The sequence below is a fragment of the Rutidosis leptorrhynchoides genome, chromosome 1, assembly GCF_046630445.1.
Source record: "Rutidosis leptorrhynchoides isolate AG116_Rl617_1_P2 chromosome 1, CSIRO_AGI_Rlap_v1, whole genome shotgun sequence".
Lineage (NCBI taxonomy): Eukaryota > Viridiplantae > Streptophyta > Magnoliopsida > Asterales > Asteraceae > Rutidosis > Rutidosis leptorrhynchoides.
This window is the reverse complement of record NC_092333.1, coordinates 616,110,408-616,254,586: the sequence shown is the minus strand read 5'-3', so window position 1 is coordinate 616,254,586 and position 144,179 is coordinate 616,110,408. Positions and strand designations below refer to the sequence as shown.

Here is a 144,179-nt window from a genome sequence, read left to right as displayed (position 1 = left end):
GAAGTTGAAAGGGTATTTGAAGCGTGTCAGTGTGAACCCGAGCTGAAGGTAACATATGCTAGTAGACTGTTGAAAGGTAGGGCTATGATTTGGTGGGATTCTTTGATTTCTAGTATACCAAAAGAGCAAATGAGTATGATCACATGGGAGCAGTTTCATGGGAAGGTGTGTGAACAATATTGTAATCCATTTGATATGAACCGAATCAAGACTGAGTTTCTTGAAATGAAGATGACACCTCAAATGACGATCGATGAGGTAGTAGAGAAGTTTATGGATAAACTGAGGTTTGTACAACAATGGGTGCCAGACGAAGTGTCTCGTATCCAGCATTTTGTTAATATCATTCTGCCTGAGTACAGAACTTTTGTTAGAACAGCTACATCATTGTCTCAAGCTGTTGTGATGGCTAAGATGGTAGAAAGTGATGTTCAGGCTGCCAGAAACAGAATGTTTGGTAATGTGCTACAACAAGGTGGACAAGTATCTGGTCAATCAGGATCTAAATTTAAGAAGTCTAGTGGGTTTAAATCGAAGGGTAAAAGTGGTCAGAGTAGTACTGGATCTGGATCAGGTAAAGGGAATTGGTGTCACACGTGTCGATCTTCTCACAGTGGTCAGTGTTCTGAGGCTACAAGAAGATGCTTAAAGTGTGGTGTTGTTGGGCATGAGTCTTCAGCATGCCCGTATCCGAATAGTGTGTGTTGGAGTTGTCACAAACCAGGGCATCGTGCAATTAGTTGTCCGTCGAAGAGTGGTAGTTCCGGGGCAGGGTCAGGGGCGCGTTCAGCATCAGCTGGAGGGTCAACTGCCTCGAGTGGGCAGAAGAGGAAGAACCCTCCAACAGCAGAGGCTAGAGCTTTTCAGATGTCGGTGGAAAATGCTGTGGCAACCGACGAAGTAATCACCGGTATGTTTCTAATCAACTCAATACCTGCTCGCGTATTGTTTGATTGTGGTGCCAATAGGTGTTTTATGTCCCTAGATTTCTGTGCTAAGTTGAATTTACCAGCTACTGTGTTACCCAAGCTGGTTAGTGTAGAAGTAGCTGATGGTAAGACCACACCCGTCACAACCTATGTGACTGGGGTTTGTATAGAGATCGAAGGGAAGTCTTTCCCGGTGACTTGTTTAGTGTTACCTATTCCTAGCTTTGATGTAGTACTAGGAATGGATTGGTTGAGCTCGCTTAGGGCTAATATTAAGTGTGATAGGAAAATGATTACCTTTCGTTCGACCGATGGAACCCGTGTTGTGGCCCGAGGGGAGCGGGGAGGGTATAATTTTCTGTTGATAACCATGATGAAAGCGAAAAAGTCGATGGCAAAGGGTTGTGAATCATTTCTTGCATATGTGATTGATGCGAAGAAAGAAAAGAAAACAGTGGCCGATATTCCGATAGTATCAGAATTTCCCGAAGTGTTCCCAGATGAGTTACCAGGTCTGCCGCCGGTAAGGGAAGTTGAATATAAGATTGAATTGGTTCCTGGAACAACTCCAGTTGCAAAAGCTCCATACCGATTAGTGCCTTCTGAAATCCGTGAAATGATGTCACAGATTCAAGAATTATTAGATCGTGGGTTTATCCGACCGAGTTCTTCACCGTGGGGTGCTCCGGTATTGTTTGTTAAAAAAAGAAAGATGGGTCAATGCGTATGTGTATTGATTATCGTGAATTGAACAAAAGAACAGTGAAGAATAAGTATCCGTTACCTCGAATAGACGATTTGTTCGATCAGTTACAGGGTGCTTCATTCTTTTCTAAGATAGACTTACGATCTGGATATCATCAGGTTCGTGTTGCTGAATCAGATATACCGAAAACAGTGTTCAGAACAAGGTATGGTCATTATGAATTTCTTGTCATGCCGTTTGGGTTGACGAATGCGCCAGCAATCTTCATGGATCTAATGAATAGAGTGTGTCGCCCGTTCTTAGATAAGTTTGTGATTGTGTTTATAGATGATATACTAGTGTATTCAAAGACCGAAAGTGAACATGCTGAACATCTGAGACAGGTTTTGAACATGTTGAAACGTGAACAACTATTTGCAAAATTTTCAAAGTGTGAATTTTGGATACGTGAAGTGCAGTTTTTGGGTCATGTGATTTGTGCCGAAGGTATAAAAGTTGATCCGACAAAGATAGAAGCGGTAATGAATTGGAATTCTCCGAAGACTCTGACTGAGATTAAGAGTTTTCTGGGATTAGCCGGTTATTATCGCAGATTTATCAAGGATTTCTCGAAAATAGCGGGTCCGTTGACTAAGTTGACTCGTAAAGATGTAGTCTTTCGATGGACTGATGAACAGGAAAAGGCTTTTCAGATTTTGAAACAGCTACTGTGTCAGGCACCAGTGTTAGCTTTACCAGAAGGTTCGGACAACTTCGTGGTATACTGTGATGCATCATATGCTGGATTGGGTTGTGTATTAATGCAAAGAGATAAAGTAATCGCCTACGCTTCGCGACAGTTGAAAGTTCATAAGAAGAATTATCAAGTGCATGATCTTGAAATGGCTGCAGTAGTGTTTGCTTTGAAACTGTAGAGACACTATTTGTATGGAACCCATTGTGTTATATGTACAGATCACAAGAGTTTGCAGTATATCTTCTCACAGAAAGAATTGAATATGCGTCAGAGACGATGGAAAGAGTTGATCAAAGATTACGATTGTGAAATTAAATACCATCCGGGTAAGGCAAATGTGGTTGCAGATGCGCTAAGTCGTAAAAATTCAAGTGAAAATGTGAAATTTCTTCGTTTGAATATAACTTCAGATTTGATTAACAGCTTAAAAACCATTCAGGCCTGTGCTTTAGAGGACGAACATATTAAATCTGAACAAATGACCAAACGAAAAGTGAACTTAATTGATGACTCACGTGGACTAAAGACCTTAAACAATCGTGTTTGGGTGCCTAACCTTGGAGATTTGAGGGATTTAATCATGACGGAAGCTCACAAATCCAGATTGACAGTACATCCGGGTAGTAATAAGATGTATCATGATTTGAAAACAGTGTATTGGTGGCCAACAATGAAATCAGATATCGCTCGTTATGTCGAAAAGTGTCATATATGTGCTCAAGTGAAGGCAGAACATCAGAAACCTTATGGTTCGTTACGTCAGTTACAGATTCCAGAGTGGAAATGGGAACATATAACGATGGATTTTGTGACTAAATTACCTAGAACTCAGAAAAGACATGATATGATTTGGGTAATAGTGGATCGTCTAACTAAAAGTGCTCATTTTCTTGCTACTCGTGAGACAGCTTCGTTAAGTGAGTTAGCCGAATTGTATGTGAAAGAAATAGTTAGTCGTCATGGTGTGCCGTTATCGATCGTTTCAGACAGAGATTCCAGATTTGTGTCAAATTTTTGGAATAGTCTTCAACAGAATCTGGGTACACGTGTGAATTTAAGTACAGCTTATCATCCTCAGACAGACGGTCAGAGTGAAAGAACGATACAGACTTTGGAGGATATGTTAAGGGCTTGTGTGTTAGAATACGGTGGTTCGTGGGATACACATTTGCCGTTGGTCGAATTCGCGTATAATAATTCATATCATTCGAGTATAGGGATGCCGCCCTATGAAATGTTATACGGTCGTCGTTGCAGAACTCCGACTTGTTGGTTAGAAGCTGGGGAGAAACAGTTTGCAGGTCCCGAAATTGTTCAAATGACAGCCGAAAAAGTTGCAATTGCGAGAGAAAAATTAAAAGCCGCTAGAGATAGGCAGAAAATGTATGCGGATCCGCGTAGACGTCCGGTAACCTTTAATGTGGGTGAACGAGTGTATCTGAAAGTTTCGCCGTGGAAAGGGGTTATCAGATTCGGTAAACGTGGTAAGTTAGCACCGAGATTTATTGGTCCGTTTCCGATCAGTGAAGTGTTGAATGATCAGACTGTGGTGTTAGATCTTCCGTCAGAGTTAGCCGGTATTCATAATACATTCAACGTGTGTTATCTTCGTAAGTGTAAAGTCGATGATGAAACACAACTTCTTCCTTTAGAAGATTTAAGGGTCGATTTGAATAAGAAATTGGTGGAAGAGCCGGTCCGTGTGGTTGACCAAAAGGTGACTAAGCTGAGAAAGAAAGAGATTCCGATGGTGTTGATTGAGTGGAAACACAGTTTGGGTTCTAATCTTACGTGAGAAACGGAATAGTTGATGAGAAAACGTTACCCTCATTTGTTTGACCAAGACCAGATTCCGAGGACGGAATCTTCTTAAGGGGGGTGGATTTGTAACAGACTGAAACCCGGGCTAGTTGTAAGTTGCCTATTTTGCCCTTAGGGTTTGTGCTTAGTCTTAAGTGCTTTTATTTTAATTATTTTATTAGTGTTTTATTATAATTGTGTTGTGACCAGTTTGTGACAAGGGTCCCAGAACATGTTGGTTTATTTAATTTGGACTCCGTTAGGGTTGCCAAATTAAGTACGAAAGAAATTAGATAACTGGTAAATACCCGTGTGATATGGGGTATGGGTTTATAACCCAATATTAAGTGTATGTCCTGGATTCTTCTACCATTTTCTCAAAATAAACACACACATACAAACGCATACCAAACGCACCCATGATCATAAACCCTAACTTGATTTGTGAGCTTTTGGATTAATTGAAGTTAGCAATCGATTCCTTGTGTTCTTGTGATCATCTTAAGGTAAGTATTACAAAGATTTATGTATTAATCTTGTTGAAAATTGGGCTTTAGTGTTCTTATGAGTTTTTGAAGAAATTAGCTCAAATCTTGTTGTTTGATGTTTAAAAACATCAATAGATGTTAGAAATAGGTTGTATCTATGTTTAGTAGCTTCCATGTGCTTAAAATTTGATCAAATTGCTCAAAAATCGAGTTTTTTGGGGGAAAATCGTAAAAACAGCGAGCTGCTTCGAAACTCAGTTGCTACAGTATTTTGCTACAGTACCCGAACTGCTACAGTGTCACTATTTGCTACAGTATCGCTATTTGCTACAGTGTTACTATTTGCTATAGTGCCAATTTGCTACAGTGCTCGAGTTGCTACAGTACCCGATTTGCTACAGTGTCACTATTTGCTACAGTACCGAGTTGCTACAGTGTCACTATTTGCTACAGTACTTTTATGAAAATTGAAACGGGCGTAACTTTCAAAACGTAACTCCGTTTTTGATGAATAAACTATCGTTAGAATCGTAATAAAGAATACTTTTCAATGGTGAACTTTTAAGAAAGTAGATCAAACTATTTTTGGGCCGAAAAAGGAGTTTTAGTGTGTATGTCGTGTTTTGCACGCACCTGTATGCCATTATTGAGTGGAGTCATGATGTAGACTCATAAAATTATGAATATATGGTGTTATGACCTAGTTAATCGTATGAAATGATTATATTATTTATTGGATATGTATATTAACTTTGTTTGTGTTGTTCTCAGGTTATAAGGACAAAGAGGAAGCTCAGAAATAATAACTGAGCAGTTGGTGGTAATTGGTGAGTGGGTCTATCTCCGGATAGAGTTTAAGTAGCATATCATGCTACTGTGGTTGACTCTTTTACCATGCATAGTGTAGAAATTGCCATGTTAGAATAATATAGTATGCCTGATGCTGTATGTGATTTATGTGTACACTGTGTGAATGGCACCAGTCGGGCTTAGGGAGACTGGGGACTCGAGACCGTGCCTAGGAGAGGTTAGAGTCCGTATGAGGTCAACCGTGCCTAGGGGAGGTTGGGTCCATAGGCTACTGATTGTGGAGTATAGTGTGAATGATGCATCCCCTGCATCTGGATAACTATACTGTGAATTGAGTAGCATGGACTATCGGTAGACTCAAGTCCGATCAGCTAGGAGTCGTGTGCTCGTACAAGCCGCCGATCCTCGTATTGTCTTATTGTATGCTAGTTGGTAGTTAGCAAGTACTGTTGGTGTATATAGCTTGTGTGTGGCTTAAGCTATATCTGTTAGATAGATTCCATTCACTTAGCAGTGCGCTAATCCCCCACATATTTCCCCCCTTGCAGGTTTAGATACTGCCAGTTGGGATGTGTGCTATTGCAGAAGACATGTTTGACAATCCAACTCTGATGTTGACTTTTGTATAAATAATGTTTTGTAATAACGTAACACCGTTGTGTAAACTTAAACGTAATGACGTGACTTATATTGTGTTTGTTAATAAAGTCTTCCGCTGTGTATAAAAAAAAAAATGGGCCGTTGTTACAGTAACAAACCACCAACAGACCAACTGACCTCCACCAGACCGCTAATGGAGCACCAGACCACCACCAGACCTGCACACCACCACTAGACCACCGAACCACCACATGTTTACCAAAGGACAACAGAAACCATCACCGGACAAACCGAACCACTACATGACCACCGGACCACCACCGAACAACCGAACCAACACTTGACTACAGAACCACCACAAGACATCTAATGATCGTTAGTTATGTGGTTCCATTTATGTAGTATACTTTTAACACTAATACGTTAGTTATTCAATGTGCTATTTGTTTACTTATGTTATTCGTTTGTTATGTATATGAATATTGGCAAATATAGGTACGGGTGTAAATGAGCAGAGTCGAGCTCGAGCTCGACTCGATTAAATTTCATAGACCCCGAGAACGTGTACTTTAATATTTCCTAATATGTAACAAAACAAAAACGTAATATTTCCTAATATGTAAAAAAATCAAAAACGTAATATAATATTTCCTAATATTCACTGGATCAGATGATTATTGTCATCCCTAATGCTCAGTAACATGAGTATGACAACACTCATATATTGAGAATGAACTGAGTTCAAGTCTATACTACATTTAACATTAAACATGAAAATAGTACAATAACTTAAATTAAAATGAGTGAAAAATAGTTTTTAGTTATGATTTAACTATAAAAAATAGCAAATTTATTTTATTTTCTTTAATATCTCGTATTTAATATTTTCTATTCGACTATTTTTGAAATTAGATTTTAATTTGGATGTTGAAGTTTTGAACTTTCTAGTATCTAATATTTTCTATATATTCTTCGATTCTTATGCAGATATATATATATACATAGTATAATAAAAAAGTTTAAATTAGCTCAACATAAAGAACATTGAAAACAACGCTTTAGGGATGGCAATAGATATATGATTAGATAGATCATCCGATTCATTAAAAAGCGGATATGGATGAATATTCGATTAAATGGATATGGATATGAATTATGAGATTAGTGGATCAAATATGGATGAAAATTTGTAAGCTGACCTTAGGACATTTAGGACATTTGCTGATTAGGATCGTGATTTCTGAGGTGGCTATTATGAACATCTTCATAGAGAATTAGAAAGCATTATAAGATGTTGTGCTCATAAAATAACCCCTTAAAGTAGTGTATATTTGGGAATAAAACATGAACTAATTTTTGTTCAAGATTAATTCAAGTTTATCAATAAGAAATTTGGAGCTCGTGCTCACATGCGCATAAATTTATAAAGACAATGCTAACTCAGCCATAACATTTAAGAATACAAAATTTAAGTTTTAAATTCTGGTTAACTAACTATAAAGTATAAATATACATTTTTTTAATATCGACTTTCCCTATATAATTTTGATATTAATATTCTTCATGACACGGTTGAATTATATAAATAAAATAAAATTGTATGTGGTATGTTTAAACTTAGGATTTATCATTAATATATTAATGTTAATATTATTTTTTATAAAGGATGATGATATATTCACTCATCAAAATTAATTAAAATTCGATTTCGGTTTTGCTCGATCCAAAACCATTTTTCAAAATCGGTTTGTCTTTTCAGTTTGATTTTTTTGATTTGGTTACAATTCAATATTCGGTTTAAATGATTTCAAACAAAATATTGAACACTATAGATTGGATGATTTTAATAAAAAATTATACAGTAATTGTTAATTTGTGTAGATTTTTTTTAAAAGAATTTGTGTATAATTTTTCAAAGATATACTTCCATATTATTTAGACTTATCATTTATTCAAAGATACGGTATCATGAGTACAAAGTTTTAAGTGTAGTTTTAGACATATAAATACTGCTATTAGTACTATTGTACAGTATCATTTATTGATTAGGATAAAAATGCGGAGTGTAATAATATATATAATTACTTAATTTGTACTCCGTATATTATTATATATAGGAGTACATATATAAGTATAAGTATCAAATTTGAAAAGATATTTTAATATGATAGAATATATATATCTAAAAATTATTTAATATGATAAAGGCGGACATAATTATCTCAAAGTTGGCTCCCTATTTTCCAAATTTTTTCAAATTCCTCTAATCTGTATCAACCCGACCCGATATTTTCTGTTCTGTATGTACACGGTTTCTACCAAGAAAAAAAAAAAAATCTGTCCATTCCACCCAAATCTCTTCCTCTTCCTCTTCAATGTTATTATTCTCTTCCATGGATAATGATGATGATGTTTTTTGTTGCTGGTGCTCCTTCGATTATGAAGAAGAGGTATTTAAACAATTATGTTTTATTTTTAATCCGTTTTTTCTTAAATCGCTCCAATTTTAGGGTTTTAGTTGACTTAAATCGCTACAATTTAATCCGTTTTTTCCGATCAAATTTTAGGGTTTTATTTACGTAAATCGCTACTAGTCGAGGATATGTCTGTCGATTTTATAGCCAATACGACAAGATTTATTACCGGATTTGCCAAAACGACCTCCGCTAAAATGGCCACGTTTGTTACTGGAAAAGACGACCGGAGATTATCTCTGTCGGTTAAAAGCCATATTCCGACGATGAAGTGGTGGGTGTGGTACAGAGGTATGATGTTTGTTGTTTTGTTTTCTTTTGTTTGTTTTGTAATCGTTCTTTATACAAAAAATTTCAATTAGTAGGATAACAAATACGTTGATGATGTTCTCTATTCACGAAATTATTTTGTGGACCATTCATCTTCCAACATCAGATTTCTCTTGCATATACTATGTAGTCCAATCAGTTGTAAATACAGGTATTATCATCAATCGTTATCGTTATCTATATTATACTATGTATTAATCGAGGTCTTGGTTAACTGACTATGCGTAATATGTCTGGTTCACATAGGAAAACCTTAAAGGGAAGTTTTGATTTAATTGAATTTCAAAGCAAACAATAGAGAGATTCTCACTGAAGTAGCCTGAAGAACCTGATGTTCATGTTCTTTTATGGAATTATAAGCTGTAAGTGATGCAACAGGTAAAAGTGGTAAGGTTATGTTAAAAAGAGCTGCTGGTATGATATCTTTTTAAACTTGATGATCAATTATAAGGTGTTTTAAGTAATGTCTATTAGTATTTTTGTGATAAATAATCAACCTAATACTTATGCAATATACATTAATAAACCATGCACAAACTATATCATGGTCACAGTAGGTGAAGAAGCCATAACCAATGAAACATTTATTGCTGATATACTGAAAAAAGGCACCACGATCATTCGGATCAACTGTGCTCACGGGGATCCAAGCGTTTGGAGTGAGATTATCAAAAGAGTGAAGATGAACTCTCAGATGTTGGAGAAACAGTGCCGTATTCTCATGGATTTGGCTGGACCGAAGCTACGAACCGGTAGGATTCCTGCTGGTCCACCTGTCATGAAAATATCTCCAAAGAAGAATGCGTATGGAAATGTGATTAATCCTGCTCAGGTTTGGGTGGCTCAAAAAGGAGCAGGTCCACCACCTGCTCATGTATCTCCCGATGTGGTTATATATGTGGACGGTCAAGATTTTCTTACAAAGCTTGAAGTTGGTGATACTGTTAGATTCAGTGATGCTAGAGGAAAACAAAGGTCGTTTAAAGTTTAAAAAAAAAATTCCTGTTTTTAATGGTGTGGGATTTATGGCCGATTGTACCAAGACTTGTTATGTTCAAAACGGAACAGAATTGTTATATGTCAAAGGAAACAAGAAAAGGCGGTCAGTTGGATTTGTGGTTGATGTCCTTCCAGTAGAGTCGTTTGTTAGATTGAGAGAAGGAGATTTGCTTGTGATTACACGAGACAGCTCAAACCAACAACACAACATGTTTGACACTCCTAGAGTTACTTGTTCCTCTGGTTATCTGTTTGACTCGGTTAAACCTGGAGAGCCTATTGCTTTTGAGATGGACTAGTATTTCAGAAATAGTTGTTTCTATTACTCGTGCTGGTCCACGTGGTACTAAACTTGGTTCAGAGAAATCGATTAACATCCCAGAGAGCAAAATTCAGTATGAAGGGTTGACTTCAAAAGATATAATTGATCTTGACTTTGTGGGTACCAATGCGGACATTGCTGGGATTTCATTTGTTCGAAATGTTGATGATATTGTTTTGCTTCGACGAGAAGTTAAGAAGAGGAAACTTGAAAAGTTGGGGATCGTTTTAAAGATTGAAACTAAAGATGCGGTTAAATACTTGGGCTTAACCTATTGTCTAACATTATGGACTCATCTCAATGTGTTATTGATGATAGCATTATTATTAGTTTTCGTAGAAATATATCATTGTTTATCATAATAGCTACTTGATTACCTTGCAGCCATTGTTGGAAAATACAAAGCAGAAACTCTCAGCCTTTCCATTTATCTATAAGTTGATACATTCGACCTTATTTTATTTTAGACTAAAACTTATTTTTTTAACAGGCTAGCTTCAAACATTCTCAGTACACAGGATGTTCCCAACATTTGGTACGTCTTTCTTTTACTTCGGGTATGTAAACTTTAATAAAAGATGTCTCGTACTAATGTCGGAGATATCTCATATTGCCTCTAAATTTCATTTGATTTCGTTCAGAACCAAAATGCTCATGACGCATTTTTTAAGCAGCTAGCACTACTTCGGTGAGTTTCTATACTTGTACATTATCTTCACTGAATAAACGAACATATTTTATTTTGATTTAATTCTCATAGAAGATATATAGTCATTAAAAAAAATAAGAATATTTTAATTGTTCAAGATATCACAACACCATAGAGCCCACTGTAATCAATGTTACGTATTTTTATATTTAACACCTAAATGTGATGTTTGCTATATTTTTTAAGATTCTTAATTGCTTGTTAAAACGGAATTCTAGGTTGGAGATGAAGTTTTTCTACACAACATTGTTAACCCTAACGAGCAGGTAGCAAAAGGATGGTTGAAATCAAAGATCGTGGAATTAGAGGTGGAAAGAGCACAAAAGAATCCGGAAAAGAATCGGTCCGACATATGATTCAACTATTTCCCCGGTTACCTCACCAGTCATTGAACCTCAACCTTTACGGGTATGTTTATGTTATAAAAAAAACTGTCTTCTCAATGTTAACCAATATAGTTTAACTCTTATTTGCCGTAAAATGATACTCAGGTTAAGTCTGACGTATATCTGAGGAGCATTCACAAGCCGTTTGACATAGTAGCAAGAGGATGGGTTTTGAGTTTAGATTCAAAAGAGGTGGTTGGAGGGAAAGAGATTGGTACAAGATACTGTTCGGTTAATCCTCGTGTGGCAATTCAAAAAGAAGAGGAGCTGGTTAGGCTGTATGGACATATGGACACAGTTTTTGAAGCTATAGGCACGTCTATTGCATGGCCAAGAAATTTTGTCTAGGTATGACCTTCTTAAAGTGTACTTTTGTAATTATAAGTTATATTAACAACGCGAAGGTTTAAAACTAACAAATGAAATATATATATATATATATATATATATATATATATATATATATATATATATATATATATATATATATATATATATATATTTTTTTTTTTTTTTTGTAGGTAGTACCTCTTGATTAAGAAGATTGCTTCATGATCGATCTATTCGTTCTTAGTATTCATGTGTTTGCTTCTTTATTATTATCGCCAAATGTTACTAGACTTTTATATTTGATTTTTGTAACTATGTTTACTTTTAGATGAAACATATCTAAGATTCTGAGTTTGCTATTAAATAAAAATCAGTTGTTGGATGTCAATTTCATTTATAGAATCTGTTTGTTTTAATTATAATTTTAATATCATGCCCATGATTATTTTATATTTATCATGACCATTATAGCTGATTTCCGCGACCCCAAAAATTGGTTTCATAATTTTACTTTGAGATTTAAGTACCCTTTTAAAAGGTCCTAATATATGTTTTTAGGACCTTTTGAATGGATCCTAATATATGTTTTAGGACCCATTTATAATGTAAATAATTAAATTATATTATAGGACCCTAAAAAGGGTCTCATCATCTTAGTTAGGATATTAAGATCTTCATTAACAGTCCTAACATGTGCTTTTTAGGAACTTTTTTGTGTGTTTTAGGACTCTATCGAAAGGTCGCACTATAGTATTTAGAACTCTATTCGTGTGGTCCTAATATATGTTTTTAGGACATTTTTAATGGATCCTAATATATGTTTTAGGACCCATTTATAATGTAAATAATTATATTATAGGACCCTAAAAAGGGTCTCATCATATTAGTTAGGATATTAGGACCTTCATTAACAGTCATAACATGTGCTTTTTAGGACTTTTTTGTGTGTTTTAGAACTCTATTGAAAGGTCGCAATATAGTATTTAGGACTCTATTCGTGTGGTCCTTAATTATTTTACAAGACCCTATTTATGGGTTTCAAAAAACTTATTTTAGGACCCTATTTGTGTGGTTCTTAATGATATTATAGGACCCTTATTAATGGATTTCATAAACTTATTAGAACCTTTTTTAAGAATCCTAATATGTTTTTTAGGACCCTTAAATAAAGTCTTTATATGTTTTAAAATATTAGAAGTCCCATTATATGACTCTATAATAAGGTCCTAATATGGTTCTTGGTACCCTTCTTAAGCGTCCTTAATGATATTATAGGACCCTTATTAGTGGGTTTCATAAACTTTTTTCAGCTATTAGGACCCTTTTTAAAGATCCTCATATGTTTTTTAGGACCCTTAAATAAAGCACTTATATGTTTTGAAATATTAGATGTCGCATTATACGACCCTAGAATAAGGTCTTAATATGTTCATGGGACCTTTCGTAAGGGTTCTAATACATTTTTTAAAACCGTTTTCTAATAAGGTCCTAAAATGTTGTTAGGACCCTTCTTAGGCTATTAGGACGCCACTGTGGGAGGACCAAGTCGTTAGTGGTCCTATCAGCTCAAAGGTCCTATTAGAGTACATAATATGACCTTTGTGGTGGTCCTATAAGGCCGTTTTTCTTGTAGTAGGGCCATGCGCTAGATCGAAAACTTATTTAGGGCGATCCTCATTGTTTCTCCTAACAAGGACAATGTTACGTCCGACCACTTTATTTAACCACATAGGATGTATCCATTCCATCCTTAAGGCAGTCAAGTCTCCCGACTGACACATTTGATGACTTAGGTCATAAGATGTAGTCCAGACCTGCTGTAGGTTGACGAACAGTCTTGAAAAGTCTTCTCTAACATCGGCTGGAAATCCACTAGGCCTCAGCATCAAACAGGGAGCTAGTGGTCAGACTTATCTCAATGAGGGAGATTTGTCTCGTAAAACGGGGGGCACCATGATACACAAAATGTCAGTGATTTATCAGATCCCCAGAAGGATAATCTCCTTAAAGATTAATCAACTTTTAAGCCTGATGAACTTCAATCTTTATGATTGACTTAACGGATTAGATGATTACCTCATAATTATCGATGATATCCGGACGTAATGTGTATCCTCCTAAGCACATTATTTTCTTACTGACATCTCGCGATGTTAGGTACTGTGGGAGGCATTGGCTTGACCAATCGCGGGGTAGCCCGTACGATTCTTTGGTTAGCTTGTTTCATCTTCTTGGCTCATGACTTCCACTTGTATCCCTTGTTTCATATATTTGAAGACATTATCAGGTTCAAGATCTTCTACATTTATTTGGATTACATATTTGGTACACTTGTTCGAATTATTATTATTGTGCCGATACTTTATTTGAGGATGTTGGAGATTTTGGGATTACAAGTGGAAGTCACATTGTTGATATGTTCTCTTAAAATCGTACCCACGCTAGTTTCTCTTTTGGTTTATTTCTGTGGGTTCTACTTACACTTATGCAGACGTTATCATTTAGTAGAAGATTATTTTCGATTCGGATTTGCTTGAGGACAAGCAAGACTCTAGTGTGGGGTGATTTGATATTGCACATTTCTCATATATTTATCATGGCAATATCTGTCATTTTTAGTCCATTCGGATACGATTTTGGTTATTATTCGCGAATATTTGAAAGATTATGATTTGAGAGCCGAGAAGTGTTAGTTGATTGATTTATGGTGTTTATGGCGCGTTTACAGCAGTTTCTATGTTATTGGATGAATTGGGTTGTGATCAAGACGAGTTCTAAGTAAAAACACGTGAGAACTGCTGAGCTCCCAGATGCGCGCCGCGCGGAGACTTGCGCACTGCGCAATTGTGCTTCAAAACAGATCAGCCACGTTTATATTTCGAACAACAAAAATCCTTTAGAAGTGCGCGCCGCGCACTTAAACGCGCACCGCGCAAATCGAGTCGGCCAGATTTCTCTTGCTATAAATAAGGTGCAGTTTTTCATTCAAAGGGTTATCTTTTGGGCAGCCGAATTTGAGAGCATTAGGGGCGATTTTCAGTCACTTTTGGGGAATTCCAAGGTCACTCTGACGCTCCAATCATTCTGATTTCAAGGATCAATCTCAGCACTCATCAAGATTCATCGTGTTAGGTTGATTCTAAATTATCAAACAATGTTTTCTTTATTATTTGTTATTTTGATTTCTTTTGTTGCCATGGTTATTGGCTAAGTTATTTAATGTTTGTCTAGACTTCTAAACCTATGTATTGGATGCTACTTATCAGTTATTCTTTTAATTTATGATGATTTGATGTTCGAATTAAAGAACGATTCTTATTGAAGCTAGACTTTTCGATTCAATTGGTTGTGTACTTGTTTGATAGGACGAGAGTTCATTAATTTAGTACATAAATTTACAATTGGTTTGTCTTAATTGATTGTTTGCTTACTCGGAGACGAGAGTAAATTGGATTCAAAAGGCTAGACGAAATAGGGGTGAATTACACACAACGAGAGTTGGTGTGATTGAAATTCGAGTCTTCATCTCAGTTGAGATATTTGGTCACAATTAGGAGGTCTTAGGCTACGGGGAATTCTGTGTCGTGTAATTCTAATTGAAGTATTTGCGCTGGGGAATTCCAGGTGAACCGACTAGGTAATTCACATATGTTAGATTATAACTGGGGCTTAATCTTAATGCATCCAATACTAGGTGTAAATGGTCTAGACGAACATTTGTTCTTTTATTGATTAAAACTTTCTTATTTTTATTCGTTTGCTTTAAAGCTTAAATCTTAAAATACCAAAAATATTGTTCTTTTCTGTTTTCAAATCAAATCTTGATTTGGCTAATCGTTAAATAGCCACCAAAACCATTATCTCATATTTTCCATTTTAATAGATTAACTTAGTTTATTTCATTAGTTTCAATCGTAATTCTCACTTTAAACTGTCCTTGGAATGATTTCGGATTTACCAACTTTATACTATTGCACGATCGGGTACACTGCCAGTTAGTGTGTAGTAATCTTTAAACCGGCACTTTTCAGAGATAATTTATATACTAGATTTTACACATCAACAATCCTGACAAATTGTGGTTAGTTGATCAATCATTCAACTTTACATTATAAAACTACTACTGCAATTGAAAAATTAAACAGAAATTTAAAGAAAATAGACTCGTACCTCTATTCTTGGTTCATTCTTACAATAGATCGAATTCGAATCGTATTTCAAAATGTAAAAATGCAGTTTTGTTAGGAATCTTTTACTAAAACTATCTGCAAAATCTCATGTTCCAATTCTTTCTATCGAGTTCTAATTTTGAAGTCAAAGTTTTTGAAATAAAAGTCAATCGATCGTTCTTCGTTAAAATTCGAACTTGTTTGGATGTTTCAGGTTCAATTGATGATTCAAAAAGTTTCTAAGAATGATTTACTACCTATTTCATGTAGAAATCATAATCCAAAAGTGTCCAAATTTTAAAATCAATGTTTGAGTTCATCATTTTCATTATCGAGCTTCTGCTGTTGCTGTTTATTTTTTTTTCCTCTTTCTTTTCTTTTCTGTCAACCCGGATCAACTACAACCTATTGTTTCTATTCCAATTACCAATCCTAAATCAATTCTATAATTTGCTGTTATGATTAACTGGGTTTTGGTCGATGGAATTTAGAAGAAGAAGAGGATAACAGAAAAGACGGGTTATATATATTATGAAACGAATAAAATCAGAAAAATAGAAGACAGATCAATGTTTTAGTGTGTAGTCGGGTTAGCGAGAGGTCTCGGGTTCGAGCCCGGGCAGTGGCGTATTTGTTTTTAAAAGCATATACTACTAAGAAGTATGATTATTATTATCATTAATCTAATTAATAATATTATCATTATTGTTATTACTAGTATTATCATTAAGTATTATAATTATTATTATTATTACTAAAATAAGTATTAGTTATCATTTATTATTACTATCATGATTATAATTACAATTATGATTATTATTATTATTATTGTTATTACTAATATTATTATCATAACTATTACTAGCAGTAAAATTATTATTTTAGTTATTATTATTATCAGTACTATTATTATTATTATTATTATTATTATTATTATTATTATTATTATTATTAGTATTATCATTAAGGTAAAATATAGCACCATTATGATTAAATCATTATTTTAGTGTTATTATAACTATTATTAAGATTATTGTTATTATAAAAATTTTCATTAATAATTAATATTGTTATTAAAAATATCATTTTTATTAGAAATTGTCATTATCAGTTTTATTAAAAATCTATCAATCTTAAAATTTGCATTTTAATTAAAATTAACATTATTATTATTATTTTTAAAATTACTATTATCATTATCATTATCACTACTAACAAAGTGACTAATGATATTATCAAAATAATTATTTTCAACTTCATTATTATATCTAATTAATAATATCTGTGACACTCCTAATTTTTTTTTTATTATGTACGCGGAAGCATAAAAAATTAATTAAACCATTACAATAATATAAACATATTTAATTACATATCCAGTGTCACGTAACATTACAACCAAATTTAGTTTTAACAGAAAAGACACATCAGAGTTTCTTCATGGTCAAACATAACATCATCAGGTTCTTCTGCTCCGCAAAACACAATATCTACAAAAGCTAATAACCTGCAGGGAGGAGATGGAGGGGAATTAGCACGAAGCTAAGTGAGTATGACTAACTACAGGCCATAGCATACATAAGTGTTATACTAATCATGTCACATAGTCTAACACACAAACATCATCCAAGTGCCGTCTACAGAGACTCTGGCGGCTCGGTCAAACCATTAACCACCAGCTGATCGGATTAGAGCTTACCAGAAGTTCCTCCACCACCGTATGTATATACATAATCCACACGCGACGGACGCGTCATTCACATATATATACACAACAATAAGTTTTTTAACAAGCATGACAATCATAATATAACATGCTTCTATATACTATATTTTCCAGTTAGTCCCACTCACCAAATGCCAGCAACCAGCTCAGATAATCTACTACTGAGTGGCTTCCTTATTCTTATCACCTGAACATAAGGCAAATCAAGTTAGTTACTGTCCGTTACCACCAAATAACACATTACAGAAATTTTGTATCAAAAAGCGTCCGCTAATTTTTTTTTGCTTAACACTTATGCATTTTCAAAATTTACATCCTGATCATCAATATACAAATAGGTAGCATAACGGATAGAAGACAGCTAAATTTCACTATAATGCATCTCTGATCTACATCCGTACGGTTGCACATGCATCCGTACGGTTACAGCCTCCATCCGTACGGTTACAATATGTAACCGTGCGGTTGCAAGTTTCTGGCCCGGTTGCACCACACCGCTGCATCCGTACGGTTACACTTGCATCCGTACGGTTAAACCACGCAACTGTGCGGTTGCAACCTGCAACCGTGCAGTTGTATTCATCGAGCTACAGCAGCAGAAACTGACGGGTTTTGCACCAAAATCACCCAAATCTCGAAATCTGGACGTTTTGACACTTAAATTCGTTTAGAACACATTTATAACACTTATAGAAACTTAAACCCCAACAAATTATGCCAAAACAACACCAAAATCACAAGATTTGACCAAAAACCCCAATTTGAACCAAAACCTAGTTAACAACACAAAACTCACTGATTTGAACACGAATTCAGTTGAGATATACCTTGATTAACACACTGAAATCACAAAGAACTGATTACATACAAGGATTCAACACAAAAACGAGATTTAAGAGATTAGGGTTCTTGAGATGAATTAGGTAGGTGTGTGTGTGTGAAATAAAATATCCAGAAACTTCACAAAAATGAGCTGTAGTTTACTTATATATTTAGGCTAAACTCAATACCCCATCACACACGAGTATTTACCAGTTATCTGATATCTTTCGTACATCATTTGGCAACTCAAACGAAGTCCAGTTTAAATAAACAAACCTGTTCTGTGACCCTTGTCACAAACTGGTCCTAACCACATCATTAAATAATAATAAACATTAAATAAGAATAAAAGCATATAATAACACAACACCAACTTAAGGGCAAACTAGTAATCTTACAGCTAGGCTCGGTTGAGGATGTTACAAATCTACCCCCCTTAAGAAGATTCCGTCCTCGGAATCTGGTCAAAGTCAAACAACTGGGGATAGCGCGCCCTCATTAACTCCTCGGTTTCCCACGTCATGTTAGAACCTAAACTGTGCCGCCATTCCACCAATACCATTGGAATCTGCTTCTTTCTTAACTTGGTGACCTCCCTGTCTACTATTCAAATTGGCTCTTCTACTAATTTCTTAGTCAAATCAAGTTTTAAATCTTTTAACGGAAGAATTTGACTTTCATCGTCTACTTTACACTTTCGCAGATAGCAAACATTGAACGTGTTGTGAATTCCTGCTAACTTTGAAGGAAGATCTAAAACAACAGTTTGATCATTCAGAATTTCTTTGATCGGAAATGGCCCAATGAATCTCGGTGCTAGTTTACCACGTTTGCCAAATCTGATCACCCCTTTCCACGACGAAACTTTCAAGTATACATGATCACCTACATTAAATGTTACCGAACGTCTGCGCGGATCAGCATACATCTTTTGTCTATCTATAGCTGCTTTTAACTTCTCACGTGCAATTTCGACCTATTCTGCGGTTATCTGAACAATTTCGGGACCTACAAATTGTTTCTCACCTGCTTCTAACCAACACGTAGGAGTTCTACACTTGCGACCATATAACATTTCATACGGCGGCATTTCGAGACTCGAATGATATGAATTGTTGTAAGCAAACTCTATCAATGGAAGATGTGAATCCCAAGAACCACCATATTCTAAGACACACGCTCTCAACATGTCTTCTAATGTCTGAATCGTCCGTTCACTCTGACCGTCTGTCTGTGAATGATATGCTATACTTAGATTCACACGTGTACCCAAATTCTGTTGTAAACTATTCCAGAAGTTCGATACAAACATAGTATCTCTGTCGAAAACTATAGACAACGGTACACCATGTCGACTAACGATCTCTTTCAAGTATAAATCTGCCAAATCACTCAAAGAAGCTGTTTCACGAGTAGCTAAAAAGTGTGCACTCTTGGTTAAATGATCCACTATCACCCAGATCATGTCATGTCCTTTCTGGGTTCGGGGTAACTTGGTTACAAAATCCATCGTTATATGATCCCATTTCCACTGAGGAATTTCTAACTGTCGTAGAGATCCATACGGTTTTTGATGTTCTGCCTTCACTTGCGCACAACTATGACATTTCTCAACGAAACCTGCAACATCTGTCTTCATTGTAGGCCATCAATACAAAGTTTTTAAATCTCTATACATCTTAGTACTACATGGATGCACTGTCAATCTTGATTTATGCACTTCTGTAAGGATTAAATCCCTCAAATCTCCAAGAATAGACATCTAAATTCGGTATTTATAGGTCTTTAATCCTCTAAAATTATTGCATAGGTTAAATTTTCTTTTAGTCATTTGCTCAGTCTTCAGGTTTTCATCATTCAATGCTACTAACTGAACAGTTTTCAATCGATCAATCAAGTCTAAAACTATCTCAGTTCTCATAAATCTAACATTTTCGACTGTTTTCTTGCGACTCAGAGCATCTGCGACCACATTTGCTTTACCCGGATGGTATTTAATCTCACAATCATAGTCTTTAATTAATTCTTGACATCGACGTTGACGCATATTTAATTCTTTCTGCGAAAAGATATACTGAAGACTCTTATGATCTGTATAGATTTCACAATATGTACCATACAAATAATGTCTCCAAAGCTTTAAAGAAAACACAACTGCAGTTAACTCTAAATCATGAGTCGGGTAATTTCGTTCATGATTTTTTAACTGTCGTGAAGCATACGCTATAACTTTATTTCTTTGCATCAAAACACAGCCCAGACCTGCGCGTGACGCATCACAATATACCACAAAATCTTCTGTTTCCTCTGATAAAGCTAAAACCGGCGCTTGACATAACAACTGTTTGAGAGTCTGAAAAGCCTTTTCTTGTTCATCAGTCCATCGAAAGGCTACATCTTTTCTGGTTAACTTATTTAACGAACCTGCTATTTTAGAAAAGTCTTTAATAAATATGCAGTAATAACCTGCTAAACCCAGGAAACTCTTAATTTCTGTCGGCGTTTTCAGCGAGTTCCAGTTCATTACAGCTTCTATCTTAGACTAATCTACTTTGATACCCTGTTCACAAATCACATGACCCAGAAACTGTACTTCTCGCAGCCAAAATTCACACTTAGAGAACTTAGCGTACAACTGTTCCTGTTTCAAAAGCTCTAACACCAACCTCAGATGCGTAGCATGATCTTTCTCTTTTTTTGAATATATTAAAATATCATCTATGAAAACAATCACAAACTTGTCGAAATAATGACGACACACTCTGTTCATTAGATCCATAAACAATGCTGGCATTTGTTAACCCGAATGACATAACTAGAAATTCATAGTGACCATATCTAGTTCTAAACGCTATTTTCGGTATATCGTTCTCTGCAACACGTACCTGATGATATCCTGAACGTAAATCAATCTTTGAAAAGTAGGAAGCACCCTGTAACTGATCAAATAAATCATCTATTTTCGGTATCAGATACTTATTCTTTATTGTTCTCTTATTTAAATCATGATAATCTATACACATACGAAGCGACCCATCTTTCTTTTTCACAAATAAAACAGGAGCACCCCACGGTGAAGAACTTGGTCGAATAAACCCCTTATCTAACAATCCCTGAATCTGAGACATCATTTCTCGGATTTCTGACGGAGCTAATCTGTAAGGAGCTTTTGCAACTGGTGTAGCACCAGGAACCAAATCGATTTTATACTCTACTTCACGTACTGGAGGTAACCCTGGTAAATCATCTGAAAACACTTCTGGAAATTCTGACACAACGGGAATATCGGTCACCTGCTTCTTTTCTTTCTTAACATCGATCACATAAGTTAAGAATGAATCACACCCTTTCGATATCGCCTTCTGAGCTTTCATTAGGGAAATCATAGGGAAGTTAAATCCGCTGCGCTCTCCCCTAGCTATCACTCGGGATCCATCGGCCAAACGGAAAGAAATCATCTTCTTATCACCCTTAATATTAGCCCTATTAGCTTTTAACCAATTCATGCCTATGACTACATCAAAGCTAGGTATAGGCATCAACAAACAGGTTAAAGGGAAGGAATGAGCGTCGATTTTGATGGTAATTCCAGACACAGATGATGTGCATGGAACCATCTTACCATCAGCTACTTCTATTCCCAAAGGCGCATCTAACATCCTAACAGGCAACTTCAATTTATCACAGAAGCCTAAGGACATAAAAGAACGATTCGCTCCTGAATCAAACAACACACGAGCTGGAAAGGAATTAACCAAGAACATACCAGTAATGACGCCATCGGTAGCGGTTGCAGCATCTACCATCATTTGAAATGCCCTTGCCTCTGCTGTTGGAGGATTCTTTCTCTTCTACCCGGCGATAGAAGCAGAAGATCCTCCAGAAGTTGCTGATCTCACCCCTGACCCTGCCCCAGAACCGGCTCTTAACGTAGATGGACAATTCGCTGATCTATGTCCTTCTTGATGGCAACTCCAACAAACATTAGACTTAAAGGAACAAGCAGTTGATTCGTGACCTAGCACCCCACATTTCAGACATCTTCGGGTCATTGGAGAACATGGACCGACATGGGTCGATTTGCAAACATTACACCAACCAGACTGACTAGAACCCGATCCGCTAATACCAGACTTACTATTCTGTCTAAACCGGCCTGACTTTTTACCATAAAAACTAGATTGCTTACTTGATTGCTGAACAGACTGACTACCTGTTTGACTTTCTGATTTTCCCCCAAAAGATCCACCTTTTGAACTTTCTCTTTTCGCTGCCATTACATCACCTTCAGTAACCATGGCCATCTCATGAGCCTGCGCCAAGGTTGTTGCAAATCTCGCAACGGTTCTGTACTTCAGCTTAATCACCCGCATAAAATGTTGAATCTTATCTTTCTCAGTCGGTACCCATTGTTGGACGAACCTTAGTTTCGATGTAAAATCTCTGAAAACCTCATCAATTGTCATACTTTCTGTCATTCTCATATTTAGAAACTCCGTTTTTAATCTTTCCATCTCATACTCAGGACAATACTGCTCACGCACCTTAGCAGCAAATTGTTCCCTGGTTATTTGACTGATCTGTTCTTTGGGTAAATATGCAGTGATAGAGTCCCACCATTCCATTGCTTCACCTTTGAGTAGCCTACTAGCAAACAGTACCATAGATTCAGGCTCACAGAAACATGCTTCCAACGCTCGCTCTACTTCTCTTAACCAATTGAGTGTCATTGTAGGGTTTGTGTGACCGCTGTACTCGGGAGTTTACAATCAAGAAACTGTGTATATGAACACTTCTTTCTCATCCCGGGAACTTGAAATGGGTATATCACCGGGTTTGGAAATGACTGGTTAAACGGAAATGACATTTGGAGATTTTGATAGGTATTCTGTGGAAACTGTGATTGGGAACTGCCACCGGCTTGAGTATAAAGGTTTGAAGGAAAAGTTGTGTTCAACGCAGTGGTATTAGGGTGCCATTGCACCCGTTCTTGTTCTAATTCTTTAATTTTCTCTTGGGCTTCTAGTAATCGACTTTAAAGGTTTATAACTTCTTGTGAGGTTTCCTCTTCTGATGACACATGTCCATCTTCATCAGGGGCTCTGAAAGTACCAGTTCCAGGGACAGTGGGGCCAATAGCGTTTGCTTCATTATCTGCCATTACTGCACTACCACAACACTCACACCAAAGCTTAGTATAAACTCTGTTAGTACTAACAACTAACACATAACCTGTCCTAACAGTCACTTAACTCATCCCCAGCATGGTATGTTTGACATGACTCTACTAAGTTTGAGAACATGACATTTAGATCACAATGCACATGCTGTCAAACCAAGCTCTGATACCAACTTGTGACACTCCTAATTTTTATTTTTTTTATTATATGTACGCGGAAGCATAAAATATTAATTAAACCATTACAATAATATAAACATATTTAATTACATATCCACTGTCACGTAACATTACAACCAAATTTAGTTTTAACAGAAAAGACACATCAGAGTTTCTTCATGGTCAAACATAACATCACCAGGTCCTTCTGCTCCGCAAAACACAATATCTACAAAAGCTAATAACCTGCAGGGAGGAGATGGAGGGGAATTAGCACGAAGCTAAGTGAGTATGACTAACTACAGGCCATAGCATACATAAGTGTTATACTAATCATGTCACATAGTCTAACACATAAACATCACCCAGGTGCCGTCTAAAGAGACTCTAGCGGCTCGGTCAAACCATTAACCACCAGCTGATCGGACTAGGGCTTACCAGAAGTTCCTCCACCACCGTGTGTATATACATAATCCACACGCAACGAACGCGTCATTCACATATATATACACCACGGTTGTCTAGGCTACCACAGAGGAACCCAACCCGCAGGTTGATCTCTCCTACCGAGGCTACCACACAATAGGGACGCACTGGGCTCCAGCAGACAAGCATCAACTAACATACAGTCATCACAAGTACTAACTAACCACAACAATAAGTATATCTAACAAGCATGGCAATCATAATATAACATGCTTCTATATACTATATTCTCCAGTTAGTCCCACTCACCAAATACCAGCAACCAGCTCAGATAATCTACTACTGAGCGGCTTCCTTATCCTTATCACCTGAACATAAGGCAAATTAAGTTAGTTACTGTCCATAACCACCAAATAACACATTACAGAAATTTTGTATCAAAAAGCGTCCGCTAATTTTTTTTGCTTAACACTTATGCATTTTCAAAATTTACATCCTGATCATCAATATACAAACAGGCAGCATAACGGCTAGAAGACATCTAAATTTCACTATAATGCATCTCTGATCAACATCCGTACGGTTGCATATTCATCCGTACGGTTACAGCCTCCATCCGTACGGTTACAATATGTAACCGTGCGGTTGCAAGTTTCTGGCCCGGTTGCACAACACCGCTGCATCCTTACGGTTACACTTGCATCCGTACGGTTACACCACGCAACTGTGCGGTTGCAACCTGCAACCGTGCAATTGTATTCATCGAGCTACAGCAGCAGAAACTGACGGGTTTTGCACCAAAATCACCCAAATCTCGAAATCTGGACGTTTTGAAACTTAAATTCGTTTAGAACACATTTATAACACTTATAGAAACTTAAACCCCAACAAATTATGCCAAAACAACACCAAAATCACAAGATTTGACCAAAAACCCCCAATTTGAACCAAAACCTAATTAACAACACAAAACTCACTGATTTGAACACGAATTCAGTTGAGATATACCTTGATTAACACACTGAAATCACAAAGAACTGATTACACACAAGGATTCAACACAAAAACGAGATTTAAGAGATTAGGGTTCTTGAGATGAATTAGGTAGGTGTGTGTGTGTGTGAAATGAAATATCCAGAAACTTCACAAAAATGAGCTGTAGTTTACTTATATATTTAGATTAAACTCAATACCCCATCACACACGGGTATTTATCAGTTATCTGATATCTTTCGTACATCATTTGGCACCCCAAACGAAGTCCAATTTAAATAAACAAACATGTTATGTGACCCTTGTCACAAACTGGTCCTAACTACATCATTAAATAATAATAAACATTAAATAAGAATAAAAGCATATAATAACACAACACCAACTTAAGGGCAAACTAGTAATCTTACAGCTAGGCCCGGTTGAGGATGTTACAATATCATTATCATTATTTTAGTATTATCATTAATTTAACAAACAAATGATATTATATAAAAATATATTTAATACACATAACTTATCAATATTAATATTTTTATTGAGATAAATAAGTTATTAATATAAAAGTTATATCACTAATAATAATATATAAAATTGTTCAATCGCAAGTATATGTTTTAATATATATAATTGATAGAGGTTCGTGAACCCGTGGTCAACTCTGCACTTGTTCAGTGCCGTCGTATGCATAATTACTGCGAAATACAGTATCGTGAGTTTTCATAGCTCCCTTTTATATATATATTTTTGGGTTGAGAATACATGCACTATTTTTATAACTGTTCTACGAAATGGACACAAGTACAAACTTTATATGCGACCAACATGAGTATTTTTATTATGTTCATTTGAAAAATACAAATCCCTGCTTTGTAATATCATTAATTTGTAACATCCCAAAACTTTTGTCCCAGACACGAGCCGCGCCGCGGGCTTTCTTGCCGCGTCGCGGCCTATAACTTGAGCAATTGGTGATTTCTTTGGAAAAACTCGACATGGAATTTCAGCTTTAAGCCTCGCCGCGGGCTTCCTAGCCACGCCGCGGCCTATAACTGCAGGAAATGCTGATCAGCATTCTAAAAAGGGATTAAATGAGGGGCAGTTTCATCTTTTCACATGGAATTCAGGTTGTGAGCCACAAAACTAATACCAGCCTTATCTTATCTTCATTTTTATCCCATCTTTTCCACCCAAACGCTCTCAACCATTTCTAGTGAGATAAACCCATTTTAGAGAGAGAGAGAGAGAGAGAGAGAGAGAGAGTGAAACGACCCGTCCTAATCCACCTGGACGAAGTCATTAACATTTGGTCCCATTGCGATGATCGGCTCCAAGTAATGTACTTATATTGAGCAAATGCACAGCGGAAGACTCAATTCGTACCTGAGAATAAACATGCTTTAAAGTGTTAACCAAAAGGTTGGTGAGTTCATAGGTTTATCATAACAATCATTTCAATATGTTAATAGACCACAAGATTTCATAATCATAAACATAATACACTCGCAAGTGTATGTAAAGCATTCTAAGTGGTTGAGCACTTGGTAACCATACTTAACATTTAATCAACGTCGCATATTCCCTTTATTATGAAATCTCACTACACCGTACCAAGTGTAGTCACCAAAATGAAGTACTGTGCAACCGTTGAATACTGGTCGTCCAGTCCGGTTGGGGTTGTCAGGCTCGATAGATCTATCAACAGGATTCGCGTTTACAATACCCATGTAAGTAGTAGTTACCAAGCTACAGGGAAATATGCCAGTGGTACAACTCAACGTAGAATATATTTTTAAGTACTTGTGTCTATTTCGTAAACATTTATAAAAACAGCGCATGTATTCTCAGCCCAAAAATATATATTGCAAAAGCAATTAAAAAGGGAGCAAATGAAACTCACTTTTGCCTTGAAGGTATTTAATTCGACTTGGTCTCCGATAGATATCACGAACCTAACCATATATATAATATATCAACATATTTTCTTTTTAAGTAATCGTTACATATATATATATACTTTTAATACTTTTAATATTTTCTTAGTCCGTAGTTAGCAGTCCGATGTTAGTGGTCCACAATTAGTTGCTTAAATAAAATAAATAAAGACCCCATCGTATTCGTATTGATCAGAATTAATCTCGACCCATGGTACCATGTTGTCAAATGACGTGTTGCGTACATAAAGTACCGTGTTGTCAAATGACGTGTTGCGTACAATCATGAGGTCTTATGATTAATCTTCTCGTGTTGTTTACGGGTGGTCCTAAAATATATAAAATCAAATCATAAGTATTATATATAAAAATATCATATTAATTAGAAAAGTTATGATTAATTTACTTTTTCTCCAAATATTTTCGTAGCTAAACTAGCTTCGGATACCCAATCTTGTTTTAGTCGTAGTTTCTTCATTACAACTCCGTTTTTGTTGGTTCAACTTGCCACTTCCTTGGATCGAGTCAAATTTTAAGAATATGAACTGAAAATACCTTAGTTTGTATTTGAAATCATAGGTTATAGGTTAAACTTTGGTGAAACTTATGAAAGTGATCATTTTCCATCATAAAAATAACATTTAATGATCATTTTTCTAAAAATACTTACACTTTGAGTTAAACCATGAAATTTTTATGTGTTAACATATTCATAAGAAATATCATTTTTCCAGAACATGAACTTCCAATTCAAAGTTCAAGATGGTTTTTTAATTATCCAACCCAAAACAGCCCCCGGTTGCACTCCGACGACGTACATTCAGTTTTTAATATGTTCTTTGTAAAACCAAGTTATATCTTGTTAGGTTAGCATATCATTATGATATATTACAGGTCTTGAAGTGTTTTAAAAGTCAAGTTAGAAGGATCTATTTAGTTTGCGAACAAGTTTGAAATCATTCAAACTATGTTCTTGTTGTTAAAATTTTATACCACAAAATAAGATAGCTATATGAACATGAATTGAATAAGATTATGAACAAGGTTACTACCTCAAGTTACTTGGACAAAGTTACTACAAAAGATAAGAAATAATCTTGGAATCAAAGAGTGGTGGAGTTAGATCAAAAGGTTGGAAGTAAACTTCTTCAAATGGGTGGTTATTTTGATATGTTCTTGAAAGAGTTTTCTTATGGTGTTTAAGGCTTGTAATTGAAGCTAAATGATGGGAAAAATGCTTGGAGATGATCAAGTATGAAGTTAGGAGTATTTTGAGAGAGAAATGAGGGTGTAGGTATGAGAAAATGGAGTGAAGAAATGGTGTTCATTTATAAAAACGTTTTTAGCTTATAAAGAAAGAAAAGGATTCCTAATTTTGTTTTCTTACTAATAATTCATACTACTTGACAAATCCTAGTTACCTCATATCTAGGGCAGTAATAATGTTGATTAAGATGTTGATTTGATGTGTATATACCAATAGTAAATACGTATAGAAGCTGGGTATGATACGGGTACATATACCCTAGATATATGTATAGAAATCTTGAGGAAACGGAACGAGAATTCAAATATAGCTATATTTTGTGAATATACTTATATTGTTTTATGTATTTAAGTCCGTAAAAAGTGATTAAATACATTATATATACGATACATGTATAAGCATTATAGATTATAAGTATATATATCAAAGAATGTTACGTATAGTTATCGTTTTGAAAACTTAAATTAGTAGTTTCAAAATATACTTATAACTCATTGTCATTAGTACACAATGAGATGTTAAACCATCCTTAGATCATGTTAAATATATATAAATACATATATATATACACAAACCTATAATTATCGTATGTTATATAGTTCGTGATATCATCGGTCATATTGGACGGTCAAACGTTGTGTAAAACTCTTTTCAAAAACACAAGTCTCAACAATTTGGATTGCTTATCATGTTGGTATGGTTTAATTTATGTAAATATTAATCTCATAAGTATAATTTGGTCAGAAAATTCCGGGTCATTACAGTACCTACCCGTTAAAGAAATTTCGTCCCCGAAATTTGATAGAGGTTGTTATGGATAACAATAAGAAGGTTTTCATGACAAATATAAGGTGATAATGGAGTTTTATCATCATTAAGTAATGTAGATAAAACGATTCGATTATGTGAAGAATATAAATGAGACTATCGTAAAAGAGTGAGATGAGTAAAATATATTCGTCTTAACCGATGACGTAGTTATGATTGATTTTCGGGATTTAAGGGATTTAAAGAGAATCTTACGTAATAAGATTTGGTCTTTGGTGATTAAGGAAATCAGGATCTTCTTTGATTATATGCAATAATCTGTTTCGATTGCTCTGTCGGATATTTCACTATAAATTCACCCCTTCGTTTCCTTATTTTCCACGACTCACACCTTCTATTCTTTCTCCCTTGATTCTTACTTTGAAGCATTCATCAATATGCTCCATCCAGTCCTGATTCTTGATATACTCCTAACTTTTATATCTGTCATTCTTCTTTTTCATCTACCACCAGAAGAATCTATTTACTTCTACTATACTCTTGTGTTTATAGTGTTTCTAATTCTCCCGTGTCTCTATATTGCTATCTGCATCGATATACACAGTTTGTAATTTCGGGGTTATTATCGGAGTTTATATTCTTCATTATTTTTCGGAGCTTCATGCTTTCGTTTTCTCTTCCCGACTTCGAGTCAAGCGAGTAATGGTCCGGAATTCGTAGATATGAAATTCAGAATGAACATAGCTAATGCTCTAAGAAGAAAATGGTAATAGAACGATTTTGATTTGTTAAATTACCAGAATACCCTGGAGAAGACCGAGTCATCCAGAAAAATATTCTCTTGATATATTTAGAGATTAGATAGAATGTAAGAGTCGTGTAAATGACACATGATGACGGTATTGTGAATCATCATGCTTCATTAGAAACTCAGCATGACTTACTGTAATATAATGACGTTGATCAGGTGTCATTATATTATACTAATCCATGCTTCAGTTCCCAACACTACTTCAAAACATTCATATTTTAAACTCGAAGGTTTCAGAATTTAGAAACTAACACAGTTTCTTTTATGTTGCAGATATTACGGAGAGATAAATGATCTCAGATAAGAATAGTTATGAAAATATCGCCAGAAATATGGAGGATATTTATAATAGAACATACGAGAATATCTTAGAATTTCTAATATCAATGGATGATGAAGGAGATTTGTCTGTGAAGGTTTAGAATGAGAAATAAGATGTTTGCTAACGATTTCAGCAGGCACAGAATCATTTGGATTCTTTGAAGGCAAACTTATTCTTTGTGATTTGTCCACGGCTTTCTTCATAGTTTCGCATAATCCGCTTTTCGGTACTAAATTTTCTATCGAGCGTTCCTAACACTCCTTTCTTTATCATCAAACTTTTGGCCATTAAGATCATCTACAACATGCTGCTTCGTCAGCATTTTCAAAGTTAACTGATCTGGGTCATCGGTTATCAAACCGAGGTAGTTTCAGGAGAATTGTGTTTTTTTAGAATGATTAATCGCTGATGGTAATATTGTGGAATATAAAAGGTTCCCCAGTAACAATAAAGAGTATGCATATATATCGCGGTTATAATAAAGTTGTTTCGGATGAAAAGTCGGAGTTGACTTGCTGGAGCTGTGACAAAATTAGCTACTTTGGAAAGGGATTGCAAAACGATTTTCGGTAATAACAATGTCAAAGGAACTAGAACAGATACGTGTCAAACGTTTACTCAGTTTCCGAGAGTTTTTCAGGTGCATAACTGTATGCATCAATCTTTTCTTCCGTAGATGAAGTGCGGTTGGTTTATCCTCTCGATTGAGGTGTTTTTAAGAATCATGATAGATTTGAACGCTGATTGTAATCGTCGAGATACAATGAGGTTTAAGATGAAATCAAGTGGCAATCTTGAAGAAATGTTTAGTTTCATATGTTATAATCAATATTTTAATTCATTTTAATTGTCCAATGTCATTAGTCCACAGTCGATAGTCCACAGTAACAGTCCAATAATTCATATATAGTTTAATATATAATATACGAATTAATTAATACGTGTCGTGACCCGTATACGTCTCATACTCAATCACAACACAAACTATATATATTATTGTAGAATCAACCTCAACCCTGTATAGAGAACTCGATCATTACTGCATATAGAGTGTCTATGGTGATTCCAAATAATATATATATGCGTCGATATGATATGTCAAAACATTGTATACGTGTCCCGATATTTAAAGTGCGTAAAATAATTACAGAAATTAAATGACGATAAATAAAAGTGCGATAATTAAATTGTGATAAATAAACTGCGATAAATAAAATGTAGTCAGTTAGCTAGGAACAGTTAGCTGGAACAGTTAGCGTGGATTCTTAACAAAATTTTTCATAGTTAATTTGTTTGTTTCTAACATATTTTATTTTGTCATATGTTTTCTTCTTATGCCACTTGTTAGATTCTAGAAAGTCAAAATCCAAATATGAAATTGAATGAAAATGGTTATTCTGCGGTGAACGGATACGTATATCGGTGGTTGTAAGTAGGATAGTAAATGACTGTTAAATCAGCTTCGATGAATGTACAATGTAACTTATTAAGATGAAATCTAATTATTCCTAGGGTATTACCTACCCGTTAAAAAAAATTTCACCATTAATATTTTGTACAAAAGAACTTTTAATTACAATATTTATGAAAACATATATACATATATATTTTCTTCAGATGAAATCATGAATTTAATGAGTTAATATGATATTAATCTCATTTGCTTTTCCGTTTGAGCTAGAATAAGAAATCTCTAAAACTTTTTGAAACCACATATTCTTCGCAGAATATCAATGAAGTTATGGATCAATACTTTATCGTTCATTATTGTTGGTACTCCTTGGTATCTATGGTGCGTATGATGTTGATGTTTTTGGGACAGATTATGATATCGAGACGTGTGATGCGGATGTTGTTTGTTAGTGGTGATGATGGTATTGATGGTGGTGCTGATTATGCTACTGGTGTTTGCAACCTTCGCACCATGTTCTCCAAAGCCGTCACGCGAGCGCGAAGTTCATTAACTTCTGCTAGTACACCGGGATGATTGGCGGTTAGAGCGAGCGAATGAACAAGATTTGTAATATGGGATAGTATATAATCGTGACGAGATACTCTAGAAATGAGAGAGAAAATGGTGTTTCGAATAGGTTCGCCGGTAAGTGCTTCAGGTTCATCGCCAAGAGGGCAATTTGGTGGATGGAATGGATCACCTTCTTCTTGTCTCCAGTGATTTAGTATATTACGAACCCATCCCCAATTCATCCAGAATAGATGATGGGAAATTGGTTGATCCATTCCGGTGACACTGCTTTCGGAGCCCGAATGGAAATCCATATCGGCATAACTGTCGGAATCTGAAGAATTCGAACTAGATGCGGAATCCATCTTGTATAATGTGGAAAATGAATTTTTGGTATGGAATAGATTATAGGAGTTAGATTTGATACTCTTCAATACATAATTTACATATGTATATATAATACCAAAATCCCGTAAATTACGGAGAATCTTTGAAAAGATATCAGTCAAAGTTCGCAATAACAGATATGCTAAGATAAGAATTCGTCTATACACTATCAATGCAGTAAATGCAGTAAAAGGTGTCTAGACTTATGAATGATAAGCAGGTAATTTCCTAAGGATGATAAGCAGATGATTTCCGACTAGAAATGATAAGTAAAACTTTTGACATGTAGACACGGTCGAAGTCCAGACTCATTAATGCATCCTAACAACTACTAGTTAGACACACTAATGCAAGACCTGGTTCGCTATGACCACCGCTCTGATACCAACTGAAATGACCCGTCCTAATCCACCTGGACGAAGTCATTAACATTTGGTCCCATTGCGATGATCGGCTCCAAGTAATGTCCTTATATTGAGCAAATGCACAGCGGAAGACTTAATTCGTACCTGAGAATAAACATGCTTTAAAGTGTTAACTAAAAGGTTGGTGAGTTCATAGGTTTATCATAACAATCATTTCAATATGTTAATAGACCACAAGATTTCATAATCATAAACATAATACACTCGCAAGTGTATGTAAAGCATTCTAAGTGGTTGAGCACTTGGTAACCATACTTAACATTTAATCAACGTCGCATATTCCCTTTATTATGAAATCTCACTACACCGTACCAAGTGTAGTCACCAAAACGAAGTACTGTGCAACCGTTGAATACTGGTCGTCCAGTCCGGTTGGGGTTGTCAGGCCCGATAGATCTATCAACAGGATTCGCGTTTACATTACCCATGTAAATAGTAGTTACCAAGCTACAGGGAAATATGCCAGTGGTACAACTCAACGTAGAATATATTTTTAAGTACTTGTGTCTATTTCGTAAACATTTATAAAAACAGCGCATGTATTCTCAGCCCAAAAATATATATTGCAAAAGCAATTAAAAAGGGAGCAAATGAAACTCACTTTTGCCTTGAAGGTATTTAATTCGACTTGGTCTCCGATAGATATCACGAACCTAACCATATATATAATATATCAACATATTTTCTTTTTAAGTAATCGTTACATATATATATACTTTTAATACTTTTAATATTTTCTTAGTCCGTAGTTATCAGTCCGATGTTAGTGGTCCACAATTAGTTGCTTAAATAAAATAAATAAAGACCCCATCGTATTCGTATTGATCAGAATTAATCTCGACCCATGGTACCATGTTGTCAAATGACGTGTTGCGTACATAAAGTACCGTGTTGTCAAATGACGTGTTGCGTACAATCATGAGGTCTTATGATTAATCTTCTCGTGTTGTTTACGGGTGGTCCTGAAATATATAAAATCAAATCATAAGTATTATATATAAAAATATCATATTAATTAGAAAAGTTATGATTAATTTACTTTTTCTCCAAATATTTTCGTAGCTAAACTAGCTTCGGATACCCAATCTTGTTTTAGTCGTAGTTTCTTCATTACAACTCCGTTTTTGTTGGTTCAACTTGCCACTTCCTTGGATCGAGTCAAATTTTAAGAATATGAACTGAAAATACCTTAGTTTGTATTTGAAATCATAGGTTATAGGTCAAACTTTGGTGAAACTTATGAAAGTGATCATTTTCCATCATAAAAATAACATTTAATGATCATTTTTCTAAAAATACTTACACTTTGAGTTAAACCATGAAATTTTTATGTGTTAACATATTCATAAGAAATATCATTTTTCCAGAACATGAACTTCCAATTCAAAGTTCAAGATGGTTTTTTAATTATCCAACCCAAAACAGCCCCCGGTTGCACTCCGACGACGTACATTCAGTTTTTAATACGTTCTTTGTAAAACCAAGTTATATCTTGTTAGGTTAGCATATCATTATGATATACTACAGGTCTTGAAGTGTTTTAAAAGTCAAGTTAGAAGGATCTATTTAGTTTGCGAACAAGTTTGAAATCATTCAAACTATGTTCTTGTTGTTAAAATTTTATACCACAAAATAAGATAGTTATATGAATATGAATTGAATAAGATTATGAACAAGGTTACTACCTCAAGTTACTTGGACAAAGTTACTGCAAAAGATAAGAAATAATCTTGGAATCAAAGAGTGGTGGAGTTAGATCAAAAGGTTGGAAGTAAACTTCTTCAAATGGGTGGTTATTTTGATATGTTCTTGAAAGAGTTTTCTTATGGTGTTTAAGGTTTGTAATTGAAGCTAAATGATGGGAAAAATGCTTGGAGATGATCAAGTATGAAGTTAGGAGTATTTTGAGAGAGAAATGAGGGTGTAGGTATGAGAAAATGGAGTGAAGAAATGGTGTTCATTTATAAAAACGTTTTTAGCTTATAAAGAAAGAAAAGGATTCCTAATTTTGTTTTCTTACTAATAATTCATACTACTTGACAAATCCTAGTTACCTCATATCTAGGGCAGTAATAATGTTGATTAAGATGTTGATTTGATGTGTATATACCAATAGTAAATACGTATAGAAGCTGGGTATGATACGGGTACATATACCCTAGATATATGTATAGAAATCTTGAGGAAACGGAACGAGAATTCAAATATAGCTATCTTTTGTGAATATACTTATATTGTTTTATGTATTTAAGTCCTTAAAAAGTGATTAAATACATTTTATATACGATACATGTATAAGCATTATAGATTATAAGTATATATATCAAAGAATGTTACGTATAGTTATAGTTTTGAAAACTTAAATTAGTAGTTTCAAAATATACGTATAACTCATTGTCATTAGTACACAATGAGATGTTAAACCATCCTTAGATCATGTTAAATATATATAAATACATATATATATACACAAACGTATAATTATCGTATGTTATATAGTTCGTGATATCATCGGTCATATTGGACGGTCAAACGTTGTGTAAAACTCTTTTCAAAAACACAAGTCTCAACAATTTGGATTGCTTATCATGTTGGTATGGTTTAATTTATGTAAATATTAATCTCATAAGTATAATTTGGTCGGAAAATTCCGGGTCATTACAGAGAGAGAGAGAGAGAGAGAGAGAGAGAGAGCTCCATTTTAGGAAGAAGAAGAGTGTTTCGGGTGAAAGCTCAAGTGTTAAAGTTGTTCTACTCGTCAACGGCATCATTTTGGCGGTATTGGTAAGTCTCGACTCCGAATTTCATCTTTATGATTTGATGTTCAAGTTAGGGTTTTGAGTTTGTTAGTTGTAAAAGCCATTGTATGGTGACTATTTATATTTGATACTTGGTGGGTTTTGGGTCGGTTGATGATTTAGCCATGATTAGAGCTTTAATTTGAGTGTAATCACTATGATTAGTGATTATGTTGTTGAAAGAACCCAAATGGGTGTTGTTGAAAACTTGATTTTTGAATTAGGTCAAAATAAGAGTTGTAAGTTGATTTTGGTGAAGACAAGTGTTTAAAACTTGTGGTTTAGTTTAGTTGGCGTTGTTGGAACCATTTTCACTAGTGTTAGCGATTATAGAAGTATTGAAACTATTGTGGGTGTTTTGGTTGACTAATTTTGAAATGGGTCAAAATTAGGGTTTATGTGTCAATTTGAGCAAGATAGGTGTTTAACACTTATGATTGGGTTTGATTGGTGTATTAGGACCATTCTCACTTGTGTTAGTGATATTTGGTTAGTTTGGGCGCGGTTTGGGCATGTAAGTGCATTTGGGTCAAAATTGCACTAAGTGTCAATATAGGTTGGTTTGTAATCCACCTTAATTGTGTTGTTTGTTATGTGATAAATGGAATAGGTACGTTCCATTGGCGATTGTGGATTTTGGTCTGTGCATCCATCGTGAGTGTAAATATATTATATGCGTATGTATGCATAGGATGGGTGCGGGTTGGTAGAGTGATCCTTGCTCGGATTCGCTCTACATGTGATGGGAGAATGGATTCTTGGAGTTTGAGTCCATGTTGTACGCTTATGCGTTTTCGGTTACCACCCATGGGGTAGTGAATCTTTGGAGTATACGGATTCACGTTGGCATGTCGGGCCAACCCCGTCGTTGTTGATGATGTTGAGAAGATGAATCTCGGATAGTGCGGATTCATGATGACTCGGGTAGTTCGGTCATCTTAGTGATGAGGTGGTGAATATCGGGTAGTGCGAATTCACTAGGGCACGGGTAGTTCGGCCAACCTCGGGTGTTGAAGCGGTGAAGGAAGTGAATCTCGGGTAGTGCGAATTCACTAAGGCCCGGGTAGTTCGGCCAACCTTCATATGTATGAGGTTAAGGGGTTAACCTTGGTGTCTTGGTTATATTTTGTATATGCGTGTATATACTTATGGTATGTTGTAGCTAATCTTGCGGATTTTGGCTTGGTGGTACGTTAGGTATAGCTTGCTAGTTATACTTGGAATGCGGTATGTGTTTACTTTATGTGTTTGGTTGTACTTGTTCATTTTATGCATATGTATGTATATAGTATGTTTATACTCACTAAGCTTTCATAGCTTACCCTCTCGTTGTTTACATTTTTATAGATTCGCGTGGAGGTGGTGGCTCGAGTAAGCGTGAGAATTAGTGGACTTTCGTAGGTTGATTTAAAAGGCGTGCTTTTGGATTTATATGGATTGGGTAGCGTATCCCCAATCACCATGCTCGGTTTTGTTGGAAATTAAACTAGTCGGGTCGAAACTATCTTTTGACGATGTAAACGAGTTTTGGTAAACTATGATGTGTACGCCCGTTTATTTAAACTTATGTATTAAATGTTTTAAAGTCGATTAAACTTACTATTGTAATGAAGATGTTTTTGGAAACATAATTGGGACCTAAATGTTGTAAATATTATTACGTTAAAAGAAAAAAAAATATGGGCCGGTTTAAATACGGGTTGGGTCGTTTCATAATTGCTAGATGATAAAGTGGCAAACGGAATTATTATAAATAGCGCTATTGGGAGTAACGTCCCGAACCATTGACCTCAGGTCAATTGGTGGTATAATAATGATCTCGACATTTACATATGTATTGTCTCGGGGTATGAGAAACGGGATCGAGACATTACATGGAGTCTTTCATGGCATATTTTTGAAAGACGTTGCATTCAAAAATCATCACCGTGTATCATATAGATGTCAGTACCTCGTAATGGGACCAGAGATAACGTACCGCGTCAATGGCGATTTTGGCGGGTCGTTACACTTAGCAAGAACATTTGAGTATGAAGCAAAATCAAAACACTCAGTCACCCCTGCAAACGCCCCCAATCTTCTAAAATTTGAAACCTTAGCTTTACAGTTAGTCAAGAAAGTCTTTAATTTGTCTTCTATCATAATAGACGAGTCGACACAAAGAACACTCAGTTTCAACCCATCGACAACATGACGGTTCGGTGCAAGAGTAACCGGAGAGCAAGAGAGACCGCCACGGCTAGCAGGTCCACCATCATGCCACAAGGCCGTCCAACAAAGATAGGAGAGCCAAAAACAGACGCCCATTAATCTCTTTAATCGCCAAAGTGGCGTGAGTTGGTTGCTCGAAAGAAATAAAAGCAGACCACCGAAAAGATCATGATTTGATTTCCCTAATCGGTCTAATTTTGCAGAACTCATCTTTGAGAAGATTATGAGAAACCCTATTTAATCTCCCAACGAAAATCGAATCCCCCATAAGAACGGAATCAGTGGATGCCATGATGAAATTAACGAAAAGAAACGCAGAAAACAGAAAAGAAAAGCATAAAAAGGCCGAAGAATTGGCCGGAAGATGCCGGAAACCCGAAACGGAATAAAGACGTTGGGTGCAGATCCCAAGTAACGTTTAGCGTATAATATTTTTATTTTAAATGACATATAATATTGAATGTTTAAGCATTCAGTATTGAATCATTTAGAGTTAAAACACTCAATTAAATATTAAACATCAAAAATTTTCATAATGTCTTTCTCATATTATATCCAGAACACATAAAAAACAAATAGTATTTTGAATTTTTTATTCATATATAATACGTTAATAAGAAAAATTTATCTTAAATAATTGTCAAACTACTTATTTTATTAAGAGATTTTGAATCATGCATATTATGCATTTCGGTGTTAAACTATTTAATTTTATCAAACGTAATCTTACATGGTTATATCTATATTAATCACATCTACATCTAGTCCTAAGGATTTAGGTACTTTAGTTGTTTTATCATTTTTAGAACTTACAGATCCTAAAAACGACATCGGGCATAAAAAATGTCTATAAAGGATAAAGAAGACGCACTCATAAAGTTGCAACCGTTGTTTTTATATGTAAAAATTTCGTAAACAAAAGGCCTAAATTTATTAAGCATGACTTATAAAATTAATAGAACGGCTCTGGTTGAGTTACATGGTTACATCTCACGGAACCTTTTATAACCATTCATCTAATAGATGGATGTCTCGAATTTATTCTTACCATTTTTTTCTTAATTATTTATCACCCTACATAATAAAAGCCACCATTTTTCGTTGTTTTGTTTTGTACTCATTGTCAAAATCTACTACTGTATAGCGTAATTTTTTCAGGCTCTTTCGTTATATAGTATAATTCATAATCATGTTGCATGAACTTTTTTGTAAGTTTGTTACTGTAGCATTACTCTATTTATTGGCGTTCAAAAAAAGAGCATTATCATATACTCCGTATACAACAACAACAACAAACTCAATCCCACATAAGTGTAGTATGGGGAAAGTAAGATGTAGACAATCATTCCTCTATCCTAGAATAAAGAGAAGTCAGTTTGACACCCAGAGTGAAACATCCAAAAAGTAGAGAAATTTCTATCTCTCAATGTTCTATGGATAGAGAGATTGCTTTCGAATGAACCTCCGACTAATAAGTAGGTTATAGAAAAAAAAACAAAAAAACACTATGAGACCCATAAAAATGGTAATATCAAATTTTCATGGATTTTAAATCTGCATGAAGTTCAATTTAGACTCTAAGCGACAGTCAAGTCGCAAATAAATAGACGCTTGTTGTTGACTTAGAGCCATCATTATATACATTCATTAATATTTAAAATTACATATATACTCAACTAAATTACATAATATTAAATATAGTCGATATAAGTAATAACTCTCATATTTATCCATTTTATACTCCTTAAAACTAAACTTAAACTTAAATCTGCCTGAAGTTCAATTTAGTTGGATATATATATATATATATATATATATATATATATATATATATATATATATATATATATATATATATATATATATATATATATATATATATATATGTTAATAAGAGTATACATTGTTAGAAAATAGGGTTGTAACTGATAATTTGATTGGTTCTTGAATTGTGTAATCATTTTCTCAATTAAGTATTTCGATTTGACAAGCCCCAGGTATCACGAAATTTTAATTGGAATAAGACAAGAACGTGATTCGATTGGTTCTTGAATCGTGTAATCACTTACTCTATCTATTAGTAAGAATCTTAGTATCTGAAGTTAACTCCTATTATTCATGTTTTGTGACTTAAGACTCTTCCCATGTCGAAGCAAATAAAGGGATAGGATCTTTTTTCTAAGTTTATTGAAGAAAATGTTTCGAACACGTATGATCTCCTAACAAGTGAGAGGCCCAGCGCGTTGTCGATGTTGTTTTTGTAAAAAGATGTTAAAAAAATGGACTAAATCTATTTTTTCGGATTGATTATATATATAATATTCCCTTAAAAAGTAGAGTAGTAATGGTTGCCCATTCATTGCTAGCAGCTTTATTAGCCCAATAGCCCAGTTAGTATTCACAACCCAACAAAATTAGTCCATTTACATGTACATGTACCCCTTTATATATTGGTGCGACTGTGAAGAGCCCATATTAGTGAAGAGTTACCCTTTTTAATTTAATTCGTGTTTTTTTTGCAAAAAAAAAAAAAAAAAAAAAAAAAAAAAAAATTTGGTGCGACTATTAATGTTAATGAAAATCAAGTTGTTGTAAACAATGTAGTAGAGGAGACTATTTGTAGAGATGAGCCAAATTATATTCCGACCCATTCGAGTATACAAGTGGATGATGGGGCTAATACCAAGGTGATTAAGGACTTAGGGTCGTATGTGCTTCTATATGAAGAGTTTGTGCTTCGGGATGAAGAAGATATTGGAGTGTCTGGGGTAACAAAGGTACCGTGTTACTTGAAGTGGATCGGAAACTTGGTTTTTTTGAAAGTCTTGAGAAGGAAGGTTCGCTGCCTACTCCTTTGCCGGATATTAGGATTGGTAATGCTTCGACTAAGGTCTCTTCATACACGATTGAAAATCGGGGAGGTAAGAAATTGAATAGGTTGAAGGTTGACGGTGTGGTTGTGAAGCCGCTTATAAAGACTCGAAAAGTTACGGTCAAAGGTAAAGTGGTTGTCAGATAGTTTTAGAGTGGTTTTGGTTCATTCGGTTGTTTGTTTGTTGTGTTTGGTTAGATTTGGATTGTGTATTGATACTTGTTTTCTTTTTGAGTTACATGAAGGCTCTTTGTTTAGTTTAGGGTAAGTTCTATGCTTCCGATCCTTGGTATGCGTTTGGTTTATCTGTATTTTTTTTCGTCTTCTTCATCGATTGATCATTAGACTTGGCTATATGATATCGTTATTTTTGTCAATAATAATAATAATAATAATAATAATAATAATAATAATAATAATAATAATAATAATAATAATAATAATAATAAAATCTCCTTCCGTCCACGTTTATTGTCTATTTTTATAAATAATAAAAATAATAAAGTAAAGTTTTTTATAGCCTTACTTTCTACATATAAAACAAAAAGTGGATAAAAAGTAAAGGGTAAAACTGAAAAGTTAACAAAAAATACATGTGACAGTTATTTTTTCATAAACTGTGATTATTATCGTGACAATAAATATGGGACAAATGGAGTACATTTTTTTCAAGTTCTGATTACATACTTATATAGATATAACTAGTTGTGGAGCCCTCGCTTCGCGCCGGGGGCTCCGTTTTGAATGCGAGTTAAAAAAAAGTCTTGATCTATTTTGTAAAAAAGAATTTTTTTCGACATCTAACATTGAAGGGTTGTTCCTTTTGTGAAAGTTGCTTCTTTTGGCGTTAAAATCTATTTTGTAAAAAAGAATGTTTTTCGACATCTTTTGGTAGCATTGAAAGGTTGTTCCTTTTAAGAAAGTTGCTTATTTTATCGTTGGAGACAAAAAAAAAAAAAAATGTAGCACAGTAGTGGCCTATGTGGGTCCTACTGTTTGAGCGCAGTGTACAAGTCGGTAAAGCGTGGTGGGTGTTATTATTCAGTATTTTTGGTGTTAGTGATGAGATAAATAATAATTTAGAATATAGGTATAAAGTGGGGGGGTTCGATTTGTATTTTAATGAAAATTAGGGGGTTATGTTTGTGAAAAGTGAAAAACTAAATAGTACTATTCATAACAAATAAGACAAATTTTGTCTATTAGTTATATTGATAAATACGGGCACGATCCGTGGCTAAGCTTAAAACGAGTACAAACTGAATAAGCAAATATTGACCACAAAATATCATAAAACTTCATTTTAGCTTAAAATGCATTGAAGGGTAAAAAGGTAATTTTCATAATTAAAATTAATAAAAATTAAATATACAAAAGTTAACATACTATAAACTACCTTCATCACCACCACATACCACCATCAAACACCACCACTACCACCACCAACCGCCACCACCACAACCACCCACCCACCACTACCACCACCTACCACCAATCACCACCGTCAACCACCACCACCACACACTACCACCAACCATCACCAATCACCACCACTACCACCCGCCACCAATCACCACCACTACCACCAGCCACCACCCACCACCACCACCCACCACCACCCACTAACCACCACCACCATCCACCACTACCACCCACCACCACCAACCACCACCAACACCAACCACCACAACCACCCACCTCTACCACCACCACCACCACCAACCACCAACCATCACCACCACCAACAATCAACACAACCCACATCCACCACCACCCACAACCAACTACCACCACCACCCACCACCACCACCACCCACCACCACTCACAACCACCACAACCCACCACTCACCACCACCCACCACCACCCACCACCAACACCAACCACCACCACCCACCAACCACAACCAACCACCACCACCAACCACCACCACTACCAACCACCACCACCACCACCACCAACCACTACCAACCACCACCACCCACATCCACCACCAACAACAACAACCACCACCACCCACATCCACCACCAACCACCAATACCAACCAAAACGAAAAACCACAACCACCACCACCACCCACCCACCACCATCACCACCACTACCCACCACCACCACCAACAACCACCACCACCCACATCCACCACCAACACCACCCACCACCACCACCAACCATCACCACCACCTACCACTAACCACCCCCAACCACCTCTCACCCACCACCACCTACCACTAACCACCCCCAACCACCACCTCCCACCCACCACCACCACCACCCACCACCACCACCACTACCCACCACACCACCCACCATCAACCACCAAAACCACCACCCACCACCACCACCACCACCACCCACCACCACCCCCCACCACCACCACCCACCATCAACCACCACCAACCACAACCATCATCACCCACCACCACCCACCATCACCACCACCACCCACCACTACCACCACCAACCACCACCACCACCCATCACCACCAACACCAACCACCCACCATCAACCACCCACCACCACCCACCACCACCAGCCACCATCACCACCATCAACCACCATCACCACCACCAACAACCACCAACCACCACCACCACCTACCACTACCAACCACCATCACCACTACCAACCACCATCACCACCACCAATAACCACCAACCACCACAACCCACATCCACCACCACCCACAAACAACTACCACCACTACCACCCACATCCACCACCAAACACCACCACCCACCAACACCACCAACCACCACCAACAACCACCACAAACACCCACCACCACCCACCACCAACCACCACCACTACCCACCACCACCAACCACAATCAACCACCAACCATCACCACCACCAACCACCACCACCCACATCCACCACTACCAACCACCAACCACCACCAACACCAACCACTACCCACCACCACCAACCACAACCAACCACCAACCATCACCACCACCAACCACCACCACCCACATCCACCACCACCAACCACCAACCACCACCAACACCAACCACCACAACCACCCACCATCAACCACCAAAACCACCCACCACCACCACCCATCACCACCAACCACCACCAACCACCACCACCACGCACCACCACCCACTACCATCCACCACCACCAACCACCACCACCACCGACCACCACCAACACCACCACCCACCATCAACCACCACCACCATCACCCACCATCAACCACCACAACCACCCACCACCACAACCACCCACCAATACCACCAATAACCACCCACCATCACCACCACCACCACCCACCACCACCACCACTGTCACCATCATCACCCACCACCACCTACCACCACCAACCACCACCATCAATCAACACCACCAACCATCGCCCACCGTCACCACCACCCACTATCAACCACAACCACCATCACCCACCACCACCCACCACCAGCCACTACCCACCACCACCAACCACCAACCATCACCACCACCAACTACCACCACCCACATCCACCACCACCAACCACCAACCACCACCAACACCACCAACACCAACCACCACCCACCATCAACCACCACAACCACCCACCACCACCACCCATCACCACCAACTACCACTAACCACCACCAACCACCACCACCACCCACCACCAACCACCACCACCCACCACCATCCACCACCACTAACCACCGACCACCACCGACCACCACCTCCCACCATCAACCACCACCACCACCACCCACCATCAACCACCACAACCACCCACCACCACAACCACCCACCACCACCACCAATCACCACCCACCATCACCACCACCACCCACCATCAACCACCCACCACCACCAACCACCACCCACCATCACCACCACCCACTATCAACCACAACCACCATCACCCACCACCACCCACCACCAAGACCACCACCCACCACCACCCACCATCTCCACCAACCACCACCACTACCCACCACTACCACCCGCCACCACCCACCACCACCAATCACCACCACCACCACCCGCCACCACCCAGCACCACCCAGCACCACCACCCACTAACCACCACCACCACCACCCACCACCACTACCCACCACCACCACCAACTACCACCACCACCACCAACCACTAACCATCACCACCACCCACCACCACTCACAACCACCACCACCCACCACCACTCACAACCACCACAACCCACCACCCACCACAACCCACCACCCACCACCACCCACCACCAACACCAACCGCCACCACCCACCATGTGACGACCCGAAAATTTCTGACCAAATCTAAACTTTATCTTTAAGTGATTTCGACACGATAAACAAAGTCACTTTAATTTAACTCAAAAATTTTGAACTATTACATAGAATCATTTGACCTTTGACCATTCTCGACGATTCACGAACAACAAATTGTAAATAGATATGTGTCTATATATATAAATAATAATTCGAAATATAATTTGAAGTATTATATATATTGTTGTTATTAGAAATTAATAAAATAAAAATAGGATATTATAATTATTATTATTTAAAATATATCTCTATATATAAATAGAGTATATAAAAAAAATATTAAATGATTTTAATACTCGTTTGATGTTTCGAAGGTTATTAAGCAAGTTAAATTCAAAATTATGTAATTTTAAAATAAATGGTGATACGAAAATGAGTTCTATAAATTTTAGGCTTACTAAAATTATATTTAAGACTTAGTTATTAAATTTCAACACTTTTTATTTTTTTTTCACCCATAAATGAGAGGGACAGTTGAGGTAAAATTTTAGTTAACAAATTAAGGAACGAATTTTATATCATAATGACCAAAATAAATAAATATAGTTAACTTAAAATATGGGATTTTCTGAATACTTTTATCCCCCACTAATTATCAACGGACCACGATATTATACACACTTAATGGTGTCGGCAGAACTAATAGTAAATAGGTCTGTGATTTATATTGTCAATCTTTATACTGTTTATGATTGTGCTTTATGTAACTTTTTATATATATAAATGTATATGCTATCAATCAACTTTCTATATATATATATATATATATATATATATATATATAAGATTACATTTAGGATAGATATATAACCACATCCACAGCTAAACCATCCATCTTTCTCTTTCTCTTATATTTAAATATATATACATACCTTACATAACATGTAAATTTACGGATATACATATATACAATTCATATGTACATCTACAAATGCAATCTTGATAACACCTCCACCTTCATTCTCAATTAACCACCATGTTTCACTATTTCTTGTTGCAACCAAGATCGAAACCACCATCCATCATAAATAAACATCCACCATTGAAATCACCTTTTATTATTTTGCTTGTTCGAAAAACCAAACACCCACGATCTCCCTTGCTTCTATTTTTAAAAACCAACAAGAACTCAAATGCATCTATTTGTCCGTGTATTGTATCTGTTTACCATAAACCACACAACAACCCAAACAACCACCCCTAAAACCGTTGCTACTCACTGCTATCTACTTCTATATTTTTTCTTTTGTTTGTTTCATTTTCTGTCGGTCAAACACCCAAGCACCACGTCCCTTATTATTATTATTTTTTCTGTTTCCTATGAGAACAAGCAGCATGTTCTTTCTTCTTGCTATTTAATTCCGTTTGAACACATACAAGAGAGACAAGTTGGAATATTGCTACATTGTTTATTTAATTTTTTTTTTATGAAATCCCATGGCCGACAACATGGACCATTGATTGTTATTTAAAAAAAAATAATGAAAGTGGTAGCAGGTGGCTAGGAAACTGATTTCTAAATTTCATTTGGATAATAAACTTCAAATGAATTTAAAACGTTTTCCTCTTGTTATAGGGCCGTTAGCATGATTAAATTATTGGGCCATATAAACTTGTTTTGAACTAGGGTATATTGGGCTTGGTATACTTATAATTGGGCCAAAAGAAGCTGAGGCCAAACAGATCGACGAGCGGTTGATGAGGTACCTGGTGCGTAAGATGTTGATAAACGTGAATAGATGATGATGATTAGATGAGATGATATTGATGATGGAAAAACGAAGGTGTTATGAAAATGATGATTATGGTTCAAAGTGAAAAAGAAGAAGAAACTTAAAACAGGAAAATGATTTATAAAAACAATTAAGTGAAGAGATATAACAGAAAAGTACTAGCAGCAAAATGGTTATGGCTTGGTTGTTAACCAAGAGGTCACTAGTTTGAACCCAGGCTACTTCGTTTTTTTTTTTTAATTATCAAGAAGAGCTAATGTTGGGCAGTGATCTATTATGTGATGGGCCGAAAATTATAGGATTGGGCCATGGGTTTTTTTTTTGAAGTTGGGCTGAGATTTGGTTACATTTTAAGTTGGGCTGTAGGTAAAACAAGAATATTCGTGATAATTATATTTGGGTTCGTAATATAAACAGAAAAGTGAATTGGTACAAATGTTTAGGGTGTTGAGTTAGTTAGTGGGAGGTCATGGGTTCGAATCCGATTCATGCCACTTTATTTCTAAAACAAGATTTTGAGGTAGTTATGATACTCTTAATTATTATTACTTCCTTACTTTCATTATTATTATTATTTTTATTATTATTGTTATTATCATTATCATTACCAAAACAAGTAGTAAATATTATTATTATGATTATAATTGCTAAAATGTATAATATTATTATTATAGTTAGGTCAAGTATTATTAAAATATCATATTACAAACTATTATTATCATTGAATATTAGTATTATCATCATAGTTACAATTATTATTACAAACATGATTATCATTATCAATAGAGTTATTATTATTACTATTAGAGTTAAGTTAATGATTTGTATTACTATAATAATTCAATTACATATTATTATCATTAGTAGTAAAATGGATATTTTATAATTATTATTATTATTATTATTACAAATAAATATTACCTATATAAAAAGATATATATTCATTTCATATATCATAACTAAATTAATATTAAATACTAATTTTTTTTTAAATAAAATGGTATTATCAAAAAATATAAAATAGTTATAATTAATCTAGTTATTACCATAACATATAAATTATCAAGATAACAAGTATATTAATATTAATAAATAAATTTGTGTGAATATTACATACTCAATTTATATAACTGATATAGGTTCGTGAATCCGAGGTCAACCCTGCATTGTTCAATGTCGTCATATGTATTTTTACTACAAAATACATTAGGTGAGTTTCATTTGCCTTTTTACCCTTTATATTTTTGGGCTGAGAATACATGCGCAATTTTTATAAATGTTTTACGAAATAGACACAAGTAATCGAAACTACATTATATGGTTGAATTATCGAAATCGAATATGCCCTTTTTTATTAAGTCTGGTAATCTAAGAATTAGGGAACAGAGACCCTAATTGACGCGAATCCTAAAGATAGATCTATCGGGCCCAACAAGCCCCATCCAAAGTACCGGATGCTTTAGTATTTCGAAATTTATATCATGTCCGAAGGAGGATCCCGGAATGATGGGGATATTCTTATATGCATATTGTGAATGTCGGTTACCAGGTGTTCAATCCATATGAATGATAATTTTGTCTCTATGCATGGGACGTATGTTTATGAGAAATAGAAATATGAAATCTTGTGGTCTATTAAAATTATGAAATAATTATTTATGTTAAACTAATGAACTCACCAACCTTTTGGTTGACACTTGAAAGCATGTTTATTCTCAGGTTTGAAAGAAATCTTCCGCTGTGCATTAGCTCATTTTAAAGATATTACTGGGAGTCATTCATGACATATTTCAAAAGACGTTGCATTCGAGTCAATGAAGTTCTTTAGAGATTATTATTAAGTAAATAACAGATTAGGTCGTTTATAGTTTGGATATTATGAAATGGTATGCATACCTGTCAACTTTCGATGAAATGAAAGGTTGTCTTTTAAAAACAATAAATGCAACGTTTGTAAAATGTATCATTTAGAGGTCAGTACCTCGCGATGTAATCAACTACTGTGAATCATTTATAATCGATATAGACTTCGTCCGGACGGATTAGGATGGGGCACTACAGTTGGTATCAGAGCGGTGGTCTTAGTGAACCAGGTCTTGCATTAGTGTGCCTAACTGATAGTCATTAGGATGCATTAGTAAGTCTGGACTTCGACCGTGTCTGCATGTCAAAAGTTTTGCTTATCATTTTTTGTCGGAAATCATCTGTTTATCATCCTTAGGAAATTACCTGCTTATCATTCTTAGTCTAGACACATCTTACTGCAATGATTGCATGAATAGTGTATAGACAAAATTCGTATATTAGCGTATCTGCTAATTCATATCTTAGCATATCTGTTACTGTAGACTTTGTCTGACAACTTCCGTAGATTCCTCTGTAACTTATGGGATTTTAGTATTATATATACATATGTAAATTATGTATTGCAGGGTACTAATCTATATCCTATAATCTATTTCTTATCGAAAATCCTTCATCTGATCGTACGAGACGAATCCCTCAACCAGTTCAAATTCCTCGGATTCCGACAGCTATTCCGACATGAATTTTCACTCGAGCTCCGAAAGCAGTATAACCGGAATGGATCAACCTATTAGCCATCATCTATTCTGGATTAATTGGGGCTGGGTTTGTAGCCTCCTCAATCATTGGAGACAAGAAGAAGGTGATCCTTTTCATCCACCACATTGCCCCCTTGGCGAAGAACCTGAAGCACTTACCGGCGAACCTGTCCGAAACACCATTTTCTCTCTCATTTCCAGAATATCTCGTCACGATTATATACTATACCAAATTCTAGATCATATTTATTCGCTCGTCCGAACCGACAATCACCCCGGTGTAATAGAAGAAGTCAACGAGCTTCGTGCTCGGGTAGTGGCTTTAAAGAATATGGTGCAAAGATTACAAACACCAGTAGCAGCACCAGCAGCATAACCAGTACCACCATAATCAACGCCAACAATACCATTACCACCACCAACAATAACCGCATCGCAAACCTCAACTTCACAATCTGTCACACGAACATCAACGTCATGCGCACCATAGATACTAAGGAGTACCAACAATAATGAACGATGAAGTATTAATTCATAACTTCATTGAAGAAATATTCTGCGAAGAATATGTGGTTTCTAAAAGTTTTAGAGATTATTTATTCTAGCTCAAACCGAAAATCAAATGAGGTTAATATCATATTAAATCATTAAATCCATGATTACATCTGAAGAAAATATATATGTATATATGTTTTCATAAAGATTGTAATTAAAATTTCTTTTGTACAAACTGTTAATGGTGAAAATATTTTAACGGGTAGGTAATACCCGAGGAATATTTAGATTTCACGTTAATAACTTATCCTGTACATTCTTTCAAATCTGATTCAATAGTCGTTTACTATCCTATTTACAACCACCGATATACCGTATACGTATCCGTTCACCACAGAATAACCATTTTCATTCAATTTCATATTTGGATTTTGACCTATCAGAATCCAACAAGTGGCATAATGAAGAAAACATTAGACAAAATAAAATTTGTTAGAAACAAACAAATTAATTATGAGAAATATTGTTAAGAATCTACGCTAACTATTCCTAGCTAACTGTTAATTCCTTATTACATTTTAATTATCGCAATTTATTTTATCGCAATTTAATTCTCGCAATTTTATTCATTGTCATTTAATTTCTGTTATTTACTTTATGCACTTTATTTATCGTCATTTAATTTCTGTATTTATTTTACGCACTTTAAATGTCGGGACACGCATACAAGGTTTTGACATATCATATCGACGCATATATATATATATATATATATATATATATATATATATATATATATATATATATATATATATATATTATTTGGAATAACCATAGACACTCTATATGCAGTAATGATCGAGTTCTCTATACAGGGTTGAGATTGATTCTATAATAATATATATACTTTGAGTTATGATCGAGTCTGAGACATGTACACGGGTCACGATACGTATTAATTCGAATATTACATATATAATTATATATGAATTGTTGAATTGCTAACTGTGGACTATCAACTGAGGACTATCAACATTGGACAATTAAAATGAATTAAAATATTGATTAAAACATATGAAACTAAACAATTCTTCAAGTTTGCCACTTGATTTCATCTTAAACCTCATTGTATCTTGACGATTACAATCTGCGTTCAAACCTTTCGTGATTCTTGAAAACACCTCAATCGAGAGGATGAACCAACCGCACTTCACCTACGGAAGGAAAGATTTATGCATATAGTATCGCACCTGAAAAACTCTCGGAAACTGAGTAAACGTTTAACGCGTAGCTGTGCTAATTCCTTTGGTGTTACTATTACCGAAAATAACTTTGCAATCTCTTTCCAAATTAGCCAATTTTGTCACAGCTCCAGCAAGTCAACTTCGACTTTTCGTTCGAAACAATTTTATTATAACCTTAATATATACGTTGTCTTTTCGTCATCATTACCGAAGAACTGTTTATATCTCACCATATTAGCAGTAAACTTACCAACAACTTCATTAATATTTGATTTTCCGAAAAATCATTTGAATCATCGAAACCCTATCATATACTCATCGACATCTTATAACAAAAATTGTCATACCAATTACTGGGAATCAGCAATCAATATTTTGAATCTCGCAACGTTTCTAAGTCAACAGTTATATGTATACATATAACGTTTATCTCTTAGAATTATGATATTCCATTCTTGAAATGTCCCGTTCTTATTGATTAAAAACGTTCCATATTAATTGATTTCGTTGCGAGGTTTTGACCTCTATATGAGACGTTTTTCAAAGACTACATTCATTTTTAAAACAAACCATAACCTTTATTTCATAAATAAAGGTTTAAAAAGCTTTACGTAGATTATCAAATAATGATAATCTAAAATATCCTGTTTACACACGACCATTACATAATGGTTTACAATACAAATATGTTACATCGAAATCAGTTTCTTGAATGCAGTTTTTACACAATATCATACAAACATGGACTCCAACTCTTGTCCTTATTTTAGTATGCAACAGCGGAAGCTCTTAGTATTCACCTGAGAATAAACATGCTTTAAACGTCAACAAAAATGTTGGTGAGTTATAGGTTTAACCTATATATATCAAATCGTAACAATAGACCACAAGATTTCATATTTCAATACACATCCCATACATAGAGATAAAAATCATTCATATGGTGAACACCTGGTAACCGACATTAACAAGATGCATATATAAGAATATCCCCATCATTCCGGGACACCCTTCGGATATGATATAAATTTCGAAGTACTAAAGCATCCGGTACTTTGGATGGGGTTTGTTAGGCCCAATAGATCTATCTTTAGGATTCGCGTCAATTAGGGTGTCTGTTCCCTAATTCTTAGATTACCAGACTTAATAAAAAGGGCATATTCGATTTCGATAATTCAACCATAGAATGTAGTTTCACGTACTTGTTTCTATTTTGTAAATCATTTATAAAACCTGCATGTATTCTCATCCCAAAAATATTAGATTTTAAAAGTGGGACTATAACTCACTTTCACAGATTTTTACTTTGTCGGGAAGTAAGACTTGACCACTGGTTGATTCACAAACCAATAACAATATATACATATATATCAAAGTATGTTCAAAATATATTTACAAAACTTTTAATACATTTTGATGTTTTAAGTTTATTAAGTCAGCTGTCCTCGTTAGTAACCTACAACTAGTTGTCCACAGTTAGATGTACAGAAATAAATCGATAACTATTATCTTGAATCAATCCACGACCCAGTGTATACGTATCTCAGTATTGATCACAACTCAAACCATATATATATTTTGAAATCAACCTCAACCCTGTATAGCTAACTCCAACATTTACATATAGATTGTCTATGGTTGTTCCGCAATATATATATAGATGGGTCGACATGATAGGTCGAAACATTGTATACATGTCTATGGTATCTCAAGATTACATAATATACAATATAAGTTGATTAGGTTATGGTTGGAATAGATTTATTACAAACTTTCACGTAGGTAAAATGAGTAGTTTTTATCAATCTTGTTTTACTCGCCATTTCTTCATTTCTAATCCGTTTTGAGTGATTCCAGTGGCCACGGTTTCGTATTGAACTTAACTTTATGAATCTAAACAGAAAAAGTATAAGCTTTATAGTCGTAAATACAAATTACAAGTCGTTTTTGAAAGAGGTAGTCATTTCCGTCGAAAGAACGACATCTTGATGACTATTTTGAAAAACATACTTTCACTTTGAGTTTAACCATGATTTTTGGATATAGTTTCATGTTCATAAGAAAAATCATTTTTCCAGAAGTATAGCTTTTAAATCAAAGTTCTTCTTAGCTTTTAATTATCCCAACCAAAACAGCCCCCGGTTTTACTACGACGGCGTATATCCAGTTTTATGGTGTTTATCGTGTTTCCGGGTTTTAAATCATTAAGTTAGCATATCATATAGATATAGAACATGTGTTTAGTTGATTTTAAAAGTCTAGTTAGAAGGATTAACTTTATTTGCGAACAAGTTTAGAATTAACTAAACTATGTTCTAGTGATTACAAGTTTATAACGTTGAATAAGACAGATTTTTATGTATGAATTGAATGATGTTATGAACATCATTACTACCTCAAGTTCCTTGGATAAACCTACTGGAAATGAGAAAAATGGATCTAGCTTCAAAGGATCCTTGGATGGCTTGAAAGTTCTTGAAGCAGAATCATGACACGAAAACAATTTCAAGTAAGATTTCCACTCGAAATAAGATTGTTATAGTTATAGAAATTGAATTAAAGTTTGAATATGATTATTACCTTGTATTAGAAATATAACCTATTGTAAGTAACAAAGGTTTCTTGATCTTGGATGATTACTTGGAATGGATTTAGAAAACTTGAAAGTAAACTTGCAATCTTGTAAGTATTCTTGATTTTATGAAACTAGAACTTTTGGAATTTATGAAGAACACTTAGAACTTGAAGATAGAACTTGAGAGAGATCAATTAGATGAAGAAAATTGAAGAATGAAACTGTTTGTAGGTGTTTTTGGTCGTTGGTGTATGGATTAGATATAAAGGATATGTAATTTTGTTTTCATGTAAATAAGTCATGAATGATTACTCATATTTTTGTAATTTTATGAGATATTTCATGCTAGTTGCCAAATGATGGTTCCCACATGTGTTAGGTGACTCACATGGGCTGCTAAGAGCTGATCATTGGAGTGTATATACCAATAGTACATACATCTAAAAGCTGTGTATTGTAAGAGTACGAATACGGGTGCATACGAGTAGAATTGTTGATGAAACTGAACGAGGATGTAATTGTAAGCATTTTTGTTAAGTAGAAGTATTTTGATAAGTGTCTTGAAGTCTTTCAAAAGTGTATGAATACATATTAAAACACTACATGTATATACATTTTAACTGAGTCGTTAAGTCATCGTTAGTCGTTACATGTAAGTGTTGTTTTGAAACCTTTAGGTTAACGATCTTGTTAAATGTTGTTAACCCAATGTTTATAATATCAAAAGAGATTTTAAATTATTATATTATCATGATATTATGATGTACGAATATCTCTTAATATGATATATATACATTAAATGTCGTTACAACGATAATCGTTACATATATGTCTCGTTTCAAAATCATTAAGTTAGTAGTCTTGTTTTTACATATGTAGTTCATTGTTAATATACTTAATGATATGTTTACTTATCATAATATCATGTTAACTATATATATAACCATATATATGTCATCATATAGTTTTTACAAGTTTTAACGTTCGTGAATCACCGGTCAACTTGGGTGGTCAATTGTCTATATGAAACCTATTTCAATTAATCAAGTCTTAACAAGTTTGATTGCTTAACATGTTGGAAACACTTAATCATGTAAATAACAATTTCATTTAATATATATAAACATGGAAAAGTTTGGGTCACTACAATTCTGAAATTTTGAAAAACACCCAGCCTACGAATCAAAGCATTAAACTTTGAAAAAGCCTAATGAAGCAGCAGAAACTGTAGACAACCGTAAACGACCTTAATCGTCGGAAGTTTAATGATAAAGAATAGTATGTTGGAAAAGCTCAGAAAAGTTGGAACTGAAAAACGGATTGAGCTAACCATGAAGGAGATCAAGGACAAATACAAGGACCATACCCTATATTCAAAGAATCCAGATAATTCTGGATCCGTTGAAATCTTTAGAGAATATCTTGCTCCGAAGTCATGTTAAAATCTTGCGAAAAATCTTTCTCCATCAACCATCAAACTTAGAAATTCCAAAATATCATCATCAATATCTTCGATATTTCTGAGGATATTTTCATAAATATTCTCGTCCGAAATTACATACCTCTTCGTGCTTCCTGTGTTTCATTATATTGGAAACTTCTATAAAATCTAAGTTTAATTTATGAATAAATTCTGGAGAAATGTAAAGAAATTGATGCATGAATTAGTATAATATAATGACACTTGATCAACGTGATTATATTACAGTAAGTCATGCTGAGTTTCTAATAGAACATGATGATTCACAGATCATATCGTCATCACGTGCCATGTTACATAACTCTTTCATTCAAATTAACTTCTGAACATATCAAGAAAATATATTCTTGATAGTTATATTCTCAGTGATTCTGGTAATTTGACAAATCAAATTGTGCTATTACGTTCTTTCTTGCTTAGAACATTAAGTTAATTCGAAATTTCATACCTATGAATTCTGGACTGTTACTTGCGAATAGAAAGCAAAGAATGAAGCTTCGAAATAGAAATAGGAGTATAAATCACAGCAAATAAAAGAGAGCTTTAACTGTGGATGACAATGATTATAGAAGACAGGAGATGGGACTTCGAAAAATAAAAGAAAAATATAAAGCCCAACAACAACGCCGAAATTATAAACCGTGGATATTAATACGAATAACAATATAAAGACGCGGTAGAATTAAGAATAGTATCACCCAAGGTAATAGTAGAAGTAAGCAGATTTTTTTTTCTGGTGGATGAATGTAAAGAAGGATAACAGAAATGATAATTAAAAAAATATCAAGGATTAGAATGGGATTAAGCATTTTCACAATCTTTTGGATGTATGCACTAAGAAGGAACGTATAGGAATGGTGAGAATAATGGAACGGAATAGTTTAATTTATAATGGAAATATAAGACAGAGTAATCGAGGCAGATCACTGTATTTAATTATAGAGATCTTAATTTCCTTATTCGCCGAAGAATCAAATCTTTCGAATTTCGAAGTTTTCTTTAAATCCCTTGAATTCCGGAATTCAAACGTGACTACGTCAGGAGTTAAGGCGAAACTTTATTCTTTAATTCACTCTTTCGTGATAGCTTCACTCGTACTCTTCGAGTAATAGAATTATCGTATCCGTATTACTCAACAATAATAAAAGTCTTTTTATCAACTCATATTGGTCATGAAAACAATTTTATTGTAAACCATGACCACCTCACTCAAATTTCGGGACAAAATTTCTTTAACGGGCAGGTACTGTGACGACCCGAAAATTTTCGACCAAATCTAAACTTTATCTTTAAGTGATTTCGACACGATAAACAAAGTCACTTTAATTTAACTCAAAAATTTTGAACTATTACATAGAATCATTTGACCTTTGACCATTCTCGACGATTCACGAACAACAAATTGTAAATAGATATGTGTCTATATATATAAATAATAATTCAAAATATAATTTGAAGTATTATATATATTGTTGTTATGAGAAATTAATAAAATAAAAATAGGATATTATAATTATTATTATTTAAAATATATCTCTATATATAAATAGAGTATATAAAAAAAATTAAATGATTTTAATACTCGTTTGATGTTTCGATGGTTATTAAGCAAGTTAAATTCAAACTTATATAATTTTAAAATAAATGGTGATACGAAAATGAGTTCTATAAATTTTAGGCTTACTAAAATTATATTTAAGACTTAGTTATTAAATTTCAACACTTTTAATTTTTTTTTTCACCCATAAATGAGAGGGACAGTTGAGGTAAAATTTTAGTTAACAAATTAAGGATCGAATTTTATATCATAATGATCAAAATAAATATAGTTAACTTAAAATATGGGATTTTTCTGAATACTTTTATCCCCCACTAATTATCAACGGACCACGATATTATACACACTTAATGATGTCGGCATAACTAATAGTAAATAGGTCTGTGATTTATATGTCAATCTTTATACTGTTTATGATTGTGCTTTATGTAACTTTATATATATATAAATGTATATGCTATCAATCAACTTTCTATATATATATATATATATATATATATATATATATATATATATATATATATATATATATATATATATATATATATATATATATATATATATATATATATATATATATATTTATATTTATATTTATATTTATATTTATATGATTACATTTAGGATAGATATATAACCACATTCACAGCTAAACCATCCATCTTTATCTTTCTTTTATATTTAAATATATATATACATACCTTACATAACATGTAAATTTACGGATATACATATATACAATTCATATGTACATCTACAAATGCAATCTTGATAACACCTCCACCTTCACTCTCAATTAACCACCATGTTTCACTATTTCTTGTTGCAACCAAGATTGAAACCACCATCCATCATAAATAAACAACCACCATTGAAATCACCTTTTATTATTTTGCTTGTTCGAAAAACCAAACACTCACGATCTCCCTTGCTTCTATTTTTAAAACCCAACAAGAACTCAAATGCATCTGTTTGTCCGTGTATTATATCTGTTTACCATAAACCACAAAACAATCGAAACAACCACCCCTAAAACCGTTGCTACTCACTGCTATCTACTTCTATATTTTTTCTTTTGTTTGTTTCGTTTTCTGTCGGTCAAACACCCAAGCACCACGTCCCTTATTATTTATTTTTTTCTGTTTCCTATGAGAACAAGCAGCATGTTCTTTCTTCTTGCTATTTTATTCCGTTTGAACACATACAAGAGAGACAAGTTGGAATATTGCTACATTGTTTATTCAATTTTTTTTTATGAAATCCCATGGCCGACAACATGGACCATTGATTGTTATTTTAAAAAAAAAATAATGAAAGTGGTAGCAGGTGGTTAGGAAACTGATTTCTAAATTTCATTCGGATAATAAACTTCAAATGAATTTAAAACGTTTTCCTCTTGTTATAGAGCCGTTAGCATGATCAAATTATTGGGCCATATAAACTTGTTTTGAACTAGGGTATATTGGGCTTGGTATACTTATAATTGGGCCAAAAGAAGCTGAGGCCAAACAGATCGACGAGCGGTTGATGAGGTACCTGGTGCGTAAGATGTTGATAAACGTGAATAGATGATGATGATTAGATGAGATGATATTGATGATGGAAAAACGAAGGTGTTATCATGTCATAGCCCGACCTTAACCATAAGGACGAATACAATAACATATGATTTCATCGCGAGGTATTGATCTCTATATGCGACATTTTTCAAAAACTGCATTCGTTTTTACAATACAAACCATAGCTTTTATTACAAATACAAGGTTTAAACAACTTAATAATGATTATCGTTTAGCGATAATCTTAGACTTACAAACTTTACATGTGATAATAACAATACGACTTCCAACATATTTTACATTACAAATCCTCCGATATGCAGTTTTATTTTTGACACAAATATGCATACTCAAGATCTTGCTTAAATTCAACATGTTGCAGCGGAAGCTTTTAGTTATCACCTGAGAATAAACATGCTTAAAACGTCAACATAAAGTTGGTGAGATATAGGGTTAATGCCGGCAGCGTTATAAATATAGACCACAAGATTTCATATATAAACGTTTTAATAAAAATATTCTAAGTTGTTGAGCATTTGATAACCATACTTAACATTTAATCAACGTCGCATATTCCCTTTATTATGAAATCTTACTACACCGTACCAAGTGTAGTCACCGAAACGAAGTACTGTGCAACCGTTGAATACTGGTCGTCCAGTCCGGTTGGGGTTGTCAGGCCCGATAGATCTATCAACAGGATTCGCGTTTACAATACCTCATGTAAATAATAGTTACCAAGTTACAGAGAAGTATGCCAGTGGTACAACTCAACGTAGAATATATATTTTTAATCACTTGTGTCCATAACGTAAATCATAAAATGCATGTATTCTCATCCCAAAATATTTAGAGTTTAAAAGTGGGACTATATACTCACTTTTGCCTTGAAGGTATTTATCACGACTTGGTCTCCGATAGATATCACGAACCTAACCATATATATAATATATCAACATATTTCCTTTTCAAGTAATCGTTACATATATATATATATATATATATATATATATATATATATATATATATATATATATATATATATATATATATATATATACACTTTTAATACTTTTAATATTTTCTTAGTCCGTAGTTAGCAGTCCGATGTTAGTGGTCCACAATTAGTTGCTTAAATAAAATAAATAAAGACCCCATCGTATTCGTATTGATCAGAATTAATCTTGACCCATGGTACCATGTTGTCAAATGACGTGTTGCGTACATAAAGTACCGTGTTGTCAAATGACGTGTTGCGTACAATCATGAGGTCTTATGATTAATCTTCTCGTGTTGTTTACGGGTGGTCCTGAAATATATAAAATCAAATCATAAGTAAATATATATTAAATATTATGTTAATTAGCCAAGATATGATTAATCCGATTTTGTCATAATATGATATATTACAGGTCTTGAAGTGTTTTTAAAAATCAAATTAGAAGGATCTATTTAGTTTGCGAACAAGTTTGAAATCATTCAAACTATGTTCTTGTTGTTAAAATTTTATAACACAAAATAAGATAGCTATATAAATATGAATCGAATAAGGTTATGAATAAGGTTACTACCTCAAGTTACTTGGACAAAGCTACTGGAAAAGGTAAGAAAAATCTTGGAATCAAAAGAGTGGTGGAGTGGGATTGAAAGATTGGAAGTAATCTCCTTGAAATCGGATGACTATATTGATACGTTCTTGAGTAGGCAAATGAAGAGAGATTAGGGAGTGAATTAACTTGAAAGAAAATTGGAAATGAAATTGTATGTGTGTGTGTGCAAAATAGCATGATTATGGGATGGATATATAGGAGATTTAGTTTGTTTTCTTGCACAAAAGTCACACATGAGGTTAAATGGCTGGTTCCCACATGTAACATCATGTCTAGTGGCTGATCATTGAAGTTTATTGTTGGTATATACTAATAGTAAATACGTATAAAAGCTGGGTATGATACGGTTACATATACCCTAGATATACTTGTAGAAATTTTGAGGAATCGGAACGAGAATTCAAATATGGACGGGTTTATAACTGTAAAAGAGGCTCAAAACTGGGCTTTTATTTTTGGGTCAAACCGGGCCAAAATAAAATTTTAAGACATTTTTAATAAAGCAATGTTAGCCCAAAAAAAAATTTCCAAGCTGACCTGGCAGCTCGACCCCAGCCAGGGGCTCTGCCCCTTGGATCCCGCCAGGGGTTGCCACCCCTTGGACCCCGCTTATCGGGGGCGCTGCCCTCGAACCCCCGTCATAATCAAGATAAGTTCAAACAAGTGTGCACTCCACACTTCCCCATATTTGTTCGATATTTATCAAGATTATTTTGGTTACAAATTAATCCCATTACACTTAAATCATATTGGTGACATAGATCACCAACACATTATATATTGTAAGTATATATGTCAAAGAATGTTACATATAGTTATCGTTTTGAAAACTTACGTTAGTGGTCTCAAAGTATACTTATAACTCATTGTTGTTAGTTCACAATGAAATGTTAAACCATCCTTAAATCATGTTAAATATGTATAGATATGTACATATACATAATCGTATAATTATCGTGTGTTATATAGTTCGTGATATCATCGGTCAAATTGGACGGTCAAACGTTGTGTGAAACTCTTTTCAAAAACATAAGTCTCAACAGTTTGGATTGCTTATCATGTTGGTAAGGTTTATTTTATGTAAATATTAATCTCATAAGTATAAAACGATCGAAAAAATCCGGGTCGTTACAGTACCTACCCGTTAAATAAAGTTCGTCCCGAAATTTTAAAGTTGTACCTATTTTGCGTTATCCGGAAACAAATGTGGATACTTTTGTTTCATCTGATCCTCTCGTTCCCAAGTAAACTCGGGACCCCTTCGAGCATTCCAACGAACCTTAACGATTGGTATGTTGCTCTGCTTGAGCCGTTTAACTTCACGGTCTATGATTTCGACTGGTTCTTCTATGAATTGTAGTTTCTCATCGACTTGGATTTCTTCAAGAGGAATGGTGAGATCTTCCTTTGCAAGACATTTCTTGAGGTTTAAGACGTGAAATGAATTATGTACCCCGGTGAGTTGTTGTGGTAACTCGAGTCGATAAGCTACCGGTCCAATGCGTTCGATGATCTTGAACGGGCCTACATACCTTGGGTTCAGTTTACCCCTTTTTCCAAAACGTATTACACCTTTCCAAGGTGACACCTTTAGCATAACCATGTCACCGATCTGAAACTCTAATGGTTTCCTTCGGACATCGGCGTAGCTCTTTTGGTGACTACGGGCTGTTTTCAATCTCTCCTTGATTTGCACTATCTTCTCAGTAGTTTCATGGATGATCTCGGGACCAGTTAATTGTCGATCTCCTACTTCATTCCAACAGAGAGGGGACCTACACTTCCTTCCATACAGTGCTTCGAATGGTGCAGCTTTAATGCTCGCATGATAACTATTATTATACGAGAATTCTGCTAATGGTAGATATTTATCCCATCCATTTCCAAAATCGATCACACATGCCCTGAGCATATCTTCAAGAGTCTGAATTGTTCTTTCACTCTGCCCGTCAGTTTGCGGATGGTATGCGGTGCTCATATCCAAACGGGTTCCCAGGGCCTCCTGTAGTGATTGCCAAAACTTTGATGTAAATCTACTATCACGATCGGATATAATGGAAATAGGTATTCCATGCATTGAAACAATTTCCTTTATGTATAATCGTAATAGTTTCTCCATTCTATCCGTTTCCTTTATAGGCAAGAAATGTGCAGATTTGGTGAGACGATCAACTATTACCCAAATGGTGTCATAACCCCAGGCAGTCTTAGGTAACTTTGTGATGAAATCCATGGTAATACCATCCCATTTCCATTCTGGGATTTCTGGTTGTTGAAGTAACCCTGACGGCTTCTGATGTTCTGCTTTGACTTTGGAACAAGTTAAACATTCCCCAACATATGTTGCAACATCTGTCTTTAAATTAGGCCACCAATAATGCGTCTTAAGATCTTGATACATCTTTCCAACTCCAGGATGTATCGAGTATCTTGTCTTATGTGCCTCATTCAATATCAACTTCCTTAATCCACCCAACTTCGGTACCCAAATACGGTTTGCAAAATATCGAATTCCGTCTTCCCGCATAACGAGTTGCTTCTCATACTTCTTCATTATTTCATTTCCTATGTTTTCTTTAGTAAGAGCTTCTCGTTGAGCCTCTTTGATTTGTGAGTTGAGATTCATGCGAATTTTTATGTTCATTGCTCGTACTTGAATTGGTTCCCGTTCCTTTCTGCTTAGAGCGTCGGCTACTACATTCGCTTTCCCGGGATGATAGCGAATCTCACAATCATAGTCGTTTATCAGCTCGACCCACCTACGTTGCCTCATGTTCAGCTGTTTCTGATCGAAAATATGTTGAAGGCTTTTATGATCAGTAAACACAGTGCATTTAACTCCATATAAATAGTGTCTCCATATCTTCAATGCAAACACTACTGCCCCCAATTCTAGATCATGCGTCGTATAATTCCGCTCGTGAATCTTCAATTGTCGAGATGCGTATGCAATAACTTTCTTTCGTTGCATAAGGACGCAACCAAAACCTTGTCGCGAAGCGTCACAATATATCTCAAAATCATCGTTCCCTTCAGGTAACGATAAAATAGGTGCCGTGGTCAACTTCTTCTTGAGTAATTGAAATGCACTCTCCTACTCAACGGTCCATTCGTACTTTTTCCCTTTTTGTGTTAACGCTGTCAATGGTTTAGCTATTCGAGAAAAATCTTGAATAAACCTTCTATAATAACCGGCTAAACCCAAAAATTGGCGTATCTGCGTTGGTGCCTTAGGAGTCACCCATTTTTCAATGGCCTCAATTTTAGCTGGATCAACCTGAATTCCTTTGCTACTAACAACGTGGCCAAGAAATTGCACTTCTTTCAACCAAAATGCACACTTAGAAAATTTGGCGTATAACTGTTTTTTTCTTAACAATTCTAATACCAACCTTAAATGCTGCTCATGCTCTTGCTCACTCTTGGAATAGATAAGAATATCATCAATGAAAACGATAACAAACTTATCTAAATACGGACTACAAACTCGATTCATGAGGTCCATGAATACAGCTGGCGCATTAGTCAACCCAAACGGCATGACCAAAAATTCATAATGACCGTAGCGTGTCCGAAAAGAAGTTTTCGGAATATCTTCTTCTTTGACACGTAATTGATGATAGCCCGATCTTAAGTCAATTTTCGAGTACACACATGATCCTTGCAATTGATCAAATAAGTCATCAATTCTCGGTAGTGGATACCGATTCTTGATAGTTAACTTATTTAATTCACGATAATCTATACACATTCGAAAAGATCCATCTTTCTTCTTGACGAATAAAATCGGAGCTCCCCACGGTGAAGTGCTCGGTCGAATGAAACCACGGTCCAGTAATTCTTGTAACTGGCTTTGTAACTCTTTCATCTCAGATGGTGCAAGTCTATATGGAGCACGAGCCACTGGTGCAGCTCCTGGTACTAGATCTATTTGAAATTCTACAGATCTAAATGGAGGTAATCCCGGCAACTCTTCCGGAAATACTTCAGGAAAATCTCTTGCCACAGGCACGTCGTTGATGCTCTTCACTTTTTCCTTCGTTTCGACTTTATTAACATGTGCTAGGATAGCATAGCACCCTTTCTTCAAGCACTTTTGAGCTTTCAAACAACTAATGAGTTTTAGCTTTGAGTTACCCTTCTCTCCATAAATCATTAATGGCGTTCTATCCTTACGAGGAATGCGAATTGCCTTCTTGGTGCACACAACTTCAGCTCCTATTTTGGACATCCAGTCCATGCCGACTATTACATCAAAACTTCCTAATTCTACGGGTATCAAATCAATCTTAAATGTTTCTCCGGCTAAATTTATTTTACAATCACGGCAAATTTTATCGGCTTTAATTAGTTTACCATTAGCTAACTCAATCATGTACTTAGCATCTAGAGGTAATGATGAACAATTCAATTTAGCGTGAAAGTCTCTACACACGTAACTTCTATCGGCACCAGTATCAAATATAATAGATGAGGATAAGTTATTAATGGTAAACGTACCCGTAACAAGCTCCGGGTCTTCATACGCCTCTCTAGCATTAATAACAAATGCTCTTCCACGTGCAGATCCATTATTCTTCTCTGGATTTGGGCACTGACTCTTATAATGATCCTGTTTCCCACACCCATAACAAGTAACAGTGGCCAAGGCAGTTCTATTTGCATTGGTGGCAGGAGTCTTGGTACCGTTTGTATTTGTAGCGGGAACCCTACAATCTTCAGCAAGATGACCTTTTCGATTACAATTGTTGCACACCACATTACAATAACCAGAGTGATGTTTGTGGCATCTGTTACATAAAGGATTTCGTCCCTTGTAACCTGAGTTCGAACCGCTACCCGCACCTTGCGTGGTTTCTTGTTTCTTGTTGGATTGTTGATGATTACCTTCCCACTTTCTTTTGTTTCCCGATGTCTTGACATCGGTGTTCTTATCCAGAATAATCTGGTCCTTCAACTCGTTCGCCATGGTGATAGCTTCATGAATAGTCTTGGGTTTGGATGCTGTAACATTTGCCTTGACCTTTTTAGGCAAACCGTCTTTGTACAGTTCAATCTTCCGTTATTCGGTTGGTACCAATTCGGGATATAGCAAAGCTAATTCCATGAATCGCTGATTGTAGGTGGTGAGTTCAGTACCAACAGCTTTCAGGCTTCGTAATTCAGCTTCCAACTTTCTAACCTTGTTCCTTGGACAATATTCGTTGATTAGCATTGTTTTCAATTCTTCCCAAGGAGTATCATAAGCTACATCTCCTCCTACGGCCTTCACATAGTTTTTTCACCACGTGAGTGCACTATCTTGTAGGGTGCACGATGCATACTTGGTCATGTCCTTCTCAATACAACCACTGATTTTAAACACAGACTCAATCTTTTCGATCCACCGGGTTAAACCAACCGGTCCTTCTGTTCCACTGAATGATGAGGGCTTACAACCTTGAAAAGTTTTGTAAGTGCACCCTACACGAGGATTTGGGTTAACTGCAGCACCTCTTGCAGCCTCGACCCATAACATTCTGTCGTTCACTCGCTGATTGATGAGTTCCTGGATTTCTTGTTCCGTCATTCGGTTCAATCGCGCCATAATCTTCAACAAGAATGAAAAAAAATAATTATTCACATGGAATATTATAGATGTAGTATTTATTTACAGTACATCGTAGCTTATTAATAATATGAACCAGTTATTATTATAAAAGCCTTTTCTTCTTATTAGCGTTTTATAATTATATCTAGGGTAGTACCTACCCGTTAAAGTTCATACTTAATAGCTTAGTACGAAAATCAATTACTACCACCCAAATAATACTTAACCATGGAAAATTATTGCATTTCACACTTCACTATTTTACATATGCTTATCTTACATCAAACATTAAGCAAACTACACTAGTAATATTATACAAAACATTATATGATCCCATGGTTTAAAACAACAGCGCATCATTTAACCCAAAGCGTTTGTGTTCAAAGAAATCGCTTAAAGGTTATCCTGGTTGTCTCCCTGCGTTTTGGCTGAGGAACCGAAGAACTGGATGTCGGGATAGAACTAATAGGAATAGCGGGAATAGGTGTGGAAGTATCTGGTGGAGTTGGTGCCATAACATCCTCTCTAGAATCAGGATTTAGATTTTCCATTTCAGTAGCCTTTCGTTTCTTTCCTCGTTCGAACTTGTCTTTCGTAATTTCCTGTATTTCTTCCTCCTCAGGATCACTTTCCGGTTCCTCTTCAATTGATTCATCCGGAACTTGTGAGTCTTCCCCAAAGGTATCGTTTTCATCATCAGATAGATTAATGACTGGAACACCATCTGAAGAGTCTGGTTCGGAGTCGCTGAATGTGATAATAAGTTCTAAGCCAGACATCTATCACATAACAACTAGCACATTAATACCACATAATATTTACATATTAATTTTTAACCAACAAGGATAAGCAATAGTTTTCGAAATCAAACACGGTCTGATAAGACACACTAATGCAAATTCTCTGGTTCTCTAAGACCAACGCTCTGATACCACATGTCATAACCCGACCATAACCATAAGGACGAATACAATAACATATGATTTCATCGCGAGGTATTGACCTCTATATGCGACATTTTTCAAAAACTGCATTCGTTTTTACAATACAAACCATAGCTTTTATTACAAATACAAGGTTTAAACAACTTAATAATGATTATCGTTTAGCGATAATCTTAGACTTACAAACTTTACATGTGATAATAACAATACGACTTCCAACATATTTTACATTACAAATCCTCCGATATACAGTTTTATTTTTGACACAAATATGCATACTCAAGATCTTGCTTAAATTCAACATGTTGCAGCGGAAGCTTTTAGTTATCACCTGAGAATAAACATGCTTAAAACGTCAACATAAAGTTGGTGAGATATAGGTTTAATCCCGGAAGCGTTATAAATATAGACCACAAGATTTCATATATAAACGTTTTAATAAAAATATTCTAAGTTGTTGAGCACTTGATAACCATACTTAACATTTAATCAACGTCGCATATTCCCTTTATTATGAAATCTTACTACACCGTACCAAGTGTAGTCACCGAAACGAAGTACTGTGCAACCGTTGAATACTGGTCGTCCAGTCCGGTTGGGGTTGTCAGGCCCGATAGATCTATCAACAGGATTCGCCTTTACAATACCTCATGTAAATAATAGTTACCAAGTTACAGGGAAGTATGCCAGTGGTACAACTCAACGTAGAATATATATTTTTAATCACTTGTGTCCATAACGTAAATCATAAAATGCATGTATTCTCATCCCGAAATATTTAGAGTTTAAAAGTGGGACTATATACTCACTTTTGCCTTGAAGGTATTTATCACGACTTGGTCTCCGATAGATATCACGAACCTAACCATATATATAATATATCAACATATTTCCTTTTCAAGTAATCGTTACATATATATATATATACTTTTAATACTTTTAATATTTTCTTAGTCCGTAGTTAGCAGTCCGATGTTAGTGGTCCACAATTAGTTGCTTAAATAAAATAAATAAAGACCCCATCGTATTCGTATTGATCAGAATTAATCTTGACCCATGGTACCATGTTGTCAAATGACGTGTTGCGTACATAAAGTACCGTGTTGTCAAATGACGTGTTGCGTACAATCATGAGGTCTTATGATTAATCTTCTCGTGTTGTTTACGGGTGGTCCTGAAATATATAAAATCAAATCATAAGTAAATATATATTAAATATTATGTTAATTAGCCAAGATATGATTAATCCGATTTTGTCATAATATGATATATTACAGGTCTTGAAGTGTTTTTAAAAATCAAATTAGAAGGATCTATTTAGTTTGCGAACAAGTTTGAAATCATTCAAACTATGTTCTTGTTGTTAAAATTTATTAACACAAAATAAGATAGCTATATAAATATGAATCGAATAAGGTTATGAATAAGGTTACTACCTCAAGTTACTTGGACAAAGCTACTGGAAAAGGTAAGAAAAATCTTGGAATCAAAAGAGTGGTGGAGTGGGATTGAAAGATTGGAAGTAATCTCCTTGAAATCGAATGACTATATTGATACGTTCTTGAGTAGGCAAATGAAGAGAGATTAGGGAGTGAATTAACTTGAAAGAAAATTAGAAATGAAATTGTATGTGTGTGTGTGCAAAATAGCATGATTATGGGATGGATATATAGGAGATTTAGTTTGTTTTCTTGCACAAAAGTCACACATGAGGTTAAATGGCTGGTTCCCACATGTAACATCATGTCTAGTGGCTGGTCATTGAAGTTTATTGTTGGTATATACCAATAGTAAATACGTATAGAAGCTGGGTATGATACGGTTACATATACCCTAGATATACTTGTAGAAATTTTGAGGAATCGGAACGAGAATTCAAATATGGACAGGTTTATAACTGTAAAAGAGGCTCAAAACTGGGCTTTTATTTTTGGGTCAAACCGGGCCAAAATAAAATTTTAAGACATTTTTAATAAAGCAATGTTAGCCCAAAAAAAAATTTGCAAGCTGACCTGGCAGCTCGACCCCAGCCAGGGGCTCTGCCCCTTGGATCCCGCCAGGGGTTGCCACCCCTTGGACCCCGCTTATCGGGGGCGCTGCCCCCGAACCCCCGTCATAATCAAGATAACTTCAAACAAGTGTGCACTCCACACTTCCTCATATTTGTTCGATATTTATCAAGATTATTTTGGTTACAAATTAATCCCATTACACTTAAATCATATTGGTGACATAGATCACCAACACATTATATATTGTAAGTATATATGTCAAAGAATGTTACATATAGTTATCGTTTTGAAAACTTAAGTTAGTGGTCTCAAAGTATACTTCTAACTCATTGTTGTTAGTTCACAATGAAATGTTAAACCATCCTTAAATCATGTTAAATATGTATAGATATGTACATATACATAATCGTATAATTATCGTGTGTTATATAGTTCGTGATATCATCGGTCAAATTGGACGGTCAAACGTTGTGTGAAACTCTTTTCAAAAACATAAGTCTCAACAGTTTGGATTGCTTATCATGTTGGTAAGGTTTATTTTATGTAAATATTAATCTCATAAGTATAAAACGATCGAAAAAATCCGGGTCGTTACATATGAAAATGATGATTATGGTTCAAAGTGAAAAGGAAGAAGAAACTTAAAACAGGAAAATGAGTTATAAAAACAATTAAGTGAAGAGATATAACAGAAAAGTACTAGCAGCAAAATGGTTATGGCTTGGTTGTTAACCAAGAGGTCACTAGTTCGAACCCAGGCTACTTCGTTTATTTTTTTTTTAATTATCAAGAAGAGCTAATGTTGGGCAGTGATCTATTATGTGATGGGCCGAAAATTATAGGATTGGGCCATGGGTTTTTTTTTGTGAAGTTGGGCTGAGATTTGGTTACATTTTAAGTTGGGCTGTAGGTAAAACAAGAATATTCGTGATAATTATATTTGGGTTCGTAATATAAACAGAAAAGTGAATTGGTACAAATGGTTAGGGTGTTGAGTTAGTTAGCGGGAGGTCATGGGTTCGAATCCGATTCATGCCACTTTATTTCTAAAACAAGATTTTGAGGTAGTTATGATACTCTTAATTATTATTACTTCCTTACTTTCATTATTATTATTATTTTTATTATTATTGTTATTATCATTATCATTACCAAAACAAGTAGTAAATATTATTATTATGATTATAATTGCTAAAATGTATAATATTATTATTATCGTTAAGTTAAGTATTATTAAAATATCATATTACAAACTATTATTATCATTGAATATTAGTATTATCATCATAGTTACAATTATTATTACAAACATGATTATCATTATCAATAGAGTTATTATTATTATTATTATTAGAGTTAAGTTAATGATTTGTATTACTATAATAATTCAATTACATATTATTATCATTAGTAGTAAAACGGATATTTTATAATTATTATTATTATTATTATTACAAATAAATATTACCTATATAAAAAGATATATATTCATTTCATATATCATAACTAAATTAATATTAAATACTAATTTTTTTAAATAAAATGTTATTATCAAAAAATATAAAATAGTTATAATTAATCTAGTTATTACCATAACATATAAATTATCAAGATAACAAGTATATTAATATTAATAAATAAATTTGTGTGAATATTACATACTTAATTTATATAACTGATATAGGTTCGTGAATCCGAGGTCAACCCTGCATTGTTCAATGTCGTCATATGTATTTTTTCTACAAAATACATTAGATGAGTTTCATTTGCCTTTTTACCCTTTATATTTTTGGGCTGAGAATACATGCGCAATTTTTATAAATGTTTTACGAAATAGACACAAGTAATCGAAACTACATTATATGGTTGAATTATCGAAATCGAATATGCCCTTTTTTTATTAAGTCTGGTAATCTAAGAATTATGGAACAGACACCATAATTGACCCGAATCCTAAAGATAGATCTATCGGGCCCAACAAGCCCCATCCAAAGTACCGGATGCTTTAGTACTTCGAAATTTATATCATGTCCGAAGGAGGATCCCGGAATGATGGGGATATTCTTATATGCATATTGTGAATGTCGGTTACCAGGTGTTCAATCCATATGAATGATAATTTTGTCTCTATGCAAGGGACGTATGTTTATGAGAAATAGAAATATGAAATCTTGTGGTCTATTAAAATTATGAAATATTTATTTTAAACTAATGAACTCACCAACCTTTTGGTTGACACTTGAAAGCATGTTTATTCTCAGGTTTGAAAGAAATTTTCCGCTGTGCATTAGCTCATTTTAAAGATATTACTGGGAGTCATTCATGACATATTTCAAAAGACGTTGCATTCGAGTCATTGAAGTTCTTTAGAGATTATTATTAAATAAATGACAGATTAGGTCGTTTATAGTTTGGATATTATGAAATGGTATGCATACCTGTCAACTTTCGATGAAATGAAAGGTTGTCTTTTAAAAACAACAAATGCAACGTTTGTAAAATGTATCATTTAGAGGTCAGTACCTCGCGATGTAATCAACTATTGTGAATCGTTTATAATCGATATGGACTTCGTCCGGACGAATTAGGACGGGGCACTACACACCAACCACAACCAACCACCACCACCACCAACCACCACCACTACCAACCACCACCACCAACCACCACCACTACCAACCACCACCACCACCACCACCAACCATTACCAACTAACACCAACCACTACCAACCACCACCAACAACAACAACCACCACCACCCACATCCACCACCACCTACCACCAAACACCACCACCCACCACCACCACCAACCACCAATACCAACCAAAACGAAAACCCACAACCACCACCACCACCCACCCACCCACCACCACCACCACCACCAACAACCACCACCACCCACATCCACCACCAACCACCACCAACACCAACCACCACCACCATCAAGCACCTCAATCACCAACCACCACCACCACCAACCATCACCACCACCTACCACTAACCACCCCCAACCACCACCTCCCACCCACCACCACCACCACCACCACTAACCACCACCACCCACCATCAACCACCAAAACCACCCACCACCACCACCACCAACCACCATCAACCACCCCCAACCACAACCATCATCACCCACCACTACCACCACCAACCACCATCACCACCAACACCAACCACCATCAACCACCCACGACACCCACCACCACCAACCACCATCACCACCACCAACCACCAACCACCACCACCACCTACCACTACCAACCACCATCACCACCACAACCCACATCCACCACAGCTCACAACCAACTACCACCACTACAACTACCACCACCCACAACCACCACAACCCACCACCCACCACCAACCACCAACCACCACCACCAACCACCAACCACCAACCACTACCAACCACCAACAACCACCACCACCACCAACCACCACCACCACCACCGACCACTACCAACCACCACCACCCACATCCACCACCAAACACCACCACCAATCAACACCACCAACAACCACTACAAACACCTACCACCACCACCACCCACCACCAACCACCACCACCACTACCCACCACCCACCACCACCAACCACCACTACCCACCACCCACCACCACCAACCACCACTACCCACCACCACCAACCATCACCACCACCAACCACCACCACCCACATCCACCACCACCAACCACCACCCACCACCATCAACCACCACAACCACCCATCACCACCGACTACCACTAACCACCACCACCCACCACCATCCACCACCACCAACCACCACCACCACCGACCACCACCAACACCACCACCCACCATCAACCACCACCACCACCAATCACCACCACCACCACCCACCACCACCACCACCAACTACCACCACCACCCACCACCACCACTGTCACCATCATCACCCACCACCACCACTGTCACCATCATCACCCACCACCACCTACCATCACCAACCACCACCATCAATCAACACCACCAACCACCGCCCACCATCACAACCACCCACTATCAACCACAACCACCACCACCCACCACCACCACCACCAACCACCACCACCACTACTCACCACCACCAACCACCAACCATCACCACCATTAACCACCACCACCACCAACCACCAACACCAACCACCACCACCACCCACCATCAACCACCACAACCACCCACCACCTCCTCCACCCATCACCACTAACCACCACCAACCACCACCACCACCACCACCAACCACCACCACCCACCACCCACCACCATCCACCACCACCAACACCATCACCCACCATCCACCACCACAACCACCCACCACCACCACCACTCACCACCCACCACCACCCACCACCACCACCACTCACCACCAACCATCACCACCACCACCCACCACCACCACCACCAACCACCACCACCAACCACCACCCACCACCACCAACCACCACCCACCATCACCACCACCCACTATCAACCACAACCACCCACTATCAACCACAACCACCACCACCCACCACCAAGACCACCACCCACCAACCACCACCACTACCCACCACTACCAACATCAACCACCACCACCAACCACCACCCACCACCACCACCACCCAACATCACCACCAACCTCCACCACCACCACTATCACACACCACCTTCCACCCACCACCACCACCACCACACACTACCACCTACTGCCACCACCCACCACCACTACCACCACCAGCCGCCTTCCGCCCCCACCCACATCCACCACCAAACACCACCACCAACCAACACCACCAATCAACACCACCAACAACCACTACAAACACCCACCACCACCACCACCACCACCAACCACCACCCACCACCACCAACCACCACTACCCACCACCACCAACCACCACTACCCACCACCACCAACCATCACCACCACCACCCACATCCACCACCACCAACCACCACCCACCACCATCAACCACCACCACCACCCATCACCACCGACTACCACTAACCACCACCACCCACCACCATCCACCACCACCAACCACCACCACCACCACCGACCACCACCGACCACCACCAACACCACCACCCACCATCAACCACCACCACCACCACCAATCACCACCCACCACCACCAACCACCAATCACCACCACCACCACCACCCACCACCACCACTGTCACCATCATCACCCACCACCACCACTGTCACCATCATCACCCACCACCACCTACCATCACCAACCACCACCATCAATCAACACCACCAACCACCGCCCACCATCACAACCACCCACTATCAACCACAACCACCACCACCCACCACCACCACCACCACTACTCACCACCACCAACCACCAACCATCACCACCATTAACCACCACCACCCACATCCACCACCACCAACCACCAACACCAACCACCACCACCACCCACCATCAACCACCACAACCACCCACCACCTCCACCCATCACCACCAACCACCACCCACCACCACCATCCACCACCACCAACCACCACCACCACCGACCACCACCAACACCATCACCCACCATCCACCACCACAACCACCCACCACCACCACCAATCACCACCCACCATCACCACCACCACCCACCATCAACCACCATAACCACCCACCGCCACCACCACCAACCACCACCAACCACCACCCACCATCACCACCACCCACTATCAACCACAACCACAACCACCCACCACCAAGACCACCACCCACCAACCACCACCACTACCCACCACTACCAACATCAACCACCACCACCAACCACCACCCACCACCACCACCACCCAACATCACCACCAACCTCCACCACCACCACTATCACACACCACCTTCCACCCACCACCACCACCACACACTACCACCTACTGCCACCACCCACCACCACTACCACCACCAGCCGCCTCCCGCCCCCACCAACCACCACCACCAACCACCACCACCAACCACCACCACTGTCACCATCATCACCCACCATCACCAACCACCACCATCAATCAATACCACCAACCACCGCCACCCACCGCCACCCACCACTACGACTGGCCCCACCATCACCACCAACCATCACCCGCCACCAACCACCGCCACTCACCACAACCACCACCACCACCCACCCTAACCACCACTAACCATCAGAAAAACATTTATCATTCATCGAAAACTTTTATCATTCATAAAAAAATTTTATCATTCATCGAAAAATATTTATCATTCATCAAACATTTATCATTCACCGAAAAACTTTTAGCATTCATCGAAAAACATTTATGATTCATCGAAAAATAATTATCATTCATCGAAAAATATTTATCATTCATCAAACATTTATCATTCACCGAAAAACTTTTAGCATTCATCGAAAAACATTTATGATTCATCGAAAAATATTTATCATTCATCGAAAAAAATTATAATTCATCGAAAAATATTTAACATTCATCGGAAAACAATTATCATTCATCAAATAGTTTTCATTTCATCAGACAATTATCATTCATCAAAATTATCATTCATCTAAATTATTTTTCATCAAATAGTTATCATTTTTTAAAAATCGGTTATCATTCATAAGAAAACAATAACCATTCATCACAAAATGATTATCTTGCATTAAAATATTTTATATCATCAATCATTTTAATAGACTTACAAAAGTAGTGGAATTTCAAATAATTGATATAATATGATTAGTATTATAAAAAAGAATAGGGCATTCCGAGAATTGAACTCGGGACCTCCCGCACTGAAAGTGAGAATCATACCACTAGACCAAATGCCCAATTATTATCAAACAATTATCATTCATATAATTGTTGACATTCATATAAAAAACGCTTATCTTTTATCAGAAAACGGTTATCATTCATCATAATGCTATCATTCATCAAACACTTCTAATTTATCAAAAAACAGTATCATTCATCAAGCATTTATCATTCATCAAAATACCCGATAATTGATAAAAATACCAAATGAATGATAAAAGTAGCTGATGAATGATAAACGATGAAGGATAAAAGAACGTGATGAATGATAAAAAGTATTCGATGAATTAAATATATACGATGAATGATAAAAATACTCAGTGAATGATAAAGATAGATGATGAATGATAAGCGAAGAATGAAAAAATAACGTGGTGAATGATAAAAAAGAAGATGAATGATAAAAATTAGGTGATGAATGATAAAAAGGAGGTCAATGATAAAAAAAAGTTTTAATGAATGATAAAAAAGGATATAATGAATGATAAAAGATTTGCAAAAAAAATGAGGTGAATAATGATAAAAAAACAAGATGAATGACAAAAAATGGTGTGATGAACATAAGGTGATGAATGATAAAAAAAACAAGATGAATAATAAAAAGTAGGTGATGAATGATTAAACACAAGATGAATGATAAATTAAGATATAATGAATGATAAAAATGAGGTGATGAATGATAAAAATGAGGTGATGAATGATGAAAAACAAGATGAATGATAAAAAAAGAGGTGTGATTAATGATAAAAATGAGGTGATGAATGATAAAAATAAGGCGATGAATGATAAAAAAAAACAAGATGAATGAGAAAAACTAGGTGATGAATGATTAAAATTTTTATCATTCATTAGAAAAATTTTATCATTCATCACCTCATTTTAATAGCCCGATGAGCGTGAGTCTGATAGTGTGGGTCACCACCGAAGGGTGATAGAGCAAAAAAATGACAAGTACCCTTTGACAGGTACCCTTTGATGAAACAATAGAGATCCACTGACTGAAGTGACTAAAATTTATGTCTTAGATAACCTGTCAAAGAATAAAACAATGGATAATTCATTTGACATCCTTCCTATATAGCTAATGTAATGCCCATTTTCCATGTCAATTAGTAATTATAACTCGAACCAGCCCGTAAATGGATAAAACAATGTTTAACTCTAAGAACTGTTACGAAACAGATGTTTACTTACAGCTGAAGTTATGCCCCGGTGCAGTTTGTAAAGAAGAACATGAGATGAATTCCAATCATGATTTTGATTATTAGAGCCGTTGCGAGTACAAGGCATAATACGAATGATGTTGACATTATTTCCATGTAATGATGTTGTGACAAGAAGGGTCCCACTTGGATCAAAACAAAAGGCAAACAGTGGACTTGAATGAGCTCTGAACTGTGAAATAACAGCTTCTGTAACGACATCCTTCACAATGACTTGCACAACCATATTATAAGTCATTAACAAATAACTCATATAATCTGGTATCTTGATTAACATTTACTATTGTAACAAGTAAATTGGCATAATAATTTAAATAAAGTTAAAAACTACGAATTAACTTTTAAATTTCCTTACTATGGCCATATTCGCTTATTTTTTTTTCTTTCGAAAAACCATTTTATCCATAACAAAGTGAGAATTTTTTCATGTGACTTTGAAAATTCTTGATAACTGTTACAGAAAAATGCACTGAGCCTTTTAGTCAAGACGATAACCATAACACGCTAGACTTAAAAAGAAAAATAAACTATCTGATCGTCTCTAACTTATGCACATACAGATAATTAGGAACTTTTAGTGACGGTCACGAAATTATCTTGAAAACACTTTGCAAGTAATCAATAGCTTTAACTTTAATATTGTTGGGTACCAGACATTTTTTCACTGAGCGTGAATGCACACTGCCCTGTATGTAATTAATTGGTCTCTCACAACTTATTCTCTATTGAAGAAAGATAATAATGGCTATGGCTTATTGAGTTATGGTGCCTTCTTTACATATGATCAATTTGCATAATTCTCTCCCCAATCAAAGTTACAGCATCAGCATCCCATGCACAGATCTATTTATCTATGTATCAAACGTTAATACGTTTACGAGACTCCAATACATTCTACATCTTTATATTGCCTTATTATGCACAAACAGCATAAAAGTGAACTCCTAAGTTATTAAATGAATCACTTTACCATTGACATGAGTTATAATGTAACAACGATCATGAATGCTGATGCATAATTGCATATATTTCTTTATTATGCACGGATAACATAAAAATGAACTGGTATGCTTCAAATCAGCTTGTAAGCTTATAATTGCAGACATTGATTAACTAACATAGCGACTCTATTACATACTATATAATTTTATAGCCCTATTGTACACAACATAAAAATGAACTCGCAAGTTCCAAATCAATTCATCATTTCACAAGATCGTGGTTAGCAAACATAATGACGCTATTACATATTTCAGCATTCTATCGCCTGTTATCAACAATAAAACGAAGTCATAAGTTCAAGAACCACTTCATGATTTCCTTGAATCATAATTAAGAAACATAACGGCGATAACACATACAGTGGCATTCTTTTGGCCTAAATATATGAAAAACATACAAATGAATTCTAAGTTCTCGAATCACTTCAATAATGCACATAATCAAACAAATAAACAAAAAAAGAAAATACATACTGATCCACACAAGATAATGATAAAAAAAACAAAATATAACATAACATATATAAATATAAGCTATCTATCTATAAAATTAAAATATCCGTATGCTAATTAACTTACGAAAATATAACTTTATCAATATAATCAAAACAGCTGACGCAAAAACCTAACGTATATCAAAATCCGATATCCAAATTTTAACATAAATATCCTACTTTGTAAATCCTATATATATGAAGGTCAATCAAATCAATTCAGCTGGTACAAATCAACAACGCATATAATATAATAAATTGAAATGATTGTTAGAAAAAAAAAATGTATGGAATATAACATTAGAAATCGATCGGTGTTAAGTGCACTAAATGAAATACCTTCAAATTGAAAAATCGATCGGTGTACGTTGCTTTAACAAGAACTGGATTCGCTTTAAGATCACCATATAAACTAGAAGGATTATGATTGAGATGAGTTAGGGTTACCGCTCTGGATCTAATTTGATTTTGATTTAGCCCGATTGCATATGGAATTGAGTATTGCGGCTGAAAAAAGCTATACGGAAATTGAATTTTGAGATGACCATTATACCCCTCCGCGTTTTTTCATATAAAATTAGACTTTTCTGAAATGTGAGGCTCATATTCATTTATTCAGTTTGTACCCCATTTAGTGCTTAGCTATGAATTGGTTCACTTGATAAATAAATAAATAAATAAATAAATATATATATATATATATATATATATATATATATATATATATATATATATATATATATATACCTTATTTATCAACGTGACTCCATATTTGTTTGATCGAGTCTTTTGATGACTTTGTGTATTAAAGTGATGAAACTGACTGGTATTTATAGATGATCAATCTTAAACATTTTGGAGAACGTGCAAACTCGTTCAAGGTAAGAGTCAATCAAGGGTGGTTTTGAACAATGATTGATCATTGCAAGCGATTCTATAATTATTGATGTGAGATCTTTTGACCCCACTTTTTTTTTTCAAATTCAATTTATATGTTACTACTAAAATTTTACATGATACAAATAAATTTAAAGATAGGCACTCATATATGTTTTAAAATTAATGATTTTTTAATGTAAACAGTTATATTTTGGGGGAAAAATTTATAAAGTATCACTCAAAACTGTATATGACCTCAGTGAGTTTTGATTATGGATTCACCACTGATTAAAAAAGTATGCTTGAATATAGTTACAAAAGTATGACGTGTTCGTGCTTGATTATAAAGAGAGATATAAGCTTGCACTGTAACCACTTTTTACAGGGAATCAATGAAGATTCTGACGGTTATGGAATAATTGGTGTCAATTAATCACTGCTCATTATAGGTCTTTAAGAAGATTGACGTTCATGAGATGATAATTGTCGCCTTTACTAATCACGTGCAATGATTTTATGTGAGAATCGAGGGTCATTTATACAACAATTAAGTCTGCGCGGCCAAAAGTTTACGTAATTATCAAGGTGTAACATGACGTCGTGGACTTAGTGTCCCTAGTGGAATATTTGTTGCCATACCCAATAATTACTTTTTACCAATGAGCTAATAGATTACTGGCATCGATTGTTTTAGAAGTTGAGATCCACCGTGTGAAAGTCTTAGCCAACATGGACGCATGTATTGTTGGAACATGTCGTACATTTATATAAACAACTCACTTAATATAGAATGAAAAAAATACAAAAATACCATCGGACTACATCTTATCATGCTCTTTTCTTGATGAATAAACTGCTAATTGGACTTCAGTAATTATTAATGCGCTGCAATCTAACAATCACCCACTTAATCATGAAAACCTCGATTTCTCCTTACTACTTCATGCTTATACTTTTCTTGTTGCGTTCTCCCTGTCGTGCATTGTGCGTTTTTCTGCTAATGCGTTTTTTTGCTGCTGCGTATTCCGTCGTTTCTGCTGCAGTTTACAGCTAACTGCTATTGTAAACTGCTGCTTCTTCCTGCTATTTTCGGCACCTTCCGGCTTTACCACTGCTAACAGCTTCTTCTTGTTGTTGTTTACTGCTGCTAACGATTGTTTTTCTGCTGTAATCTGTCAATTTTCTGCTGTTAAACTGTTGTTTTTTTATTGCATGCGTTCCTACTGCTATTTTACTGCTTTTTAATACTGCTTTATGCTTCTAATCCGCGATTCTGCTAATTTTTCTGATCTGCTTACTACTGCTACTGTTTTTTTTCATTTAATCTTTATTGCATAACAATGTAATCTACTTGCTCTTTCTTTCTAGAACAACCGGGATCTTCAAGCTCTAGATATCCATTGTTGGAACATGCCATACATTTATATAAAGTGCTACTTGGACTCCTTTAATTATTAATGGACTGCAATATTTTTGGGCTTACAATATTACCCTAATAGGTGAAGTCCCACCCTTGAAACCCTTCAGAAAGTGGGGTGATACTTGTTTCTTCCATATGGAGGTATTTGGTGGAGGTATTTTACGCATTTGTGACTCTTATGGAGTGAGTTTTGATGGGTTTTTAAAGGAAACATATTGATTCGAGTATTCTTGCTGATCTACACCTTTTGTAACGGCTCTGGAATTTCCAACGTTTATTTATTAATAATTATTATTATTAATACGTGTGATTAAACAAATGTATGTTATTACATTTACATGTTGCCATGATTGCCCGTACTTGACTTTAAATGCCCGAAACGTCTTTGTGACACACGAAACTTTCACGAATAATATTTTTAGAATATTATTTACATTCATGATTGATATTATTAATAATTTTAATTAACTAAGGTTATTAGTTAGTTACATGGGCTTTAAATGGATTAATTTGTAAATACTTGAACTTGGGCTTGACTAGTGTAATGGACTCATGACTTTGGACTTATAAGCCCACCCTACTTCTTAGTTGGACTTAGTTAGCCCATTAACACTTGTAAGTACCACTTTAGATGGCAACTAGTTAGTTTAAAAGACTTGGAATCTTGTTAGCTCATAATCCCCATGGAACCCCATCTATTAACCAACTTTTTGAACTTTAACATACAATAACCTTATGGACTCTCCCCCTCCCTCTTCTTTTGCTGCTGACCGAAAATCCCAAGGGGTGAGAGGAGTTCAAATTCTTTTTTTTTTTTGTATTACTTCATTACTTGCATTCACTTCTCATTTCTCACACTTCAACTTGCTTTCATTTTTCTCTTTTTCTCTCAAGGTTTCTTTCTTTCTTGTAAGTAAATGGAACTTCTTTTTCTCTTCTTCTTTTCTTTGTAAAACCGAAATCCAACACCTTAAATCATCATCATCTTTGTTCTTTGTTGTTAATTGTTTGTAGTTGTTAGTTGTTGTTACTTTGTTACTTGTTATTATTTACTTACTAGTTTCCAAGAATCAAACTCTTTAGTTTCATTCTTCATTTTATCTTGTATTTACAAGAACACTCAAGAACATAAGCTTACTAGTTATGTTGTACATACACTTTCTTAAAATATTGCAAGTTCATGTGTTGATTAAACTCATACTTGAAGTTCTTGAAGTAAACTTAAAGTTTACTTTACTTAAAGATCAAACTTTGGTTGAATCTTTAAAAGTATGAACAACCATGAACCTTTTACTTGTTTATTTAGTTTATCTCTTTATATCATGCACTTTAATTTCATGTTTGTTAGTTAAATGGTCAAGTACTACAAGTTAGTCTTGATCTCATTAATCTTGAACTAAAAGTTAACTTGAAAGTTCAAGAACACATAAATAAGCTTTCTTTAATTATAACTTGGTACACTTATGTTAGATCTAGACTTTTGAGTCTTGGATCTTCAAGATCAAACTAAAGAACTATGTTCTACAACTCAAGATCTTGATTTCATAAGTTTACTTTCAAGTTTGTAACTTATTATTAGTTTTAAAGTTCATGTATGTGTTAGATCTAAGACTTTGATGTAACTTTGGTTCATCAAAACACTTTCAACACTTAAGTGAGTTGTGCTTCATGTCTTAGACTTGCACTTGGGTTATGATGGTCAAATCTTGGTCAAGATGATGCAAACACATCAACTAGTTGTACACTTGAAGCTATACGCATCAAGGATGAGAACCGTGATAAGCATCAAGCATCAAACTCACCGGAACCCATTATTTTACTGATTTCTGTCTCCTACCTACTGTTTTCTGGTTTCTGTAACAGACCAGTACACCTGGGCTACTGTAACCCTGATTTTCAGATAGATCTATTCGAGTAGATAACTTTTCATATAGGACTCGACTTAATCCGAGTTACGGTTTAGGATTTATGGCCCTCCGATCGTCACTATGTCCTTTTAACGTTGTGCAGAAATTTCTGACCTACTCGCACTTAGACCGTCGCCACGGTCAAATGAATACAAGTTTGCTTCTGTAAATTTTACCACACTTAAAGGACTCATATACGGAGCCATGGCCACTGGTCTCACCTTAATTCAGTAAGGGTAGAGGCCGTGGTGACTGACTGAAGTCAGCCTTTGTTTTAAACTACTTTCATGAACGAAACCTACTTTGCACCTTTTGTTAAATGATGAATGATGATGACCCTTAAGACCTTATTTACATACTTTTAAACCTATTCAGACGGTTTACTGACTTAGTACTATTTGACTTAGGTTGAGGACCCGTTTGGACAACCTTCATTACTTGCTTACTTTCCGAGTCATACTTTACCGCTACTTTATCATTGTGAGTTATAGCATTCCCTTTTTACTTTAACTTATTTTGGGAACTGAGAATACATGCGGATTTTATGTTTTACAAACTAGGCACGAGTACTTAAACTTTATATATGTGTGGGTTATATAACGACAAAAACATTCCCTTTAGCTCGGTAACGTTTAATCATTGGTTTTTGAACCGTGAACGCCAATCTTAGATATGGATCCATAGGGTTTGACATCCCCACTCGGGCTATTAGCGCTAGCATTTAACGAGTGTTTAATACTTTGTAGACATACGCACTTGCCAAGTGTACTTTCAGGGGGTATAAACGTTAAGTTAGTTACCAAGTGCCCACGGTTAACATATACTTTATCATACTATTTTGAAACGCTCTTTGTAGCACTGAAATCTCGTGGCCTACCTTACATACTGTTATACTTAAACTATAGCTCACCAACCTTTGTGTTGACGTTTTTAAGCATGTTTTTCTCAGGTGCTTAAGGTATATGCTTCCGCTGTCGTGCTAGTCTTGCCGTAGACACCAACTGCTCTAGTGTTATCACCGCATGAACTGTTTAACTGCATTCAGACTTTAATACATTTGAAACTATGTTTTGTATCGACCTAAAGGTCACATACATTTATTCTTGCTTGCTATTCGTAGAAGCATACTGTTGGTGTAAAACAATTGACGTCGGTTATGACGTCATCTTTTTTATCATGAATGCAACTTCTTTTATTACAGCATATAGTACTTAACCTTGTAATGATCCTGTTGTTGATGATTCGTACACGATGGTTTTGTACGGGGCATCACATTTGGTATCAGAGCATTGGTTGTAGGGAATTAGGTTGCATTAGTGAGTCTAAGACCGACCCGAGTAGGATTCACTAATAGGACTAATCTACAACTTGCTAGTTTACGTGTTTCTGCTGAACTTACTGTATGCTGCTGCTTAATTTTACTGCTATATGCCGTATGCTACTACATGATTTCACTACTGTATGAAATTACTTGCTTTCGATTGCATGCTACTTCTGTACGATTCGTAATTATTGCCATGCTACTTATTGTTATACATGATTTAAACTGTTGGCCTAATACGTGCTTGCTTTATGACTTACTGACATGGAAAATTTATTTTTCCTTGTTCAGATGTCGGATGTACCACCTGCTATCGTTTTGGGCAGTTTAGACTCGTCAGCCACCCCACCTGCTGCTGCTGCCGACACACCGATCCCGATACGCACCAGTGATCCCGGCGCTTCGTCTTCCGGAGCTAGTACTAGTGCGCCGGCACCAGTGGTTACTATTGACGGACATGTAGACCCTACGGAGATTCCAGCTCCGTCTGCTCCCGGACCCTCGGAGCCACAGCCCCGCATCGGTGGTGTTGTGATTCCTGCGGAGTTCGGGGAAGGGCCATTCCGTAACCATATGCGCATGCCGTGCCGACGCGCTCCTAATGGATGTTTAGTGCCGATTCCACCATTCAGATACAGACAGATGATGGCCGCTCATGGACGACCAGTTCAGCCACCCGTGTCACCACCACATGATTCTGATGATCCTTCATCCGATGACTCCTCTACAGATGACTCCAGTGACTCCGAAGAAGAGAACCTTGATGACGTACCTATACAGGCACCCTCCACCCCGCCGAAGAAGCGGTACCGTCCTGATGGCATCGTCATTCCAGGGGTGAATGGAGGTCGTGCTTTCACTGACGCTTTTGGTCGGCGTCGGAGGGTTACTGCCCATAAGCGGCTTGTACCGTACCCTGCCGACCCACTCATACGTAAGGCACCTCGTTACGTACTGACTATTTCTAGATCCGGAACGTCTGCACCCCGTTTCGTGCGGTCTGCACTACCCGCACCACCGGCACCACCCGCACCACCTGCACCGCCTGCCCCACCATCTCCCACTGTCGAGGAATTGACAAGGGAGGTGGGAATCCTCTTAGCTCGGGTTACTGAGCTCGAGGAGCAGTTGGCTCAGGTTTTAGACATCCTACACCCACCTTCACCGTAGGACCTTTTGTATTAGATTTCATGATGTAATCTAGTTGTAGTTTATTGTATTACACATGTATTGTACGGACTTATTCAGATGTATGAAACTTATTATTATTAATGAATGGAACTTTGCGTTATTTAATTCTTGCACGATGTTCTATTTACATTACTGTGCGATGATTCTGTGGTATTTGTACCTAGATGCATTATTTAATAACATGTGATGTTTTGATTCCATGTTGGTTACTATATACTGTATTATTACTATTTGAATACTGGATTTTGACTTGAGTCAAAATTTTTGTTTAGAACATCATGGCTAACGGTCGATCCACACCTACTGCTGCTCAAATTGAAGAGATGATCCAAGAACGTGTAGCCGCAGCCTTAGCAGAAAGAAACCTTCAAGCTCCACCGCCACCACCACCGGTTATTCAACCCGTTCGAAATGGGTGTACTTACAAGGAATTCCAGAGCTGTAAACCACATAACTTCAGCGGCACTGAGGGACCGGTTGGTCTCACCAGATGGTTTGAGAAACTTGAATCAGTATTCCGAGTTAGCAACTGTTCGGAGGACAACAAAACCAAATTTGCTTCTTGCACGCTATCTGACGGCGTGCTCACGTGGTGGAACACAATGGCACAGGCACAAGGCATTGATGAGGCGTATGCTACGCCATGGGAGGAATTTAAGTGTGCCATGATTGAGGAGTATTGTCCGAGAACCGAAATCCAAAAGATGGAAATGGAATTCATGCAGTTAAAGGCCGTTGGGAATGACCTTGATGGTTACAACAGGAGATTTTTGGAACTAGCCCTGATGTGTCCGACAATGGTCACCCCGGAATTCAAGCGAATGGAGAGATAATTCTGGGGACTCCCTAAGAGCATTAAGGGAAACGTCACCTCATCCAAACCACCAAATGTTCCCGAAGCGATGCGCATGGTGCATACTTTAATGAATCAAATAACCATCGATGAACCGGAGAAAACTAAGTCTGAAGCGGGTACTAGTGAGAAGCGCAAATGGGATAACCACAACAACAACAACAACAACAGGGGAAGGAACTATGATCAAAATCCGGCGAAACGACATGAGGGTTTCAGAGGAAACAACAACGGTGGAAACCCCAACCCCAGCAACAACACCAACTCCAACCCGAACTACAAGGGAACCCTACCTCAATGCAAGAGGTGTTACAAACACCACACTGGGTGTTACAATGTTGTCTGCGAGAAGTGCCAACGGTCTGGGCATGTTGGAAAAGACTGCAAGGTCACCACTTTGAATGGGAAGCCGAACACCAACGGGCCGAGGAAATGTTACGAATGCGGACAGACGGGCCACTTTAGAAATGCGTGCCCAAACAAGCGTAAAGATGGCGGACCACCCCGCGCTAGAGCTTTCAATGTTAATGCAAGGGACGCACGCGAAAACCCCGACTTGGTGACAGGTATATTCAAAATCAACAATCTTTTAGCTTCTGTCTTGTTTGATACTGGTGCGGATAGAAGTTATGTATGTAGACATTTTTGCGATAAGATTAATTGGTCGTTAGTCCCGTTAAAAGAGAGTATGCTTGTCGAAGTCGTCAACGGTAAACTTGAGAAAGTTGACCACATTAGTCGGGGAGCTATTATCAACATAGCTGGTGCAGATTTCGAAATTGACTTGATACCTATCAAACTGGGAAGTTTTGACGTGATCGTCAGTATGGATTGGTTGAGCAAGATAAGGGCCGATATTATCTGCGGAGATAAAGCACTTCGCATACCACAAGGAGATGGCGAACCACTGGTTACCTATGGAGAGAGATGTACCTCGAAGTTGAACATCATTAGTTGCGTGAAAGCGCAAAAGATTATGAAGAAGGGACGTCTTGCTGTCCTAGCGCATGTGAAAAGGGTAGAAATCGAGGTGAAGAATGTGAACGACGTTCGAATTATGAACGAATTTTCCGATGTCTTCCTTGAAGAATTTCCTGGATTACCGCCGCCAAGAGACGTAGAGTTTCAGATCGACTTAGTGCCAGGAGCTGCACCTGTAGCTCGCGCACCTTATAGACTCGCACCTTCCGAGATGCAAGAACTACAGAGTCAACTACAAGAACTGTTACACCGAGGATTTATCCAACCAAGTTTCTCGCCTTGGGGTGCACCTGTGTTGTTTGTGAAGAAGAAGGATGGATCCTTCCGTATGTGTATCGACTACCGTGAACTCAACAAATTGACTATCAAGAATCGGTATCCTCTTCCACGAATTGACGATCTTTTTGATCAACTACAAGGATCGAGCATTTACTCAAAGATCGATTTGCGATCCGGATATCACCAGCTGAGGGTTAAGGAAAGTGACGTGATGAAAACTGCATTCAGGACCCGTTATGGTCATTATGAGTTTCTCATGATGCCATTCGGTTTGACAAATGCACCTGCCGTGTTCATGGACCTTATGAATCGTGTCTGCAAGCCGTACTTGGATAAGTTTGTTATCGTCTTCATAGATGATATTCTCATCTACTCTAAGAGCGAAGAAGAACATGAGCAACACCTCCGATTAGTACTTGAACTCTTGAGACAAGAGCAACTTTACGCCAAATTCTCCAAGTGTGAATTTTGGTTGAAGGAAGTTCAGTTTCTGGGTCATGTTGTGAGCGACCAGGGTATCAAAGTTGATCCCACGAAGATTGAAGCTATCAGCAAGTGGGAGACCCCCACTACTCCGACGCATATTCGCCAATTCCTAGGTCTCGCCGGTTACTACCGAAGGTTCATTGAAGGATTTTCTCTGATTGCGCGTCCTTTGACCGCGCTGACTCACAAGGGTAAGAAGTTCATTTGGGAACCCACACACGAATCAGCATTCCAAACTTTGAAGAAGAAGTTAACCACCGTACCTATCCTATCACTTCCTGAGGGCAGTGACGACTTTGTTGTTTATTGTGATGCATCGAGGAGTGGTTTTGGTTGTGTACTGATGCAACGATCAAAGGTTATCGCTTACGCCTCCCGCCAATTGAAGATTCACGAGCGGAACTACACTACTCACGATCTTGAACTTGGAGCCGTTGTCTTTGCACTCAAATTGTGGAGACATTATTTGTATGGAACTAAGAGCACTATCTTCACCGATCACAAGAGTCTCTAGCACATCTTTGATTAGAAGCAACTGAATATGAGACAGCGTCGATGGATCGAGACGCTCAACGACTACGATTGTGAACTCCGTTATCACCCTGGCAAGGCCAATGTTGTAGCTGACGCTTTAAGCCGAAAGGAGAGGACAGCACCTCTTCGTGTTAGGGCTCTGAACATCACCATCCATTCGAACCTCAACAGTCAGATCCGAGTAGCCCAAGATGAGGCTCTCAAGGAGGAGAATATAACTCATGAGCATTTGAACATACTTGTCTCTCGATTCGAGGTTAGGGAATCTGGACTCCGATGTTATGCCGGAAGAATTTGGGTACCTTATTACGGAGATCTACGGAACCTTATACTTGATGAGGCACACAAATCGAGATATTTGATTCATCCTGGAGCGGGCAAAATGTACCACGACCTTAAAGAACAGTATTGGTGACCGAATCTTAAGAAGGACGTTGCGACTTATGCTGGTAAGTGTTTGACTTGCTCGAAGGTTAAAGCCGAGCATCAGAGACCTTCTGGTTTACTTCAACAACCAGAAATCCCACAATGGAAGTGGGAACGGATAACAATGGATTTCATTACTAAGCTGCCGAAGACGGTGGGCGGATACGATACCATTTGGGTTATTGTTGACCGCCTTACTAAATCTGCACACTTTCTAGCGATGAAAGAAACAGATACAATGGAGAGACTTGCTCAATTATACATCAAGGAGGTTGTATCTCGTCATGGTGTACCCTTATCGATCATCTCCGATCGCGATCCCCGTTTTGCTTCTAAATTTTGGCGTTCTTTGCAAGAAGCCATGGGAACTCGTCTTGATATGAGTACTGCTTATCACCCTCAGACTGACGGGCAAAGTGAACGAACGATTCAGACCTTGAAGGACATGTTACATGCATGTGTCATTGACTTTGGAAAAGCCTGGGAAAGGCATTTGCCACTAGCCGAATTCTCGTACAACAACAGTTATCACTCGAGCATTAATGCCGCGCCTTTTGAAGCATTGTATGGCCATAAGTGCTGATCTCCTATTTGTTGGGCCGAAGTAGGCGAAAAGTAAATCACCGGACCCGAGGTAGTCCATGAAACCACGGAGAAGATTGCTCAGATTCAAGCTAGACTTAAGACTGCTCGTGACCGTCAAAAGAGTTATGCCGATCTTAAACGTAAAGACTACGAATTCAATGTTGGTGATCGTGTAATGTTGAAGGTTGCACCTTGGAAATGTGTGATCCGTTTTGGAAAACGTGGAAAGTTAAACCCACGATACATTGGTCCTTTTGAAATCTTAGAACGTGTTGGACCCGTTGCATATCGTTTGGATCTACCAGCACAATTGAGCTCAGTTCATCCTACCTTCCATGTGACAAACTTGAAGAAGTGTCTTGCCGCACCTGAACTTATCATACCACTGGAAGAACTTACAATTGACGACAAACTCCACTTCGTGGAAGAGCCTGTTGAGATTATGGATCGTGAGATCAAAACTTTGAAACGCAACAAGATTCTGATCATCCGAGTACGATGGAATGCCAAACGAGGACCTGAGTTTACTTGGGAGCGAGAGGATCAAATGATGCGGAAGTATCCTCACCTTTTCCCGACTCCTCCATCTACCTCAGCTTAAATTTTGGGACGAAATTTTCTTTAACAGGTGGGTAATGTAACGACCCTGGAATTTCCAACGTTTATTTATTAATAATTATTATTATTAATACGTGTGATTAAACGAATGTATGTTATTACATTTACATGTTGCCATGATTGCCCGTACTTGACTTTAAATGCCCGAAACGTCTTTGTGACACACGAAACTTTCACGAATAATATTTTTAGAATATTATTTACATTCATGATTGATTTTATTAATCATTTTAATTAACTAAGGTTATTAGTTAGTTACATGGGCTTTAAATGGATTAATTTGTAAATACTTGAACTTGGGCTTGACTAGTGTAATGGACTCATGACTTTGGGCTTATAAGCCCACCCTACTTCTTAGTTGGACTTAGTTAGCCCATTAACACTTGTAAGTACCACTTTAGATGGCAACTAGTTAGTTTAAAAGACTTGGAATCTTGTTAGCTCATAATCCCCATGGAACCCCATCTATTAACCAACTTTTTGAACTTTAACATACAATAACCTTATGGACTCTCCCCCTCCCTCTTCTTTTGCTGCTGACCGAAAATCCCAAGGGGTGAGAGGAGTTCAAATTCTTTTTTTTTTGTATTACTTCATTACTTGCATTCACTTCTCATTTCTCACACTTCAACTTGCTTTCATTTTTCTCTTTTTCTCTCAAGGTTTCTTTCTTTCTTGTAAGTAAATGGAACTTCTTTTTCTCTTCTTCTTTTCTTTGTAAAACCGAAATCCAACACCTTAAATCATCATCATCTTTGTTCTTTGTTGTTAATTGTTTGTAGTTGTTAGTTGTTGTTACTTTGTTACTTGTTATTATTTACTTACTAGTTTCCAAGAATCAAACTCTTTAGTTTCATTCTTCATTTTATCTTGTATTTACAAGAACACTCAAGAACATAAGCTTACTAGTTATGTTATACATACACTTTCTTAAAAGATTGCAAGTTCATGTGTTGATTAAACTCATACTTGAAGTTCTTGAAGTAAACTTAAAGTTTACTTTACTTAAAGATCAAACTTTGGTTGAATCTTTAAAAGTATGAACAACCATGAACCTTTTACTTGTTTATTTAGTTTATCTCTTTATATCATGCACTTTAATTTCATGTTTGTTAGTTAAATGGTCAAGTACTACAAGTTAGTCTTGATCTCATTAATCTTGAACTAAAAGTTAACTTGAAAGTTCAAGAACACATAAATAAGCTTTCTTTAATTATAACTTGGTACACTTATGTTAGATCTAGACTTTTGAGTCTTGAATCTTCAAGATCAAACTAAAGAACTATGTTCTACAACTCAAGATCTTGATTTCATAAGTTTACTTTCAAGTTTGTAACTTATTATTAGTTTTAAAGTTCATGTATGTGTTAGATCTAAGACTTTGATGTAACTTTGGTTCATCAAAACACTTGCAACACTTAAGTGAGTTGTGCTTCATGTCTTAGACTTGCACTTGGGTTATGATGGTCAAATCTTGGTCAAGATGATGCAAACACATCAACGAGTTGTATACTTGAAGCTATACGCATCAAGGATGAGAACCGTGATAAGCATCAAGCATCAAACTCACCGGAACCCATTATTTTACTGCTTTCTGTCTCCTACCTACTGTTTTCTGGTTTCTGTAACAGACCAGTACACCTGGGCTACTGTAACCATGATTTTTAGATAGATCTTTTCGAGTAGATAACTTTTCATATAGGACTCGACTTAATCCGAGTTACGGTTTAGGATTTATGGCCCTCCGATCGTCACTATGTCCTTTTAACGTGGTGCAGAAATTTCTGACCTACTCGCACTTAGACCGTCGCCACGGTCAAACGAAGACGAGTTTACTTCTGTAAATTTTACCACACTTAAAGGACTCATATACGGAGCCATGGCCACTGGTCTCACCTTAATTCAGTAAGGGTAGAGGCCGTGGTGACTGACTGAATTCAGCCTTTGTTTTAAACTACTTTCATGAACGAAACCTACTTTATACCTTTTGTTAAATGATGAATGATGATGACCTCTAAGACCTTATTTACATACTTTTAAACCTATTCGGATGATTTAATGACTTAGTACTATTTGACTTAGGTTGAGGACCCGTTTGGACAACCTTCATTACTTGCTTACTTTCCGAGTCATACTTTACCGCTACTTTATCATTGTGAGTTATAGCATTCCCTTTTTACTTTAACTTATTTTGGGAACTGAGAATACATGCGGATTTTATGTTTTACAAACTAGGCACGAGTACTTAAACTTTATATATGTGTGGGTTATATAACGGCAGAAACATTCCCTTTAGCTCGGTAACGTTTAATCATTGGTTTTTGAACCGTGAACGCGAATCTTAGATATGGATCCATAGGGTTTGACATCCCCACTCGGGCTAGTAGCGCTAGCATTTAACGAGTGTTTAATACTTCGTAGACATACGCACTTGCCAAGTGTACTTTCAGGGGGTATAAACGTTAAGTTAGTTACCAAGTGCCCACGGTTAACATATACTTTATCATACTATTTTGAAACGCTCTTTGTAGCACTGAAATCTCGTGGCCTACCTTACATACTGTTATACTTAAACTATAGCTCACCAACCTTTGTATTGACGTTTTTAAGCATGTTTTTCTCAGGTGCTTAAGGTATATGCTTCCGCTGTCGTGCTAGTCTTGCCGTAGACACCCGCTGCTCTAGTGTTATAACCGCATGAACTGTTTAACTGCATTCAGACTTTAATACATTTGAAACTATGTTTTGTAACGACCTAAGGGTCACATACATTTATTCATGCTTGATATTCGTAGAAGCATACTGTTGGTGTAAAACAATTGACGTCGGTTATGACGTCATCTTTTTTTTATCATGAATGCAACTTCTTTTATTACAGCATATAGTACTTAACCTTGTAATGATCCTGTTGTTGATGATTCGTACACGATGGTTTTGTACGGGGCATCACACCTTTGCCAATAAATATTCGTTGGTCATACTTATGATACAAGTGTTGTAAAATATTTTTTATATATCTTGAAAATTATGGGAGTGACCCTTTGATGCACGTCTTTATGTTTCTATACTTGATTACCTGAATGTCTGTCGCAAACTTGAAATGCTCACAATTAAAATTATAAATGTTAACATCGTTGGAATATACTGGGTATAATGTATTGAGAATATATGCAGTATGTAGCTACGTGAGGGCGTTTGGGATTGCATTTATCGTACGTAAGTTTCTGTACGTTGTTTTAGTAAATTATACTATAAATGTTGTTGTTATCCAATGTTTTTAAACTTGTAGCATCATTAATCAGAAAATTATCTGGAAACAAGTATCATACCGTCGTTGATACTTTGCAACAAATACGCAAAGAGAGGAACACGTTAAATAAAAATAAAGGCATGAAGATGATAGTTAGTAGTTCGGAAAATTGATGAAAAATTGAAAAAAGCGGGTACATAGGTTGGTTAGGTTTATGTCTCTCGTTCTGTTTACGAATCATATAATTATGTTTTGAGTTTAGGTTTGTTGATATCCTTGTCAGGTTCATGTCGTTTTGTTGTAATTTTTGTTCGGTTTCGGTTGGATTCTGTTAGGTGAGGTGAGGTTATAGATAGTTAGTTTGTTTTACCGTTTTTTAGGTTCGAGTCTCATCGTTTCATTCTTGTACTATTGGTTGAAGACGCTTTCTTTTGGAACATCTCTTCGTTAACTATATGAGTTTTCGTTTTATTCGAATAATAATAATAATAATAATAATAATAATAATAATAATAATAATAATAATAATAATAATAGGGAATGAGATAAATATAAACATATTAAACGTTTGATAAACATATAAATGAAGGAATCTATGATGTGGCCTATTTTCAATTACTCCGTATTAGAGAAAGAATTGTGATGCTAATTTGGACTTTGGAATGTCAATATTGACTTGGAAGATGAGTCCAAAGAAGTCAAATACCCTGACGCGAGAAACTGCTTTAAACGAACATACCTGCTACTGTATATAAACGCGGTTTGACTTTGATACATATGTTTAAAAGAAATCATTTGCTTAAACGTGCCACCGTTGCAAATTAGGTGAAAAGGAACCAATAAATTGCAATATGGTTTGTTTAATGTTTGATATTTAATTTTCAACGGGTTTAGAAAATTGTAGGTGGGGTATCTTATCATCGGTTGTAGTGTATGAACTCTTTTGCTTAAGACCGCTTGTAGCGGTTGTATTCAACGGCGTGGGGGTGACATGACCCCCCCATGAGACGTATCAAGGCGTGGTTGGAAGCGAAATTAGTGGCGTTCTTGAGTTGGCAACGGTATCATAATGAGTGTTGCTTTTATTTTTTTACTTTTTTATTAATTTTAAAATATATTTTTATCCCATTTTAATACTTACCCAATTATATTTTAACATATCACCACAATATTCCTAACTCATACCCACAACCCACACTACCACTACTTCACACAAAAAAACCGACACGTCCTACTTATAAAAAAAAATACAAAAGCAACTTACGCCCTCAACCACTACAAATAGTCTAATTGTTGAATATCCGTTAGCTTTAAGAGGCTTATGGCATGTTCTAACATTATCTTAAAAAATATGATATAGGTCCAAGTCCAAACAGATCAATATATGCACATGATGTTAATTATTACTATATTATCTAAAAGACAAAAATGGTGAATAGTAACTAAGGGCATTTTTATCCTTTCGCGTTTTTGTTTTTAATTCTGATTAAATTTCACTACATCAACAAAGACCCTCACACTTTTTTCAAATATTCAAATCGGCTCCCCAACAGGGGGGTAAAGTGTTAAATAACCATTTTCATAAAAAATCTTAAATAAACTCCACCCAAATATTTAACGGGTCATATCTTCTCGCTCGCAACGAGTTAAATTTTTCCGACACCATCGTTAAACTCGAAATAATTTTAGGAACACAATCTCACTAACTATACGCAAAACGGACGCTTTTTAAAAAATGCTAAATATTTGGGGTACTTTTCATACATGTTGATTTTGCGTTAAATTTTTAAAAGTCGATAATTACATAGCTAAACTCGGATATGGACATATATTGTTAATTTAAAATAACATTTAAATCTTTCACGGGTTATACCTTTTAGTTCGACTCGAGTTGCGCTTCAACGACATTATTTTTTAGCCACGAAATAATTTTACAAACTAAATGCAATAAAATACATTGAAAACCGAATTCCTGGCGCGAAGCGAGAGTTCAACAACTAGTTATATTGAAATTGAAATTGAAATATAAATGTGAAGTTTAAGTTGACTTGTTGAGCTTGTTTCTAGAATGTTAGGAAGATAGTGTTGACCTTTTCTTTCATATACTAAAAATATCTGACAGTAACAATATATGTAACCTAGAAACTCAAGCCATCTTCTTATGGGTTAAGTTGGAAATTTAGTTCGTGATTTTAAGATTGAAATATTGTGATTTTGTTTGTGTGGAGTGTTTTGATTATAGGGTTTGACTTTTCGTATAAACATTTGAATCGTGTAATCACTTTCGCGATAAAGTATTTCGATCATATACATTGACTTAGGGTCACACGAAATTTTTATTCGGGATAAAACAAAAACACAACTCCAATATAGGCAAATAATATTGAAAATAAGAACAAAGAGTGTATTAATATGTAATGTTCATTTTTCAATCATCTTTGAATGTAAACAAATACCCTCTATATATATTAGGAAAGGTTCTACCCTTTTGACAAAAATGTACCATGAATGATCACACATTTTGAACAAAAAAGTACAATGAATGATCACACTTGTTAGTCAAATTAAATGGTAGCATAAAAAAGTTACATCATTGTAGACGATTGTTCTAAGGATCTTAGGTCGCTTGGACTCTAAACTAGAGGAGGAATACACTAGAAAAGGGTTAAACCGAGATATGGGTCGTTTTGGGACCGAATTGGTCAAACCTAGAGCAAAACCTAGATTAGATCGACTCCTAGACGATATATTTCGGTGGTATATGGTGTTAGGGTTCTCTGGAGACGAAAACCTACGACTTAGGGTAAATTGGACGAGTAACCTCATCAAAGAAGTCTAAACCCGTATATATAGTGAACACAGACACATTCGATCGAGTGTCTGTGTACACTCGGTTGACTGACTGACTCAGTCGGTCGAGTGTCTATACACACTCGGTCGACTGTGTGCAGTTTAACATATTGATCACTTAATAAATTAAGTACGCACAAACACAAATATAATCAATAGTCTCGAGTAAACATTATTACATAACCGAAACGTGTTAAACATAAAAATGAATAACGGCTGGGGATTCATGCACCAACAAACTTCCCCTAAGACCTAGCCGTTACAATAAAGCATTCGGTTATCAATCCGTATAAGGATCTGTCACCCAGTTCTTCAGATAGCAAAGTTTAACAACTCTGCAATACTGTTCAGCTTGCACACGATTCTCTGGGCGATACAGCATCCTGTTGTAGTAAAGGGTAAACATATCTTCTTCACAGCAGTTTCTCAACCAAACTGAATCTAGAACCCTTATACTATCATTTTCATCTTCTCCATCTTTGTCTAACACAATTACCGCTTCCTCCGAGCGTTCATCATAATACCACCAACGAAAACGAGGACTGAAGTGCTGCGACATCTTCCTCAGAGGAACCTTCCGCATATACCTCACAGGTTGATATTTTACTATCTTCCTTCTAACCCCTGTTTTCTTGTTCGTTCGATAAGAGATCTTCGGAAACTGAGGACGAAAACCTATGAAATTAGGTGACTGATATGATCTTCTTATCTTACGAACCAAAATATTAGGAACTCCACAATAATCCTGATACAACATCTTAAGCCTGGCCACATGCATAAACTCAAAATAAGGTAACGTTTTGAATTCATATGGAGATTTGATATAATCCACTCCATGTTCTTTCTTGATCGCATATATATCAAATTCTTTAATATAAGCCCAGGCAATTATCTTTCCCTTAGCACGTAAACTCTCACAGTGCTCGATAAACTTCAAAAATTGCGGCTCCACCTTAGGCTTCATCACATACTGCCTAATCCGCATCATAATCTTCCATTCTTCTTCCAATACTTCAACTTTTTCTTTGTTGATCTTCACTGGCAAGAAACCTTCTGGTAACACACTTTCTTGTTCTTTCTGTTCCTTTTCTTTACACTGTCTGTTCAAAAGCTCATCATTCATCTGAAAATAATCAGCAAAAGTTGGATACTCATCACCAACACCTTCATAACGAGGATAAGGCTCGGTTGGCTCATCCTCAATAACAACTTCATCAAAACTGTTATCACTTTCATCAAAAACATCAGTATCACTCATATCATCATCAAAATTACGAGCCCCTGAAGTCGAAGCTTCAGTTGAAGCTTTTGATGCAGCGTCAGCATATTCCTTAGCTTCTCGCTCTAGACGCTCCATCAATTCCTGCATAGCTAAAAATTCAGAAACTGTTATAACTTGAAGAGGAGTTACATACAGCGGGTTATCCTCCGTGTAGCCTTTTGCAACTTCAACAGCCCTGTCTTCCTCAGTTCACCAAAAGTACCAAAAGGATCAGGTTCTCCATCTTCCTCTTCAACCACAACCTTTTTCTCCCATTCATTTAACCTCTCAGTCAATTCTTGATTTTGAGTCTGAAGAGTTAAAATTTCACCAGCTTGACTTCCCACATTTTTCTCTAGTTCATCAATCTTCAACTGTTGTCGATCAACTAACTTCCTCAACTCAGATATTTCAGTTTCTGTCTTCCTTTTGTCTTCGTCAGAAGCCTTTTAAAATTTAGCAAAATCAGCAGACAACTGAATCAATCTCCGGTTAACTATTCCTGACAAATCACCTGATGCAACCTCAGAACGTTGAGAAGCTTGAACTTGCTGAGAAGATGTAGTTTGTTGTAGTTGAGTGGGTGGAGTTTGAGTAGAAACACCAGTATCTTGAACAGTCGGAGCAACCTTTGGCTGAGATTTAGTTGTGGAAGATGAACTTCCGTCTTTAACCAAAATCTTCAAACGTTTTTGTCTCCCTCTTGTCGATACCTTGGGAGTTTCAGCTAGCTTCCTTTTAATCAAATCCACCTGACTCTCATCAAGCGCTGTTACATTCTCCTCATCAACTAATCGAGGACCAGTATGTCTTGGTGGTGGCTGATTCACCTCTTCTCCTCCTTCAATAGTAATATCGGTCTCATCCCCAGAAGTACTGTTCTCATGACGACAGCTCAAACCTTTCGGACACACGAAATTTTCATTAATCAGATGACCAATTAATCCTTTCTCCGGAACCTCAACCCGGCTCTGCAAAAACATGTTGAATGATTGATCATTTAAGTGGTTCTGTTTTAGCTCATCCTCAGGAATTTTCACTAACCCCTGAACTTGCTTCTCCAGCATAATTTGAAGAAACCTTGGGAACACCAGATGAATCTTCCTCTTAACATTCAGAACCATTCCATCAAAAATCACTTGAGAAAAGTTAAAATCAGCGTTCAAAACCAACGCAACAAACATAGAGCTGTACTTAGCCGTCATCTCGTCAAAACCGCCCTGCATCGGGCTCAAACATCTAAGAAGAACGTATGTAAAGTATTGGTATTGCCTTGGAAGCTTCGTACGTTTAACAGCTTTGGTTATATCACCAGTATAACCACATCTCTTTAAGCACCTTCTAACTTTAAAAATCGGCAAATCAGTTGGCATATCATCATTATCCGGGAACCCCAGATCTTCCCTGATAGTCTGTGCCGAAATACGAACAATCGTGTTATTGACAGAACTCAATATCACCTTTCTGTTATCTTCAGTAACAACTTGAGCAACCTCCCAGAATGTTCTCTGATGAGAATAATATGGAGTACACTCAGCAGTAATAGCTTTAAAGATCCTAGAACGCTTCAAAAATGCAATAATAGGACCAAATCCTCCTCTTTGGGCCTCAGGACCCTTTTCGTCAACACATGCAAGTACGTTTGTATCTTCTCGACCAATCAGACCTGGTAACTCAGAAGATAAAGGGATTCGTGGTTCACATTCTTCATCAGACATCTGCTGTTGCTCTTGAGACATCGTGAATATCTGAAAAACACTCAAAACAATATAACTAATAAGCATTTACCTCCATGTATCATGGGGTATCTAGTTAATCATACGAATCAACAGATAAATAAACATAACAAGCACATTAACTAATACCCACACATTTATACCGTTCAGAGGTTATGTTTATTACACACCATAGTACAAAGGCTAACATGCTAGCCATATCAAATTACATAATAACCGTAGTTAAACATAATCACACTAAATCACAAACATAAGGATTATGCTTCAATAACATCCTCTGGTACTGGCTTCAATTTGTAATTCGTGTCCTCAAACAGATCAAGCTCATCAAACAAATGATTTAAAAGGACGGCATAGGGAAATGGTTTTTCCTCATTATCCAAAGCATCCTTCATGATATTAATGACAATCTGACTAAAATTCACCTTGATACGTTCCATAAGACAGTACAACAGAACAGCCTCAGTACCAGATAACAAATCGCCAGATGGATATCTAAACACCACATTTATTTTGATAATCCTCAAGTTAGACACCAAATCATCCCTAACATCACTATCTCTGATCTCAATTCTATTGGAACCAATTACATACCCTGGCTTGGTGATGTGAACAGCCACCCCACCCGCATCAAATTTGCTAGAAATCTTTCTAATATCTTTACTAGGGCAATATACCTTGGCTCCCCAGTAATTCAATAGAAAGTGATCTGCGAAGTCATCTATGGTCCACTTATAGGCATTACCAAAGAAATTAGCATGAACATGTTTCTTCTCTATGGCCACACTAGAATAGAACTCTCGGATAAGCTTAGGACAGAAATGATTCCCTATCTGAAGAAATGTTATACAATCTAAACATTTCCACTGATCTTGAGTGAACTGGGTTGCAGCAACTTTGGTCTCTACACGAATAGGCCTGTGTTTGGCCAAAGCTCTCTTCCGTTCAAGATCATATTCCCAAGTTTCACTTATCCTACTACTTGGTCCCGACATTCTTAGAGCAAAACTACACAAAACATTCAGTATAACATGATACGAACTCAACAAAACAATCAAAAACAGCAAAATTCAAAAATTAGGGTTTCTATACACTCGGTCGAGTGTGTCTACACACACGGTCGTGTGTATCTTAGAACGGTCGAGTGTGTGAACTCACTCGGTCGAGTGTGTCACACACTCGGTCGAGCGTGTTCATCAGATCTGAAAACCCTAACTTTACAAATCAATCAAATCTGTTGTTTTTGCTTCAAGATCTGACCACAATAATCTCTAAACATGCCGATTAACATAATCAAACAACTAATTTTAACAGATTAAATCTAAAAAGCATTTAATTCATGTTTTGCATTTCAAATACAAAATCAAAGATTATGGGCAAACGAAAACGAGTTATGATACCTTGTTAGTGGCGCTGTGATCACAAGAGAAAGATGTATCTAAAACTAGCGATCAAAAACTCGTTCTTTAAATTTGAAAAACTTAGTAAAATTCGATCCCTAAATCACACAAGTATTCTGAGCCGTTTGAGACCCAGACCCTTTTTATACCCCAGACACACTCGGTCGAGTGTGTCGTCCACACGGCTGTGACTGAATACTCACTCGGCCGAGTGTGTTTTTAACACATCACCTAATTTTCACCTAGTCAGTCGGTCGTGCGAGTCGCTTACACGGTTGAGTGTGTTTACTCACTCGGTCGACTGTCGTTAGGGTTGAAAACATAGAAAATTTCAATTTCAAAATCACAACACCTTCCTTTTCCACTCCCCCTGGGACTGATCTCCACAGTATAAAAACAAAACCCACTTTGTTCCTTTAATCTTGAAACATTTATTCTCTAATTTAACAAAAACACATAGAATCCTTTCACAGTAAACCTTTCCGAGAACTGAGTTGTTTGGCTTAATACATAAACAGAAATGCACATGCAACTAATCTTATGAATGCAAACAATCTCAGATATGCATGCACATGCAAATACACAAAACAAATTACTGTACTAGATCCAGTGTGTCATGATTATCAACATTATAACAGCAACAGTTAATCTTTTAGATCTGCAATAAATCAACTTCTAACATCAGTTTCATTAAACAACAGTATAAGAAGAATATATGATGTTATCAGCATAGGAACAGATAAAACTGCATATCATGAATCACACCACAAGGAGAATAACACATCTTTTGTGAGTTGACATATTAAATTGATTAAATCTTTTAATTCGGGGATCAGAACTGAACTATATTGACATGTTTTTCAACAGTTCATTCATTAACTTATTTGATAAAGCATATACAGAACAACTTTCAAATATATCGATGAACTTTTACCAACTTTCACCATAGATTTCGATGACCACGTTATATTAATTACATTAAATTTTTCAATGTTTGAATTAGATCACGAAGTCAGTCCTCATTTGAGATCGCACGATGTTTCAGGTAGAACAATTGAGCACAACATGTTGACGCTGTCCTCTTATCACATCAATGTACTTTCAATCTGATTGGACAGAACCATCTCACGATGTTTATAGCAACCCTGTCAGCCATGAGCTTCTACATTAAACTTACACCTTTCGTTTCAGATAATCTTGTGACTCTCATATTTATTGCATACTTTGTTAAGACGCATACCGACCGCTATAAACCCCATACTTAAACGGAAATAGTATGATGTATGATGTTGGATGGATGGAAGTGATATACATATTTGAGTGATGGAACGCTAAGATATCCTCCAGAAGATATTCCCTCTATCCAGGTCAATAGGTACAATCCCATACCACAGACAAAAGATGTAAAGTCCACCAAATGAGATGTGAACTGAATGATTTAAGTTCTCTATATCTGATGATCTAATAAATTTCTCCCCCTCGGATGTAGATAACTAAATCTTCCAAATAAATCTCCGATGATATTACCAATTGTCTCAGACTTAGATAACATAGGAATCTCTGAAGCTTTGTTCAATCCTTGATCCATGATTCTCTTACAGTAATGTGATGCTTCATTTTCTTTACAATGTTGAATAAATAAACATAAACATAACACATTTTTTTTTTTTTGAATTTTCTGATGTTACTTTTTCTCTATAAAACAAACAAAATAAATAAGTAAATATAACTATACATGATGATGATGCACTACTGTCTTTGACTTTAGTAGAAACTGCACGGAAAACCAATCTTCTAATGTTGAAATCTAGAAACCGATAACGTTGCAAAATACAAATCATTCTGTGTCTGTGATACAAGACTGCACTTCTCAACCCTTTTAGAGAAAACACCTCCCTTCGGGTACCCGATATGTATGTTGTTGAATTTCGGTCCAAGTAATAAAGGTAAATAGAAACAAGTATGCATCCTAAACAAAGTATGCTCACCTTGGGGACTCACAAAATTATCATGTTGCTACCGAGTATAAATCGTAGTAGGGGAGACCTCGACCGTCTGTTGAGTTTCTGAACAACCATTTCTCAGTACATATTCAGTGATAAGTAGGTGACTACCCTCAACCGCTGTAAATCTTTCCATGATTTCCTCATCATGACATTTACGCTTTGTTAATGTGATCATCTCTATCTAGAATGATGCCAATAAAGTTCACTAACACATTATCAGTCATCCTGTATTACTTGTTTTCACAACTTACATGTCAGTTCAGCATTGCAAGCACTTTCCCATAACATAGAATAAGCAACTCATTTTCAGGTTTTTTATATGGATTTTCCATTTTTCAATTTTTATTTGTTTTTCTGGTTTTTCTGATTTTTATGGCTTTTTGATTTTCTCTGTACAAAAGCATAAAACTATCTAAAAACATAAGCAAACATGCAGAAAAATCATCAAAAACTAATCTATCATGCAAATGAAAAGTAAACATGCAGATGATCTACAAACTACCATGCAAAGCTACACATATTATACAAGCAGTTGCAAAAGCTTCACAACTCAGTCTCTTGGTTAGGTTCCTCTGTGTCAGGAACTTCAGTTTCAGGAACCACATCAGTAAGCAATTTAATACCTATTTCCTTTAACAGAAAATCAAAGCGTGGTTTATCAAAAGCTTTTATGAAGAGATCAGCCCTTTGGGCTGTAGTGTCTATCTGCACTACATCTACCAGCTTTTTCTCATAGCAATCTCTAATGAAATGGTACTTAATCCCTATATGTTTCGTTTTAGAATGATTTACGGGATTTTTAGTGACAGCTATGGCAGCAGTATTATCAACATAAATAGGAGTGTTAGAAATTTGCAAACCGTAGTTACGTAGTTGCTGTTGTATCCAGATGACCTGTGATGTACAGCTGGCCGCGGCAATGTATTCTACTTCACAAGTGGACTGAGCCACCGCTGTCTACTTCTTACACTGCCAGGTAACAAGCTTGCTTCCCAGAAACTGACAACCTCCTGATGTTGACTTAAAATCTTTCTTACAACCTCTATAGTCCGAATCACTATATGCTGTGAGATCAAAACCATCCTCACACGGATACCATAACCCTAAGCTCGGTGTATCTTTTAAATACCTCAGAATCTTCTTAACCACTAACATATGATGAACATTAGGATTTGCCTAATAACGAGCACACAGACAAACCGCAAACATGATATCTGGTCGAGAAGCTGTAAGATACATTAGAGAACCTATGATTGCCCTGTATAACATTTGGTCCACTGAAGCACCCTCACAATCAGGAGATATCCCATGATTTACAGACAACAGAGTCTTAGCGGGTCTTTCTGCTTCCATTTGAAACCTTTTCAGAATATCAGCTACATACTTGGTTTGATGCAAAAATATGCCTTTATCTGTCTGAGCTACCTGTAGACCTAAGAAAAACTTTATCGTTCCCATTGAACTCATCTTGAACTTCTGCTGCATGACTTTCTCAAACTCGTCAACCATTCCCTGATCTGTTGACCCGAAGATAATATCATCCACATAAACCTGCACTAACATAAGATGTTGTCCCTTTTTCTAAATGAAAAGTGTCTGATCAATGACACCTCTCCTGAAACCGTTTTCAATCATGCAGTTGGACATGCTCTAGGAGATTGGTGAAGACCATAAAGTGCCTTTTCAAGTCGATAAACCTTTTCTGGGAAATGCGGGTCTTCGAAACCAGGTGGTTGTTCAACAAACACTCTTTCATTGATCTCGCCGTACAAGAATGCACTTTTAACATCCATCTGAAAAACTTTAAAACCCATGAAGGATGCAAAAGCCAAGAAAATCCTAATTGCTTCCAGTCGTGCAACCGGAGCAAAAACCTCATCATAGTCAATTTCAGGGATCTGTTGATATCCCTTTACCACCAGTCTAGCTTTATTTCTAATAACAATACCCTGTTCATCCTTCTTATTTTTCAAAACCCATCGAAGACCATAGGGCACACAACCATGCGGTGGATTGACTAGCTTCCAAACCTTTAAATGTTTGAATTTTAACAGCTCCTTTTGCATTGCACTAACCCACTCGTCAAACTTCAATGCCTCATAAGCATCTTTAGGTTCAATTTGACACACATAACATGAGTGAGCATGCACAAATATTCTTCCTGTCTTATTCAACGTTGAATAAAAAGCTGTTACCACATTCGCACTCTCTGTCTGAACATCTTCTGCTACTGTTGAACTTACACTAGTCACGGGAACCTCTGATGTAGTCGGAACTTCAAATGTAGAGGCTTCATTAGACTTCGCTTGTGGAATACTAATGTGAGGAATGCCTCTTGAATCCACATAATAATCATCAAGGCGTTTAGGTGGCAAAATCACATGATTGGATCTACGTACACCTCCTGCTTCAGTTGGCGGTTCAGTCATTATTACAGTTGGTGGTTGATTATATAGAGGATTAAGATGTTCCTCAGTCAGTTGCATTCGACTAACTTCCTCGTCATCTTCAAGTTCACTATCTTCATCTGTATACACTACCCCGTCCTCATTAGAATCAAAATCACTTCTAACACTCTGCGGACTTGGTTGCAAGCTAGAAACCGGATTCTGAACCTGCGCTGGAATAGTGAAAACATTCTCAGAAGAGTTTTAAGAATCAAACAATATCTGAGTCAGAACTTCTTCATCTGTAGCATCTGGTGGAAGATCGAAGGAATCAAATAACTTATCATATTCAAACTGCCATGCGAATCCTTTACTGACACGAGGTGGAGCATTGTGTTGAATATCAACCTCATAACGTTCTTCCACACACTTGGACTCAGTATTATATGTAGTGACCCGAACTTTTCCATGTTTATATATATTAATTGAGATTGATATTTACATGATTAAATGTTTCCAACATGTTAAGCAATCAAACTTGTTAAGACTTGATTAATTGAAATAGGTTTCATATAGACAATTGACCACCCAAGTTGACCGGTGATTCACGAACGTTAAAACTTGTAAAAAAAAACTATATGATGACATATATATGGTTATATATATAGTTAACATGATATTATGATAAGTAAACATATCATTAATTATATTAACAATGAACTACATATGTAAAAACAAGACTACTAACTTAATGATTTTGAAACGAGACATATATGTAACGTTTATCGTTGTAACGACATTTAATGTATATATATCATATTAAGAGATATTCGTACATCATAATATCATGATAATATAATAATTTAAAATCTCTTTTGATATTATAAACATTGGGTTAACAACATTTAACAAGATCGTTAACCTAAAGGTTTCAAAACAACATTTACATGTAACGACTAACGATGACTTAACGACTCAGTTAAAATGTATATACATGTAGTGTTTTAATATGTATTCATACACTTTTGAAAGACTTCAAGACACTTATCAAAATACTTCTACTTAACAAAAATTCTTACAATTAGATCCTCGTTCAGTTTCATCAACAATTCTACTCGTATGCACCCGTATTCGTACTCGTACAATACACAGCTTTTAGATGTATGTACTATTGGTATATACACTCCAATGATCAGCTCTTAGCAGCCCATGTGAGTCACCTAACACATGTGGGAACCATCATTTGGCAACTAGCATGAAATATCTCATAAAATTACAAAAATATGAGTAATCATTCATGACTTATTTACATGAAAACAAAATAACATACTTTATATCTAATCCATACACCAACGACCAAAAACACCTACAAACACTTTCATTCTTCAATTTTCTTCATCTAATTGATCTCTCTCAAGTTCTATCTTCAAGTTCTAAGCGTTCTTCATAAATTCTAAAAGTTCTAGTTTCATAAAATCAAGAATACTTTCAAGTTTGCTAGCTCACTTCCAATCTTGTAAGGTGATCATCCAACCTCAAGAAATATTTGTTTCTTACAGTAGGTTATCATTCTAATACAAGGTAATAATCATATTCAAACTTTGGTTCAATTTCTATAACTATAACAATCTTATTTCAAGTGATGATCTTACTTGAACTTGTTTTCGTGTCATGATTCTGCTTCAAGAACTTCGAGCCATCCAAGGATCCATTGAAGCTAGATCCATTTTTCTCTTTTCTAGTAGGTTTATCCAAGGAACTTAAGGTAGTAATGATGTTCATAACATCATTCGATTCATACATATAAAGCTATCTTATTCGAAGGTTTAAACTTGTAATCACTAGAACATAGTTTAGTTAATTCTAAACTTGTTCGCAAACAAAAGTTAATCCTTCTAACTTGACTTTAAAAATCAACTAAACACATGTTCTATATCTATATGATATGCTAACTTAATGATTTAAAACCTGGAAACACGAAAAACACCGTAAAACCGGATTTACGCCGTCGTAGTAACACCGCGGGCTGTTTTGGGTTAGTTAATTAAAAACTATGATAAACTTTGATTTAAAAGTTGTTATTCTGAAAAAATGATTTTTATTATGAACATGAAACTATATCCAAAAATTATGGTTAAACTCAAAGTGGAAGTATGTTTTCTAAAATGGTCATCTAGACGTCGTTCTTTCGACTGAAATGACTACCTTTACAAAAACGACTTGTAACTTATTTTTCCGACTAGAAACCTATATTTTTTTTTGTTTAGATTCATAAAATAGAGTTCAATATGAAACCATAGCAATTTGATTCACTCAAAACGGATTTAAAATGAAGAAGTTATGGGTAAAACAAGATTGGATAATTTTTCTCATTTTAGCTACGTGAAAATTGGTAACAAATCTATTCCAACCATAACTTAATCAACTTGTATTATATATTATGTAATCTTGAGATACCATAGACACGTATACAATGCTTCGACCTATCATGTCGACACATCTATATATATTTCGGAACAACCATAGACACTCTATATGTGAATGTTGGAGTTAGCTATACAGGGTTGAGGTTGATTCCAAAATATATATAGTTTGAGTTGTGATCAATACTGAGATACGTATACATTGGGTCGTGGATTGATTCAAGATAATATTTATCGATTTATTTCTGTACATCTAACTGTGGACAACTAGTTGTAGGTTACTAACGAGGACAGCTGACTTAATAAACTTAAAACATCAAAATATATTAAAAGTGTTGTAAATATATTTTGAAAATACTTTGATATATATGTATATATTGTTATAGGTTCGTGAATCAACCAGTGGCCAAGTCTTACTTCCCGACGAAGTAAAAATCTGTGAAAGTGAGTTATAGTCCCACTTTTAAAATCTAATATTTTTGGGATGAGAATACATGCAGGTTTTATAAATGATTTACAAAATAGACACAAGTACGTGAAACTACATTCTATGGTTGAATTATCGAAATCGAATATGCCCCTTTTTATTAAGTCTGGTAATCTAAGAATTAGGGAACAGACACCCTAATTGACGCGAATCCTAAAGATAGATCTATTGGGCCTAACAAACCCCATCCAAAGTACCGGATGCTTTAGTACTTCGAAATTTATATCATATCCGAAGGGTGTCCCGGAATGATGGGGATATTCTTATATATGCATCTTGTCATTGTCGGTTACCAGGTGTTCACCATATGAATGATTTTTATCTCTATGTATGGGATGTGTATTGAAATATGAAATCTTGTGGTCTATTATTATGATTTGATATATATAGGTTAAACCTATAACTCACCAACATTTTTGTTGACGTTTTAAGTATGTTTATTCTCAGGTGATTATTAAGAGCTTCCGCTGTCGCATACTTAAATAAGGACGAGAATTGGAGTCCATGCTTGTATGATATTGTGTAAAAACTGCATTCAAGAAACTTATTTTGTTGTGACATATTTGTATTGTAAACCATTATGTAATGGTCGTGTGTAAACAGGATATTTTAGATTATCATTATTTGATAATCTACGTAAAGCTTTTTAAACCTTTATTGATGAAATAAAGGTTATGGTTTGTTTTAAAATGAATGCAGTCTTTGAAAAACGTCTCATATAGAGGTCAAAACCTCGCAACGAAATCAATTAATATGGAACGTTTTTAATCAATAAGAACGGGACATTTCAGTTGGTATCCGAGCGTTGGTCTTAAAGAACCAGAAAATTTGCATTAGTGTGTCTTATCGAGTTTGTTAGGATGCATTAGTGAGTCTGGACTTCGACCGTGTTTTCTTTAAAAATGATTGCTTAACATTTTTGTTGGAAACTATATATTTTTAACATATGAATATTATGTGATATATTAATCTCTTATCGTGTTTGATATTATGTGATAGATGTCTACCTCTAGAACAAGTCCCATTGACTCACCTAATAATAATGAAGAGTTAAATGTAAATTGGAATGATTCGTGGACTGATTCACAAGTTCCCGAAGAGGAACCGGAAGAAGAGTCGGAACCGGAAGAAGAATCGGAACCGGAAGAAGAATCGGAACCGGAAGAAGAAATAGAATCGGTGGGGGAAATAATAAAACGGTTAAGTAAAAGAGAATCCTCAACCAACCGACCAAGGTTAATCATGGTCAATGGTGTTTCCGCTGTAGCGACCCCGACAAATCGTCAAGTGACGGCGTCGTCTACATGGGTCCCATTACCTGGTCATAAGTCTTTATGATAACGTTTGACCAAAATATGTCGCCTTCATTTCAACCTAAAGATTGTTTCCAAAGTTTAAAAGAATTGTTCAACCAAAAGTTAAGTTACAAGGTTATAAGTACAAATGAAATCTAGGCGACACGATTTAAAGTAAAGTCATAAGACGCTCCATGGAATGCATGTATACTCAACATCCAATGCAAGTATCAAATAATGAGCGGAAGCATGTATCACATATCGTGCAAGACCTGAGAAAAACATAGAAATCTGTCAACGAAAACGTTGGTGAAATCATAGGTTTAGTAAGTAAATTGTATTGAACCACAAGGTTCTTTATGAATTGCTTAACCAAAGTCGTTCACATTCCACAATAGTATTTGTATCACGAGCACCCAATTATCAAGGCTTAACCGAATCTTCCCTCTGAATTTTGAATTTAGTGTTAGAACTTACACTATACATTGTTGAAATTATATTCCATTCACTAACGGTAGCGAACCGTCTGAATGAGGGTTTGTTAAACCCGTATGGCCACACAACATAATTACACGCTTACACTTACACCCTGCAAGTGGAACTAATGATAATTGGATTGAGGACTTTTGTTCAAACTCGTATGCATCTTTGTATTCGTATTTGTTCACAATGTAAAAGCATGAAAAGTAAATAAGTATGAAATGTATGTGTTTCTCAGCCCACGATGTAAAGAATAAAAGTGATTAAAAAAAAAAAAAGTGGGACTATGATCTCACCTTGTATGCACGAACAAAAAGTACTTCGACAAGTAACGTGTGCAAAGAACAATGCTAGTCTTGACCTAAACAATTAGGTTGTATCAATATCGATAGTCACGAAAGGTCAAAGATGTTCAATTAGTCCTATGGCTCAATACGACTCGATTAATATAGCATGTGAAGCAAATTGTCAAGTTTCATGCAAGATACAAGTATAAAAGCATGTTAGGAAGATTGCATAATTAATTGGTTAAGTTTGACAAAAAGTCAAACTTGGTCGGGTCAAAGTCAACGAAAAAGTCAACATGTTCGGGTCGGGTCCCGGACAAATTTTCCATGCTAATTATTCATATACAAGTATATTAAAACAAGTTTCATGTGAATCGGAGGTCGGTAGCTAGTCAAACATTTCACGTTAAAAGGGACATGGAGGTCAGAATCTGTCCAGGCCATTTGGCGCGCCGCACGGGGTAGGGTGCGCGCCGCGCGACCTGTGGTTCAGCTATTTTTCTGTCTTTCAAACTATGCACGAGCCAAAACCAATTCTAACACAACTCTTGACCCGCAAACACTTATAACGCCTATCATACATCGTTGGAAAGGTATTTTGACGAGGAATGCAACTAAACACATCTCATCAATCAAACTTGCACTTAAAACAACCAAAAACCGCAATTAATGTTCCATAATCAATGCATACAAGTCAAAATTGCAATTTAATGATTTGGCAACCAAATTACATGAACAATATGCCGTTTCGAAGGTAATTAAGCATACAACACAATCTAACACTTACAAGTAACATTAACAAGCATTTAATGCATCAAAAATTCAATTTACTTCTATCAAACCCTAACCCAAATTCACAAAATCACTAATCATGTTCTTGGAGTTTCCTTAATCAACCTATACATCAAAACGAAGCTAATGATACTAGTAACATTTTTAAAACATGCACTTTAACAATCTAACAACATTTGGTCATCCAAAATCAAGGATTTAGCAAGTAATTTTCATATTGAACTAGTTACACCAAAAACAACGAATCGAGCATACAAATTACATACACGACATCACAATGAGCCATAGACGCTAATTAACAACTTTATAAGTCAAGAACATGAATTTAAAGAAATCTAGTGTTTTAGAAATGTTACTCAAATGAGATGAAGTTGGTACCAAAACGAAGAGGAAGTTGTAAGGAGCTCAAATATGTAATTTGTTTTGCAAAACACCCGCTAGATCATAAATGGATGATGAATCTTTGTGTTTGGAGTTAGAGAGAAAATGGAGGAAGTAATAAAATGGAGGAGGTGATAATGAAAGGGTGGAAAGGGTTTGACCCTTTGACCTAGTCAAAGGTTTGAACCCTTGGCAAGTTTGGTCCCTCAACCATGAATCGGGTGCGGGAATTAACCGAACGAATTATTTTAAACTTCACGGGAGTACGGGAGATATTAAATTCCGATAACGAGAATATTTAAAATGTTACTTAACAAAGGATACGAATCTAGATACGAAGGGTATTATTTAAAAAGAAAAAAAAGACGGGCGTTAAAATAATTTAACGGAAAAATGCGGGATGTTACATTATCCACACCTCAAAAGAAATTTCGTCCCGAAATTTAGTTGGAAGTAGTAGTCGATATCTCTTACTCGAGACTTTACGTTGTCAATGCTATGAATAAGTGAAAGTACGTTCTTGAGGGTTCTCATGAATTTGGATAGTCAGGGTTTTACGTTGCATTAAGGTTCGGTTTTTACGATCCCCGGTTTCAACTGGTTTTCCTATGAAGAGAAGTTTGTCATCGATAGTTGGGGTATCTAGCAGGATTGCACGTTCCTGTTCCGCAGGACACGTTTCTAAGTTTGTTACACGAAATGTAGGGTAAACGGAAACTTAATTTAGTCGGAAGTTCTAAACGGTAGGAAGCGGTTCCAATACGCCCCAAGGTTTCAAAAGGTTCAATATTGCGGCTATAGCCTTTCTCGATTTCCCAAAATGGATTACACCTTTCCAAGGTGCGGTTTCTCAATATTACGCGGTCGCACACTGGGATTTGTGAGGTTTTCATCTAAGTTTGGTATAACTCTTTTGGCGACTACGGATCGTCTCGAGCCCTCCTCGGATTTGAATGATTTCAATTGTTGTTTCTTGATGGAGTTCAGATTTCGGTGGTTGATGCTTTGGTTAAATGAACAGGGGTATGACATTAGCGGTCATATAGGGTTTCGGAAAGTGCGCGTGAACACACGAGTGGTAACTACTGTTGTAAGAGTGATCTACTAAAGGTGACAATACGAGTTTGTGACATGTCTTTCCAAGACGTAAATCGTTCGTTTGCTCGGTTCGTCAGTTTATGGGTGGTACGCGGTACTCATGTCTAAGCGGGTCTCCAAGGTTTCTTGTAAAACTAGAGGCGAAACGAGTATTTCGATACGGGATAATTGACAAAGATACTCCGTGTTGGAATAGAATCTCTTAGGATATGTTTGAACAAGTCAGTTAGGGTTCGAAAAATGTTCGTTAGGACTATTCACCCTCGCGGCGAATACTAATGTAATATGAGGAATTTCCCTATCCATGGAGAAATGTTACAAGGAGTTTCTTTAAACGGAAATGCGAGCGATGAGGATAGGAGTGAAATGAGGACTTTGAATAGGATGAGCTTACATCTCGAGGTTGCCATAACGTGCCTCTAGTTGTAAAAAAATGAAGTCTGAAAGAGAAACGAGATAGTACACGTAATTGTATAGTTCGGGGTTGAATAATGGTTGGACGATTATCAGCAACGCAAGGGCGTTAAGTCAAAGAAGAGTGAAGTATCGTTGGATTGTGTGTTATCTTAAATTCCAGTAATATCAGACGGTAACGGTGGAATAACATAGGTATGTAGTGTGGTACGTGATGACGAGAATATTGATCGGATCCACAATTTAGTATTCGAATTCTTCGTGTAAAATAACGAATTTTAGTTATGTTGATTTTTGAGTCGAGAGAGTATGCCTTTCGGCGTCCAAGTAGAAATATTTCCATATTTGAGTCCCATCTGGTGTTGTACGAATTTAGCTAGAAATGTTGGTGTGAAGAATCACGCTCAAGGTTCGATCATTGTCCGCTTAACATGAGTTACCACACGGAGAGGTTTAGAGTTTTCCTTAGTGAGTTAACGAGTTTAAAAGTCGTGTGACACCGTGTGATACCATTCTGTAACACCCCAGCTTAACATGACCACAATATTGTCCGCTTTGCCCGCAGGCGCACGGCTTTTTCTTGGCGATAACACACGAGAAAAGTCAGAAATGAATCTTCGGTAACAACCGGTGAGATCTAATATTTTTACGAATATAAGTCTGAGTTGGGAGAGTTTCCTGATTACATGTGGCTTGATTTCGAGATTGATTGTAATGCCTTGACCATTAACATCATGGTCTAGAAAATTGGACTTCGTTCAACAGAAATTCTCACTCGGAGAATTTGGTATAGAGTTGCTCTTTTCTCAAAAGTTCGAGCTTAAGATGGTGATGTTGTTCGTTTTCCTTCTTTACTTAAATAAGTTAAGATGTCATCTATAAATACGATAACAGATTTGTCTAGATAAGTTGCATACGTGATTTAGGAGGTTCATGAATACGGACGGAGTCCTAAATAAATCAAACGGTACTAAGAGAGATTTACAACTAACGTTGCGAGTTCGGAAATGGCTTAGGAGACATCGTCTCCCTTAACCCCCAATTGGTGATAACCGGAACGGAGGTCGATTTGGAATACACGGGATCCACGCAAATAATCATGAGGTAATGGATACGAGGGAGAGGGTATCGGTTTCTAACCGAAAATTACTCAGTTCACAACAATCTATACAAGATGATGGGGAAACATTTTTTTTTTTTTTTTTTTTTTTTATTTTTAACGAATAGGTTTCGAGCTCCCTAGTTCTATAGGTGTCAAGTCAAAAGTCTTAACGTATATCCTCCAATAAAATTTATAGGCACACAATATTTTCCGTTGGTCACTTAAATTGCCTAAGTAGGGTCTAGGGGAAAAGGTGGAGTGCAAAGGGTACGAGTCAAAGTCTTGGTTAATAAACATCTAGCGGTAATCGAATCGAATAAGTATGAAATATACGGTTTGTTGTGAAGAAACGTACCCGTGACTAGTCCATCGTCGTCTCGGGCATCCTAGGTGTCGATGTTGAAAGTTCAACGGCGTGCGTTGGGGTTGATTTTCTTATTTGGGCACGCACTCCTAAAATGTCCCGGTTGGCCACATTCAAAACAAACACCCGTCTTGGGTGCATTGTGCTCCTTTTGAGCGACGGGAGCGGTATTCCTACAATCGTGGGCTACATGGCCACTTCTTTGACACTTCAAGCAAAATGGTTTGCCACATTCGCCTAAATGATGTTTGTAGCACTCGTTACAATACGGTAGGTGTCCGGTATAACCTTTCTTGCCGTTGGGGATGAAGGGCTTCTTGGCGGGGTTGTTGTAATTGCTTGATTGGGGGGCTTCCCATTTTCTTTTGTTGTCACCCGACTTATCCTCGGCTTTAGGTGCCGGCACTTCAATCTCGTCCACTGTTTCAATCAATTGGCGGGCCATATTCAAAGCCTCTTGGTGGTTAGCGGGTTTGGATGACATTACTCCTTGTTTGATGCTCTTGGGGAGACCATCCATGTAAAGTTCAACCCTTAAAGATTCGGGGTTCACAAGATTTGGGCACATCAAAGCAAGTTCGGAGAATCGTTGATTATAGGCCTTAAGGTCGTTCCCGACCGCTTTCAGAGCTCTTAGTTCTTGTTCGAGCCTTCGGGTTTCTTCGCGAGGAAAATATTCGGTGATCATCTTTCCTCTTAAGTCGGCCCAAGAGAGAGCGTGGGCTTCGTGGATACCCACCGATTGTACATACGAATTCCACCACGTGAGAGCGATACCGGCGAAGGTGTGAGTGGAATATCTAACCTTGTCTTGGTCTCGACAACCGCTTATGCTAAAGACGGCTTCCGTTTGCTCAAACCATCGGGTGAGCACAACCGGTCCCCCGGTTCCATCGAAAGTGTGAGGTTTGCACCCCATGAAATTCTTATAGGAGCATCCTTCGTTGGAATTTCCGGCTCCATTGTTGTTGCTGTGATGATTGTTGTTATTGTTGTTGTTGGAGGAGTGACCGGCCATGGCCGCATCCACGGCAGTGGCTATCATACGTTGGAGGGCTTGTTCGGGAGTTTCGGGAGGAGCGCGTCGACGAGCCATTGTTCCTTCATGACACAAGAATATCGTTGGTTAGTATTCTAAATAATACTAACCGCGATATGGAATAAAGATAAAGAGAAAATTATCCTTGACTCGCCTTAAATTCTTTATGTCATAATGTCGGAACGTCCATGTGAATCACCGTAATATAATCCCGGAAATTATATTACCCTGATTCTCATGTGCATTTAACATTACTTCATAAAGTCAAGGTGGCGCGTCAACAAAATTTATTAACGTAAGACCAAGATCGAATACGAGTTAGATATGATAGAAGAGTTCGAGTATAAATGCACAAATAGTCAAGTAATTCCTACTTCAGTCTATATGCCGGTTGTAGTCTAGATTCACCTATGTACCCTATGACTCGAGGTGGACACAAATGAACTCTAAATCCCTACAACCAAAGCTCTGATACCACTTGTAGCGACCCCGACAAATCGTCAAGTGACGGCGTCGTCTACATGGGTCCCATTACCTGGTCATAAGTCTTTATGATAACGTTTGACCAAAATATGTCGCCTTCATTTCAACCTAAAGATTGTTTCCAAAGTTTAAAAGAATTGTTCAACCAAAAGTTAAGTTACAAGGTTATAAGTACAAATGAAATCTAGGCGACACGGTTTAAAGTAAAGTCATAAGACGCTCCATGGAATGCATGTATACTCGACATCCAATGCAAGTATCAAATAATGAGCGGAAGCATGTATCACATATCGTGCAAGACCTGAGAAAAACATAGAAATCTGTCAACGAAAAAGTTGGTGAAATCATAGGTTTAGTAAGTAAATTGTATTGAACCACAAGGTTCTTTATGAATTGCTTAACCAAAGTCGTTCACATTCCACAATAGTATTTGTATCACGAGCACCCAATTATCAAGGCTTAACCGAATCTTCCCTCTGAATTTTGAATTTAGTGTTAGAACTTACACTATACATTGTTGAAATTATATTCCATTCACTAACGGTAGCGAACCGTCTGAATGAGGGTTTGTTAAACCCGTATGGCCACACAACATAATTACACGCTTACACTTACACCCTGCAAGTGGAACTAATGATAATTGGATTGAGGACTTTTGTTCAAACTCGTATGCATCTTTGTATTCGTATTTGTTCACAATGTAAAAGCATGAAAAGTAAATAAGTATGAAATGTATGTGTTTCTCAGCCCACGATGTAAAGAATAAAAGTGATTAAAAAAAAAAAAAAGTGGGACTATGATCTCACCTTGTATGCACGAACAAAAAGTACTTCGACAAGTAACGTGTGCAAAGAACAATGCTAGTCTTGAACTAAACAATTAGGTTGTATCAATATCGATAGTCACGAAAGGTCAAAGATGTTCAATTAGTCCTATGGCTCAATACGACTCGATTAATATAGCATGTGAAGCAAATTGTCAAGTTTCATGCAAGATACAAGTATAAAAGCATGTTAGGAAGATTGCATAATTAATTGGTTAAGTTTGACAAAAAGTCAAACTTGGTCGGGTCAAAGTCAACGAAAAAGTCAACATGTTCGGGTCGGGTCCCGGACAAATTTTCCATGCTAATTATTCATATACAAGTATATTAAAACAAGTTTCATGTGAATCGGAGGTCGGTAGCTAGTCAAACATTTCACGTTAAAAGGGACATGGAGGTCAGAATCTGTCCAGGCCATTTGGCGCGCCGCGCGGGGTAGGGTGCGCGCCGCGCGACCTGTGGTTCAGCTATTTTTCTGTCTTTCAAACTATGCACGAGCCAAAATCAATTCTAACACAACTCTTGACCCGCAAACACTTATAACGCCTATCATACATCGTTGGAAAGGTATTTTGACGAGGAATGCAACTAAACACATCTCATCAATCAAACTTGCACTTAAAACAACCAAAAACCGCAATTAATGTTCCATAATCAATGCATACAAGTCAAAATTGCAATTTAATGATTTGGCAACCAAATTACATGAACGATATGCCGTTTCGAAGGTAATTAAGCATACAACACAACCTAACACTTACAAGTAACATTAACAAGCATTTAATGCATCAAAAATTCAATTTACTTCTATCAAACCCTAACCCAAATTCACAAAATCACTAATCATGTTCTTGGAGTTTCCTTAATCAACCTATACATCAAAACGAAGCTAATGATACTAGTAACACTTTTAAAACATGCACTTTAACAATCTAACAACATTTGGTCATCCAAAATCAAGGATTTAGCAAGTAATTTTCATATTGAACTAGTTACACCAAAAACAACGAATCGAGCATACAAATTACATACACGACATCACAATGAGCCATAGACGCTAATTAACAACTTTATAAGTCAAGAACACGAATTTAAAGAAATCTAGTGTTTTAGAAATGTTACCCAAATGAGATGAAGTTGGTACCAAAACGAAGAGGAAGTTGTAAGGAGCTCAAATATGTAATTTGTTTTGCAAAACACCCGCTAGATCATAAATGGATGATGAATCTTTGTGTTTGGAGTTAGAGAGAAAATGGAGGAAGTAATAAAATGGAGGAGGTGATAATGAAAGGGTGGAAAGGGTTTGACCCTTTGACCTAGTCAAAGGTTTGAACCCTTGGCAAGTTTGGTCCCTCAACTATGAATCGGGTGCGGGAATTAACCGAACGAATTATTTTAAACTTCACGGGAGTACGGGAGATATTAAATTCCGATAACGAGAATATTTAAAATGTTACTTAACAAAGGATACGAATCTAGATACGAAGGGTATTATTTAAAAAGAAAAAAAAGACGGGCGTTAAAATAATTTAACGGAAAAATGCGGGATGTTACATCCGCCAAGGAAGCAAAATATTGGGAGGATTACCAATTCTCCGATGAATCGGATTCCGACGAGAATTCCGATGATGTTATAGAAATTACCCCAACTGAATTTAAAAAGGCAAAAGAAAATAATAAGGGAAAGGGCATAAAAATAGAGAAATCTAATTCCAACCCCGATGAACTTTATATGTATCGTCAACCCCCGAAGTCCTTAAGTTGTAACAATGACCCGGGAACCTCTAAACCACCAGGTTTTTCTAAACCAATGTGGATAACGACGGCTCGTATTAGGGGAACATCATATATCCCTAGAAACTTGGCAAAACGAACCAAAACCGAACAAGAAGAAACGAGCGAGTCGGAATAAGATAGTTATATTCGTGTGGTGTAATATATGTAATATAGTGTGCTTATGCTTTATGATATATGTAAAAATTGCTTGTATTAATAAGTATTTTTTTTAATGAATCTAACTCTTGTCTATTTTACAGTATAAAAACACAAAATGGATAGACAACCCAATATTTTAAGAGACCTACCCGGAGACATGATTGATGAAATCTTGTCTAGAGTCGGTCAGAATTCCTCGGCACAACTATTTAAGGCAAGATCAGTTTGTAAGACATTCAAAGAACGTTCCAAGAATGCCTTGGTTTATAAAAGGCTTTCGTTCGGAAGATGGGGAATATCACATTGGGAAATCCATAAGTTACGATGTGTTTACTTTGACGCATATATTGCGGGGAACCCAAATGCTATTTTACGCAACGGGTTAAGAAATTATTTTGACTCAGTATATCCGAATATAGGACTTCGTGATTTAGAAAAAGCGGCTAACATGCAACATAAAGAAGCATGTTATGCTTACGGGTTAGTAATGTTCGCTTCTCACCAAAGTGAGAACAAGAACATCGGGCTACAACTATTAAACAAAACGTTCCCACAAGTGACGGAGTCGGTAATTGGGGTAAGAAATGAGGTTTTTAGGTTATTACGAGACTGTTGGTCATTACGTAACCCTCGTCCCTTTGATGACGTTACAACACGCTGTCTTATCAACGGCCATAACGGTTATGTTCCACAAGACCAAGGATGGGAAGTAGTCCTAGTAAAACCAGAATGCATGACTTGTTTCTGGACGTATGAATTACGTGTCTTTATTGCCTTTGCTGAACGACTTGTGTACTAGCTAGAATTATCTTCACAACTATCTTGTATCGAAGTTATTGTGTGCTATATTTCATGCTTTATGTAAAATAAGCGGTATTGTAAGTTTGTAAAATATTGTATAAAAGTTTGAACGCGAAATATTATTATAATCAGTTTTTCATATAGAATTGTAGTAGTTGAATTGTATATTAGCTACTAAGTATGAACTTAACGGGTAGGTACTACCCGAATTTAAACTTATAAAACGCTAATATGAAGAAAAAGCTTTTATAAATGAGTTCATATTATGCTACGAAATACTATTAACTACTCTTAATATTCTGTATGATTAACTTGTTCCATTTGACTATTTTGAAGGAAATGGCACCGACTACTCGACACACCGTGAATATGAATGAAGAGGAATTCCGTACTTTTCTAGCTTCAAACATAGCCGCAGTACAGGCTGCGCTACATACCAACAATAACCTTGGATCTAGCAGTACAGGAAATTGTGTAGGATGCACCTACAAAGAATTCACTGCCTGCAAACCTTTGGAATTTGATGGAACCGAAGGACCAATCGGATTGAAACGGTGGACCGAGAAGGTGGAATCGGTGTTTGCCATAAGTAAGTGTACTGAAGAGGACAAAGTGAAGTACGCTACGCATACCTTCACAGGTTCTGCGTTAACATGGTGGAATACCTATCTAGAGCAAGTGGGACAAGACGATGCGTACGCACTACCGTGGTCAGCATTCAAGCACTTGATGAACGAGAAGTACCGTCCCAGAACCGAGGTCAATAAGCTCAAGACAGAACTTAGAGGGTTACGAACCCAAGGATTTGATATTACCACGTATGAAAGACGATTCACAGAATTGTGCCTATTGTGTCCGGGAGCATTCGAAGATGAGGAAGAGAAGATCGACGCGTTTGTGAAAGGATTACCGGAAAGAATCCAAGAAGATATAAGTTCACACGAGCCCGCCTCCATACAACAGGCATGTAGAATGGCTCACAAACTAGTGAACCAGATTGAAGAAAGAATTAAAGAACAGACTGCTGAAGAGACCAATGTGAAGCAAGTCAAAAGAAAGTGGGAGGAAAACGGTGATAAGAATCACCAATACAACAACAACAGCAATTACAACAATAATCGCAACAATTATCCCAACAATCGCAACATCAATCGCAACTACAATAAACGGCCCAACAACAACAACAACAACAACAGCAACAGCAACTACAACAATCATCCCAACAACAATAATAACCGCAACAACAACAACAATCAGAAGCAGCTATGCCAAAGGTGTGAAAAGTATCACTCGGGGTTCTGCACCAAATTTTGCAACAAGTGTAAAAGAAATGGTCATAGCGCGGCGAAGTGTGAGGTCTACGGACCAGGGGTTAATAGAACGAAAGGAACAAATGGTGTCGGAACGAGTAATGGCGGAGCAAGTAGTGTCGGAGAAAGTTATGCCAATGTAGTTTGTTATAAATGTGGAAAACCGGGCCACATTATTAGAAATTGCCCGAACCAGGAGAACACGAATGGACAAGGCCGCGGAAGAGTTTTCAATATTAATGCGGCAGAGGCACAGGAAGACCCGGAGCTTGTTACGGGTACGTTTCTTATTGACAATAAATCTGCTTACGTTTTATTTGATTCGGGTGCGGATAGAAGCTATATGAGTAGGGATTTTTGTGCTAAATTAAGTTGTCCATTGACGCCTTTGGATAGTAAATTTTTACTCGAATTAGCAAATGGTAAATTAATTTCAGCAGATAATATATGTCGAAATCGAGAAATTAAACTGGTTAGCGAAACATTTAAGATTGATTTGATACCAGTAGAGTTAGGGAGTTTTGATGTGATAATCGGTATGGACTGGTTGAAAGAAGTGAAAGCAGAGATCGTTTGTTACAAAAATGCAATTCGCATTATACGAGAAAAAGGAAAACCCTTAATGGTGTACGGAGAAAAGGGCAACACGAAGCTACATCTTATTAGTAATTTGAAGGCACAAAAACTAATAAGAAAAGGTTGCTATGCTGTTCTAGCACACGTCGAGAAAGTACAAACTGAAGAAAAGAGCATCAATGATGTTCCCATTGCAAAAGAATTTCCCGATGTATTTCCGAAAGAATTACCGGGATTACCCCCACATCGATCCGTTGAATTTCAAATAGATCTTGTACCAGGAGCTGCACCAATAGCTCGTGCTCCTTACAGACTCGCACCCAGCGAGATGAAAGAACTGCAAAGCCAATTACAAGAACTTTTAGAGCGTGGTTTCATTCGACCAAGCACATCACCGTGGGGAGCTCCTGTTTTGTTTGTCAAGAAGAAAGATGGTACATTCAGGTTGTGTATCGACTACCGAGAGTTGAACAAACTTACCATCAAGAACCGCTACCCACTACCGAGAATCGACGACTTATTTGATCAACTACAAGGCTCGTCTGTTTATTCAAAGATTGACTTACGTTCCGGGTATCATCAAATGCGGGTGAAAGAAGATGATATTCCAAAGACTGCTTTCAGAACACGTTACGGTCATTATGAGTTTATGGTCATGCCGTTTGGTTTAACTAATGCACCAGCTGTGTTCATGGACCTTATGAACCGAGTGTGTGGACCATACCTTGACAAGTTTGTCATTGTTTTCATTGATGACATACTTATTTACTCAAAGAATGACCAAGAACACGGTGAACATTTGAGAAAGGTGTTAGAAGTATTGAGGAAGGAAAAATTGTACGCTAAGTTTTCAAAGTGTGCATTTTGGTTGGAAGAAGTTCAATTCCTCGGTCACATAGTGAACAAAGAAGGTATTAAGGTGGATCCGGCAAAGATAGAAACTGTTGAAAAGTGGGAAACCCCGAAAACTCCGAAACACATACGCCAGTTTTTAGGACTAGCTGGTTACTACAGAAGGTTCATCCAAGACTTTTCCAGAATAGCAAAACCCTTGACTGCATTAACGCATAAAGGGAAGAAATTTGAATGGAATGATGAACAAGAGAAAGCGTTTCAGTTATTGAAGAAAAAGCTAACTACGGCACCTATATTGTCATTGCCTGAAGGGAATGATGATTTTGTGATTTATTGTGACGCATCAAAGCAAGGTCTCGGTTGTGTATTAATGCAACGAACGAAGGTGATTGCTTATGCGTCTAGACAATTGAAGATTCACGAACAAAATTATACGACGCATGATTTGGAATTAGGCGCGGTTGTTTTTGCATTAAAGATTTGGAGGCACTACTTATATGGGGTCAAAAGTATTATATATACCGACCACAAAAGTCTTCAACACATATTTAATCAGAAACAACTGAATATGAGGCAGCGTAGGTGGATTGAATTATTGAATGATTACGACTTTGAGATTCGTTACCACCCGGGGAAGGCAAATGTGGTAGCCGATGCCTTGAGCAGGAAGGACAGAGAACCCATTAGAGTAAAATCTATGAATATAATGATTCATAATAACCTTACTACTCAAATAAAGGAGGCGCAACAAGGAGTTTTAAAAAAGGGAAATTTAAAGGATGAAATACCCAAAGGATCGGAGAAGCATCTTAATATTCGGGAAGACGGAACCCGGTATAGGGCTGAAAGGATTTGGGTACCAAAATTTGGAGATATGAGAGAAATGGTACTTAGAGAAGCTCATAAAACCAGATACTCAATACATCCTGGAACGGGAAAGATGTACAAGGATCTCAAGAAACATTTTTGGTGGCCGGGTATGAAAGCCGATGTTGCTAAATACGTAGGAGAATGTTTGACGTGTTCTAAAGTCAAAGCTGAGCATCAGAAACCATCAGGTCTACTTCAACAACCCGAAATCCCAGAATGGAAATGGGAAAACATTACCATGGATTTCATCACTAAATTGCCAAGGACTGCAAGTGGTTTTGATACTATTTGGGTAATAGTTGATCGTCTCACCAAATCAGCACACTTCCTGCCAATAAGAGAAGATGACAAGATGGAGAAGTTAGCACGACTGTATTTGAAGGAAGTCGTCTCCAGACATGGAATACCAATCTCTATTATCTCTGATAGGGATGGTAGATTTATTTCAAGATTCTGGCAGACATTACAGCAAGCATTAGGAACTCGTCTAGACATGAGTACTGCCTATCATCCACAAACTGATGGGCAGAGCGAAAGGACGATACAAACGCTTGAAGACATGCTACGAGCATGTGTTATTGATTTCGGAAACAGTTGGGATCGACATCTACCATTAGCAGAATTTTCCTACAACAACAGCTACCATTCAAGCATTGAGATGGCGCCGTTTGAAGCACTTTATGGTAGAAAGTGCAGGTCTCCGATTTGTTGGAGTGAAGTGGGGGATAGACAGATTACGGGTCCGGAGATTATACAAGAAACTACCGAGAAGATCATCCAAATTCAACAACGGTTGAAAACCGCCCAAAGTCGACAAAAGAGCTACGCTGACATTAAAAGAAAAGATATAGAATTTGAAATTGGAGAGATGGTCATGCTTAAAGTTGCACCTTGGAAAGGCGTTGTTCGATTTGGTAAATGAGGGAAATTAAATCCAAGGTATATTGGACCATTCATGATTATTGATCGTGTCGGACCAGTAGCTTACCGACTTGAGTTACCTCAACAACTCGCGGCTGTACATAACACTTTCCACGTCTCGAATTTGAAGAAATGTTTTGCTAAAGAAGATCTCACTATTCCGTTAGATGAAATCCAAATCAACGAAAAACTTCAATTCATCGAAGAACCCGTCGAAATAATGGATCGTGAGGTTAAAAGACTTAAGCAAAACAAGATACCAATTGTTAAGGTTCGATGGAATGCTCGTAGAGGACCCGAGTTCACCTGGGAGCGGGAAGATCAGATGAAGAAGAAATACCCGCATCTATTTTCAGAAGATTCGTCAACACCTTCAACAGCTTAAAATTTCGGGACGAAATTTATTTAACGGGTAGGTACTGTAGTGACCCGAACTTTTCCATGTTTATATATATTAATTGAGATTGATATTTACATGATTAAATGTTTCCAACATGTTAAGCAATCAAACTTGTTAAGACTTGATTAATTGAAATAGGTTTCATATAGACAATTGACCACCCAAGTTGACCGGTGATTCACGAACGTTAAAACTTGTAAAAAAAAACTATATGATGACATATATATGGTTATATATATAGTTAACATGATATTATGATAAGTAAACATATCATTAATTATATTAACAATGAACTACATATGTAAAAACAAGACTACTAACTTAATGATTTTGAAACGAGACATATATGTAACGTTTATCGTTGTAACGACATTTAATGTATATATATCATATTAAGAGATATTCGTACATCATAATATCATGATAATATAATAATTTAAAATCTCTTTTGATATTATAAACATTGGGTTAACAACATTTAACAAGATCGTTAACCTAAAGGTTTCAAAACAACATTTACATGTAACGACTAACGATGACTTAACGACTCAGTTAAAATGTATATACATGTAGTGTTTTAATATGTATTCATACACTTTTGAAAGACTTCAAGACACTTATCAAAATACTTCTACTTAACAAAAATTCTTACAATTAGATCCTCTTTCAGTTTCATCAACAATTCTACTCGTATGCACCCGTATTCGTACTCGTACAATACACAGCTTTTAGATGTATGTACTATTGGTATATACACTCCAATGATCAGCTCTTAGCAGCCCATGTGAGTCACCTAACACATGTGGGAACCATCATTTGGCAACTAGCATGAAATATCTCATAAAATTACAAAAATATGAGTAATCATTCATGACTTATTTACATGAAAACAAAATAACATACTTTATATCTAATCCATACACCAACGACCAAAAACACCTACAAACACTTTCATTCTTCAATTTTCTTCATCTAATTGATCTCTCTCAAGTTCTATCTTCAAGTTCTAAGTGTTCTTCATAAATTCTAAAAGTTCTAGTTTCATAAAATCAAGAATACTTTCAAGTTTGCTAGCTCACTTCCAATCTTGTAAGGTGATCATCCAACCTCAAGAAATATTTGTTTCTTACAGTAGGTTATCATTCTAATACAAGGTAATAATCATATTCAAACTTTGGTTCAATTTCTATAACTATAACAATCTTATTTCAAGTGATGATCTTACTTGAACTTGTTTTCGTGTCATGATTCTGCTTCAAGAACTTCGAGCCATCCAAGGATCCATTGAAGCTAGATCCATTTTTCTCTTTTCCAGTAGGTTTATCCAAGGAACTTAAGGTAGTAATGATGTTCATAACATCATTCGATTCATACATATAAAGCTATCTTATTCGAAGGTTTAAACTTGTAATCACTAGAACATAGTTTAGTTAATTCTAAACTTGTTCGCAAATAAAAGTTAATCCTTCTAACTTGACTTTTAAAATCAACTAAACACATGTTCTATATCTATATGATATGCTAACTTAATGATTTAAAACCTGGAAACACGAAAAACACCGTAAAACCGGATTTACGCCGTCGTAGTAACACCGCGGGCTGTTTTGGGTTAGTTAATTAAAAACTATGATAAACTTTGATTTAAAAGTTGTTATTCTGAAAAAATGATTTTTATTATGAACATGAAACTATATCCAAAAATTATGGTTAAACTCAAAGTGGAAGTATGTTTTCTAAAATGGTCATCTAGACGTCGTTCTTTCGACTGAAATGACTACCTTTACAAAAACGACTTGTAACTTATTTTTCCGACTAGAAACCTATACTTTTTTTGTTTAGATTCATAAAATAGAGTTCAATATGAAACCATAGCAATTTGATTCACTCAAAACGGATTTAAAATGAAGAAGTTATGGGTAAAACAAGATTGGATAATTTTTCTCATTTTAGCTACGTGAAAATTGGTAACAAATCTATTCCAACCATAACTTAATCAACTTGTATTATATATTATGTAATCTTGAGATACCATAGACACGTATACAATGTTTCGACCTATCATGTCGACACATCTATATATATTTCGGAACAACCATAGACACTCTATATGTGAATGTTGGAGTTAGCTATACAGGGTTGAGTTTGATTCCAAAATATATATAGTTTGAGTTGTGATCAATACTGAGATACGTATACACTGGGTCGTGGATTGATTCAAGATAATATTTATCGATTTATTTCTGTACATCTAACTGTGGACAACTAGTTGTAGGTTACTAACGAGGACAGCTGACTTAATAAACTTAAAACATCAAAATATATTAAAAGTGTTGTAAATATATTTTGAACATACTTTGATATATATGTATATATTGTTATAGGTTCGTGAATCAACCAGTGGCCAAGTCTTACTTCCCGACGAAGTAAAAATCTGTGAAAGTGAGTTATAGTCCCACTTTTAAAATCTAATATTTTTGGGATGAGAATACATGCAGGTTTTATAAATGATTTACAAAATAGACACAAGTACGTGAAACTACATTCTATGGTTGAATTATCGAAATCGAATATGCCCCTTTTTATTAAGTCTGGTAATCTAAGAATTAGGGAACAGACACTCTAATTGACGCGAATCCTAAAGATAGATCTATTGGGCCTAACAAACCCCATCCAAAGTACCGGATGCTTTAGTACTTCGAAATTTATATCATATCCGAAGGGTGTCCCGGAATGATGGGGATATTCTTATATATGCATCTTGTCATTGTCGGTTACCAGGTGTTCACCATATGAATGATTTTTATCTCTATGTATGGGATGTGTATTAAAATATGAAATCTTGTGGTCTATTATTATGATTTGATATATATAGGTTAAACCTATAACTCACCAACATTTTTGTTGACGTTTTAAGCATGTTTATTCTCAGGTGATTATTAAGAGCTTCCGCTGTCGCATACTTAAATAAGGACGAGAATTGGAGTCCATGCTTGTATGATATTGTGTAAAAACTGCATTCAAGAAACTTATTTTGTTGTGACATATTTGTATTGTAAACCATTATGTAATGGTCGTGTGTAAACAGGATATTTTAGATTATCATTATTTGATAATCTACGTAAAGCTTTTTAAACCTTTATTGATGAAATAAAGGTTATGGTTTGTTTTAAAATGAATGCAGTCTTTGAAAAACGTCTCATATAGAGGTCAAAACCTCGCAACGAAATCAATTAATATGAAACGTTTTTAATCAATAAGAACGGGACATTTCATTATACACCCGTTTGTTCGGATTCCCATATCCCAAGAAGATACCAGAGATCACCTTTGAATTAAATTTTCCTCCAGCGTCTCGTACCAGAATAGTACAAGGTGCACCAAAGGGTTCAAAATGTTTAATGTTCGGCTTTCTCTTGTGTAACAGTTCATAACATGTTTTACCATGTCTCTTCACCACCAGAACTCTGTTCATCTCGTAGTATGCAGTACTCACAGCTTCACCCCAGAAAACAATTGGAAGACATGAATCTGCTAGCATTGTTCTTACGGTTTCAATTAGAGTCCTATTCTTTCTTTCAGCAACACCGTTTGATTGTGGTGTATAAGCAGGACTGAACTGTTGTTGTATCCCCTTCTCATTACAGAACAACAGCAACTGATTGTTCTTAAATTCCGTACCATTATCAGTACGAATCTTTCTAACCTTCAGCTTATACAAACTTTCGAGTTTCAGTATCAAAACTTTAATATGATCGAAAGTATCTGACTTGTGTTTCAACATCACAACCCACGAGAAACGGGAATATTCATCTGTAACTACCAAGCAATAAGACTCTCCGGTGAGAGTTTTACAGTTAACTGTACCAAAGAGATCCATGTGCAGCAATTCCAAAGGAATATTAACTGAATGATGCTTCTTGGCAGTATGTGACTTCTTAGTCTGTTTCCCTTGCTTACACGGAAGACAACCTTCAGGAATATGAAAACTCTTAACATTCACACCTTCAACTAATTCATTGTGGACTAGATTATTCATCTTCCTTATACTCAGATGACCCATACGCTTATGCCAGATCATCGGCTCCTGTTCAGTAGCCTTAGAAACAGATGCCTGATGGCCTGTAGATGCTTTAACATGAGCCTTACGCATATCAAGGATAAAGAGATCCTTGCACCTTGGAGCCGTCATCAGAATCATGTCTTCCGGAATTACAAACTCTTTTCTCAAAATATAACACAACTTATCATCAAATGCAATGGTATACTCTTTGTCAGCAACTTGTGAAACTGAAAGCAGATTGTTCGACATCTGCTCTACATAATTAACTTTATCAAAGCTGATGTTCTCATTAGCAATAACACCCTGAGCAGTAATAAATCCTCCTTCACTATCTGCAAAAGAAACTGGTCCTCCATCCACTGTTTTCACATTAGATAGCAAAGACAAGTTCCCTGTCATGTGCCTGGACGCCCCACTATCAACAATCCAAGTACTGCAGCGTGGATTGTAGGCGACCTGCACATTAAAGTAAGAGGATTAGTTAGAAAGGGCCACCCATGCCCTAATGGCAGTGGGTTTCCCATCAACACCAACAACTGGCAACTCCACCCATTGTCCTTTAGATCCAGAGGGAACTTCAGGATTTTGAACACCCTTAACTTCCGATTTAGGTTTCCAAACTGTGTTAATCGGTAATGGTTTTCTATAGTAATCATTAGTTTGAGAAACCCTTTTATCATCTATTTTCACAGAAAAAGAATTAAACACTGGTGAAGGCGATCTCCTATTAAATGACCGATTTGGACTAAGATCAACCTTCCTTCTTGGTGTCTATCGAATGGGTTTACAATTCATAGCCATGTGTCCCAACCTCCCACAATTGAAGCAGTTAACATTATCAAAATCATGAGAATTAAACAATTTGCTTCTAATTGGTGAAAACTGTCTCCTAGGGGATTCAATATGTTGTCTAGTCGTAGGGGTTGACGAGACTTGTTGCTTAACAGTCTGTCGACGACCAGGCAGAACATACTTGGACACACTACCAGATTTAGAACTTGCACCTGTTGGTGGTTGTTCTACCTTAGGACCTGTAACATCTATCCTTCCTTTACTGACAAACTTAGGTGACACTCCTTGAGTGTTCTTCTTCTTATTCTGTTTGGGAGTCACAGTGCTCTTAGACTGAGCCTTTTGACTTTCAGTCATCTTACTAGCATTAGCAGGATTTTTCAGAATGGTAACAGGTTTAGTGACAAGCTTAAAAGCTTTGCTGTCTTTCTCAGTGTCAATATCAGTATCTGACTCTGTTTCATAGACAACATCTAAAGGTTTCTTTGACTCAACAACCTTAACAGAACTCTCAACAGGTGTTTCTCTAGGCTTACCATAATCTTGTTCTACAACTGGGCCCTTACATTTCTCAACCGGTTTGTTAATATACTCATCTAAAAGTGGCGGGGCAACCTGGTTATAACCTAAACCCGATGTTTAGGAGGATTCAAAGTCTGTTTCACATAAGACATCCTCTGCCAATTGTCAATCCTAGCTTTCTCAGACTCGTATTTCAACTTAAATGAATCCCTTTCTGCCTTAAGAGTCTCTATTTGTCCCAAATACATAGTAATCACTTTTCCATCATCTATAACAGTTGATTTTAAGTGACCTACCTGATTTTCTAAAGACTTAATCACATCAACATAGCCTTTCTGTTTATTAAGGTAGAAAAGTGCATCATCATAGTTCTTTTTATTAGTCTGATTCTCCAAACTTAGATTCTTAAGGTCAATTCTAAGCTTAGGACAAGTCTAACATGTAACAGATTTCTCATTAAGCTTAGTGATAACACATTCAAGCCTATCAATTTCCTGTTCATAACCAATGCATTTAGAACAATTAGAAACTGAGTCAATAGATACATTATCATTACCGGACGTGTTGGCCATGAATGCATAGTCATTTCTTCCAACCTGAGAATCTGCATCTGATTCTGATTCTGACTCTGAGCTAGTAGTATCTGAGTAATCAGCCTCATAACCTCCTTTACCCTCACCTTGATCTGCACAAACTGGACTCTGAACAGTAACAATCTTCTCATCACCACTCTTAAGATCACAGTTGAGCAAATGTTCCAGCTCTTTTCTGAACCGAGTACCAACATGACAACTCATCCCTTCTTCTTCATCAGACGAGTCAGTAGTAAACTCAAGATCTGATAAGTCCTTAGCTTTGCAAAACTTATCATACAACCTATCTTTAATCCTCTTCCTGAAGCAAAATTTCATCAGCTCTTCTGCTCTCTTCAACCTAGCATCACATTTGCACACATAGCATGTGCAACTCGGATTATCCTTACCAGTACAACCTGCATTTTTCCGAACAATTCTTTCCTCTTCAATTTCTGCTTCGCTTTTACCTACAAACACAACGTTAGCTTTCTGTGTATCTACCGAGATGGACCAGTCACATACTTCATCCGCATACGTTGTAGTCAAAGCCTTAGATTGAACAGAACCCGAAGATTCTTTCTCGACAATTACATGTTGTGGTGTAACCGAGATGGTTGTCTGATGAAAAGGATCATGAAAACCAGGCTTGGGTGGTCCCGTGCAATTCTTCTTAAAATGACCATATTCATCACAATTGTAGCACCTAACCTTTGACATATCAAAACCGAATTTCGAATCTCGATTCAAACTCAACGATCTTTGTCCTGTTCTCTTCAAGTACTTTCTAGCACGTCTCACAATGCTACCCATACAGTAGAGTATATCCATTCTCTCAAACTCGTCCTCATCAATCTGATCATAGTCTTCATTTTCAAGATGACTATTAAGCACTTGTCCACCAATCATATCGTTGTATGAGTTAACAACAATAGCTGCCAATGCCATATCTTCCTGAATAGATTCGCGAGATCTCTTCTTGATATTCTCAGTTTGAAACACAGGAGTCTGAGTCTGGGTCTGTTGAATCGGAGAATCTTCAATCATCTTAATTATAGAATTTTGAGCTTGTAATTTAGCATTAAAGTACCCTGACTGAGACGATGGTGCAGACATTTGTGAAGCATTGGCTGATATGTATGCTGTCTGTAGTGGAGCATGAGTACCAGATGATGAAGCTAAAGATGATGCAGCAGCAGCTACAGAACCAAGTCTTTTTCTCTTTGCTTCATCTTGAATGTCCTTCTCCATCAACTTCGAAGTAAAAGCTGTTAGTGTCAACGAACGACCTGATGAGCTGTACCTATTCTGAATCTTTTCAATCTCATGATTCCACTTTTCTGGAAGACCATCTTTCAACACCCTTACTGCCTTTTCATCAGGCACCTCAATCCCATAATCTGCCATCTCTGCAACCAATAATCGATATCTCTCCAAAGTCTGTCCTAGAGATTCTGAAGGAAGAGCTGCAAACACCCTCCATTCATCTTTCAAAACCTTACCCTTAGTCGCATGATAGGTAGCAGTACCTTCTGTTGCAGATTGAAGAGCTAACCAGATAGTATACGAGGTTTTGTTTTCGGTTCTTAAATTGCTGAAAGATTTCCTTTGACAAAGCTTGGGTTAGTTGAGCATAACATCTACACTCAAGATTGTACTCTTCACGCTCTGTAGGACTGAACTGTGAAGTTTCTTTGGGTTCACCATCTGTTCCACATGGCCATACATACAGATTCTCAATATATTCCCAAAGTCTAGGATCGACACCATTTAAGTAAATAATAAACCTAACTTTCCAGTCCAAGAAGTTCTTAAGATTGTCAAGTCTAGGTACTTTATTCGAAGAACCAGATTCACTTTCATTCAGTAATAGTTTTTGTAGTCCAGGTGCGATAACTAATGCACTGTATTCATTCATCACGTGTTCGTTTGTGTCAGACATTTCAATTGATTAAGTGTTAAATTTAAATTTAATTATGAGCTGTTTTAAAGTCACACGGTCGATTGTCCTTGGCATACGGTCGATTGATTGAGACACACGGTCGAGTGTATGACTTACACGGTCGATTGTCTGACCAAATTTTGGCAGCACTTCGTTACAAAATGAGCCTTGGGTATTACAAACTCACACGGCCGATTGTCTATCTCTCACGGTCGGTTCACTATCTCACATGGTCGAGTGACAATCTAACACGACCGACTGACCTTTTGAAACTAACACGGCTCTGGTAAAACTCACACGGTCGGTTGAAATACTCACCCGGTCGATCTAATGACTCACTCGGTCGGTTGTCAGTGCACACACGGCCGAGTGTGTTCTTGACAGTAGCAGGTCGACAATTAGGGTTTTCTAGATAAAAATCGATTTTGCAATCAATTATGGATGAAAAACACAAAACCAACACGTAGAAAACAATAGTGATGACTCCAGAAACACCTTTTGACAATAAAACTACCAACAATAACGTAGAAAAACCAATTAATTGGCTAAAAACCCAAAAACACCAAAAACACCAATTTTGACCCACAAACGATTTGATCAAGCAAAACCAGAGACTCTAGCTCTGATACCACTTTGTAGACGATTGTTCTAAGGATCTTAAGTCGCTTGGACTCTAAACTAGAGGCGGAATACACTAGAAAAGGGTTAAACCGAGATATGGGTCATTTTGGGATCGAATTGGTCAAACCTAGAGCAAAACCTAGATTAGATCGACTCCTAGACGATATATTTCGGTGGTATATGGTGTTAGGGTTCTCTGGAGACGAAAACCTACGACTTAGGGTAAATTGGACGAGTAACCTCATCAAAGAAGTCTAAACTCGTATATATAGTGAACACAGACACATTCGGTCAAGTGTCTGTGTACACTCGGTCGACTGACTGACTCAGTCGGTCGAGTGTCTATACTCACTCGGTCGACTGTGTGCAGTTTAACATATTGATCACTTAATAAATTATTAAGTACGCACAAACACAAATATAATCAATAGTCTCGAGAAACATTATTACATAACCGAAACGTGTTAAACATAAAAATGAATAACGGCTGGGGATTCATGCACCAACACATCATAACATATGAAATTACAACATTTCATGAAAAGCTTACACAAGTTCATTAATAGTTGCGTCTTTTGACTAAAAAGACACTAATTAACAAACATAACCTTTCAACTTATTGATTCCAGTTAACTTTAAATAAGCGTACACTTCACACTCTCTCAAATTGTAATAAAGTGTAACTCGAATTCATTTGCCTCAAGTAAATCATCATCACATAAAATGACCGATGACATTAAAATCATCAAGATAAGAGTTTTTTTAGGTAAATGTTATTCTTGTCATGTTGTTGTTGTTAACTTATTGTTATTTTCTTTTAATTAATATATATATATATATATATATATATATATATATATATATATATATATATATATATATATATATATATATATATTGGTAGGATCAAGAGGGAAGTAATCATTCGGGGGGAAGCGGGGGGGAATTAAAAACTTTTTTTTTCGTTTTTTGAAAAAACTTTGTTCACGAACATTATAGATGGGATGAAAATATGAACATTTAGTAGAGATACTTTGTGATAAATATTTTTATTTTGGCGGGAAAACGCTCGAAGAAGTAATATATAACAATTATCGTGTTTTTCTAGCGTATTTTGAGGTTTTAGCTATTGGGGTTTAGATATTAGGATTTAGATATTAGGGTTTATAGGGTTTAGATATTAGGGTTTAGAAATTTAGGGTTTAGGGTTTAAATTTAGGGTTTAGATTTAGGATTTAGATTGAGTTTTTAACACGAACAGTTTAGAGTTTAGGGTTTAGGGTTTGGTGTTTTGGGTTTGTGGAATAAACCCAAAACACCCAAAACACCAAACCCTAAACCCTAAACCCTAAACTCTAAATCGGACTAAATTTTACTTCACAAAACATGAAAAAAAAACGTTCATATTCTTCACGAACAATATTATCTTGAATGTTATTTTTGTCGATCGTTTTCCCGAATAAATAATAACATTCATCTCGAAGTGTCTCTTCTAAATGTTCATATTTTCGTGTGATCTTGATGCCGGAAAAAAAAAATTCAAAAAAAAACGAAAAAAAAAAATTTTTGCTTCCCCCCGCTTCCCCCCGATTGGTTACTTCCCCATTGATCATGCCCCTATATATATATATATATATATATATATATATATATATATATATATATATATATATATATAGACACACGCTTAAATAAAAACTATGACAGATTATAATTATAATTTGTGGGACTAAAAGGTCAATAATACAGTGACAACCAATGAAAGATAGTTATTGTGGGCGATTAATTGGCTCACGGTCCGACACTTATCTTCTTATATTATTGCAAAAGAACACCTTCACCTGCTCACCATTTTTAAATACAATTCAAAGTCTTGATATGTATTGTCAACAATGAATGAAGAGAATCATTTGTTGAAACAAAGGCAAGAAGCCGCCTTTGTTTCATTACAAGAAATACATATACGCATTATGTTTTCCACTAAGTTAAATAACTAACTGAGCATCCGATCAATATTGATAGAGCTTAAACACTTTTATATAGCGAACTGTATATTCTATATCTAGAAATCAATTGATTTTAGTGTAGAATATGATTTTTTTCGTTTATTGAAAAACTATAAAAAACCATTAAATAAACATAAAATATATTATATATTAACATTAAACTTTAACATGAAGTTCAAATTAATTTGTAGTCGCTAAAGACCCCATGAGCATAAAGTATCTATCATTGAGCATTCAACTGAGTAAAACGTCATGGGCTCATAAATATTCTTATACTTTTCCTATCTTAACTAGTCATCGTGTAGGGTATGATTACAACAACGAGTATTCGTTGAAGTGGGACCCACTACTATTGTCTTCTCCTTGCATTTAGGTCGGGATCCGTCACCAGTGTTAAAGGCTTTATTTCCGCTCGTTTTCGTCCTTCACTTCAAGTTTTCTCGATGTGGAATTGCTTAATCCATTTTTGTCAATCCACTGAGTACTTGTTCTACTTAATGAAAAGGTTTCCCCATTTACATCAAAAGCTACCTATAAATTTATACTCCTTCCGTTTCAAAAAAAGTGTCTGGATTAACTTTTTGTTTGATTTAAGATATATTAGTGAAAAATCTAATTTGTCATTCATTTAATGTTGTTGTAAAGACTAAAGAGTAAGTAATAAATTAATTGATATATTTAATGTTGAATTTTCAATAATAAAATGGTAGAATTGGAACTTTAGTGGTTTTTATAATTATTCAAAGTAAGGGACAATATTTTTTAGACAAATAAAATTAGTAAGGAGGACAGTTTTTTTGAGGCAGATAGAATATGAGAATTCTCTAATTAGAATAAGCATCGTGATAAATCTCAATATATTCTCCATGTCAATATCTTACTCCGTATGATTTGTAATTTGTAAAAACAGTTATATGAGATGATTTATCCCATATTTCATGTGAGATCTGATGTGTAAAATCGTGTATATAAATTATAAATGATAAAATACTTGTTAAATGGACTATTACACAATTGTTTTTTAACGATGATTTTTTGGCATCAGTAGATCATTTATTTCAACGACCCTCATCACTTGCATGCAACACACAGGTTCGGGCGGAAACCCGAACTCGATCGACGGTACCCAGGAACACATCCATTCGGGCAGTGGTCCGGGTAGAAGTCCATGAACGAATCCGATAAAACCTTCCTATAGGATCAATATATACCACCATTGTTGGTGTTCAATCGGTTTAAAGAAAATCATGTCATCCATAAGGATCAAACTCATGACATCTCCCTATCTCATGACACAAATTACATAGGGGGAACCGTTGGACTATGCCCGCAAGTTCGGACTATTACACAATTACGGGCAGTGTACCCGATCGTGTAGCAGTAATGAGTTTGATAAATTCTAAGTATCGCTCCAAAGACAGTGTTCACGCAATTCTAGATTGTAAACTAAATGTAGTTAACTAAACAAATAAAATGAAATAAAGAAAATAGTAGATAATTGATTTTGATTATTCAAGGATTAACCAATAAAAAAGATACTTAAAGTAACAGACAATATTTTTAGCTTTTTAACTTTATGAAAAGTAAACAAAAGAAAGCAAAAAAGATACGTTGTAAATCAAATTTAAACAAGAATGCTAATCTAGACCTTTACCCTTAGTGTCAGATGTTTTGTAGTTATGACCTGATTAAATGACTTAGCATGTAAATTTCTCAAATGGATCACCAAGAGTTCTATTGGGCAAACACTCAAACTTAATTACACGATACAAGGTTCCATGTGACCTAAGACCTTTTCCGGTGTATCCGAGTAATTTATCTAGATTAAAGATTCAAATAACAATTGTGCAAGGGTTCATTGCACACAATTCAAGCCTATATCGTCTAAGTGTTGACTTCAATTTACCCCATTGTTCCAGTTTAACACAATTAATTTAGATAAACTAATTATAAATCAATGCATTAAATTAAAGAGAGTTCTCTGATCAACTAAACAAACACATCAATCAACTGAACACAAGTGATAAAACATCAATAAGATTGGTTATTTTATTCAAACTTCAAAACTATCATGCATAAACATTAATCAATATAATACATCCAACACTTTGGTTATTAGTCAAGATGAACATTAAAAAGCTTAGCCAACAATCATATTGATAGACAATATCAAACTAAAATTAAAGATAAAATTCATTGTTAGAGCAAGAAATCAACCAAAGTAGTAATCTTGAATGTTGATGAGATTCATCCTTGATTCTGGAATGATTAGATGCTGTAGATTATCTTGGAGTTCTCCAATAATCGCCAAAAATTGCACTTGAAGCTCCCAAAAATGGTTGTATGAAAGTTACGATCTTTAGGGTAACACTTCGTATTAAAAAATGCTGCAAATCAGTTTCCCCGTCCAGACTGTGCAACGCACCAAATGTTGCGCGACGCACCGTATGACTATGAAACTACGCGGCACGCTGAAGTATTGCATGATGCGTCATTCTACTCTTTAAAGTTGTTGAAGCTCGATCTCAAAAGTACATGGTATGGCGCGCGGCGCGCCAAGGAGTTGCGATGCGCGCAGTAGTGAAGGCATAAATGTAACAGACTAAAACCGGGGTTAGAAGTAAGGTTACTTAATTGCCCTTAGGTTTATATTTGTGTTTAAATATGCTTTTATTTTAATAATATATTTATTATTTATTATTATTTGATTAGTTGGTTAAGACCAGTTTGTGACACGGGTCACAGAAACGGTTCGTTTGTTTAATTTGGACTCCGTTAGGGCCTCCTAACGAGGTACGAAAGATATCAGATAACTGATAAATACCCGTGTGTTGTGGGGTATGGATTTTAATACCCACTTAAGAGTGTAAACTGCTTCTATCTTCTCATTTCTAGATTTATCTCAAAACAAGTACGTACCTAACTTCTTTTCCTCTCAAACCCTAAATTAATCCAAGCTAGAAATTGGAGTGTAAGGCTTTAAGGATTGATTCATATCATCTTTGTGATCATTAATCCAGGTTTTTTTACTTGAATTCGTGTGTTAATTCTTAAAGAAATTGGGTTTGGGTGTAAAGTGGGTTTTAAGCATTTTTGACCTTGAATCTTCATGTTTTGTGTTTGTTATGCTTAATTGATGTTAGAAATAGTTGTTATAAAGTTTATATGATGTTTTTCAAGTGGTTTTGAGGTTAGACCTTGTAAAAGTCGAGTTTTTGGGCCAAAAATGCGAAAATCAGCGTGCAGAAGCTGTTCTTCAGCACCCACACTTTTGACATGTCACTTGTACGAGTGACCACACTTTTGAGGGTCAACCACATGTGTGAGGACTCACTCGCACGAGTGAGGCCTCAGTCACACGTGTGAGCACAGGGTCAGATTTGTGAAAACTTGTTTTGGTCATAACTTTCAAACCGTAACTCCGTTTTTGATGAATCAAGTATCGTTGGAATCGTAATGAAAAATCCTTTCCAATGGAAAACTTTTTAGAAGATATATCAGAATGTATTTGGGTCATAAATAGAGATATTAGCGTGTGTGTCTAGTGTGCATGCGTTAATATGTTATTATGGGTTGAATTCTTGATATAGGCTTATGAATGATTGAATATATGATGAATATAGGTTGGATAATGTTATTACATGTTGATATTGATGTTCCTTGTCACTCGCATAAGTGAGTATTCACTCGTACGGTTGAGGCGGTCAACCGCATGGTGAACCGCACGAGTGAGTGACTACTTGAACTAGTATATTTGATAGTTGGATCGTACGGTTGAGATGTGACTTGTACGAGTCATATGTCACTCGTGTAGTCAACCGTACGACTCTACTGTTGTCTAATTAGATATTTGGCCAAGGACTAAACGTACGAGTGAGGTGTCAACCGCACGGTTGAGGTTCCTCAAATGTGCGGGTGAGTGTCACTCGTACGGTTGACTGGTCAGGTGGTTAAGTGTTCAAGTGTTTATATATTGATGCTATTGTCTTATTGCTGGGATTATATCAAGACATGATTACTGACTTGGTTATGTTTATTCTCGGGTGGAAAGGATAAAGAGAAACCTCAGTAGTTAGAATCTGAGCTGTTGCTGGTAATTGGTGAGTGGGTCTATCTTCGGATAGAGTTTAAGTAGCAAATCATGCTACTGTGGATTACTCTGATTACCTTGTGTAGTGTAGTGATTGCCATGTTAGATAGATAGTTGCATGCTATGTGATATATATATATATTGTATATGTGCACTGTGTTTGACTCCAGCCATGCCTAGGGTGGTTGGGGGCTTTCAACCATGCCTAGGGTGGTTAAAGTTCGTTTGAGGTCAACCATTCCAAGGGAGGTTGAGTCCAAGTCCTACAGTCTGTTAGTATAGCATAGAAGAATGCATGTGTTGCGTTTAGATAGTTATGCAGAGACTTCGTAGGAGGGACTATCGGTAGACTCTAGTTCGATCGGCTAGGAGTCGTGTGCCCGTACAAGCCGTCGAGCCTCATATTGTCGTTGTTTGTATGCTTGATGATTGTAAGCATGTTAGTTGACTGTCGTATGAGGGATTGCTTAAGCTTAATCTGTAGATAGATTCCATTCACTTAGCGGTGCGCTAATCCCCCACATTCCTCCCCCTGCAGGTTTAGGTACTGTTGATGGGATCGGAACTTGATGTAGAAGACATGTTTGACTAGCAACTCTGATGTGGACATTTGTTACCATGTTTGTAATAAAGTAACACTGTTTGTGAAAGTTAAACTTAAGCTTTTGTACTAATGTAATTAATGTGGTATTTTATTAACTAAGACTTCCGCTGTGTTATAAAAAAAAGGCCGGTGTTATAAGTTGGTATCAGAGCATAGGTTTGACAGCAAGTACATGCGTGTATCTTGTTTTCAAACCTTGAGTGGAGTCAAACATGTCCATGGGTGGAGTTAAGTGAATGCAAGGATACGTGTACGTTAGTTGTGTTGAGATAACCCGTTATCCACTAAGCTTTTGTGTGAGCTGTTTTGTAGCACAGGTATGGCTAACAGAGATGCAAACGCTACTGGCCTGACAAATCCTGGAACATACAGAGCACCAGACGAGGGTGTTGAGACCGACGATGATGATCAACAGAGTTATATTCATGAGTTAGAAAGTAAACTGAAAGAAGCTCAGGATAAGATTATTGAGCTTGAGTTGGTAAATCCTGCGAGAAATGATGATACGCCACCTGGATTTCTGACAGCACAATCTCAAACCGTACCCAACATGAACTAGACTCAATTCCAATACCCATTGCAAAATCAACCACCTCAACAGTACTACATGCCACCACAAAATACTTTCCCTTTTCAAAATCCAATGTTAATGAACCCGTACCAAACACAGATGTTCCAATAACCCTTTGATCAGCCCCATACGAAATGTACCTATAAACAGTTCTTAGATTGCGAACCCCCAGAATATTCGGGAAGTTTTGACCCGACAGAAACCATGAATTGGTTGATGGACGTTGAAAGGGCTTTGGAAGCCTGTCAATGTGAACCGGAGTTGCGGGTTATGTATGCTTGTAGATTGTTAAAGGGTAGAGCAATGGTTTGGTGGAATGCATTGACGTCCAGTATCCCGAAGGAGTATGTTAATCAGATTACTTGGGAACAGTTCCAAGGGAAAGTTTGTGAACAATATTGTTCTTCGTTTGATCTTAACCGATTGAAGACTGAGTTTTTAGAAATGAGAATAACGCCTCAGATGTCAATTGATGAAGTGATTGGTCAGTTTATGGATAAGTTGAGATTTGTATCTCAGTGGGTACCAGATAAAGCATCAAGAATTCAACATTTTGTTAATGTGATCTTGCCAGAATACAGAATGTCAGTGAGAATGGCAGCTAGTTTGTCTCAGGCCTTTGTTATAGCCAGAATGGTGGAAAGTGATTTGAAAGCGGTAAGAGGAATAATGACAGGGAGTATCATGACTCCGAGTGGTCAAACGGGTGGTCAATCCAGTGGCAAGTCAAAGAAATCGTTTGGGTTTATACAGAAAGGTAAGAGTCGACAGAGTAGTTCTGGGTCTGGATCAGGTAGAGGGAATTGGTGCCACACTTGTAAGTCTACACACAGTGGTCAATGTTTAAAAGCAACAAGACGGTGTTTGAGGTGTGGTGTTACCGGGCATGAGTCCCAAGCGTGCTCATTTCCAGGAAATGTGTGTTGGAGTTGTCATCAACCAGGGCATCGTGCTGTAAGTTGTTCGTCCAAGAGTATGAGTTCCGGGGCAGGGTCAGGTGCGCGTTCGACATCAGTTGGAGGGTCTACTGCCTCGAGTGGGCAGAAGAGGAAGAACCCTCCCATAGCAGAGGCCAGAGCTTTTCAGATGTTAGTTGAGAAGGCTACAGAAACTGACGATGTGATCACCGGTATGTTTTTAATCAATTCAATACCTACTCGTGTATTGTTTGATTGTGACTGGGGTTAGTATTGATATTGAAGGAAAGTCATTTCCTATGACTTGTTTAGTGTTACCCATTCCTAGTTTTGACGCAGTGTTAGGAATGGATTGGCTGAGCCCACTTAGAGCTAGTATTAAGTGTGATAGGAAAATGATTTCCTTTCGTTTAGCTAATGGAACCCGTGTTATAGCCCGAGGGGAACGGGGTGGGTATAATTTTCCGTTGATATCAATGATGAAAGCCAAAAAATTCTTATCAAAAGGGTGTGAGTCGTTCCTAGCTTATGTATTTCATGAACCGTCCTAATCCATCCGGTCGAAGTCCATATCGATTATAAACGATTCACAAAAGTTGATTATATTGCGAGGTACTTGACCTCTATATGATACATTTTACAAACACTGCATTTGTTTTTGAAAAGACAATCTTTCATTACATCGAAAGTTGACGGCATGTATACCATTTCATAATATATCTTAATTATAATTGACTTAATAATAATCTTGATGAACTCTACGACTCGAATGCAACGTCTTTTGAAATATGTCATGAATGACTCCAAGTTATATCTCTAAATTGAGCAAATGCACAGCGGAAGATTTCTTTCGTACCTGAGAATAAACATGCTTTAAAGTGTCAACCAAAAGGTTGGTGAGTTCATTAGTTTAACATAAATAATCATTTCATAATTTTAATAGACCACAAGATTTCATATCTCCATTTCTCATAAACATACGTCCCATACATACAGACAAAAATATCATTCATATGGATTGATCACCTGGTAACCGACATTCACAATATGCATATAAGAATATCCCCATCATTCCGGGATCCTCCTTCGGACATGATATAAATTTCGAAGAATTAAAGCATCCGGTACTTTGGATGGGGCTTGTTGGGCCCGATAGATCTATCTTTAGGATTCGCGTCAATTAGGGTGTCTGTTCCCTAATTCTTAGATTACCAGACTTAATAAAAAGGGGAATATTCGATTTTGATAATTCAACCATATAATGTAGTTTCACGTACTTGTGTCTATTTTGTAAATCATTTATAAAAGCATTTCATGCATTCGCAGTTCAAAATATATTTCAAAAGCATTTAATAAAGCAGTTATAAAAACAGCGCATGTATTCTCAGTCCCAAAAATGTAAAGAGTAAAAGGGAATCAAATGAACTCACCTAATGTATTTTGTAGTAAAAATACATATGACTATATTGTACAACTGAACAATGCAGGGTTGGCCTCGGATTCACGAACCTATATCATTTGTATATTTATTAATATCCATAGTTGTAATTAATCACACACACACACACACACACACACACACACACATATATATATATATATATATATATATATATATATATATATATATATATATATATATATATATATATATATATATATATATATATATATATATATATATATATATATATATATATAAATGTATCAGTTATATCATTTTTAGGTTAATAATATATTTATGTTTTATATGTTCATTTTGTATATAAAGTATTAAATTTTGTTATGTTATGTGTGTAAAATATATATATATATATTTATGTATGTACTTCATTTGTTTATTTAAACAGTAGTTCTAATTATACTAATTTAATATTAGTAAAAATAATGATAATAACATTAATAATACTCTTATATTAATAAAATTTCCACTTTTGGTAACAACAATGATATTAATAATAATACTTGTAAGAATTAATTTTACTGTAAATGATGGTTATGATAATGATTGTAGTAACGACCTAATAATATTGATAACAATAAAAATAATAGTTTTAGTGATATCTAAATAATAATTTTAGCAAAAATGTTAGTAATGATAGTAGTAATTTTAATAATAACAATACTAATAATTGGGATCATATTAACAATGTTGGTAGTATTTATTATTATACCTATGTTAATAATAATAATAATAATAATTCTTATATTTATATAATGATACTAATACTAATATTAATGAAATTAGTGATAACTTATATTATTTTCATAATAATAATAATAATCCTTAATGATAACAATAACAACACTTATACTAATAATAATAGAAATCTTATTAATGATAATATTAATAATTATACTAATTAAGATTAATACTTATAATGATAATAATTTTAGTAATAATAATACTAATAACTAATATACTAGTAACAATAACTAATGATAACAATTATATTAACAACAACAATAATAATAATAATAATAAAAATGATAATAATAATAATAATGAAAATAGACTACCTCACATAAAAAGAATTCCAAGAAGAAACAGCCTCCCTTGGACTCGAACCCGTGACCTCCCGTATACCCGCTCACTCCCTTAACCATCTCTTCTATTCTGATTTTCTGATATTAACTATATAGATATAAATATAAACCGAGTCCACTTGTTCTTCTTCTTCCCTTGAAAATTCCCGTCGACTAACCATCAGTTCAAGCATCAAATAATTGTTCGTTTTAGTTTTAAAACTTAATTAATAATAATCTGTGATTACGAATCTATTTTAACAGAAAAGAAAATTAAACATTGTATTTAGAACAGCTGGAATAGGTTCGAAGAAAAAAATAAATAAATAATAAAACTCAAATTCAAATTCAATCATTTTGAATGTTATAGTCTATACATATAACACGAAAAAGTTTTCAAATGGTTAATATAAACTATCTGAATCGTAAATTTGAATTAAAACCCCAAAACAATTTCAAATTTCGCTATGAACAACCGTTTGACTTTTTTGAAACAAATCTTTGACTCCAAAATTCGATCTCAATATGATAAATCAGCGATTGAAACTTTGCAGAAATTTTACATATACTAATCCTTACAAAATCGTATTTTTACTTTTTGAAATAAAATGGGAATTCGAGTTTTTAATTTAACTGAGCAAGAACAGAGGTATCGCCCAGTTTTTTTTAAAGAAAAATCGATTTGCTTTATCTGTTTTAACACAATTTGCTTTAACAGAAGATTATATAGAAGCTAAGTGGTATTATTACTGCTTAATTGACTCTATTATGTTTGTTGTTTAGCTTAAGTGGATCGACCAGAAATATTCCAACACGTACGATAAAAAAAAATAAAGGGTGAAAACAACCCTCAACTGAATCTGGTTTTGCATCTGACTTTGTAAACGAATCTGGTACACTAGCAGACCAAAAACAAAAATTTTAAAAGGTTGAAAATGAAAGGAAACAGATTCAATCTTTATTAGTGTATGTGTGTGTGTGTATATATATATATATATATATATATATATATATATATATATATATATATTATCAATAATAAATAAATATATTAATAATTTTGATAATAATATTAATACTAAATAATTCTAATATCAAAATAATAAAAATACTAATACTAATAATAATAGCATTTATAATAATATTAATAATAATAATATCAAAATAATACCTATTAATAATAAGTAAAATGATAAGAGTAACAAAATGATGATAATAACAAATTTAAATACAAATGGAAATTTTTAGTAACAATAATACATAATCATGATAATAATAATAATAATTAATATTATAGTTTCAATCATTCTCATAATCAGATTTATATTTAACATCTTTATTTTGATATTCACAAACCTCTTAATTATAATTATAACAATAATAATAATACTAATATTTATATTAATAATAATAGTAATAATGAGAGTAATAGTAATATTACTATATTAATTATATTTAGCTTGCAA

The 144,179-nt window shown here is 36.2% G+C and overlaps 1 protein-coding gene and 1 long non-coding RNA gene across 2 annotated transcripts; both read left to right on the top strand.

Annotated features, from left to right (window-relative positions):
- Positions 1 to 8,285: 8,285 nt before the first annotated feature.
- LOC139870765 (plastidial pyruvate kinase 4, chloroplastic-like) lies at positions 8,286 to 10,673 on the top strand. Its single transcript, XM_071858753.1, is given in 6 exon segments — positions 8,286 to 8,519; positions 8,637 to 8,834; positions 8,909 to 9,024; positions 9,120 to 9,849; positions 9,851 to 10,161; positions 10,163 to 10,673. Coding segments are annotated over 3 exon segments (1,218 nt in total). The 5' UTR covers positions 8,286 to 8,519; positions 8,637 to 8,834; positions 8,909 to 9,024; positions 9,120 to 9,336; the 3' UTR covers positions 10,557 to 10,673.
- Positions 10,670 to 11,955, top strand: LOC139871444 (uncharacterized). The gene is made up of 5 exons (XR_011766741.1): positions 10,670 to 10,729; positions 10,836 to 10,882; positions 11,122 to 11,311; positions 11,395 to 11,637; positions 11,811 to 11,955. It is a non-coding gene; the product is annotated as an uncharacterized lncRNA (long non-coding RNA).
- Positions 11,956 to 144,179: the final 132,224 nt, after the last annotated feature.